This window comes from Rhamphochromis longiceps, linkage group LG15, assembly GCF_057381845.1.
Source record: "Rhamphochromis longiceps isolate RC_006_pf linkage group LG15, R_longiceps_female_GT1.1, whole genome shotgun sequence".
NCBI lineage: Eukaryota > Metazoa > Chordata > Actinopteri > Cichliformes > Cichlidae > Rhamphochromis > Rhamphochromis longiceps.
Genome location: NC_140571.1, coordinates 26,780,437 through 26,924,615, shown reverse-complemented (window position 1 = coordinate 26,924,615; position 144,179 = coordinate 26,780,437). Strand labels below are relative to the sequence as shown.

General features: G+C 42.0%; 5 protein-coding genes and 1 pseudogene across 9 annotated transcripts; 3 read left to right on the top strand and 3 right to left on the bottom strand.

The window, feature by feature from the left end:
* Nucleotides 1-22,618: 22,618 nt before the first annotated feature.
* On the top strand, nucleotides 22,619-27,949 carry LOC146652805 (histone H1-like; annotated as a pseudogene).
* Nucleotides 27,950-31,620: 3,671 nt separating this feature from the next.
* Nucleotides 31,621-44,222, top strand: txlnba (taxilin beta a). Of its 2 annotated transcripts, none has more exons than XM_085381846.1 (11): nucleotides 31,621-31,759; nucleotides 37,524-37,752; nucleotides 37,876-37,957; nucleotides 38,639-38,724; nucleotides 38,832-39,002; nucleotides 39,272-39,466; nucleotides 39,732-39,851; nucleotides 40,609-40,683; nucleotides 41,267-41,359; nucleotides 41,689-41,784; nucleotides 42,607-44,222. In XM_085381846.1, exons 2-11 carry the CDS (start codon nucleotides 37,540-37,542, stop codon nucleotides 43,858-43,860), a joined length of 2,385 nt encoding a protein of 794 aa, XP_085237972.1. In that variant the 5' UTR covers nucleotides 31,621-31,759; nucleotides 37,524-37,539; the 3' UTR covers nucleotides 43,861-44,222. The 2 variants fall into 2 exon arrangements, with proteins under 2 accessions (XP_085237972.1, XP_085237971.1); XM_085381845.1 differs by lacking the exon at nucleotides 40,609-40,683 and adding an exon at nucleotides 40,485-40,559.
* A 17,329-nt stretch (nucleotides 44,223-61,551) lies between these two features.
* Nucleotides 61,552-72,183, bottom strand: slc35d3 (solute carrier family 35 member D3). Its single transcript, XM_085382010.1, has 4 exons — nucleotides 71,663-72,183; nucleotides 68,731-68,941; nucleotides 64,603-64,760; nucleotides 61,552-64,522 (listed from the first exon to the last, which is right to left on the bottom strand). Exons 1-4 carry the CDS (start codon nucleotides 71,885-71,887, stop codon nucleotides 63,791-63,793), a joined length of 1,326 nt encoding a protein of 441 aa, XP_085238136.1. The 5' UTR covers nucleotides 71,888-72,183; the 3' UTR covers nucleotides 61,552-63,790.
* Nucleotides 72,184-75,792: 3,609 nt separating this feature from the next.
* Nucleotides 75,793-122,470, bottom strand: pex7 (peroxisomal biogenesis factor 7). Of its 4 annotated transcripts, none has more exons than XM_085382272.1 (11): nucleotides 122,413-122,470; nucleotides 121,672-121,805; nucleotides 121,284-121,341; nucleotides 120,566-120,716; nucleotides 120,421-120,498; nucleotides 120,236-120,344; nucleotides 107,781-107,887; nucleotides 107,429-107,542; nucleotides 104,116-104,171; nucleotides 90,242-90,341; nucleotides 75,793-77,145 (listed from the first exon to the last, which is right to left on the bottom strand). In XM_085382272.1, exons 2-11 carry the CDS (start codon nucleotides 121,784-121,786, stop codon nucleotides 77,062-77,064), a joined length of 972 nt encoding a protein of 323 aa, XP_085238398.1. In that variant the 5' UTR covers nucleotides 121,787-121,805; nucleotides 122,413-122,470; the 3' UTR covers nucleotides 75,793-77,061. The 4 variants fall into 4 exon arrangements, with proteins under 4 accessions (XP_085238398.1, XP_085238397.1, XP_085238396.1 ...); XM_085382271.1 differs by having other exon boundaries at nucleotides 122,268-122,461; XM_085382270.1 differs by lacking the exon at nucleotides 122,413-122,470 and adding an exon at nucleotides 121,986-122,219.
* A 777-nt stretch (nucleotides 122,471-123,247) lies between these two features.
* LOC146652801 (uncharacterized) lies at nucleotides 123,248-127,531 on the bottom strand. Its single transcript, XM_085382856.1, has 3 exons — nucleotides 127,271-127,531; nucleotides 125,714-125,989; nucleotides 123,248-125,556 (listed from the first exon to the last, which is right to left on the bottom strand). Exons 1-3 carry the CDS (start codon nucleotides 127,398-127,400, stop codon nucleotides 124,883-124,885), a joined length of 1,080 nt encoding a protein of 359 aa, XP_085238982.1. The 5' UTR covers nucleotides 127,401-127,531; the 3' UTR covers nucleotides 123,248-124,882.
* A 516-nt stretch (nucleotides 127,532-128,047) lies between these two features.
* LOC146652800 (NACHT, LRR and PYD domains-containing protein 1-like) lies at nucleotides 128,048-138,492 on the top strand. The gene is made up of 4 exons (XM_085382857.1): nucleotides 128,048-128,343; nucleotides 131,745-131,921; nucleotides 135,125-135,298; nucleotides 135,972-138,492. Exons 1-3 carry the CDS (start codon nucleotides 128,048-128,050, stop codon nucleotides 135,264-135,266), a joined length of 615 nt encoding a protein of 204 aa, XP_085238983.1. The 3' UTR covers nucleotides 135,267-135,298; nucleotides 135,972-138,492.
* Nucleotides 138,493-144,179: the final 5,687 nt, after the last annotated feature.

Below are 144,179 nucleotides of genomic sequence, written 5' to 3'. Positions count from 1 at the left end.
TCTCTTTATAATTACTTGGACTAGAGTTCAAACAGCAAATGTATGAGCATCTATGTTCTTTGAAGTTTACAATAACAAAGTGCATTTGGGGAGCTGATGTGGTTTTATGAAACATTATGTAATCATGTGCTGAGTGAAGATTTATCTAAGAACCAGATATGTGACAACACTAATGTAAATGTTATATTTTTAACTATTAATAGATCTCTCTGCACTGAATCATAGTTGTTATTCATCTCTGGCTCTCTTCCACAGTATGTCTTTATCCTGTTTTCCTTCTCTCACCCCAACCGGTCGCAGCAGATGGCCCCGCCCCTCCCTGAGCCTGGTTCTGGTGGAGGTTTCTTCCTGTTAAAAGGGAGTTTTTGCTTCCCACTGTCGCCAAGGTGCTTGCTCTTAAGGGGTCATATGATTGTTGGGTTTTTCTCTGTATGTATTATTGTAGTGTCTACCTTACAATATAAAGAGCCTTGAGCTGACTGATGTTGTGTTTGGCACTGTATAAATAAAACTGAATTGAACTAATACTGGGGAAAGGTAATGATTTAACAGATGCAAATAAAATCAGCCTACAAACAACCTCAGTGCTCATTTAAATCTTGCTAAATGGAAACTGACTTGGCTCCAAAAAGGAGACCTAAAATTCCAACACCACAATGGAAAAGTCAGAGTAAGCTCAATGCTTTCGGGGATTTGAACAGCTGGCTGTGAACTAGTTTCAGCTCCATCTCCTGTTTTCAATGGAAAAATAAATAAACTGTTATTTTGTCTCATAGGTTTATGAGACTCAGAAAGTCCATCCATTTAACCTTTTATTAAATATTGGCACAAAAACTGCTGTCAGCACCCTTGGTGCTGTGGGGGAGGGATGTTTTCAGCCATATGACTTCTCAAGGTTTATGCACTTGCTCTCTTGTCAGCCGTTTCCAAGTTCCAATTTAAATAGGCCTGCGTTTACCTCTCTCCATCTTTTATTCATGCAGCAGACCTTGAAGACATCCTGAACTGTGTCAGCTGGTCTGCTGCTATAACCTCAACTAGTTTACATGCAGCTATGAAGACTCAGACAGAAAACAAAAACTCTGAGAAGCGAGAGAGAGATTTTATGTAGTTAGAAAAAGAAAAGTTAAATAAGCAGGAAAGGTTGGCACAGTATTTTGACAGAAGCTCAAAACTTTCAAAGAAGACATGGACTCAGAATAGAATAGAATAGAATAGAATAGAATAGAATAGAATAGAATAGAAATATTCTTTATTGTCCCTCATTGGGAAAAGGTTGAAAAAAAAGCAAGAAATAAGTGACTGTACAGGGCAAATTTACAACATAAAAAAGTGCTGTACAGTTATTAAAAATAGCATACTCAGAGTCAAAGAAATGTGCAACTGAGTAGGTTTTTTTTTTTTTATTGTTTTAAAGTCTAAGAGCTGCTGGGAGGAAGGACATGCGATAACGCTCCTGTGTGCACTGTGGATGCAGCAGGTCATTAGGCCAGAAGCTGCTAACAGGCTCACCTGGTAAGTCCAGGAAGTCAAGACTGTGTCATGTGTTTGGAAAGATCCTCATTTCTTTTCAAGACCATGAGACAGAAGTGATGTGCCATAACTTTCACAGGCCAGAGTGAGAATGTTGTTAACAGGTGGAAATGAAACCAGCTCTGCTGTTGCTTTGAATTTGGGTTGGCTTTTCTTTTTTTTTTTTTGATGCAAACAAAACACTGGAGAGGACATATCCATGGATATTAAGAGAGCTCCTAACTTTGCCTAAAAATTTCTAACAAGGACTCCCAGCTTATAAATGATTTGGGAAATTAGATTGTGCTAAACTAGGAAAGGACTGAGTCTCATTTTGGGTGTTGTTATGACACGTTCTTTAAAAAAACATTTAAAAAATGTGTGACTGAAATGAGTAAATCAAAAATAGCAGTAATTTCCATTAAACTGAAATTTCCAGTGATGGACCTAATCATGGTATTTAGTCTCTATTAAGGCATGAGGATAATCAGTATGAGTACCATTTCATGTGATGAACATCTCTTAGTGAATCTGAATAATATTTAAATAAATAAAAAATAAAATAAACCAGATTGTTCAAACTCTAAAAATCATGTTTCTGATTGATTCTAGAAGCAACTCTGTTGTTTTGACATTTTTTTCCTCTCCTTGAACTCTTAAACATCTTTTATGGTCCTCTTTCATACTCCTGAAAGTTTTTCACCTTGGAAATGCCCCAGAACAGTTAAAATGCTCTATAATTAACTTTCATCATTACAAGAATTTATCTTGGAAATTCTTATAAAATGGCATAATTCTAAGTCCTTGTTAAAATATTCTCATCAGGATTAAATCTTTGTATAGGATGGGACTTTATACAGATCCATTATTTATTCAAATATTATCTGAAAAAAATAGGGGGGCAACATTCAAACTGTGAATATATTTCCCCATTTGGTGGAAAAGTGGTTGAGGGTTGTTCGGATAAACTCAAGCAGCACTACTCCTTGTCCTTTTAATCTTGTTTTTGTATTCCAACGGTAAATATTAAAATCAGATAATTAAAACTAGATTTGTCATACTTTTCATTCATTTTCACTCAAAATGGGATCAGTAATGTTGGCTCTTCCACATGGGTTCAGTCCCCCATCTCTTACAATATGACAGCTGGGAAAATATATCCATCCACAGGAAGGGTTCTTCCTGGACAGGCCACAGGGCTAAACGAGAGATAGCTATTCATTCACAGTCATATTCACACCTATTTAGAATTACCAATTAACCGAGCCCCACTAACCGAATGTCTTTGGACTTTGGGGGAAGCCGGAGTACCCAGAAAGAGCCCACACAGATACAGGGAGAACGTACAAACTCCCCACAGAAAGGCCCTGGCCAGGGGATGGATGTAAATTCAGGACCTTCTTGCTGTGAGGCAACAGTGTTAACCACCATGCTGCTCTATTAATGATGAATAACTGACATGAAATAGAAGAGCTGGGTGTAGGTGCATCATAAATCACATGCTCAGCCAAAATCTGATGTGGGCTGGCACTCAGATCAGCTCACTGGGACTGTTGGCAGAGCCTGACTTTGTGGCTTGTCCGAACTATTGCTATGCACAATTAATGACAGTATGAGTTTCATCACAGTGGTGCACATCAAGCAATGAGCATGTCTCTCTCCCTCTTTACATTTTGGGTATTTCATCATCCCATTACCACACAGTACCCTCCTCAGCCACATTTCTCCAGCCTCTAAGCTAATTGATGTGCTAAAAACTCAAATTCTCCGTTTTCATGCCATGTTTTTATATGTATATTATGTATATTTATATGTTTTAAATGCATGTCGCATTGTTGATCTTTGTAGAGAGGTCTTCTCCTACTTAAAGGGAGTCCAACCCAATCCTACACCCTTTCCCTTTTCCCGAGTCACCATCAACCAGCTGTTGCTGTTCTATCTTTCATTCATCCACCCCCCCCTAGCAAAGCTCCCACCATTTCTGGTTCGGCCTAAATCATCATCCGTCCAGATCACCGAAGAAAAGCATTTCGTCTGGAGTTTCAGTATTCTCCACTAATATGTAAGCCCTGGACTCTGACACCAAATAGAACAAAGCTGTTTGACTGATGGGAAAACTTTCATTTCAGATGGGACGTCACAATGAAGTTGGTGGCTGGAAGAAATGTGCCTTTGGGGCTGATGTTTGTCTGGATTACAAGACAGACCTGAATGATTGGATGTGATTGTGTTTAATTAAGAAGCTGTCCGCCTGTCGGTCTGGACACTTTTTTTGTTTTTGCCTAATCTAAAAGACTGTGCACAATGGAATTAACAGCAAGTGCTCGTACCTTTCTATAAACCTCCAATCTGTTGCAAAGGATGCAACACTGCGGTGTCTACTCACTGGTGGCCTTCTATACGCCTCAATTACCTGGTGAGTGTTTTCATCAGTGTGAGAGAATAGTGGACTCATCGATGCCTTCTTACAAACAACTAAATTAATCATTTTAAAAGAGCTAAAAAAACAACAACAACCCAAATAAACTTAATGCTGACTGGACATATTCGTTGAATGGCATCGGTACATTTAGGTGATACATTTTTATTAGCAGATATTTTTTTTACAATCAGCTATCAGAGCAAATTTGCCACACCTTGTTATGATAATACTCTTTTTACTACCCTGCAGTATTTGGAATGATGCTTGAAATCAGATTCTGATCAGTTAGTTCTGATTTATTTGTAGTTGCGCCGGCCTTTTAATAACTTGAAATCACTTGTATCTTGTACAATAGCTGTTTGCTTTTAGTTTAATCACCTTAGTTTTCTGCAAGACAACATAATGGCTCACATATCATCCATGCTTTACTCCTCGACTTAAGTAAAGAGCAATCTTTGTCTTTTTCAGTGTCAGAGTCTGTCAGTGAACAGTTTAGGCACAAGGCAATAAAACAAAGTGGTTTGTGTTTGTTTTTTGTTTTCTGTTAACAGTGCTTTCTGTGTTTGCTTCTCATATTCTTGGAATCTGGTTTAACCTTAAGAGAACTACATTTGTCTTTCTGTGTGGGGTTCACATGTTCTCCCACAGTTCAAAGACATAGAATAGAATAGAATAGAATAGAATAGAATAGAATAGAATAGAATAGAATTCAACTTTATTGTCATTGCACATGCACAGGTACAGGGCAACGAAATGCAGTTTGCATCCATCCAGAAGTGCTTTAGCCATGATATAGATATATTACAATATATATTAGCAATAATATAGCAATATATTAGCAATATATATTGCTATATTGTCCTCAGACACAGTGCGCACACTGTGTCTGAGGAGGATGTGCGGAAGTGCTTCAGGAAGGTGAACGCGCGCAAAGCTACTGGTCCGGACGGGATTCCCGGCCGCGTCCTCAAGTCATGCGCGGCTCAGCTGGCTGGAGTGTTCACGCACATCTTCAACCTTTCCCTCTCTCTGTCTGTAGTCCCAGCCTGCTTCAAAATGGCCACCATCGTCCCTGTACCCAAATCCTCCACCATCTCCTCATTGAACGACTGGCGACCTGTAGCCCTGACCCCCATCGTAAGCAAATGCTTCGAGAAGCTGGTCAGGGACTTCATCTGCTCTGCACTACCCGACTCACTGGACCCTCTACAGTTTGCATACCGCCACAACAGGTCCACTGATGATGCCATAGCCCTGACACTACACACTGCCCTGTCACACCTGGAGAAGAGAGACACGTATGTGAGAATGCTGTTTGTAGATTACAGCTCAGCATTCAATACCATCATTCCCTCGAAGCTGGACAGGAAACTGCAGGATCTAGGACTGAGCAGCTCCCTCTGCAGCTGGATCCTTAGCTTCCTGTCTGACAGACGCCAGGTGGTCAGACTGGGCAGCATCACCTCATCCCCCATCACACTGAACACTGGTGCTCCACAGGGGTGTGTACTGAGCCCTCTCCTGTACTCACTCTACACTTACGACTGCACGGCCACTAACAGCTCCAACATCATTGTGAAGTTTGCGGACGACACTACAGTGGTGGGTCTTATCACCAACGGTGATGAGACGGCTTACAGGGAGGAGGTCAGCGCCCTGACCCACTGGTGTCAAGACAACCATCTCACCCTCAACGTCGCAAAGACAAAGGAGTTGATAGTGGACTTCCGGAGGTGCAGAGAAGTACACACCCCCATCACCATCAACGGCGCTGCTGTGGAGAGAGTGAGCAGCTTCCGGTTCCTTGGAGTACATCTGGCTGAGGATCTTACGTGGTCAGTACACACAAACAAAACAGTGAAGAAGGCGCAGCAGCGCCTCTTCTTTCTCAGGAGACTGAAAAGATTCGGCATGAGCCCCCGCATCCTCAGGACCTTCTATCACTGTGCCATTGAGAGCATCCTCACTGGATGCATCACCACCTGGTATGGCAACAGCACCGCCTACAACCGCAAAGCTCTCCAGCGAGTAGTGCGGTGCTCTGAACAGATAATTGGAGGTGAGCTTCCCTCCCTCCAAGACATCTACAGGAAGCGCTGCCTGAGGAAAGCGGGGAGGATCATCAAGGACTCCAGTCACCCCAGCCATAAACTGTTCAGACTGCTTCCATCAGGAAGGAGGTTCTGCAGCATCCGGTCCCGTACCAGCAGACTGAGAGACAGCTTTTTCCATCAGGCCATCAGACTGCTGAACACGTCATAGACACCTCAGCTTCACTACTGGAACTTCAACATTATGCACTCCATACTGTATATAAATGCCACTTGTTTTGCACATATTCAACTCTGTATATTTTATATATTTTATTATTATTATTATTTTTTATTTTTTTTTTTTTACTATTTAGTTTGTAAAAATGTGTATACACACACACACACACACACACACACACACACACACACACACACACACACACACATTTGTACATATATTTATTAGTTTCAGGTTGGCCATTCTTGTATTTTGCTCGTTTGTGTTGTTGTGTTTGCACATCTCTGTTGCTTGTGGGGCTCGCACACAAGAATTTCACTCGCATGTGCTGTGCCAGTGTGCCTGCACATGTGATGTGACAATAAAAAGTGATTTGATTTGATTTGATATATTAGCAATACCATATATATATACATGGGGTTAGGTTAATTGGCAAATTCTAAATTAGCTGTTGGTGTGATTGTGATTGTGAATAGTTGCATCTCCGTGTTGGCCACTCTTTGTCCACCTGTCTTTTGTCATTGTCTTTGTTTAGCAGGTAAGCTGTTTAGTTGGCGTATCAAAATCGTCCTTCTTCATCATTCACAAATCTGTCAGGCTCCTCATTATCTTCTCCTGTTGCAAAAGCAAAACACAAGCTAATTTAGCGATCATAGCAACCTTTATGTGGATAATCAGTAAATGATTGAACTAAATCTATCCCAGTCAACAGGTAAGGTGTTAAGGTGAGAGCATGGACAAAGCACAGGTTGGTTTACTGCAGTTCACCAGCCACAGGCAGGAGCTGCTGTCAAGGGACAACAGCTCCTAATTTGTTTAACAGTTCAGCTTAGTGGAGAAAATAAAGTCATGCTGAAAGAGTCTAGAGAGAAGGCCTCTGAGGTGGGGAAGAAGAATGAGAAAATTAATTCCCTTCATGACATAACCAATGCCCCAGATCTACAATCTGAATTAAAGCTGTGAAGCAGGTGTTAAGAGGAAAATTAAAAGCCTCAGGTCCGCAAGGGAGCAGGGAAAAGAAGCACTTCACTTTCACTTTATCCCCCCATTCTGCTCTGCCTCTAATTAAGGCCATATTTTTGTCATACACCCCTTTCTGTTTAACTGACTGCATCATGTTTAAACTAGATAGCTCGATAGATGGACATGCACTGCGTGTGTCTAATGTTTTGCTCAGATCACATGGATGATCTAAATAGTGATAATATTCATACTGAAAGATTACTTTTTTTTCCTCACAGTTCTGGGCATAATTTGTAATGCGACAAATCCTTTCTTGGTTAGCTGGATTTTATGCTTTTCACAATTAAGAAAGTTGTTTCCCATCCGTTGTGAGAGGAGACGGGATACAAGACTTGCAAATAATCACAGTTTTTCAATCCAGACAAATTACCAACATAACAATCAATATGAGTCAGTCTTCACTGATGCCTTTGTAGTAGGATCTTTGCAGTAGTTGGCAACTCATTGTATTCTGCTTACATGTCTATAGCAAGGTTGCCAAGCACCTGTTGCTTTTCTTACACAATTGTGGAGTTGTTTCATCTTCAAATCTGAGATTGTGACTGGACTGGACTCTGAATGTGTGGCATCCATGTAAATTTTGTGTATGTATACAGCAATATATTTGCCATTTTTGTGGATTTTATCAGGTAATTAAACAGTTTACACATAAACTGCGGACTGATTGCTGTTTTGTTGCACTCTTTGTGCACCAAATTTGCTTTGAATGTGGCAGCTGACCTGGAGCACAGGGTTGCAGACACATGTCAGGATAATAAAATACAAATTTATAAAGCCAGAAGTGTTAATTACCTAATGTTTAAAAATGTTGAATTCTGTCTCCCAGTTTTGAGTTTACTGTTGCTGTTTTTCAGACAGCATGCACTTCTTTGAACACCAGTGTTTTCCATATTTCATAAAGTGCAAATCTGCAGTGGCAACACCAAAAATCTCATAGTGTAAACTGTAGCCACTTGACAAAAATACAAATTAATCTCTTATTCTTCTTTTTCCTCCATCTCAGCCTGTTCTAAGCATCCTCTTCTGTCACACTAACCCTGCTGTCCTGTAATTATTTTGATATTCTGGTTTTTCTCTTAAATTCAATTGAAAAAATGTGAAGCCTATGCTGAAACCTATTTAAAACATTAGAACATCAAACGATTATTGGAACATTCAAGACACCGAGACATAACATAAAAGGGAGAATAAACAAGGTGCGTGTTGCTCTTCTAATCCCAACTAGTGATCACAGCTGACTGTTTCTATTTTCTCTCATAGACCTGGATAAAGAATTAAGGCTGGAAAACAAACCTTTCAGCAAACACTGCTGCGTTCTTGGTTCTGTTGGCTGCAGTCTGTGAAAATCCTGGATTTAAATGTTGACTTTTTCCTTTGGCAAAGATGTTCAAATTTCGAGCCGAACATAAACCTGTGAGACGGGGAAATTTTTTCTTTGAAGATACAAACCAAAATGAGCATGTGAGTGCACTGTACTTGGCATTGAAGTGGATTCATTGGATGAATCAATCAATCTTTATTCTACACAACACAACAAATCACATAAAAACACATAAGATTGAGTTTGTGGTTGATTCTCTTTTTTTTAAACACGGACAACATGAAGACTAGGACACTCTGTTCTGGGGTCAGTGCTGACATCACAGCTTTATTCTAAATGATATTTTCAAAAGTCATTTCCAGAAGCACAAATAAATGAGCAGCGTTGGAAATAATCCATTACTGAAGTGAAGTCAGTAGAGTTATGAGGGAACATCCACAATGTTGCATTTCTTTGATTGCTTCTGCAAATGGCTCCTTAATCAAACCTCTGAATGGGTCAGTGGTATTACTGCTGATGAGATGGCTCTGCCTTGGCCTATTGAAGACTGTGTATGCCCTCAGACCCATCATTCAATTTTACCTTTGTTTTATTGCTCATCATTTCCCTCATGTCCTTCTTTTGGTTTCATTATTTCCTGTTCCTTTCCTACTCTCCCATTCCAGTTTTTCTCCTCGTTATTTCATGTGTTCTTCTGAGTCATATAACTTCCATTACATTTTTGTTTTACCTTCATTTAACTTGAGATTGAGAAACATTTCTGACTTTCAGTGATGTCAGTTTAAAATGGGTTTTAAACAAACTCACTTTATATAATGAAAGCCAATGAGTGCCTTTTGTTACTGCTTCCCAACCCCCTATTCTTTCATAGTTGCTTGAAGAAATAATCAGAGATTCATCAGGGACTGGTTGGCAATGTGTGTGGCTTCAAGATATGATTGACGTTACTTCATGATCACTTTAAATAGTGCGCACCATTATTGCCATATGTGCAGTTTGTCAAACCTTCCCTCCCTGTGGCAGACGGGGCTCTGTTATTTGCACTGTATGCAGGGCTTTAAAGATCAGTCTTCTGCCTGCAAGAGGAAACTCATTTAGATGAAAATCATTACTTTGTGTTTTCTTACACTGACATACAGAAAGAGGCCTTTGACCATTTTTTTTTAATATTACTATTTTGTGTTTTAGGTGAAGCTGTTATGGAGGGAGTTGTCAATTATAGTACTTTCTGCTGCACTTTTTTCTTTCTCTCACAGGAAAGATTTTCAAATAAGAGTTGACGGCACATATAGTCACAGGCTTATTGTCCAGGAGAGAGTACCTGTAGCCCATTTGTACATTTTGTGCTTCTTTTTCTCCCTTTCTTTCGCTTTTTTTTTCCATTTCCAGCCTGGCTCATTTAAAATAAAAGGTAGTGCATGTTGGCCTAAATCACAATTTTACATCACCAACTCTGCATTCTGAAGAATAAAACATACCCAGTCTGATCAAATGTAATGCCAAAAAGGTTTTCCACTACTACCATATTTTCCATCCAAGACTGTCAGCGGATGCAGATTTGTCAGATGTTGTACGTACCTCATTGTTAGGTACAACTTCTTTTATCTTTAGTGCCTTTACACACTGGCAGTATTTTACAGACTGACAAACTCTGAGGTATGATGTTGGAGAGGTTTAGTTGCTGGTTAGGTTTGGGCACAAAAAAGTAATGGTTAGGTTTTGGGAAAGATCAATGTTTGGCTTAAAATACACCACAACACTGACCAAGGATACTGAAAGAGTATGACATGGGTGGCTCCATCTCACCAATACCTTCCAAAGGACACCTTGCCAAAGACATGCCAGCAGGTTGAGAACAGGCATATCTGTAAGTGGCTGTGACGAAGCGAGAGAATTCAAGATCCTTGGATTAAGAACAGACTACAGTTAAAGGTGGAACCAACAGGAAGAAATAAGAGAGAAAAGTTATGTAGTTCAATCTCTGTATTTCTCAGATCCTGAGTTTTGGGAGCGGGTGTTAGGATGCCTGGGTCGTGGACCCAGGGTTTTAAATTTATTATACTATTTATCATTTCTAATCTTGGGTTTCTTTGTTAGAGTTCTCTTTTATGGTTTATGTCTCTGTGCATCCTTAGTTGCTATCCCCGTGTCGAGTCAGTATCTGTGTCTGTCCTGGTCCCACGTCTCTGTTCCCTCTGTTGCAGTGCCTGCGTGTGAGTCTGTGGCTGTATCCCAATTTAGGGTCTGCAGCCTCAACGATCCTCAAGGGCCGCGTACTCAAAGACCGCTAAGGCCGGAAGTGCGAGGCTTGTGAAATGGGACGGTCTAGCCTCCGTTGCGCTGCCCAGGTTGCCTAGCAACCATGATACTAACAGCTGGAAACGTTTCATACAGCTTTGTTTGACAGAAATGAAAGAGAAAATCTTTTGTTCACTTGTTTGTTTGTTTCTACATGAGCTTTGATCATTCTCTGTAAGATTAAGCTCAGCTATTGAACAGCGTATGTTTTAAAGTAAAGGCTTTAAAACCAAGTTAGTACAAACGTCACTAATGTCACATAACTTTGCCGACATGTGGCCAACAGTAATGTTTTAATGTTCTTCGTTATTAAACATTTGCACATAAATAAGTGACATAATATTCAGTACTTACTTAAAGTTTACTCTTCGGCCGCCCCTCATCCGCCGTTTTTTTTTCGGCAAAACTATCCACACCCACCGCCGCGCTATGCATTCTGGGATATGTTGGGCCACGAAGTCTACACTGCCACAGCATTAAAATTCAGGGAAATGAAGGACGCATTTCAGGGCCGAATTTCGAGCAGCCTTTGAATTGGGACAGCCTTCGGCGCACCGCCGTGACGTAATCGGCCTTGAAATGCGTACTTTAAGGCTGCAGACCCTGAATTGGGATACAGCCTGTGTCTTTAGTTCAGTCTGTGTTATGTTTCCTGTTTTATTTTGAAGGTCCATGTCTGATGTTTATGTATCTGGTTTCGCTTCCCCTTGTCTCGTTAGGCCTGATTTGCCCCAGCTGTGTTTCCCTCCTATTACCCATTCCCTGATTGCTCCCTCTGTGTATTTAAGCCCGGTGTTTCTCTGTGTTGTGATCTACTGTCTACTATGCTGTATGTTCTGCCTGTCAGCCCATTTGGCTGTGTAGGTTTCAGTTTAGTTTTTGTTTTACAATAAATCTATGTTTGAGTTTACCTTCCATCTCTGTGAGTCTGCACTTTGGGTCCTCCTTACCACCACTCCTGCCTGCACACAGCCCTCACCTGACAGCGGGGGGATTGTCTAGTGCCCAAGGATAACATGTGCTATAAGTAAGTTCTTCCGTGCATGTCTTTAATGCCAGAAAGAAGCATGGAGACGGGGCTCACGCTGGCTCAGACTCAGGCCTCTCTGCTGTGAGGTAATATAAAGTCATTTGGTAACAGTTGTCTTCCAAAGAATTTCAGAAGATCGGTTCATGAGTTCTGGATCTGAGAAGTCTAGGTGGCACCAAATGTCACATCTACACAACATTTGTGCTGACCAATCCAAGAAAACCATCAACATCAAGTCCCCATTGATAACGCTAGGCCAGAGGTGTCAAACTCAAGTCCTCGAGGGCCGGTGTCCTGAAACTTTTGCATGTCTCCCTTCTGCAACACACCTGAGAAATTAGCAGGTCATTAGCAAGACTCAACAGACTGCATACTGGGGTGGCAATTTAGCCATTTCATTCATGTTACAGCAGCAGGTGAGTGAATGAACATAGTGCAAGAAAATTAGTTTGAGAGTTTTCCAAACACTTACTCAAATAACTTTAAATAAAGTATGGTTAGGGGTTGCCACCTCAGCATGCAATATAAGGTGCAATGTGATCGGTGGTAGTGCACATTGAGTAAGAGGTAGGAATGTTGGTTGCTGTTATAATAAATACGGTTTTTAAATAGAGGTAGTTGTCACGCCATCGCTTTAGATGCTGATCCTCCTCTCTGCACGCTGAATCATTGTTGTACTCAATCAGTCCTATGATGGTGGTGTCATTTGCAATGGAGTAATTTAAGCGTTATGGCGAAATGTCATTGTGAATATATTGAAAGATGATAGATCCATAATGAAAAAGAAATGTAATCTTGTCACCTACTAAAAAAACGTTTATGGCTTAAATAAATGCAACAGAGGAGAATCTGAACTCTCGCCCCAACTGTTCGTATACAGACCATCTTTTGAGAAGCTGGTCTGTATTGATTCGTTCAAGTGGTTTCTAATTCACATCAGCTTGTTTGACCAGAATGTGTCATTCAGTCAGTGCCACCATGCAGCATGATTTACACCCAAAGTGTGATTAATAATGAGACTTTAGCTGGAAGATGAAGCAAGGCAATCAAACAGATAAAGAGATGCAAATTCTTTCCTGCCAGTACACCAAAGCATGTTAAGATTCCTCTGTGTGACAGAGAACTGAGCCTTGAGCGGCGGCAGTTGGAGCAAAACTGAGCTTTATTTTATGATTGAACTGCATCCTTGGACATTCTATCCGGTCTTTAAGTGATGATGTGATGAATCCTGCTTCCGGGCCCAAAGTAGTCTGCATTTAATAAGGCTGTTGTGTTTTTAACACGTTTTAGTGCTTTGTATCTTGTTCTATTTAATCTCAACAAGCCCCAAGAAACAGTCAGTGATCACTGTCGGCTTCTCTGTTTTTATTACCGCTAATCACTTTAAAGCTCAGTTTTTAAACCCTTACGATGTAACTATAGCCCAGCCCATGCAGCAGTATATTAATGGCTAACTGTGGAGGGATTATCTTGGTGGTTCTCCTGACTGGTCCCAGACATGGCTAATGACCGGATAACAGGCTTTTTAATGCCTGAAAGTAAAGAAAATGATGGTGTATTTAATGTACTCATGTAATGTATCAATTTGTTGTCTATTCTCTTCTGCTTATCCAATTTAGGGCCACAGTGGGTGAGGAAGCCAGAGTACCCATGCAAAAACAGGGAGAATATGCGATGGAGAAAGACCCCGGTCTCATGATGGAATTTAATTTTGGACCATCTTGCTGGGAGGCAGTAGCGGTTTTAGATACGGGCGGTTGCCCGGGCAGCATCGTGGTGGGGGGCGGCATCACGGGCATCGGCAAAAAAAAAAAAAGAATGCTCGTACTCATGCTGCCCCGACGTCAGCCAGCGCATTTTGGGAATGGCATAGGCACCAATCGGTTTTCTATCGCCCATTTCCTGGGAGTAAGGGCGCCATTCGTTTGTGAGATGCGCCTGCTGCTTGCGGCGCAGAGAGGAGAGGGCGGGGCGGCAGGGGATTCTCTGACCGGCTGGAGCAGCATCTAATAACCAACTCGCAAAATAAAACAAAATAAAAACAAACCAACAAACACGAAAACACCAGACATTATAATACAGACTTATAATTTGCACCGATGTTTTTTCGAAATTCTATACACGAAAAGTGAGCGCGAGAGCCCTCGGTGCGCCTGCTAAACTTTATTGTCATCTCCGCTACATACAGTACAGTATATAGAGAGACGAGACGACGAGGCTCCAGTTACAGGTAGGTGTGTGTGAGTGAGAGAGAGAGAGAGAGAGAAAAGAGTAAGAAAATAAATATACACTTTAGGACTAGGAATAAAGGGATCAATAACAATTTAAAATTTACAGTTTGATGATTTAAAGTCTCACACACAACCTGTTGAAAGGGGAGGGGGGGGGCGGCTGCTTCCAAATAGAGCACATTTCATTTATAATGTTGTAAATCCAAGCCCATTATGTATTCATGATATGAATCCTGGGTTGTGTGAAATCTCAGAAATAAACCCTAGACAAAGTGAATCTGTGAACCTAGGTGTGTTAGATCATGTTGTGGTGATCCTTGGGTTGAGGGATGGGTGTTCATACTGGAGTGCAAACTTAAAACCAATGGAAGATGGACAAGAAAAGTTCAAAGCCATCAGGTCCTCAGTTTAGAAAAGAAGAGGAGAAACAAGCAAAAGATACAGGTAAGCAGATGTGTCATTGGATAATGGCAGGTCATCCTGAAACAATCAGAATACTTTATTAATCCATAAGGAAATTATCTGCGTTACAGTTGCTCCAAGAAGAAATGGTAAAAATAGTAACAGTAACAGACTAAACTCCAAACAATGCATTATGTTACAGATTTGAATATTAATTAGTCATTGTTAATTTGTCCTGTTGTCATTGTTAATTTGTCCTGTTCTCATTGTATGATGAATTATGATGGCTGTTTGGTAGCTGTTTGCATACTATGCATACTCTCTCACTCTTCGTGTGTGTGTGTGCGCGCGCGCGCGCGCGCGCGCAACAGCTTTATGTTAATGTACAATCCTTAATATGTTTTGTCTGTGGAGGGGGGGGCAGAGGGAGTGTTCGCCCAGGGCGCCAAACAGGCTAGGACCGCCACTGCTGGGAGGCCACAGTGCTAACCACTACTCCACTCTGCTGTTTATCAGTTTGCCATTTTACTTTCCTAAAATCCACTTTTTTGATTTTCAGTTCTGTCTGTTTTCTGTGTCTGCGTCTTAATCATCTACAAGATGTCTGGTGGTATTTTACATTCTGCTTCACAGCATGTATTTAATAATCAAACAACCTCTGTTCTATGTGCAAACTGAGTCATTCACATTCCACACACAAACACATTTGTCAGAAGGTCAGTGGTTCGATCCCAGGCTGCCTACCTCTGTCTATCCATGATGTCATAGTGTCTGCTCATGAGTCTGTAAAGTTCAGTGTCTAGTCTGGATCTCTGTGTCTGTTGTGTGCTTCCTGTTTTACTTTGACAGTCTCTCGTCTGTGTGTGTTATGTTGTGTTTGCTCGTTTCCCTGTAGTATTATTATTAGTATCAGCTGTGTTCCCTGTGTTCTCTCGTTAGCCTTCTGTGTTTTTATGTCAGTCTCCCTTAGTTCCATGTCATTTTATCCCTCGTACTGTTCCGTTTGCCAACTTGTCTGTTAGTTTTTGCTTTCCCAGTTTAGCTAGTTTTCTGTTCTGTCTGCAAACCCGCAATAAAGCAGTGTGTTTTGAGTTCACTTTGCCTCCGTGAGTCCAGCTCTTGGGTCCACCATGTCCTGCCTGCCTTCACACAGCCATCACTGCACTTTTAAATTGTGTCTTAAAACCCATCTCTTTCCCTCTTTCTTTCTCCCCTTCTTTCCCCCAGTCAAGTCTGTCCCGTATTCAGTGAGTGAAAATAAAATAAACAATAAAAGGTGAATCAAATGGACCATTACGGCAAGGCTGGGATGGTCAATTTGGTAAAGTAAATCCGTTGGGCAACTTTCTTTGCCTTTAGACAACAATTCTGATGGCAAAAGAGCCAAACGGGACAGGCAAAAAGAAAAAAAAAGAAGAAAAAAAAACCCCCATCTATTCAGAATTGCAAACCCTTCATCATAATTCTAAGTTTCCAGGGTTGGCAGGATACTGAGCAATGTGATTCTGTGAAGTACTGAGCTAGTGAGGTGGTCACTTTGCTATTTCAAGTGTTATAGTATTTAAAATGTTATATAAAATGAATCTTTAAAAACCTGAATGTGAAAGTTTGCTCTGTTTGGTCTGTAGTATCTGAGGTTGGGTAACTAAATGGTGCCTTCAATTATAGATCCATTATTTGTTATTTTCTCACTTATTAAATCACTTACAATGAGACTCCAATGTGAGGATGTCTGTTAAATGAGAAAATGAAGGGAAAAAATGATGTAGACATTCAAATTAAGTGAAAAATGGAATTAAGTGAAACATTGATGGAGGAAAAACACGCAGTCGGTCAGGAGAGCTTTATTTTAGAGTGTCGGACATCCTTTAACTGCTGCTGAAGCATCATTTATTTATTTGGAAATAAAATCACAGAGGGTTCAGAGGGCCTTTTACTTTGAGACAAGATCAGAGCTAAAAGCCTGTCAGAGAGTCGCTGATGGGTTAATACCTGCATGCTCGGTGCCAGACATGGTTTACGCAGGAAATAAAACTCATTTTCTCTTCCAAGTAAAAATTGGGACCATTTCATGTCTTGGGTCTTCCTTTTTTGGAGAATCTCTCGCTGTAGTTCAGATGGGCTTTCTCCATCTGTGCACCTTGAAATAGGCCACAATTAGTAAAAACGTTGAATTCTGACAGCAAAAAGTAAAAATCAGACAATGCTTCAAAGGTTTATCAGTCAGCAGCCACTGTGTGCCCAAGAGATGGTCTGCAGTGATGCACTGTGTGGTGTAGAGAAACAAGAAACAGTTCAGTGCATTTAGGTATCAACTGTAATAAATTATTGATTTAAAAACAAAGGAAGGTTGTGGTCAAGGTGTTGGATACTGAAAGGACAGATTTAGCAGGGCAGCTTCAAAGAATGATTCAGGCCGCCTGACATATTTCTTATTAATGCATTTGTAGCCCTGCTGGTCAGCTGACCTTAAGGAGAAAACAGCGATAGTTGTGAAAATGGCTCGTACCTCTGTCTTATGTTAGTCTTTAGTAATAGAGACAAATTTAAGGGCAGCTGTGGCTCAGTATGATCCCAGTCTTATCTGGCCAAAGTGCCCCCAATACGGCTGTGTGTGTGTGTGTGTGTGTGTGTGTGTGTGTGTGTGTGTGTGTGTGTGTGTGTGTGTGTGTGTGTGTAAGGTAAATGGGGACAGTTACTCTCATCTTTTATGTCAGACACAATGAGTGCAGAAATGGATGTGTGACGATTAAAGAAAACCTCTCTTACCAGAATTTTCTAAGGACTTGTGAGTACTTTATGTCTTCGCAAGGAAAGCAGGTCCACACTGTACCCACAGAGGGCCATAATGTCCACGTGAAAACAGATTTATGTCCCCACAACATGTAATACAAACACACAAACGAACACACACACAGTGCTGTTTAATGGAGTTCCCTGAAGCAGCCTCGTGGCTCATTGCTGCCATCAGCTGGTCAACTACAGAATACTCACTTACTGTAATATATACTGTATATACTTACTAATATTTACTGTATATATTACTGTAATATTTACTTATATACAGTATATTTCTATATATCCTGTCATATTTTCGGCTTTGTGGCATTACTCGAAGCGTCTGTCTGTCACTTGTCTTCTGTATTTAAACTTCTTTTTCTAGTCTGGTAATTAGTTTCCTTTTTCTATTAAATAATGTTGTTATTGATTTCTCTTTGGTTGTAATTTATAGTTTTCCAACACCATAAGCCAAAAAAGGGAAAGATTTATGATTAATTACATAAAAATAAAAAAAATTACTTTGCATGTAAAGAAAACAAAATACTAAATTGAAAGATGTAAGCTTTAACTTACGTAATGTAAACTTAATCCAGTGTCATCCTCTTTATTATAAATCATCTTGTCTTTCATTAAAAATGACTTTTGTCATTGCTGGATCTAACAGAATTGGTCCTAGCACTGAACCCTGTGGAACTCCATAATTAACCTTAGTGTGTGACAAGGACTCTCCATTTACTTTAACAAATTGGAGTCTATAGATAGATATGATACAAACCACTGCAGCGCAGTACCTGTAATACCTACAGCATGCTCTAATCATTCTAATAGGATATTATGCTCGACAAGATTCAAGAGTTTTTTATTTGTCATATGTGTAGTCATTAAAGTGCAAGACATTATAGACAATAAACAATAAGTAAATTCAAATTAAAAATCTAAAAATGTACATTGTGTGAATGGAATGATAAAGGGCTTCGTGCCACATAGCACAGCAATGTATTGACAGAGCAATCCAAGAGACAAACAGAGTGACCAGAGTGACCACAGTAATATAAACAGTAGTGAAGCAGCATGATCAGTGTAGCAATGTGTGATGTAATAATAAATCAGATATGATATGAAATAAGACTGGGAAAGTTCTGGAATGTGAGAAGAACATGATATAAGGTCCTGTTTCAGTCACTTATGGTGATGCTCTGATTTAGGACTCGGACAGCATGAGGATTGAAGCTCCTCTTTAGTCTCTGTTTTTGACCTGCTAGTGTGGATGTCATGGTTTCCGTGCCTGCCCAGCCGGCCCCACAAGGCTACATGTGTTTGTATTCTCTCTCTCTCTTCTCTCTGCCTGGGCGGAGCTCACTGCGGGCTCCCGCCCTTGGCCCACACACCTGTACACGATTAGCTGTCATTACCTGTCCACTATTTGAGGTTGGGACACAGATCTTCTCATTAGTGGTCCTCTCAGCTTCCATGAATTTGTGCTTAAGTGTTTTGTGACTTGCGAGTAACTTCTTTTTTCCCTGTGTAATAGTTTTCCTCCCCGGACCTGTGACCTTCCTGCAGTGAGATCGTGTGTGAGTTTGGGCTTGAAGACGAGAGCGAGTGTGAGAGAGTTTCCCCTTGGACCTTTGGAGCCCTGGGCCCTGTTTCAGGAAGCCGGTTTAGTGGAAAAACTGAGTAAGTATACCCTGAGTTAACGAAAACTCTGGGTTTTCGGTTTCACAAAGCGAGTTCAGCTGAAGCCTGAGTGAGTCACTATGACGACACACGCCGTGAAGCTAACCTGCCCCCTAGCAGGTTTACTACAACTAACCCTGACTGTCTCCGCCCCTTTGTCGGAAACCTGACAGTAGGAAGTGTCAGACATGGCGTGCCCCTTCCTTGAAGAGCCAGTAGATCGTGAAGCCCAAATTCTCCGCAGAGCTCTCCGCCGGGAGAGAGTGATCAGAGCGCGTTTGGACATTTTATCATTTCCTGATGATTGTCTGTGCGAACGTTACCGTTTCTCAGCACAATCTATAATTTATTTGGATAACATCCTCAGGCCATATATTACGCATGTGACACATCGCGGACATGCTCTCAGTTCTGTACATATTATTTGTATTGCACTTCGGTTTTTTGCAAACGGGAGCTTTCTGTATAATATTGGTGAAGCTGAGCACGTTTCCAAGGCTACCGTCTGTCGGGCAGTCAGGAATGTTACAGTTGCACTGAAACGTCTCCTGCACTCGTCTGTGGTGTTCCCCGGTCATAGACCCACAAGATTCATCAAAGAGGGATGCCACAAAATTGCAGGTATCAGGATGACCAAAACTTAATTTATGATGTGGTGATACTTGAACTACTTAAATTTTACATTTATTTTCAGGGTTCCCAGGCGTGATTGGCTGTATAGATGGTACTCACATTCCAATCATTGCTCCTTCAGTAAATGAAGGAGACTATGTGAACAGGAAGTTGTTAGATTTGTATTGTTGATTGTCATTTATGCTTAGAAATATTTACTTATATATGCTTAGAGTTTTGTAATTAGTTGTAGATTGGTAGAGGTTTTGATCCTTGATAGTCTGCAAACTTTGTGTGTATTAGACAGCACTTTGGGAGCATGAGAGGTCATACCGTGTCTTATTGTTTTATGGTAGGATTAACGTAGCTACGTCTGTTCTAGTCTAAGTGCTCTTTGTTTAGATGAACTGCAGGACTTCCTCACCGTGTTATCTAGGATGAACCATCTAGGGTGAGGGGGAGGCTACCCTCTTCCTGACCAAGGATGTTTAACCCTTTGATCAGCAACACACACACACACACACACACACACACACACACAGGCAAGGTACTCTTTGTTTGTATGTAGACGTCGTATGTTAATGAACCTATGCATATTCATGTAACCTCAATAAAAGGGCAGTGTTACAGGAGGACGGACGAGACCAACTGGAGTCAAGCGGTTGTCCGGTTCTCTCCCGTGCACGAGTAACATGAAGAACTTTGCCTATTTGTGTCTTGCTTAGCAGTGTAATTATATTGTCTTAACGTTCCAGCGAATAGGTTTATGCTACAAACCTAACATTAATTGGTCCTTCGATGCCGGAGCCCTGGAATCGCATTCACCGAGGGGAGGAGAGGCACGCTGAAAGCCTGACGTCAGCCGGGAAGTTCCTGTGGATTCGCGGTCTGTCTTTTCTCCTCGATGAATGACGGTCGGCGGGATTCGGGCTGATATTACACTCTAAGCAACGCCAAGTAAGTTTAAAGAGGCCGACTCTATAACCGTGTCGTTGTGCAGTCTCCGCCACTGTGTGAGGCGTTGAGAAGAGGCCGACTCTATAACCGTGTCGTTGTGCAGTCTCCGCCACTGTGTGAGGCGTTGAGAAGAGGCCGACTCTATAACCGTGTCGTTGTGCAGTCTCCGCCACTGTGTGAGGCGTTGAGAAGTTCGCTACTTTGTGTAGCGATACCCGGGTTCCTTGCTACTTTGTGGAGCAAGAGGTTCCTCGCTACTTTGTGTGGCTAGAGGTGAGTTCTCCGCCGCTTTGTGGGGCGTTGAGAAGTTCCACGGGGTCCAGATTGTGCTGGACGATAGGCCTATTTTGTGTTGTTTTTGTCGTCGTCGTCGTCGTCGTCGTTGTTGTTGTTGTGTGAGTGTGTGCGGAGCAGAACATGTGGTCTGTGACACCGACTGTTGTTGTTATCATGGGTTTCTAAGCAACCAAGAGTGAGTCGGAGGGAGACAGACGTTTGTGCTGGACTTTGCTCCTGGCAGCACAAAGTATTTATGTAAAAAAGAGAGAGAGCGACGGCTCCACAGCTGCGCGGGTTCACGCGAGCGCGGTCACGCGGGTTTCACGCGGACCTGAGCCGTGCGGTTAATCGCAGGCTTAAAAATGGAAGAGATTAAAATGTTAGAAGTTTTCAGAAAACACACCAGCCTTGAAGAGCGTGTGGAGAAGGCCAGCCCACATCAGCAGCTATGCTCTGGTGGGTGGCTGTCCCCCCACCCCTTGCTGACACAAAACGTTAACTCTTCAGCCTGTGTGCCAGACCATAGACGTAATTGAGGTGGATAGTTGTTAAAAGTCATCTACATTACGCTTGTGATTGCTTAAATTCAGTACGATGACATGTGAGGTGAAGTGATATAGGTAAATATTTAAACTACTGAAGTGCATAGAGGCACTTGACCTGTGTGGAAGACTTTCGTCTTATTATGAGCCATTGTTGAGATATAGAGCACATCTGTGAAAACAACTAATATGCTCAACCCTGTATGAAACATCTAAAAGTACATGATGGAGAAGCTGAGTTGAATATGAAAGTGTAAGACTTTGCCGCTGTGGGCAGAGCAACTACTGTGTGATGTTGCGTTGCAGTTTTTTTTTTTTTTTTCTTCTGAGCTGATGAGCAGGCTACACATTATCAGATCGAGAGCTGTCTGAGAACTACTCTAAGAGAGGGAAACAGCGCTATGATAACTGTGATAACTGGAGTGTGCAACGTTTCCATGAGCAGTTTTCTTGCATCTTGACTTGTGTGTAGAGTGTTCATAACATCAGCATCATGTTTTTGATTATTTGTTTGTTGGGTTGAAAAATAGTTAAATAAACTGGTGATCATATTTACGGATCACCATGGCACATATCATCAGCCATGTGATTTATTTTTGCAGATGACAAAGTGAGTGTGAATGTGTCTGACATCACAGTGTTTTTGTGCACTGTGCAAGAGTAATTGCCTTTGATTGTGAGTGACAGCGGTGATTTTGCAGGTCACCAGCTATTGTAAATAAAAAAATAAAAAAAAAGAGTGAATAAGAGGGAGAATTTATATTGTAGAAAAAAATAATCATAGGAAAAAGGTTTTGTGTTGATCAACCAAAAAAAAAAAAAAAAAAAAAAAAAAAAACAACTATAATTTCATTTTCTGCTTTTAAGAAAGGACCGTTCACAAAAACACAGAGCGAGAGAGAGAGAGAGATATGTGTTGATTAAGCAGTGATGATAATAATGAAATGTCTTAGTTGTCACTTTCAGGTGAAAAGCAGACCTGAATCAATTTTCCACATGCAGCGGTCGGAAGAAAGTTATAGTTTAACATCATTGGAAACATGCAGGCCAAGTTTCTGGCTGACTTATTTACAGTGCCATGTGTTTCTCAACCTCACAAGCGAGCTCACTCCTCCCTGAAGATAAGGAATGCAGCTCCATGATAAAGAGACAGCAGCAAGTCCTGAGCACAAAAAGTCCCAGCAAAGCAGCAGCAATGTGGATAAACAGCAGCAGAAGAAAGCAAACCCATCTTCCTGTCTGATTGGATGACTTCCACGGAGGGGCGAGCAAGATGGCGGTGGCAGCATGTTGAAATGCTCAAAAAGGACTGAGTGACTCGGGCAAGCCACATGCAGCTAGCATGCTGGCTAGCGACATGAAAGAAATGGACCCTTCATGATGCGTTCAACGTGCCAGCGCTGTGGTGGGAAAGGCTCCATCATAAACACGCCCTGCGCCCTGCGCCGAGGTTCAGGCCAAGAAGAAGAAGACGATGACTTCCAAGCCCAAGAAGGTCAGCCTCAGCGTGGGCGAGCTGATTGTGAAAGCCGTGGCCGCTTCCAAGGAGCGCAACGGCCTGTCCGTGGCCGCCCTCAAGAAGGCTCTGGCTGCCGGAGGCTACGATGTGGACAAGAACAAGGCCCGTGTCAAGACCGCCATCAAGAGTCTGGTGGCGAAGGGCACTCTGGTGCAGACCAAGGGCACCGGGGCCTCCGGATCCTTCAAGATGAACAGGGTTACTGAGACCAAAGCTAAGACGCCCGCCGCGGCCAAAGCCAAGAAACCGGCAGCAGCTGCTGAGAAGTCGCCCAGGAAGGCAGCAGCAGCAGCACTTCAGCCACTAGCACGAAGTCAACCGCATCAGAGGACAATAGTGAGAGTGGCTGTGACTTCACTGTGCATGTGAAGAAAACGTTTGAGGAGAACTGAACAGTTGGAGTTTGACATTTGCCACCTGTGGAGTAAAATGGCAAGAAGAGACAGTGGGACACAGGACAAAGCTGAAGGAGAACTGCCGGCTGTTGGACTGTTGAAGTGGGAGAGGACAACAGAGTGAGAAGACTAGGTGAGAACACATAGGAATTATTTAATGTGGGAAATCAAAATTTGGGTTAGCAAACCTGGGGAAAAGAAAACTGACTGCTTAAGTTGGAAAATTGAGACGGAGTCTGAAACATTGCGAAAATAGAAACATATACAAAATCACACACACACAAGCAGAACATGCATTAACCCTACTAACAATTCCAAACACAAAATGACTCATGAAGACTCATAGCACATTAGTTAAGAAATGATTAAATAATAGCAGAGAAGTGTGTAGGAAAGGCAGCTTTAAGAACATGCTCTGCTGGAGATGCAGCTCCACAGACATGCATTAGACCTGCCTAATAACACAAACACATGTAATGAAAATTAGCTTGTTATCTTTCATCAGTGTTAAAATAGTGTCAATTTAGCAGACACTTGTTATCAAATGCTGAATTTATCCTAAAGAAAAAAAATTGACTCTCCAAGTTGCAGGACAACAATTTAACTTTTGTGAGAAAAAAGATCCTGGTTTGACCAACCAGTGATCAGACAATAAATTTAGTTGTTAAAATGGTAAATTGGGAGAAGCTTCCTGCTTGATTGAGGCAGCACATGTAATTTACTGTATGAGGGAAATTGTCTTTTGTGATACTATTTTGAACATGCTTTTCTGTCGTCCTGTCAACTTGGTGGGTTAATAGCTGATATGCAAATTAGTTGATTGGTTTTAGATTAATGAAAGGTGACTGAATTCTAGTATGAGTGAATGAGATGTGTTGGAGTTGTTGTGTGTTGAGTAGAGACTCTAAAACACTGAGTTTCCTGCTTTGATGTGCGAGTGAATCCTGTATTTAGATACACAACTCTGAATACGTCAGAACAGACTGTTTTGTGAAGTGCATGACAGCATGTCACATGTTTTATGATGAAGGGAAAAGGAAAATTGAATAGAATAGATCTGTGGCCTAAATGAGTGAAGAGCACAGACCTGGTAATTAAACTCATAGCTAATAAGACATTAGGATTATGTTGTGTGTTGTGCAGCTGATGGTTGATTTGGAGTGAATCTAGCTGATGATTTTTCTTTTGTTGTGAAGTTGAGCCTGCCGATTAGTATGATGGTATGATGAACCATGCTAATGGTATGATTTACCCTCCTGAGATGAGGAGCTTGTGTCATGACTTAACAAGGCCTTTTTATTTTGATACTTTCACAGTGCACTGAAAGTTTTGTTTGATAATCTCTGTTCTTTAAGCAGATCTGCACGTCGGGAATTAAAAGCGCTACACGTCGTCGAGAAAATTGTGCCAAGTGAGTTCTCCACATTTAAATGGACTCTGGAGAAAGCCACTTATTTGGGACAATTATTAAATGACAGTCCCAGTCCAAAAGGATTCAGCGATGTAATCCAAACTAAAGTTCTTCTTTTTCTTTTTGAAATGACGTCATTTTGCTGAGAGTGGAAACTAAATGCGACGATAGGTTCCACTATCAGCAAAGAAAGAAAGAATGAATGCATGAATGAGTGAGTGAAAGGAAAACAAACTGACTGACTGGTAAAAGCTGACAAAAGCTGACAAGACTTTACTGATGTAACACGACTGTGTGAAGTTGACCCCCGCCTGGCAGGGGTGCAGATGAGTCTGTGTGTGCTTCCCTTTACAGGAGCAGAAAGATGACAGCAACACTCGAGGTTGCGTGATGATTTAACATTTTAAATGCCATTTTCTGTGTCTGTGAATTTACTATGTGTGCGTCATTCACTAGCTTGTGTGCTCACAGAGATATCTGTGACAAAGTATGCATACGCCTGCGCAAGCGCTAACATTTGCATTTTCGTTTTTACAGCATTATGGTTCTTCATGTGTTTGATCATGTGATTTATAGGAATACTGGCTAATGTTTCTCTACTACGAGATTTCTGGGTTTATGTGTGAAGAAAACTGTAGTTACAGGCATATGTTGATGGAGAAATTAATATAGTTTGAGACATACTGTGATGAGACCAGTGTTACTGTTTCCACAGCGAGTGTTAACTTAATGGTGTTTTATGGCACCTCTAGAATCCGTTGACCTGTGTCTGACCTCCGTCTGACCACAGTCAATGTGTATTGCTAATGTTTGTTTCTTTGAGAATGCTGTGGTAGATTCAGCTGAAGCGGACAAGTGACATGGGTAAAACAAATAAGAAATTACGGTATTTATGGAATAGTTTATTATGGGCTCATTTGCTGGCCACTTTTGAACCCATAATAATAATATATGAGTGGAGTGACTTTGCTTAAGAGAAGTCACTGATTACATTAATGTTAACAGAGTACATGGGATAATCCATGTCTGAGGTGAATTAGGGTAATAGTTGTAGTTACTGATTTGAGAAAACCTGCACATGACACTTGTCTTGCTGATGTTGAATGCTTATTACTCTTATGATACAATTGTTTACAGGTATGAAGTTTGATTTCACTTCCAGATTTTGCTTTCCAGGCCGTGATGGTGTGTATGCAGGCTCCTGGGAGAGCCAGGTGTTAAGCAAACTTAATATGCAACACACGCTAACATCTTTTATTGCAGGGTTACGGAGCTACTCCAGAGGAGATGCCCTGATGTTGCCTGGGACATGATCTAGCTAATCTTTTTCTTTAAGACAGGGATCCAGGTTTGGTGAGTTGACGCATGGGAATGTCCATGCGTCAAGAGGTGGAGTGCAAGGATTAACATTAAACAATGTTTACTATTATTGTTGCAGTGATTTGTGTGATTAGCCGTTTTATTTACAAATATTAAACCTATGCAAGTGGTGCATCCATGTTCAGATGAGGCTTTGATGGCCTATAAGTGAAGTTCACTGAACTAAAGAATGTGGTTTGATGATTGTTGACATGCTCTCCAAATAGAAGTTTTTCTTCTTAGCAAGGAAATACAGGTGCAGCAGTAATCTCCTGAGAAATCTTCAGAGGCCCAGTGAGAAGCGTGAACCATTCCAGGCATAGCCGACAGCCAGGCAGTGGTTGAGGTCAAAGGTCAAGCTGGTTGGGGCCCATCATGAGATCAGACCTTGGAGCCACAGCAAGGACCATGAAACTGCCTGCAAAATAGAGGAGAGGGTCGTCCACAAGATGGGAGCTGAGGCCAGGAGAGAGGCTTCAGGAGGATCAGAGATCATCTTCAGCACAGCAGACATCACACAGAGAGCTGTGCTACTGAGCTTCCAGGAGATTTTAAATAAAATGAAAGATTCAATATTGACGCTGAGGAAGACAACTAAGGTGTACGACGTGCTCTGCCTTAAACCTGCAGCAGCGTTGGAACATGAAAACTCGTGGGATGAGGGGAGCGTGCCAAGCTCCATCGACAGCGCAGAAGGAGTTCGGGGATGACATCATGATTCTATGAAAGCACAGGAACCAGAAGCTATGGTGGTGATGACAGCAGTTTCCTATGAACATCACCTAATGCTGTGCCACTATACTGTGCATACGATGACACTCTGAAGGCTGCTGGGATCATAACAGCAGTAAGACAACTGAACCCTGCACCCTTTCCACAGAGGTGTTTCTCTGCAGAGCGTGGACAATTAAGGAGTCATAAATATCCCCCTCACAAGACGAAGGTCTGAAGTCAGGTGATGGGGGCTGGTAAGAGGCCATAAAACTAGAGTGCTGAGAGGTCTGCAGCTTGGAAATAGCTGAGACCCATGTTGACGAACAACAAAACCAACTGGTATGTTTGAATGTCTATTCTACATACATTTGGACTCTGGTCCTATGGACAGTGATGGAAACAACTGGAAGAGACATTCATGACGCCCTGCAGAGCTTAAACCACTCTGCAGAGAGACATGTGATGTGCACACCCGGAGGAAGCACCACCAAGCTGAGATGTTTTTGAAAATGTTACTTTTTTAGTTTCACTATTAAATTAACAATTTCTTTGGTTGCTCGTAAGATGTAGTTTGCCATGAGATGAGCTCAATGAATGGGGTAACTGCTAATACATTTATTAAACTGTGTACCTTTTCAGTAATTTAGGGTGATTTGACATATGCTGAGTATAAAAAGGTTTGCATTGAAACTGTCAGACATGAGGTATTCATACCTGGGAACTTTTTAAGCATAAAGGTCAAAAAGGGGGGAAATGTTAGATTTGTATTGTTGATTGTCATTTATGCTTAGAAATATTTACTTATATATGCTTAGAGTTTTGTAATTAGTTGTAGATTGGTAGAGGTTTTGATCCTTGATAGTCTGCAAACTTTGTGTGTATTAGACAGCACTTTGGGAGCATGAGAGGTCATACCGTGTCTTATTGTTTTATGGTAGGATTAACGTAGCTACGTCTGTTCTAGTCTAAGTGCTCTTTGTTTAGATGAACTGCAGGACTTCCTCACCGTGTTATCTAGGATGAACCATCTAGGGTGAGGGGGAGGCTACCCTCTTCCTGACCAAGGATGTTTAACCCTTTGATCAGCAACACACACACACACACACACACACACACACACACACACACACACACACACACACAGGCAAGGTACTCTTTGTTTGTATGTAGACGTCGTATGTTAATGAACCTATGCATATTCATGTAACCTCAATAAAAGGGCAGTGTTACAGGAGGACGGACGAGACCAACTGGAGTCAAGCGGTTGTCCGGTTCTCTCCCGTGCACGAGTAACATGAAGAACTTTGCCTATTTGTGTCTTGCTTAGCAGTGTAATTATATTGTCTTAACGTTCCAGCGAATAGGTTTATGCTACAAACCTAACAGAAGTCTTTCCACAGCATTAATGTACAGGTACATAGTTCCCTGTAGCATTTCAAACTAACAAATTATTTCATCATAGTAATGGATGCTAATTTGTGTTCTCTGCACTGTGAAGATCATATGTGATGCTGCCAACATTATCACAAATGTGGAAGCCAAGTGGCCAGGCTCTGTCCATGACTCACAAATATTCCGTGAATGTACACTGAGCACAAAATTTGGACATGGTGAGTTGAAAATACTTTAAAATATATAAAGACCAATTGCTTCAGGGACATTTGAACTGAAGTGTATCCTTCTGTCTTAGGAGAGTTCACTGGCTACTTGCTTGGTGATAGGGGGTATCCATGTTTACCCTATTTGCTTACCCCTTACTCTGACCCTGAACCGGGCCCACAGCAGCGATATAATCTGGCTAATTGCAGGACAAGAGCCAGAGTTGAAATGACTATCGGAATGCTTAAGGCCCGGTTCCAGTGCCTGCAAAGACTCGGGGTCACCCCAGAAAGGGCATGTGACATTATTGTGGCATGTGTGATTCTTCACAACATTGCCACAATTAGAGGAGAACACTGTCCTTCTGAACCAAACAGCAGTGATCCAAACCATGAACATCCTGACCCTCCTACGGACATACAAGATGGAAGAGCAGTCAGAGACACCATATGTCACAATCATTTCTTTTGACCCATCACCTCAACATGTTGAAAGAAGAATAAACAGATTTTTTGTTCAACTGGCTTTATTGGTCGCCTGTGTTTCCTGTACACAAAGTATTAAAAGATGTAAACCTCATAAAGTGTCTCTGTTGCTTCCTCCTCTGTAACAGCTGTCAATGTTTCTTCATTATTTTCCTGTAGTAAAGAAATAAACAACATTGCTGTTCTACCTTTCTGAAACCAAATATTCCGAGTTGGGCAGTTCGGGGCTTCCTGAAACAGGGCCCTGGGCCCTATTTCAGGAAGCCGGTTTAGAAAACTCAGAGTGAAAAATGATACGCAGGGTTGAGTAACCCCGAACTGTCCAACTCGGAATATTTGGTTTCAGAAAGGCTGATAACAATTAGTTCAGTCAACGCGGAGTTGCTTTAACCCCAAGTTAAGCGTGCGCACGAGGATACATAAAGCCCTGATTAGTGGAGCACAGATTAAGCGAGTCACCATGGAGACGGAGGGAAAGAAGGCGCGGTCAATGTATTTTACAGCGCTTGAGGCCAAAATTCTGATGGCAGCATATGCCGATAACATGCAAATTTTGCGGAAAAAAAATAACACAGCCTCAGCTGCAAAAGAAAGGGAGCATGCATGGCAAAACATAGCCGACAGAGTCAATGCGTGAGTGTTCATTTAAACATTGATCTAGGGATTTCCACCCATTTAACACATTATCTTATTATATTTCATTATATTTTATTTTATTTTTTATTTCATACATTTTATTTTGTGATGTGATGTGAGCGCAGGTGCAACCCAACAGGCCCCAAACGTTCCTGGCAGCAAGTAAAAATGAAATATAAAAATATAGTCCAAACAGGTAAGGTGTAATTGTATTATGAGCCATAGTGCTTGGTCTGTTTGTCCGATGTAAATCAATTGCAGTTAGAGGCTACATTAATTTCCCCTCTGTAAGCACTTATTGAAATTATCTGAGCACATTACAAGTACATATTTGCTTACTCTGTATGATCAAATGTGACCCGTTATAGCCACTAGAAAAAAAGCGGAGGCCCGAAAAACAGGTGGGGGTCCTCCACCACCACCACTCACAGAGCCTGGCCACTTGGCTTCCACATTTGTGATAATGTTGGCAGCATCACATATGATCTTCACAGTGCAGAGAACACAAATTAGCATCCATTACTAATAATGAACTAATTTGTTAGTTTGAAATGCTACAGGGAACTATGTACCTGTACATTAATGCTGTGGAAAGACTTCCTGTTCACATAGTCTCCTTCATTTACTGAAGGAGCAATGATTGGAATGTGAGTGCCATCTATACAGCCAATCATGCCTGGGAACCGTGAGAATAAATGTAAAATTTAAGTAGTAGTTCAAGTATCACCACATCATGAATTAAGTTTTGGTCATCCTGATACCTGCAATTTTGTGGCATCCCTCTTTGATAAATCTTGTGGGTCTATGACCGGGGAACACCACAGACGAGTGCAGGAGACGTTTCAGTGCAACTGTAACATTCCTGACTGCCCGACAGACGGTAGCCTTGGAAACGTGCTCAGCGTCACCAATATTATACAGAAAGCTCCCGTTTGCAAAAAACCGAAGTGCAATACAAATAATATGTACAGAACTGAGAGAATGTCCACGATGTGTCACATGAGCAATATTAGGCCTGAGGATGTTATTCAAATAAATTATAGATTGTGCTGAAAAACGGTAACGTTCACACAGGAAATCATCAGGAAATGATAAAATGTCCGAACGCGCTCTAATCACTCTCTCCCGGCGGAGAGCTCTGCAGAGAATTTGTGCTTCAACATCTACTGGCTCTTCAAGGAAGGAGCACGCCATGTCTGACACTTCCTACAGTCAGGTTTCTGACAAAGAGGCGGAGAAGGTCAGGGTTAGTTGAAGTAAACCTGCTAGGGGGCAGGTTAGCTTCACGGAGTGTGTCGTCATAGTAACTCACTCAGAATTAATCTAAACTCGCTTTGTGAAACCGAAAACCCAGAGTTTTCGTTAACCCAGGGTATACTTACTCAGTTTTTGCACTAAACCGGCTTCCTGAAACAGGGCCCTGGACTTGGACTGGTGTTGTAAATAAACTGTGTTTGGAGACGTCAACCTGCTCTGCACTTGAGTCCCTGCTATTAGTCGTGACAATGGAACCTTCTGCCTGACTGCAGAAGTTCAAACAGTATCGAACGCTGCACTGAGGTCTAGCAGGACAAACACAGAGATGAGTCCACTGTCAGAGGCCATAAGAAGATCATTTGTAACCTTCACTAAAGCTGTTTCTCTGCTGTGATGAGCTCTGAAACCTGACTGAAACTATTAGAATAAGATAATCTGTTAGGTGTTTGACAACTACTCTTTCAAGAAGTTTTGAGATTAAAGGAAGGTTGGAGATTAGAAACACCAAGACATACTCATTCATAGTCTCCAGTAGCAGTGTTTTGTGTGTGTGATTGTATTGAATTGTCTTCCGCTGTTGTAGTTGAAATGTCCTAAACACCACTTGTTACTGTGCTGATTGTGTTAAAGACTGTGAGTCTGAGTCTGATGATTCCTTTGACCCAACGTCATCATTACTGTTAGTTTCTTTTCTAATCCGTTTCAAATTCACTTCCGCTTTTTTTTTTAAACACATTTAGCCTAAAAACTTTTAAGACCCAGGTTTTTAGGTGACCTGTGAATATTGGTGATGAAGTTATTTCTAAAATCACAAAAGACTCTCGGGAACCCACCCACCCCCATCAGAATGTGTCCCCTTATCCACAGTCGCAGCACACTCTGGTGCAGTCACCGGCATGTCCCTGAGCTGATCCTCTCATGTTATTTTGGGGGTCAGCTGTCCCGTGAACAGGACCCTCCTCCTCCTCCCGTTCTTCTTCCGTCTGTTGCTGTCTCTTCTTCACCTCCTTCACTCTGCTGATCCTGGTAAGACTTTTTCATTCCTCCCTTCCTCAGAAATCTTACTTACTTGTGTTCACCGTTCTTACTGCTGCATTTGGGTACACTTCCACAAGTGGACTACTTTGTGGAACAAACTGGAAATGTATTTTTCCTCCTGTTTCAGGCATAAATGGGGCCTGATGGTCATTTTTAAAGATGAAAAAATTTTATTGCTGCTATGTTTTCATTTTAATAAATAACTTTAAAGTACAACATGGAAAAGACATGAAGAGCTTTGTAATGGCAGCCATGACACAATAAAGGGCTGTGTCACTGTCAGCGTGTCTATATTCAGCCCTTCAGCACTTTCATACACAGCATGACTGGAATGTAAAAAATACCTGCATTTGAAGAAAGCAGTGTCTTATTCTTTAAGGATCATTTTGATAATTCAGTACAGTGAAAAATGTGATATATGTGATAATTTTAAAGGTGCCTTGTGCCTCCTTTTACTTCAGTTTAGTTGGTGGACTGTTCACTTTGTCACATGTAAACAATTACTAATGTTTTGGCCTTGCTTGTGCTGTTTTTGGTTGTCTACATCTTTCTGCAGTTACCTGGTTTTTCCAAAGGTTTTCTGTTTGGCTGTTCTGGCTCATTCTGACAGTAATGTCTTTCTTTTAGTTTTGTAAATGGATCATTTTATTTTGGAGGCATAAAGTGAGGTCAGGTGTAGGATCATTTGTCCAAAACTAAGAATGTCCTTAAAAAACACAAACAAGAAACAAGCGTAACATTGGTATTTTAAGATTTAGCTGATAATCAAGAACAAAGAATGCAGTTATTCAAAGTCCAGATTATGTTCATGTGGTTTTTCCATCATCCAGCTTGAGCACAGTCATCAAGTAAAAACATTACCATGAGCAGTTTATTTAGTCGTGGTCAACAGTTTGTAATTCAGGGGGAGGGGCTGTGATTGGTTGTGTAATATAGAGGGGAGGAGCTTAGTGTATTTTTGCAGTGGGGCGGCAAAACAGTGGAAACATGAAGCAGACACACAAAACAAACAAACAAAAAAACAAGTTTATAATAATGTTTAGCCTTAAAATCTGTGACTGTATGCCTGGAACCATATTTGGATGCTCTCAGAATAGATGAGACTACAACAGCTGTAGCCTGCAGTGTGTGTGTGACTGTGTGTGTGGATGGGGGGGAGGGCAGAGTTGGCTATCTCACTGTGATGGCTAATTTTAACTTGACAGATATAATAACGGTGGCAGCCGTCATGTTGCAACAGAGCTATGTGGACACACACACAGAGGAAGAGGCGGTGAGCTCGATGACGCCTGATGGGAAAATAAAAGTAATGTTGGTCGCTGATTAAAGGTTCCTTCCCCTCACTATACATGGCAGTTTTATTAGTTTCAAAGACATCAACAAACCTACCGTGAAGTCACCGGTCAATTTATTGATTAGACAAACTGTAAATCTTTGCATTTTATAGATTCTGGGTTTTAATATGTTGGGTTTTTTCATGGAGCCATATTCATATTGTCAGTTTTTTTTTCCCAAATCATTTTCTGGACACATTTTAGAGATAAAAGTGAATGGATGATTTAAAATTAAAGAAATGTAATGAAACACAACACAACCTTATAACTTATAGACTCCTGGTTCTTGGTTCCAAGAAAGACTTTTGGAGTCTGAGCTTGTTTCCTTTAATAGATGTACTTTGTCTTTTGACTTGTACCCAAAACTGAAGCTTACCGGAGACCGGAGACAGTACAAGACATGGATGTATCTTCCTGGTCAGAAAAAAGAAGCCAGTGCAGATGTGCTTAAAGTGAGATTGGATATAGCTGTGGTTGCAAAAACACTTTCGGTCTACAGTAGACTGTTCAGAAAAGGCTTTTTGATTTGATCTCTGCAAACATTTTCCTCCTGAGTCTAGTATAAAGTAGTTGTGACGCTGCTGTGATCTGTCACAGCTATCAGTGAGCTAAATTTAAAGTGACAGCTGCCAGATACTTTACATTGGATTAGCATGTGCTAAACAATGGAAAGCATGTTTGCAGTTGGTGTGAGCTGTTTATGAGCTGTATAGTTGTTAAAGGTTTTCAGTAGATTTTTCAAACTCACTGTCCAAACTTAAACTTGTACATTTTTAAAGAATAGAACCACAGAGTAATCCTTCTGTTACACTTGAATCAGAACATACCTCCCAATTGCTAGAAACAATTGCTAGACCATCTGATTTTGTCATATAGTTCAATTAAATATTAAAGGGTACAGTGGGGCAAAAAAGTATTTAGTCAGCCACCGATTGTGCAAGTTCCCCCACCTAAAATGATGACAGAGGTCAGTAATTTGCACCAGAGGTTCACTTCAACTGTGAGAGACAGAATGTGAAAAAAAAAAATCCATGAATCCACATGGTAGGATTTGTAAAGAATTTATTCGTAAATCAGGGTGGAAAATAAGTATTTGGTCAATAACAAAAATACAACTCAATACTTTGTAACATAACCTTTGTTGGCAATAACAGAGGTCAAACGTTTACTATAGGTCTTTACCAGGTTTGCACACACAGTAGCTGGTATTTTGGCCCATTCCTCCATGCAGATCTTCTCGAGAGCAGTGATGTTTTGGGGCTGTCGCCGAGCAACACGGACTTTCAACTCCCGCCACAGATTTTCTATGGGGTTGAGGTCTGGAGACTGGCTAGGCCACTCCAGAACTTTCAAATGCTTCTTACGGAGCCACTCCTTTGTTGCCCGGGCGGTGTGTTTTGGATCATTGTCATGTTGGAAGACCCAGCCTCGTTTCATCTTCAAAGTTCTCACTGATGGAAGGAGGTTTTGGCTCAAAATCTCACGATACATGGCCCCATTCATTCTGTCCTTAACACGGATCAGTCGTCCTGTCCCCTTGGCAGAAAAACAGCCCCATAGCATGATGTTTCATCTGACCACATGACATTCTCCCAATCCTCTGCTGTATCATCCATGTGCTCTCTGGCAAACTTCAGACGGGCCTGGACATGCACTGGCTTCAGCAGCGGAACACGTCTGGCACTGCGGGATTTGATTCCCTGCCGTTGTAGTGTGTTACTGATGGTGACCTTTGTTACTTTGGTCCCAGCTCTCTGCAGGTCATTCACCAGGTCCCCCCGTGTGGTTCTGGGATCTTTGCTCACCGTTCTCATGATCATTTTGACCCCACGGGATGAGATCTTGCGTGGAGCCCCAGATCGAGGGAGATTATCAGTGGTCTTGTATGTCTTCCATTTTCTGATGATTGCTCCCACAGTTGATTTTTTCACACCAAGCTGCTTGCCTATTGTAGATTCACTCTTCCCAGTCTGGTGCAGGTCTACAATACTTTTCCTGGTGTCCTTCGAAAGCTCTTTGGTCTTGGCCATGGCAGAGTTTGGAGTCTGACTGTTTGAGGCTGTGGACAGGTGTCTTTGATGAGTTCAAACAGGTGCCATTCATACAGGTAACGAGTGGGGGACAGAAAAGCTTCTTACAGAGGACGTTACAGGTCTGTGAGAGCCAGAGATTTTCCTTGTTTGAGGTGACCAAATACTTATTTTCCACCCTAATTTACGAATAAATTCTTTACACTATTTACACAATTCTTGGACACTAATTCCCCCACCTCTCCCCCCTCCATAGAGCCATCACCACCTTCAAACTGTTCACCTACAACACCCCCCTCCTCACCCCACACAAAAGAGGATTTCACACCACCTCCTCCCACCACAACTCTTCATATTCATGAAGCAGATGTGAGGAAGCAGTTTAAGAACCTGAATGCTCGGAAAGCTCCCGGCCCAGACGGTGTGTCTCCTGCCACCCTCAGACACTGTGCAAACGAGCTAGCCCCAGTGTTTTCTGGCATTTTCAACTCCTCACTGCAGGCATGTCATGTGCCTGCCTGCTTCAAGTCCTCCACCATAATCCCTGTCCCCAAGAAACCTAGGATCACTGGACTAAATGACTACAGACCCGTGGCTCTGACATCTGTGGTCATGAAGTCTTTTGAGCGCCTAGTTCTCTCCCATCTCAAGACCCTCACGGCCCCCCTCCTGGACCCCCTGCAGTTTGCATATAGAGCCAACAGGTCTGTAGACGACGCCATCAACATGGCCCTACACTTCATCCTGCAGCATCTGGACTCCCCAGGAACCTACGCCAGGATCCTGTTTGTGGACTTCAGCTCTGCCTTCAACACCATCCTTCCAGACCATCTCCGAGGCAAGCTTTCCCAGATGAATGTGCCTGATCCCATCTGCCGGTGGATCACTGACTTCCTGACGGACAGGAAGCAGCATGTGAGGCTGGGAAAGAATGTCTCGGACTCCCGGACCATCAGCACCGGCTCCCCTCAGGGCTGTGTTCTTTCTCCTCTGCTCTTCTCCCTGTACACCAACTGCTGCACCTCCTCCCACCAGTCTGTCAAGCTAATCAAGTTTGCAGATGACACCACCGTTATTGGGCTCATCTCTGACGGGGATGAGTCTGCCTACAGGAGGGAGGTTGAACGTCTGGTGTCCTGGTGCAGCCACAACAACCTGGTGCTGAATGCCCAGAAGACAGTGGAGATTACTGTGGACTTCAGGAAGCACACAGCCCCACTCCCCCCCATCATCCTGACCGACACCCCCATCACCTCTGTGGACTCATTCCGCTTCCTGGGTACCACCATCACCCAGGACCTGAAGTGGGAGCCCACCATCACCTCCGTCATCAAGAAGGCCCAGCAGAGGATGTACTTCCTGAGGCAGCTGAAGAAATTCAACCTGCCAACACGGACGATGATGCAGTTCTACACTGCAATCATCGAGTCCATCCTCACCTCCTCCATCACCGTGTGGTACGCTGGAGCCACTATCAGGGACAAACAGAGACTGCAGCGTGTTGTGCGCTCTGCTGAGAAGGTGATTGGCTGCAGACTCCCATCTCTGCAGGACCTGTACACCTCCAGGACATTGCGGCGTGCAGCTCGGATCTCAGCTGACCCTTCTCACCCTGGACACAGTCTGTTTGACCTGCTCCCCTCAGGCAGGAGGCTCCGGTCCATTCGCACCAGAACCTCTCGCCATAAGAACAGTTTCTTCCCCTCTGCTGTTGGACACATGAACAATAACCATATGACTGTTCCCACCACTAACACATGACCCTACGCTGTGTCACTGCATCATTCCATGTTTGGCACTGATCACCACCTGCACTCATGTATATATCTTTCTACGTAGCACTCTTAATTCTTATTCTCATGTATATATCTCATGTATAGCTCATGCACATATCTTTCTACGTAGCACTTTTAATTCTTATCCCTACTTTTATTTTTTCATGTCTATTTAAGTGCTATTTATGACACTATTTAAGTGCTATTTATGACACTATGTTTGCACTGAAGCACCGCAGCAATTTCCTAATGTTGTAAACCTGCTCAACATTTGGCAATAAACCGGTTTCTGATTCTGATTCTGATTCTACAAATCCTACCATGTGAATTCATGGATTTTTTTTTCACATTCTGTCTCTCACAGTTGAAGTGTACCTCTGGTGCAAATTACTGACCTCTGTCATCATTTTAGGTGGGGGAACTTGCACAATCGGTGGCTGACTAAATACTTTTTTGCCCCACTGTATATGAATAGAGTGAAATCAAAGTTTTTTTACATGCTGCAGTTTGAATGAGTGACGTCCAACAGTTAAGTTTTACTTCGTCTTGTTAGGTTCTCTGTAAATCTCTGTATCTGCCTGCTGTAAAAAAATAAAAAATCCATGTGCATTAGTTCCAGAAAACTGACAATGGAGACGTCGGTGGAAGCAGCTGAGGTGTTGGTGCCTCCCACATCTGTCAAGGCATCTTCACTGGAGCCTGAGAGCAGTGAGGGCGAGACGGCAGGTGTGGCTTGCTCCGCCTCCTCTCCTGACAATCCGGACTCTGTGGAGCAGTTCAGTCGACGGCTGGATGACATCATTCACATGTATAGCTCCGCAGCCGGCGTCCTCGACAAACAGGTTTTAAAAGTTAACAACACCTGCTCCTTGATGTCTGGCTGCTGGTGATGTGTGCCGAACAAATGTAAAAAACTAAACTAAACAAAAACAAAAAAGCAATGTTTTATACTGTTTTGGATGTAGAGTGGGGTGGAGGCAGAGGTGGAAAAGGTGAAGGAGGAGGCAAAAGATGACATCACAAGCACCATGGACACAGATGACACAGGTGAGGCAGCCAGAGAGCAGGATGGTTTTATTCCTTTACCCAGTTCCCAATAAATACTGCAACCATCCAACCATCAGTCAACCCCACAAAAACCCAAATGAATCTGAAATGTATCTGCATGTGGACTTTAGTAAAGTAAAGTTTTAATGCTGAAGTTTTGTTTCTGATTCAACAAATTTTTGGTGCTTTTGAGCTGATCGCGCTGACAGGTGTCAGATAGTCTTATTAGCCCCAAAATAGAAACAATTTTTAACCAATGCACCTTAAAAGAACTGAACTCTAAAATGAAACTTATGTTGTCTATTGTTGCAATATTATCCTGCTCATACTGAGGATGAACTGCATTTACTTATTTATTATTTACTCTAGTAGCTCTTAGCCTAGTTTATATGCAAGTTACTTGAGCTTTTATCTTCTTTTTTATCTTGCACTTTTAATACTTCTTTTTTTATTTAGCTTATAGCGCCTTTGATGTGAGCAGCAACAACTTTTCTTTAGAAAAATAAAATTTAAAAAGCCAGAAACATGAGAGGGTGAACCATCTCATTATTAATACAAAGTATAATTAATAAAAACAACCAAAGCGAAATTGTTTTTGTCATAGCAAATGAAAGCTTAAATAATGAATACTATATCCTGTGTGTATTATCAAAATGCTAGAAACTGTATCTCTCTCTGCAGAGGCCTCTCTCATCATGCAGGCCCTGAACGAACTCTCTTCTCCAGAGGAGAAACTGGAAGCTCTGGTCAGGAAGTATGCTGAACTGGTAAGGAAGCAGCTGAAGTTTTTAGTGTTGCTTGCTGGAAGTATTTATACTGTTTCTGGCACTGGGTCTTTAAAATTCATAGCAAGTACCTCTCCTTGTGTTCGCAGGCGGCCTTGCGGCGCTGCGATGTGCAGAGGTTGAGTGCTCTGCAGCAGAAGTTGTCCGTCGTGCTGGAGGAGCGGCAGCAGCTGCAGGCCGAGTATCGCAGCAGCATCGCAGCTCGCAGCAAACTGGAGAGTCTGTGCAGAGAGCAGCAGTCATTCTACAATGTTCTGAGGGTGTGGAGGATGTTTGCATTTACTTTGGCACAGCAGGAGAAGCTATTGAGACATAATTTTTAATCCACTTTCACGATAAGCACAAACCGTATAAAAACACAATTTAAACATCTCAGTGTTTTGTAGTTAGTTAGATGGTGGTTATTATCTGGAAGAACTGATTCACTTGTACAGGAAGAAGGAAAGTTGAAGCCTGACAGAACTCTGTTTCTTTCACCTTCCTCTTCTTCCATTCACTTCTCCCCGACTGCCACCGCTACCTCCTCCAGGAGGAGACTCTGCAGCGCTGCAAGGAGGACGAGGAGAAGAGAACAGAGATCACCACCCACTTCCAGAGCATGCTGGGTGAGATCCAGAGCCAGATTGAGCTGCACAGCGCACGAAATGAGAAGCTGTGCGGTGAAAATGTCAATCTGACCGACAAGTTGGAGAACCTCATGACCCAGTGTGAACGGAGGGAGGAGGTGAGAGGTCACAGGTCAACATTACACATTAAAATGTATTTTCAGATATCTTTGAATAAAAAACAAAACTTTAGAGTTACTTCAGATGAGTTTTTTCTTTTTGATTCATTGGTAAATTGATCCATTGATCCACCCATCCATTCTCTTTAGCTTATCCAATTGAGGGTCGCAGGGGGGCTGGAGCCTTTACCCAGCTTTCATAGGATGAAATGCTTGAGAAAATGATATGAAGGTAAATTCTTTCCTGTTCTCCTCCGTCCTGCAGAGTTTGGAGAAGATCAACAAGCATCGTGACCTGCAGCAGAAACTGATTGAAGCCAAACTGCAGCAGGCCAACGCTCTGCTGACCGAAGCTGAGGAGAAACACAAAAGAGAGAAGGAATACGTGAGTGTGCCATTGCTTCCATTGTAACCAGTGAAGAAATAAAGGATACGCCTTTGTCCCAGCATTCTGAGAATTCACCCAGAGCTCTCCAGATATCACTTATGTCAGTTTATCTACATGTAAACAAACTTTGGCATGTCAATTCTAAAAGGTCATATCAATGAATATCATTAATGGTATTATATGTCTGTTTTTAAAATTCCATTTAAACATATTTAATGTGACTTCGGCACAGCAGTCTTATTGCAACATATTCTCATCTCCGTGTGTCAGCTGCTCCAGTTTGGTCAGATGTTTCCTTTTACATAAGCGATGCACTGACACTGGCAAAATTATCCACCAAGACTTTAATGATCTCATTTTTCTCAAGGTTCTGGGAAAACTGGTGATTTGAAATAAATGTTTTTTTGGGGTTTTTTTTTACCAGTAACCCTACAAGCTGGAAAGTAATGAGTTGGGTGTCACAGACCCATCTCACTAATGCAATAACCACGACACTTTGTGCATAAAGGCTTTGACGGTCAGGGGATGAGAACGGGCTGCTTGCTGTTAGCTTGATAATCAAGATGAATTTTCTCTAAATCTGTTTTGAAGGCCATGCAGATTAACTGTATACTGTCTCTGTCACCTTAGTTGCTTAGGGAGGCTATTGACAAAACAAAGAAATGCTTCGCTATGAAGGAGCAGGAGCTGGCCATGAAGAAGAAGGTAAAGAAACGTCTTTAACGTCTGGCTCTGTCTGTTCTCTTCTAACCAGTTACTGGTTCAGGCTGCTGAATGGAAACTGCAGGCTCAGACACTCAGAGAGCAGGGGACTGTCATGCAGGCGCAGGTGAATATTCACTGACTGAGGCTGAGTCAGGCAGATTACTGCAGGTGTCACACAAGACCACAATGAGCTGAATGCACTTATTTTGTGCATGACGGCTTAAAACGTCTCCACACTGTGAGGAATAATATCAAAAAGCTCCTGTTCTCTTTATTAATTATATAAAACAAAAATAATTATTGAATAAGCTATCTGGAAAAGCTGAATTTATTAAAATGCATTTGAAAAAAAAAAACACTTTTACAGAGAAATGCATATATGTAAGTCTCATTAACATCTTTCCGTCTAGTGCAAATATACTTAGAGTATACTTTGAATACTGCATCTTACTTGAATGTGGAGATTTAGTCTGGGCCTCAAAAATCAATACATAGGAAAAAATGACTGCAGTTAAGTTTAATTTGTTCTAAATTTGTCTAACCAAGATCTGTTTGAGGTTTTTTTGGAGGTTTTCTTGCAGGAGCAGTGAATAAAGCTTGATTTTAGTTTGTCGTCATATTATTTGAATAGAAATTATGAGGGATCTGCTAATATAAACGTATCTGTCCTATGACTCTGACTTATCAGCCTTCTCCTCTAACCACAGCTGACCCTGTATGGTGAGAAGTTTGATGAGTTCCAGGCAACTCTGGCCAAAAGCAATGAAATCTACGTCCGCTTCAAAAAGGAGATGGAAAATGTGAGTTTTGACCTGTGTGTGTGTGTGTGTGTGTGTGTGTGTGTGTGTGTGTGTGTGTGTGTGTGTGTGTGTGTGTGTGTGTGTGTGTGTGTGTGTGTGTAGGGTAAATGGGGACAGTTACTCTCATCTTTTATGTCGGACACAATAAGTGCAGAAATTAATTTGTGACGATTAAAGAAAACCCCTCTTACCAGAATTTTTGCGTGTGTGTGAGATGTAAATGGATGGTTGTTGCTCTAGCACGTTTTCTTGACTTTGGATGGATCTGACACAAGTCTGATTCGTAGATTTTATTTTATTTCGTGGTTGTTGTTGTTTTGTTTTTTTAGATGTCAGACAAGATGAAGAAAGTGGAGAAAGAGTCCAATCTGTGGAAGACGAGGTTTGAGAACTGCAACAAGGCTTTGACTGATATGATTGAAGAGGTAAATGTTTACGATGCACTACCTGGAGAATTTAATCACAATTGGAGAGAGACACCTACAGGCCTTGGTTAATCCTTTTTGAATCCATGTGGTGCCAGTGCCTTATCGATAAAAACACGATTGTTCAAATTTGTACAAATTTTTTGGCCCCAGCACAGGACCGAATAATTGCTGGATTCATGTATAGTATTTCCTTAGATTCCGTTGCTCTTTTTTTTACACAGTGGCCAATGAGTAGACACTCCTCCAATTTATTAGCTAATTCCTAAGCTGTCAGATTTAGTGCCACAGTAGAGGTGCCTGCAAATCCATGAATTAAATTCCATTTTATTTATACAGCATCAAATCACAACAACAGTCGCCTCAAGATGCTTTATATTTTAAGGTAGACCCTACAATAATGCATACAGAGGAAAACCCTGAATCTGGTTAGATACCACATTTCTAAGATTTTCAGGGCAGAGTACAATGACCTCAATTTTATCTGAATTTAGAAGCAGAAAGTTGGAGATCATGAAATAATCCCATCTATAAATGTAAATATTTAGAGAAGTGTTTTCATGGGTCCAACATATTAGCTGATAAAAAAAGATAGATACAATCAAACTGACTGATCCAACACACAAGCTAATCCATTTTCCAATTGGTCCTGGTACAAATGGGGTCTTGGGCCATGTTGCACCAGTGACCTAATTTAGATGATGACAGCAAAGCATCACCAAACCAAAGATCCTTAGCGATTCATAAATACCCTACTCAAACAGCATCGTCTTTTTATGGTGTCATCTTGTCTAATTTTCTTCATCCCTTCTTGTTCTTCAGAGAACAGAGAAAGGTAGAGAGTACGATCTGTTCGTCCTGAAGATTCAGAAGCTGGAGAAGCTTTGTCGTGCCCTCCAGGATGAAAGGAAAGTGCTCTATGACAAAATCAAGGATGTTCGCTACTCTAATGCCAACCTTCAAACAAAGGTCTTTGGCATCTCCAACCTCAATAACAAGCCTGAGGGTGCTGACGAATCTGCCCTACTGACCCCTGATGAGATGCAGGAAATCGAGGAGGAGGACCCGGTTCTGACAGAGGGCATGTCCCGCCTGAAGGAGGAGCAGACCAAGCTGCAAGAGTTTGCTGCCTCCCTGTTGACGACAACTGTTGACACTGAGGAAGAGGAAAATAATGAGTTAGACCTTGAAGAAGATCTAGTTTCATCTGCATTTTTCCATTTCAAAGCAAAACCTCAAGTCAAAGAGGGTCTGGATTCAGTCCCTGGGCAGGTGGAAGATGTAAAGTCAAAAGCATCAGATTCAGAGCTGCCACAGCCAGTGAAGGTGGAGGAGGTTCTAGATCAGGTTGTGCCTGCTGCAGAAGCCACAACCACTCAGAAGACAACTTTAGAAACAGCATTAGATCCAAATACAGAGGCGATAAAGGTTCAGACACAAGTTGAGGCTGAAGAGGCGCACCAAGCGGAGCCAGACGCAGAGATCCAGCATACAGTCGCACCTGTTCCAAAACCAGAACCAGAACGAGCCAAAGCTGAAATAGGAATGGAGGCAATGAAGGCTGAGGTCCTGGAGGAGACCGGTGAGATTACACCAGGGGCACCAGTGAAAGATGAGAAAGACCAGCAGCAGTCCATTGAAGCTACATCAGCATCAGACCCTGAGAAAGCCAAGTTTGATCCAGAAACAGATGCAATAAAGGCTGAGATCCAGGAGGAGTCCAGTGAGGGCAAACTACAAGTGGCTCCGCAAAATGATAAGGATCAGCAACAGCCATCTGAGTCTCTACTAACACTAGAGACTGAGAAAACTAGGGCCTCTCCAGCAATGGATGCAGAAGAAATGAAGGCCGAGCTCAAGGAGGAGATCAGTGAGGTCAAGCCAATGGTGCTTCTACAAGACGAGAAGGATCAGCAGCAGATAGCCGAACACGTTCAGGCACCAGAAGCAGTCTTAAAACCCTCAGAGTCAGCCTCATCTTCTGTGAACACTAAATCAGCTCCATCCTCTGACGCAGACCCCAAGAAGCAGGTCCTGAAGAAAAAGAAGAAGAAAAGTAGCAAGAATGCCAGCTAAAGTTACAGTGTGTAGGTGTGTGTGTGCTGTTATTTGGTGTTAATATGAACTTTTGCAATTAATTCATTTAAATGGTAGTATCAGCTAAAGTGTTCTCTTCACTGTTATTCAGTCTCACCAAACATCAACAAATGTATTTTACAGTTTGTTAGAATGAAGATTTAATTAGGCCTGACATGTTGACCCATGGGTCTTCATGAGTGGAATATTTTCTGGTAACTAACTGCAATGAAAAGCTAAAAGTGCCTTATGTAAGGCAAGGAAAGTATAGCCGCTGGCTGGAGGACAGTAAAGAGTATTTCTCTCCTAAACAAACAGTACTGTGTGCTAAAATGACTCGAATAATAAAAATGATAATCTGACATTTCTCTGGTCTCATTTACTTTCATTTACTTATGAAAGTCTTTATCCTTTTAAAGCTTCAATATCAGCTGCCATATCTTGTTCTATAGCCACATCTTATGGGTCTGTAAATCTATGGTACATGTGAGAAGGCATTTTGTCCATTATTTGGCCACTGCATTGTTAGTATTTAAATTTCCATCTAGGAGAATTGCCTTTTTCTTTTCTTTTTTTTCTTTTCTGCTTCAAACTGAGTATTTTTTCTTCATTTTTCTTAAAATATACACCTTTGTTTGTTGAGATTTATGGGTGGTGGAGGGTCATAAGTGGATTTGAACTCAAATAAAGGGCACGTTTCGTCTCATTGACAATGATCCCCACAGGGTATGTCAATAGACTGGGGCAGGAGGCATCGACTTTATAACCAAAAACCAAGTTATTGCAGAAGTTGTTGCAGAATTATACCTTCTAACGTTTGCTTTACAAAAAAAACTGGAGCTTTTCCCAAATCTCACCAAAGAGCATCTGGAAATGAACATAAAATAAAAACCTGAATAATAACGTCAAAAATTAAGGGACCCCAGTGTGATGCAGAATCCATCTTATGGGTGAAAACCCCTAATCCTGGTCAGGTGCACACTAAAAAATTACACTACATAGGTACCACTGTGTGATGATGTGATATTAAGAGGTCCTTACAAAGCATGACTGCCTTGTAAGGACTGTTTGAAGTGCTGTTTGAAACGGGAAACAAACTGCTCACTACTGTGTCAAAGTGTGGTTTGTTTGGACCCAGCCATCCACCCTGAACATCCACCCTGCAGTGACACTGTCTCCGCAACTGTTGCTGATTAAAATAATGCTCGAAGTAATAAAGTATTTATACAAAGAGCCCCATGAGGTTTGTTTTTAAATAAAACACACACACATGCTCCAAATATGGGCCTTTATTTTAAAAAACACAGCAACAAAAATGCAATTTTGAGAGAAATGTGTCCACTTGTGCAGCTGGAAAAGCATAGTTCAGGCTAAAACACCAGACTTAACCATAAAATCAGCCTTTATGTCCTCATTTTAGCAGGTACAGCTTCCTGCACTGAGAAACATTCAGTAATACACTTCTGCAGTTGCAGTGCTTCAAAAATATTCAGATATGAAGGGTTATACGTCTTAATATAATCAGAATGCAGTTCAGAGTTACAGCCAGTAGATGGAGACAGAGGTCTTCAAATTCTTAATTCAAGAAAAGAATATTGAAAAAAGAAAATCAGTACTACAGGTGATGTTTTTACTTTACTTAGTGTAACTGTGTGATTATGTAACTATGAATACATTTAAATTAGTCCAGTTATTCGATATTTACTTGAGGGTCCAAATACATTTCTACAGATATTTATTAAGAGACATTTCCTGCAGATATATGTCCTTTTCTCTACAAAACGAGTTAGATTCTGTGCTGTGGGCTGAACAATCATTATTTATCCTTCTGAGCATGAGTTCAATAATAGGTGGTTCAAATGTTCATGCAAAGCTTTTGACTTGATCTAAAGTGACTTCAATCAAATTTGATAATGGAGTAACTAAAATGCTTTAAACATAAATGCATGCAGGGTCGTGTCTCTAATGAAATACATCAGAGACCACAGAAACCTCATGACGTGGAAGTTGGCTTACAAGATAAGAGGGAGAGATTCCTACCTCTAAGACTCACTTCATTGCCATATTTTGTGCATGAAAAGAATTATTGATAATTAAAAAGCAAAAACACTAGAGAACAAAGGGTTTTATAAAATTAATTTAAGAGCTTAAAAGGAGGGCAGATAAGGGAGAGAGGGATTTGATTCTTGCCAGAAGTGAAGTGTTTTTGAAGATTTTCGACCTTGTGGCAGAAGATAAGAGCTGGATTAAGGAGTATGCGCATCTGTGCGAAAGACATTCTCATCATTACGTTAGCGGTTAGCTAAGTAATAATCATGTCCTTGAATATAGTTCATCACAGTGGGCGTTACCCAATCGCTGGGAAGGGGGCCTTCAGAGTCTCTGTCTATTTAAATTATTATATAATTAACTTATTTCCATATTTGATGAGGTTCTCCCTGCTTTAACACTCTTTGAGGTTTGGTTTTTAAATAGATACAAGCTCTCAAAACTATTGAATCATTCTCAGCTTTCATTAGGACTCCTTTTGCGCTCCATGTCTTTAAGCTCATTTCTTATAAAAAACCGAGCCCACGGGCTCTCCGTATCCCCCAGCACCATTTAATTGAATACTGCAGACAACAATCATGTTTTTCATGCCTGGATGTTACAAACTGATTATTTTATTGGAGCTGAAAGAATTTGAACCATTTTGACATTTAAGTTTTTGTTTGCCTGCAAATTTTATTAAATATTTTGTCTTTGAATATCTTGTTAATTACTTTGCTCCCAGTAACAGCGTTCAACATGAATCATATAGGAAGGTACCTTGCTGCTAAAGAATGCTGCTGAATATCCTGTTCCACATGAAACCGTCCACAGAAAAAGGTTAGACCCATAAAGACTTTCTTCCTTTCGCTCTCTGTGGGATTTATCCTTTCTGTGCAGAATGCTACGTGCCAGCGAGCATCCAGAATGGGTGCTTTCACTTGTCATTCCTCAGTCCCACCTATCTGCTGCCTGATTGGATCAGTGTCCCGCTCCCTGCTCCAGCTTCATCATCTCACCTGCTTAACAAAGAAGAAGCTAGACTGTTAGAGAGGCTGGATGGGGTTACCTGTCCTTTGTTTGTCTGCAGTGATCATTAATTTAAATGCATATTGTGGTATTGACAGTGCACACAAACAGAGACCACTGAGTTGTACCTTTGTATTTGTACTGAAAGGCTTCCTGTAGCTGTGAAGAGCCTCTCTGTACTTGAAGACTGAAGACTCTTTTTGGAGAGATTCAGGGTTAAGGGTCCTAAGTGTTTGTAGGATGTCTTTGGTGACATTGTGAGTGTGACTTAGGTTGTGTGTGTGTGTGTGTGTGTGTGTGTGTGTGTGTGTGTGTGTGTGTGTGTGTGTGTGTGTGTGTGTGTGTGTGTGTGTGTGTGTATTTTAATCGAGCCAACAGGAAGTTGCAAATAATAGCTGTCACGTTAGACAGATATTGATATAAAAACAGATTCTGCAAATTATAGAAGTGTTTCATGTTCCCATTTTCTAGAACTGAGAGTCAGACAGAGCTTTGGATATTATTATCAGCCTTAACCTTTAAATTTGATTTACAATCTAGTTAAAATCTTGACATTCCCAGAAAGAAAAGATTCAGACGAGTTGACTTTTGTCATCCTGATGCTGTTTTCCTGTAACTTGATTTCAAGTATTCCAGTACATATATACTGCCTTAATGTGATCGTTGAGGTAAACTAAAGGTCAGTTTCTGCAGCACTTAGACCTCCATTTCATATGAAGAGGGAGTATTTGGATGCTTGGATAGGATTTAAGCTTCGAATTGTGACCATGCTCAATGAGAAACTGCAGGTGGAAAAGTGAAGCAGCACACACTCGTGCCTATCTGCAGGAAACATGCAGGATGGGGGTTTCTCTGTGTGGCTAATCAAACTGAGCTGCTTTTTCAGAGTGATGAGCCTGAAACACATGGATGTGTGAAATTACACTGACAGGCAGAAAGAGAACAAGGAGACATTAATGTTTTACCTGCTGACCTCCTTTTAATCCCCATGAATGAAAGCCTTCCTGACTCCTGCTGCCGGGAGCCTTCATTAATAAATCATCCCATAAAGTTGGGACCCAACACAAGTGTGTAACATTAACCTCCACTCATCTGGAGTCTGTCCAGCAGGTGTTGAACCTGCTGCTGGGATCAACCCTCGTTCATATTACATACATTTGAGTAACAGTGAGGTCCAGCACTGAGCCAGCTGACTCCCGAGGTGCTGGATGGACAGCAGTTTCTTCCACACAAAAGGAAATCCACCTTTTCCTTGATGGCCCTGGATTTGTTAACTGAGTCACTGCCATGCTTAAACAGGAAGGGGCCTTCCCCTGAGTGCTGAAATAAAGATGTAAGCACACTATTGTCTGGCACATCCGTCAAAATGATTAAGGGGTGCAAGCTCCAATTTGGACCCCATTGGTAAAGTGGCACCATTAAGTCTGCATAATCAGCTTTTATCAGTGGTGGTGAAGTGGGCTTAGCAACAACAACTTCTGTTTATACACAAAGCTTTTATGGAACTTAACAAACTTCTTTAGAAAAATATTTTTAAGCATGGGAAACACTTTGGCACTTGATTGGCTGAGATGAAGAGAAGGGAGTCCTCATCACTGAAGCCTGAAACACACTAATGTTGGTTATTACTAAATCTGCTGTCACTGTCTCATGAAACAGAATAAATCTGACTGTATCAATAATGTGTTGCTTTTTGCTCTGCCTTTTAATTCTTTGATTTAGTCTCCTGAAGTTTTTGACTTGTTTTCAGGTTTTATAAATGTATTTCCTCAGTAGCACCAAAATACATTACAGGAGCTCTGGGAATCTCCTCCGGGTTGGAGGTCAGTGGAAATATTTAATGCACCGGGATAAGAGCATTTTGGAAAGACTGACTGTAAATGGACTTTAACTGTAAGTTTGACAGACAACCAAAATTAATTCTACAAACGACCAAGGTTCATATGCGTTTTGTGCAGATTTAAATACTAAATTCAGCATTTTATGTAAAAAATAGACAGTACCCAATTTTTCAAACACATAATTTTCCAATAAATGCAATTGGACATTTAGTTACTACTAAAAGGTTTATATCATTTTAGGGTTGAAAATGATCTTGGTCTTAAAGCCTAAACAGATATTTCATCAGCACAGATTGTCCTTTGAGTTATTCCTTGTAATTTCACTCAATTAAAAGAAAAATTACGAAAAATATGATCTTTTAAAAAGTTGTGATTGGATCAGCTGCTCCTTTGCCAAATCTCCTGAAGGCACAGACATGCAGGCGGCAACAGTGGCAACATTTGACCATAAATCAGCTGATCAGCAGGAGAGCAACGTTAAAAAAATATCTTGCTTTTTATCTCACAAAGTTCAGCTTTTTTTTTTCCAGCATGGGAAACAAGTAGATAGTGATTTATTGATAAGAACACAGATGAGTATTTTGCTGTAGGACTGAGGTTGTGTCAGCAGTTTGGCTTCAGAAGCTTTGGAAACAAATCCCAGTCGTGTTATTCCATGAATTTGTCGTTTGTCAAAGAGCATTTACTGACCCTTTATATTTTTATTGGAAAACCTTAGGTACGATATCATCAAAGAGAACTTTATTTTAAATAATTATGACTATAGAACAACATTTTACTGAATAAGCATTGTTTACAGTGTTTCAACACGTTGGTATAAGAGTTATTTAACAGTTTTAAGTAAATCTATCTTTTGGAAGACCTGCTGGATTTGTCATACATGACATGTACACAAACATTAGACATATTTGATAATTATTTTATCTTTTAGTTTATTAGTAATGATTAATGGTTTGTTTTCTGAAGTGAATATGTAGTAATGATAGTAATTTATTATTATTAAATTATTTATTGTTATTAATGTAGTAATTTATTAGTAAATCATTCCGTATTTAAAAAAGTGTTTCAACAAAAAATTACGCCTGTTAATCATATTTTGTAGTTATACAAATGGCATTCAATTGGCTCTTTGTTCTGTAAAATGTAGTGCTGCACATGTCTGCCAAAATCAGCCTTGCTGACCGCCATTGGCATTTTAAGATGACATTTGTGAACAGTTATCTTAATGTTTATCTAGTGTCACGTTAATCTAAAGGTTAACAATCTGATGAAGAGATGATAAAAATCTAAAGAGTTCAAACTCTTCTTCGAGTATAAAAGTCTGATAGTGGTGTCAGCCCAGACTTTCAGTTAGTAAAATAGGTGTGCAAATAAACAACTTGTTTAAGCTCCAAACTCTGAACCATCATTTTGATAAGAAAGCAGTAACTCCTCCATTGTTTGTCCTTCCATCGTGTCCTCTTTTTTTTTTTAATCTAAGGAGAGCTCGTGAACTATATTCCAGCAGTGAACCACAAGCCTGTGCGTGACTCTCAGTCTGCGATCTTTCTTCAGAGCTCACAGTGTAACCATAGCTGAGACTCGAGGGGATCAGTTTCTCTATCTGACTGCTCCCTTTGTTTGTTCATGTCCTTGTGTCGTCTGATGGAACCCCAGGCCAGTAAAAAACCCTTTAAAGAAGTCAAATTCTGTCCAAATATCCTCCAAACTTCAGGCAGATTTTTTTTGTTACTTTAAATCCTAAATTAATCTGTTTCATCTGTTGGGGATTTACATCAATCTTTGTTACAGTAAAGCACCTCCATCTACAGATGATGGTATAACTGCTTTTGAAGCGTGCTTCAGAGCGGAAGATTAGTTCGAGCTAACGTGTCTGTTCGCCTCTGTCAGACTCATGCTTCTGTGTGACAGCTCCCGCTCTCAGAGGAAATCCTCACCACAGCAGGTGAGCTACAGATCTTTCTAAAAAACTGGATTGCACTTTAATCTCTGCTTTTCCAAACAGCTGTTTGATGGTTAAGACTTGGTATTGGGGATCAAGTCTCTATTTAAAGTTGGTAGAGGTTATTGAGCCTATAACCAAAGTAAAATCTGTAATTGAATACACAGAGTCTTTAAAAGAAAGACAAGATTTCTGATCCTGGACGATTTCTTGTGTTTATAGTGTGAGTAGGACTGCAGGTCCTCCTTCATGACCTGTACTTCCTGGAGTACAGGTCATGAGTTTTTCCTTCCCACTGTCGCCAAAGTACTTGCTCATAGGGGGTCATATGATTGTTGGGTTTTTCTCTCTATGTATTATTGTAGGGCCTTCCTTACAATATAAAGCATCTTGAGGCAACTGTTGTTGTGTTTGGCACTGTATAAATAAAATTGAATTGAATACATTAATTTACTTTATCAGTACTTGGAATTTCCATTAAACAAATTCCTCCAAAAACCATCAAAGAATATAAATAAGGTTGACAGCAGGTAGTTTACTATGAGTCAAACATTAGCTAACCAGATTTGCAGTCAACCAACCACGTAAAGAAAGCAGAGCGCATCATCTATCAGTAGAAGTTGGCAGAAGCTAACAAGTTACCAAAGAAGCTAAAATGGCACCATTTTTAGTGAATTAGAGCTCCATTAAAACTGGAGACTCAAATAACTGGACTAAATGAAAAAAATGAGAACACAAAAAACAAAGAGAGAAACTCATCTTAAAAAAAAGACTGTTAAGAAAAACAAAGACACAAAACAATACAAATAAAAATGGTAACAACTAAAAGATGCAAAAAAAAAAGGCAAAACCAAGATCAAAAGAAACACATTGATTCAAGGTAAATGCTAAATGAGTACAGATGGATGTAACCAATTAATATGAGCGCCTGTAACGAAGTCACTAAATGACCACCCAAAGCTTCGACACTTCTTTCTTTGTTGTAATGTTTTCTGGTCCAGGTCGGTTGTCTCGTTTCTCTGAAGGCCGTGTGGGGGTGGGGTTCATATCTTTGTGTTCCTCCTGTGGATGTGTGTCTCTGTATTGCGGTGTCCTGTCATTATTGATGCAGTGTGTAATGGTGTTGGCTGTACTGAGCTCTGTACAGTTCAGCGCGCTGCTGATGATGTGTGCCTGGACTGATGGAGACATTATCTGCTGGATGCTACTGCTGCCTGTGATGAACACACAATACAGCTAAGCTTTACACACAGGGCTGTGCAGCACACTGTGGCCATTGTTTAGGGGTTTTTTTCTTATAATGTAAGATTTTATTTTAAAGTGGTCGTGACCGGATCAAGCTGCTCACTGTGCCTGTAATTCTGCCTTTCAGACCTTCAGCTCAGAGCAGTCTGACATGCTGCTCAGTCGTGAGTTTTTCCACGCTGCTATCAGACCCTTCAGCTGTGTCTCCGTCCTTTTAGTCTACAGACTGTTTCATGTGTGGACACGTGTACACCCATGCACAGACGGCCACAGGAGAAGATCCACCCAAACTTTCTTAAATAAAATACTTGCATACGTGGAGCATGCCCACTGTCTCGAGCTGCAGCAGGACACCAGTTTGCTCTGTGTGGCCTGCTCCAGCATTACTATCCTGATTAATTTAGTTGAAGCATAAAAAGAAAAAAAGGGAGAATCGGATTATAATTCCACTAACTGACTCGTCAGGATAATCCCTCGAATAGGGACAAACTCACTAACAGCAACTTTCTTGAAGCTCCACTTAATTGATTCTCTATATGGCAAACATGCGAAAGGGAATGTTGCATATTTATCCTCCAGAGGTTAAATACCTGAGACTTCCACAGCTTCTAGAAACAAAGAAGCCTTTTGGATGAGAGCTGGAACATCATCATAAATTTTAAAAAAAGAAGAAGAAGAAGAAGAAGAAGAAGAAGAAGTCCTCTAAATCGAGCACTGAGGAGTCCTGTTAACCCTCCTGCCATCCTTTAAAAAACTCACACCCATCACCCTAGGGACCATTCTCAGCCACGCCATAAAAAGACCATATATCCATATTTTATTCCACTTTAAATTAGCCAACCTTGTAAAACTACTCCTCCCTGAAATATTCATGTAAAGTTTTAATTATATTTTCGTTGTTTTAACCCTTCAAATCCCAGTGTTATTACATGAGCGCCCTGTGTTATAAGCCCCAAAAACCAAAAAACGAAACTAAATATTTCCACAAAAAACCAGTTGAAGTAATATGTGATTGTCATTATAAGTAGGCCTTTAGATGGACCAAAGATTGGCACCAACATACATTTTGACCTGCCATTATTTTTTTTGCATTTTTTTTGCAATTTAAAAATTAAAACTTCAAGGCCCTGAGTCTTCATTGACATCCAAGAAAAGAAGAAAAAATAAAATCATATGATGATAATTTGGGGTTGAAAAATAGCATTTATAATGGAAGTCAATGGGCAGAAAATGGTCCCCAGGGTGATGGGTGTGGGGATTTCTGCTGCTCAGCCATTTTAGGCTGATTTAAGGAATTCACACTGGAATATTAACATTGACAGGTAAAAACTATCCTGTGGCAAGTTTGGTTATATTCCACTGAACACAGTGGAAATGGCAGCCATTTAACACATAGCAGTGGCACAAAAAGGTCCCAAGAAGGCAGGAAGGTTAATATTGCTCGGTGTTTGGTGCAGATCCCTTTGAAGTGTCTCCCTGAATGTTAAACTTGTGCAGTGTGAAGCTTTTTCTTTGGGCTTCAGTCTCTGGAACAAACTGCGACTCGGAGTCGAGTCAGCTAAATGACGATGTCTTCGTGTTGGAGCTGCTAACTGTGTGAAATCATTCAGCGTGTATAGTGCTGCTGCAGCTCGCCAGCTGCAAAACATTACTGCTGATGTTGATCGCTCTCCACTTAATCAATACTTTACCTCAGTTCACCTGCAGGCTGCTGGAGAGGAGATGCTCACAGTTACCTGCCACTGATCTTGGTTTTCACGCCAGAACCTTTACTTGAAAATTCTTCCTTGTTTTTATTTTATTATTTATTCCGGCATAAATGTTATCGCTCAGATGCCATTCTTTTTGGACAGGCATTCATCGTTCCCAGAGGATAAGGAGGGTGAGGGTCCGCAGTTGAATTTAATGTCTCGTGAAGTATTGGATGGATTGGCTTCATTTCTGGCAGGCATTCAGAATATGCTGTCATCTTCAGATTAAACCTGAAATTTTCAAATTACATTTGTTTAAGACCAAATAACAGCTCAGGTGGATTTGGTTTGGTTAGGGTACCTGCACACTGTAAGAGTCCATCAGTACCGTGCAATAATGTTTAATCATGGTCGCAGAATCTCTACAAGGTTTACCGTTGTTGAAGTCATGATGTCTTGTTTTGATATTTTTTTTAACAACCTAGTGTCCAGTGGCCATGATCAAAGCAATCACAAGCAGGTTTTTAGTGCAGCACTGTGTACTACTTTGAAATCAGTGTCATTAAAATACTGCCACCAACCCCTCACCAGTCAGGAAATACACATTTTTCCTTAGATACCAATGGTCACCTACCATCCTCTAGGCCTGCGTAACCGGGTCCTAAACTACATTCTCAAAAATGTGTTGAAGGAAACAAATTTTTTAACAACAACTCTTGTTTTTGACTTCCTGAAAAAGTTTATATATATAAATTAGACAAATTCTTTATAAATTTGTGCATTTCTAATCTTTAAAACACATTTAAGAAAATTTTGGTTTGTTTTTATGAGAATATATATTTAAGGGTCATTGGATACAAAGATCATTGTAAAATGCAGAAGCCTTTTAAGTTCGTGAAGTCAAGTATTTGAATAAACATCACTTATGTAACAAACTTTTACTCATTTTGTCACCCAGTCCAGTCGAGGTGGTGTGTGTGTGTGTGTGTGTGTGTGTGTGTGTGTGTGTGTGTGTGTGTGTGTGTGTGTGTGTGTGTGTGTGTGTGTGTGTGTGTGTGTGTGTGTGTGTTGCTCTTTATTCCGTCATTACATATTTTAGTATTTTTTTCCGCAAACACATGGATTTGAGCAGGAAAGCTTAAAAGCCATGTTACATCAATTTCCTCATTATTCTTCATGTATAAACAACAAACAGTGCTGAAGGTCCTCGTCCCGCTGCGGTGTGACGACTAAACTTATGTTTAAACTGGGACATTTGGCTGCTTTGTTTTGAAAGATTTTTAGTTTCCAGCATTTTATTTTCGAAATAAGTCACATTAAAAACTCTCAGCTTCCAGATTTGACGGTTTTCTTTGAACATTACATCCAAAAAGGCTTGTATCCTGACTCTTCTGCTATGTAATGCAGTATTATGCTTGAGCTATTTCTGCTTATTATGAATAACCTTTCAAGAAGAGTACTTAAAAAAAAAAACGGTTCACAGGGCAATGATCACAGAGCCAAGAAACTAATCCCAAAATAGGTCTGGAAGCCACTGCACAAGTAAAATCACTGCCTGTTGGTTTCTGCCTGAATGTGAGCCAGATTTAGTTCAGTTTTACCGAAAAGATAAAAACAAGCTGTCAAAAACATCCTCCTCCTCCTCAGTGATATAGCCTTCACACCTGGTTTCATACTCTCATTCAAAGTCTTCCTCCTCTTCAAACAAAGATGTTCAGTCACTGCAAATCTCCCATTATCAAAAGACAACCTGCAAATTATACAGTTACATGCATGTGTGTGTGTGTTCCTGTCTATCTATCTTTGTGAGGACCGAAATCTGCATTCTACTATACTTGTGAGAACCGACAGTCACTTGTAAAGACACACACACCGGTCCTCACAAATTTGAAGGCATTTTTGAGGCTCAAAATGTGGTTTTAGTGTCAGGGTTACAATTAGGTTATGGTTAAGTTTAGGGTAAGGGTTAGGCATTCATTTTTAATGATTAGGGTTAGGGGCTAGGGAAACCATTATGTGAATAAAGGTCCTCACTAAGATAGCTGAACGGGCGTGTGTGTGTGTGCATGTGTGTGTGTCCTACTTAAGTGTTTGAAGGACAGTTTTCAGATGGATTTTTCAGCAGTAAAGTGCTGAGTGGAGCTCTTAGCCAACTGTCTCCTTATTCTTCACTTGTCTTCCATCCCTTCATCCCTCCTCCTCTTCCTCCTGCGTTAGCAGCAGCAGCACTAACTCACATTACATTTTGGTTGTATTTTTTTGGACTGCTGTGCCATCTAATTTAGCTCACTTAATATTTTTTTACCCTCACTTCCAACTTTAAGAACACTTTCTGATTTGTAGGCCTTTGCAAAGCTGAAGCCTTTCCTTCATTTATTTGATGCTGAGGAGGTGATCCATGCATTCATTTCATCTCAGCTTGACGACGGCAGCAGCATTTATTCATGTGGAAGTCGGTGTTTAGTTTCACGTATGCAGCTGGTCCAGCTGCCCAGCACATTTTTTTTTGGCCCCAGTCAGGGTTTTTTAGTCACTGCATACACTGCGCTGATCAAGCCGTTCAACATCAGCGTCAGACCAGTACAGTAGCCGCTACTTATTACATTATTTTTTGTGTTACTGAATAATATGGTCTGTATAATTTTTAGCTAACAATGTAACACTAAATCAAATGTAGTATTTCTTTGTGTTGGATGTCTAAGCGTTAGCATAAAGATGACAGCACAGTGACTCAGGCTCAGTTATCTCTGCTTTTGTTGAACTTTGGTCAACTGGTTGGGGTCAACTGTCACACTACTGACGTAGATAATGGGTTGCTCCCAGGTAGGTGGAGGTCGCGTTTTCAGTGACAGATCATTGGTTCTGGACAGGACAGTTTGATCTTTTCTGCCATGTTCTTGTACCGACATTCAATAGATTACAATTATTTCGACAAACTTGGAGTTCGGTCTGCCATTTCTATTCTGTCTTCCTCGTGAAATAAGATCAAGTGATTTTTGCCCATAAAAAAGGAATGCTGGGTCATTTTTATGTAGGGCAAGTAACAGGAAAACAGTTTGACACCCAGCACTGTTCACCTGCACAAACCCTGTGAGAAAAGGTGGGAAGGCGGAGCACACAGGTGAAGGATAAGTCATCACAACCCAGGGATGGCTTTACCTCATTCATCCCTTCAATAGTCAGGTGAGGTTGGAGAACTGGAAGTTAAATGAGGAGTTCGGGGAAAGGATCAGTCAACAGATAACGAGTCACAAGATTCCAGCAAAGATCCCTGAAAGTTTTGTTTTCATAACATGATTCAAACATCGTGCTTTGACCACTGATAGCACATACAAAACATACAGCAGCTCAAGCTACATAATGGTTCACACCAAATAATAAAACCATATGAGCCTGTCCCTGAGCTTCCATGTGAATCTGTGCATCAGTTTCCTGCGTGGTGGTCCTCGTTCCTCGCTAAGGTCTCCTAATGAAAACACTGCTGTGTACATGCCTCTGTGAACAGGGTTTCATCCCACTGGGGAGATTTGTTGGTGTAGAAAAAAGATTTTCAGTTTTCTTTGGAGTGAGCGTTGAAATTGAAACGTTGATGGTTCTTTCACCTCATCGCACACAAAAATGAAAATCGTGTTCAAATAAAGAAGGAAACATGAACACGATATAAATAAAAGCTGTGCCTCTGCATGTGTTACTATCTGACCATGGCTGAAATATAATTTTCAAACCAGCATGCATTGCCTCCGTGTTTGTGTACTCTTGGACTATATTTACGAGGACCATTTAAGGAACTCTTCCAGGTTAAACTTGGTTTGACGTGATTTGGACGTTTTACTTCTGAATGGATTATTTCAGCTGAATCTGCCAGCTTGTAGGAGACATTAATATACTCCCAACTCCATCCTATGTGTGTGCTGCTTATGTTTTCACCTTTACGCTCTGTTTAAATTAAAAACCAGAGTGTCAGCCTAAGCAGCAAACTCCAATAACTCAAATTAATTAAACAAGGGATTTGTAAGTAAATTAATCATGGAGTCTCTCCAAGAGTGGAAGGAAATTAATACAACAGACAAACATGTTCCCAGTTTCGCACTAATGTCAAATAAGTTACCTAAAGCCTGCAAGGACTTAATTTTAGGTTTTTAATTGAATATTTGTTTAGAACTGGGAACTTTTATCTCTATTTTCACTAGCAGGAACCACATCCTTGGTAACGATGAGAGATGAGGGATGAGGAAGTGTGAATAGTGCTGTGGTTTGGGGAAGGCCTTGAAGGGGACTGGCGACGGCTCTCGGTCCAGGCAGATTCCCATGTACTAACGAGAAATAAATGGAGGAAAGGAAGAGAGGAGAGGAGAAGAGAGGAAAGAAAAGGGGGGGCAGGGTGGGGCATAAAAATGAGAACTGCAGGTATTGGAGAAGGGGGGTTTTATAGCCTGAGGCCAGAGGGGGCGTGAAGGAGGAGTGGTCCCGCTCCTGAAATTCAGATGATATCTCCACTACAATTACACATATTAGTGCATCTCAAAAGATTCAACATAATAAGGAAGTTTGTTTCTCCTACACTTTAGTAAATTCTGTATTTGTAACATTTTATTTAATACAGTATCTCCCAAAAAAGAATATTTGGGTCTAGTTTGGTGTACGTAACCAGAATCATTGGCGATGATCATCGACGCTCCTCAACAAAGGTATCTTAAAGCTTGTTATAGGAAAGTTGAGTGGGAGGGAAACATGTGAGAGGAGTTTCTAGAAAACTGGAGGTTCACAAGGAGTGGACAAAGGCCTGTGTAGGTGCACTAAGAGCCACACCACATCTGCAGGGAAAGAGTTGTAGCTGCCCCTGATGCCAAGCCCCTCCTGAACCAGAGACAATCTTTTGAAATATCAGACTGGCTTTATTTCAGAAAAACATGACAGCTCTTTTATAGAAAGACAGAAAATATTTCTCACTTTTCATGCACAACACACATCACATCTCTTTTTTTAAAGACATCAGCTCTTTTCACAATATTCATGACACCGGGCTGTTTGTCACAACTCCAACATGCTGCTGTGTCCCACTTCACACCTGATGGTTTGTTTTTGATACACACTGTGGTTTAAAACTAAAAGATGTGACATGATCTTGGATGGATTATGAAGAAACGGGCTCTTCAGGAAAGGAAACTCCCACAAACCTCCAGAAACCAGACACAGATGGTATTATGAGGCGTTTCAGTGTTGGGAGAGTCAGACTGGAACATTGTGCCTTAAGGCATTAAGGCAACAACCGATTGGTTTTAGGTCAGACTTTTCGTTCAAAATATTGTAACTCTTTTTGCATTGGAATTATTTCAGTTGAGCGAAAGGTTCAGGACAGATGTTAAAAAAACATTGCAAAACACATATCTGATGCCAGAGACAGGTTAGGGATCTGTCACTACAGACTTCTCATGTGCCTGCAATGCCTTAAACCTACTCAGGAAGTGAAAGCATTAGTAGAAAGATACTGTAAATAAGTCAGAAAATACTGAATAAAGTGCAAAGACTCAGAACTACAGTCTTAATGTCTCCATCACTGCTCAGACGTCCTGGTTTTTTTGACTTGTGTCTTTATGGTTCTGTTGTTTACTTTTTTTATAAATGCTCTTACCCGGGATAGACAAGAGACCTACTCAGTATTCCATCCACCTGTGATGGTGATGGTGAGGGGTTGCACACAGTACTTTCACAGACAACAATACAAGACTAACAGTGACAAAAAGCCACCCATACAGATGTTTCAGCTGTTCTGGATTTTACTGCATCCGTTCAGATTCACTAAAAATCTTTCAGTGATCCAGCTCTAGTTAAAGGAAACATAAGAGACTTTTAATGACTGTAAGATTTACTTTTTCCACATATTAAATTAAACTCGGCCAGAATTTAGGATTTCCCATGTTCGGCTGACCTGCTCTGTCCTGATTTACATGCTGAGACAGAAATCAGTGGGAAGCAAACAAACTCTGTTTCACCTTTCATAGGTAACAATTTACATACTATAGTACAACCAACTAACCTGCTAAGACCAATAATAAGCCTATTGTGCTAATTTGGCCTCAGGTTGTTTTTCAGATTTTATTTTCAAATGTAAGAACTGTAAAACTCTACATAGCAAACACGTTCATGCACTTTGTGGCTTCTAATTGTTCATGCTTTCGAGTCATTATCACCCCTAGACACCTTTAAACCAACAAATAATCCACATGTCCTGCTTTTTCAACCATATTTATCTTTTCTGAAGTATTAAATCTCGACAAGGCACCTCAGCGAGGCTCCTTCAGAGAGCCCACACCCAGCTCTCTGCAGCTCCGGGGGACATCACATCTCATGTAGCATTAAATGAAGTTTGCAGAGTGTGAGGAAGAAATCAATATCGATCTATACCAGAGGTTGACAGCTTCTTCTCTTCACACAATTCACCCTGCCTGAAGCTCCTCCTTTGTGAAGGAGCCTAAGATTGGACAAGAGCAGATAAATGCTCCCCGTTTGTGTTAATAGTCTTTGTGTCTCTGTTGTAGCTCAGCTTTGATTGCAGGGACGCCGTTAAAGCTAACCTTTGCAGCTTTTCAGCTCTAGAGGTGTCACAGAGACATTTTCTATAAGTCCTTTCCTGCCTCTGTTGGGAAACAACAGAGGCAGGAAAAGATCCAGGCTAGGAAAGCTCAAAAGAGAAGATAAGGAGAAACACAAAACTTTCAACCAGAAGTATCAGGTTAGTGTTTAATGCAGCTGAATTTACCAAAGGATTGTGAAGCTTTCACAACAGTAAACATGTTGTGATACCACAGACGTGCTGATGTTAGTGCCTTTCTAAAGACGTCAGTAGTTTTAAGAGGTCACCTCCAGGTGCCGAGCTAAATGTTGTTAGTAGATTTATAAGATTCTTCCAGCCTTTGAACCAAGTGGTTTAAAAACATTAGGATTAATCAGTCAACTTGTGGAAGAATAATCAAAAAGTGTTGAAAAAGTTTACTGTATCATAAACCTTTTACACAAAGATTCAGATTTTCTCTTCCTTTAGTGTCTCGTTGTTTAAAGATTTGCCTCTTTTATCTTCAACACAACAAGACGTCAGCAGAAGTTATGATTTTGGATTTCTATTAATAATAATATTAGTTACAGCCTACAACCATCTTATCTTTTATATTACTACACAAGCATAAACAAATAAAACAGAAGCTATATTTTTTACAGGGAATTAAATTGCTTTGGCAAAGTTTCTTCACGTTCATGTTAAAATGTTGAGCACAGTCACTCTCAAACGACATGTCAGTGAGCTGTGCTTTAGCAGATGCTAGCTGTTTCCATCTGCTTGCAATATTAATAATAAGCTATGCTGAGCACCTCGTGACAGAGACTGATACTGGACTAGATCCACAGAGCTTCCAAAACTATTTCTTTAAGTTCTTGTTAATATTTCTACATGTTTTCATAAAATAGTAAATGTAAAAAAAAGATTATGTAAGGTTATTTAACTAAACTTTGGTATCTGCTGTTATATTTAGTGGAACAGATGTGATCATTAGCATCAAGCCCTACTTTAAAATGTCTGCCCACAACGGCTCAGCCCACATGTGGAGGATGCTTGAATAATTCCTTGAGACGTGTGGTCGGCTCAGTGGCACACACATCTCCCTCGGAGGGGCTGATTTTCACCGATTTCATTAGAAACTGTCGGCGAATCGCCTGGAGGAGAGCAGCAAGCCTCTCCAGTTTTCTGGTGCACCAAGGCCAGATAGTTTTGCTTCCTTAGTTTCTTTTCTGAACCTTTGAGCAGTGGAAGGTTGGGCTTGTTGTTCTACTCTGCAAAGCCACACAAACTGTTCCTCTGAGGCTGTCAGAGGAACAGTTTGTGTTTTTAAAGCAGATTATATTAAATTCTTTGTAACCAGTATTCTCTTCAAATCCAATCACGCCAATCTGGCGAACAACAGTTAATCATGAAGCCACGTTTTCTTACACCTCCTACAAATCTTTTCCCGAGCCATTTGTAATCCCGTCCCAAAATAACATATTAGGAAGGCTTGAAGAATGAAATAATCTCCAGCAAGGTGTGCGTTAAGGGATTCATATGCATATCACAAAAGCCACTGGAGGCTTCTTTGTGCCAGATGCCTCTGCACAGACCTCCCCGTGGGCACGAATTTCTACTGGAGGTAGAAATAATAAAAAAGTATTCACAGTGCGATCTGTGGAGCCAAGACGCTTTTCAGGGGAAGCGCCGCAGTAAAACTAAGTGCTGTCATCAAATTACAGGTGTTCTGTCAAGATGATCAATCTCAGATTGTTAGGTGTACTGAACTGCTCATTTTCATTCTACTCTGCTGGTAAATAAACTTCCTTATGGATGAAGAAGAGACATCAATATTAAAGCCACCCGACCCTGCACCCAGTCATAGTCAAATGGCACAAAAAGCCTCATAAATAAGTCTTAGATAGTCTTAGATACATCTCTGGGAAAAAGCCTTCTTAAGCTAGCCTGAAGAACATCCTTGCTCGGTCCAGTCATTGTAATAACACTGGTGTGATGACAAGTGAAGAAAAGGTACTTTCACTTAAGCACGTTATGCTGTGTGGTGCGTGCTACCTGAATCACAGTCCATAATTACATCAAGCCTCGACATGAACTGAAATCAACATTAAAATTATTTTAATTATTTCTCCAGCGGACTTTGAAACGTCAAATAAAAATTCTGGAAACAATGAGAACTTCACAAAGCTTGTTTAGTGCAACCAGAACTTAAAATCATTGTGTCACTGAAGAAGGACTCAAAAGTGAAATAAGTGGAAATCAGAACTATAAGGCTTCAAATTATAATGTCTCATTTTTTGCAGCTGTATTTAATTGTATTCATACTGTGTAAACTTGTAATTACTTGTATTTGAAAACATCTTGTTTTATAATATATAAAGCAAAAAGAAACCTTTTTTAATGTACCTAGCTGACAAAAAAAAGCATAAAATGAAAAATAAATACAAGTGTTTAAAACGGCCATTATGCTCTTGTGTTTCCTTTTGGGCCATGGTGCAGTTTTTCAGTTGATCCTGTTTAAAGAAGCTATTGGAGTGTTTTTAGTTCTCTCTCTCTGTCCCTGTCGTTAAATGCATAAGCATAGCTAGTTGGGCTTCTGTGCTCAACGCCTGAACTGAAAGGCTGAGATGACCATACAAGGAATATCTGCGCTCACTGACATCATAAAGATCCAAGGATAGAAAAAAAAGTTCTGAAGTCTGAGCTCTCCTCTCACAGAGATCACCTTTACATACACCAACATTAGTTCTGAAACTTTGGCCGTTTTCTGTGAACATCCACCAGTAGAAGAACAACGCATATATAAAATTAAGGAAAAGACACAGAAAAGAAAATGAGACAGAAGCGGAGCGTGAAATGACAGGATTATTATTTCACTTAATGTTGCTAAAGTAAACACAGAAACAGGAAACCAGCAGTAAAATGTGACCGTAGACCTGCAGAGTTTGAGCTGGACGAACTCAAAGAAACCCGGAGTGATTACAGCCATAGAGTCGCTCGCATGCCCACAGCCAATCAGAAACAAGATCAAAGCACAAAACAGAAACCTTTAGTTGTGTTCAGCTCCTCCCTGATGGGTGTGATTTTCAAGTTTGCACAAGATGCACTCTTTTTCTACAAGGCTTGCTCTTGTTCTGCAAGCTGGAGACGCAATCCACATCACGCTGCCTAGCCCCAACCACCCCACCGCTGAGCCGAGGGACACGAGAGGCAGGATTTATCACTGACGGGCAGCTCTGCCCAAAGCTCTTCATCCACTTTTCTCCACCACTCATAAACAACAAAGAAATAAAGCACTCAGACTTCTGTGTGATGAAACAGAGTTTTTGGCACAAAAGATCTCGTCGAGGTAATTGAAGCAACAGCAGTGAACACGACCAACGAGCATTCAGTAAGCACTAAGAGGTTCCTGGCGTACATACAGTAGAGAATCAGAATCAGATTCAGAATCAGAATCAGAATGGGTTTATTGCCAGATGTTGAGGTTTACAACATTAGGAACATTAGGAACATTAGGTTCAGTCATTTTCTTCTTCTCTGGTTTCCTTGACGTTTTATTAATTTCCTTTTTTTTTTTTTAGTTCGGCTCTTAGTCCCACCCTCACGGACTTTGCTGCTCCATGTTTTCGATCAAGGGGTCTTTCTTTAGGAACTGCAGATGTCTGATGGACCTCCACACTCCGACATAGCTATCACTGAGTGACGTGGCAGCAGTGGTGTTCTCTTTGTGGAGGTGCTCCCTCTGCATCTCCAGTGCCTCTTTTTCTGTCATGACATGAGAATTGACACCTTTCTCACCTTCTCCCGTCCACAACTGTCCGTTAGCCAAATGGGCCGTGGCTGCTGCCTCCTCCTTGTCGTCACTGCTCGGCACTCCTTCTGTCTCTGGCTGCTCTGGATCAGATCCTGTAGTGGGACCGCTCCCGTCCAGCGGAGGTTTCTCTCTGTAAGGCTTGCCCGGCAGCCCGTTGTCCTTTCCCGCCACCTCCAGGTCCTCGTACGAGCTCTTCTTCTTTGTCTCGTAGTATTTAACCACACAGTAGGTGATGGAGCCGATGGTGTTCACCACCACACCGCCAATGAAAAGACTGGTGGGTGCAACGTCACTGAAGGCCAACATACCGACGGTGATGGTGGCGATGCTCTTGACCACACCAACGAAGCTGGTGGTGACAGCCGAGTTGATGTAGGTGCAGTGCAGCGTGGTGAAGTTCATGGCACAGCCAATGAAGATGCAGAAGATGAAGATGACCGTGATGTGAGGGTCCGTCCAGCCCTTGTATGACCAAATGTTGATGGCATCCATAGAAATGAAGGAGCACACCAGCAGCACCTGAGAGAAGCCGATAAAAATACAAAATGAGAAGCGAGAATAACGATGGCAGTAAAGTTTGAAAATACACCACTCCATACCGGTGAGGCCATGATGGCGATGGCGTACTGTGCGGTAAGCGGTCCATACTCGCTGTCCAGACTGGTTTTCTGGATCAGAACCAAGTAGGAGGCATGGATGATGACGGCTAAAACACCGGTGACGTAACCAAAGGGATCACCTGTGAGATCACCGGCACCTGCGGAGAAAGAATTTAAATCAAGTTTTTACATTTTTTTATTTCAACATCTGTAAAGTTTCTCTCGATTTTATTTACATGATATTTTTCTGAACTTTAAGTTCAGTATAACTGGGATATGGTATGTTTTATCCACAGCCTACATCAATATTAATACAACTTTTTGTAACAGGGCAACAAACAATAGCACCCTGTCGAGTGCCAACTGCACCTTACTTCAGATGCCCGCTAAGTCTACGTCCCAACATTGAAGGGCGGGGCTTGTTGGATCAGTTTAGGAAGTCAAAACAACTTCCGGTCAGGAAGAGATGGTAGACTGGGTCCAGTCCCTTCACAACAGCAATTCCCAGCAGCTTTGTGCTTTGTTAAATGGATGATTTTTTTTTTTTTTTTATTCATCAAGACGTCTGTTTATTTGATGGGTAATTTGCTATAGTAACCTGAAACCACACACTGTCCGGGGAAAGCTTAAGTACACCCTGTAATTAAATTGCTTATAAAAAGAACTTCGGGCACAAATACTCGAAGAATTCATTATTTTCTCATGTGGTTGTGAAGGAATTTTGCAGGCATTCATTCATTCCACAGCATTTCGATCGTGTTGGGATCTGGACGTTGTCTGTGTCATTGCAGCATTGGGTTCTAGAGCTTTAACGTTACTGTGAAATGTTGAGCAGCATTTCTCAGACAGCTTCTCCTTCTGTGTCTGAGAGGTTTCCTTGTGTTTTAGCATATCTGTGATATCAAAAGATGGGAGATTGTGGGAGTTTGTAGGTGGGAAAGCTGAGGAATGAGGACAGATGATAAAGAAGGAAAGATGGAATTAATCCTGTGCTGAGCCTGTATGCTGGAAGCTTGACAAGGAAGCTTCTCATACTGAAAACAAACTACACTAACTGAAGCCTCGTCTGCCAGCGTGATGTCAGTGCTCGTGTTGTCAGTGAAAACCAACCAATACACTTGGTCAACCTGCCCATCAGATTTGGCAAACACACAGCAGTCACTTCCATTTTTTTACATATTCCATCTTTGGATTCATCCACTGCTGCTGACTGTCCCTTACAAATGCACAAGTTCCTCGTGTTTGAGAAAGTGGTGCTCATTGCTGTTAGAAAACTGCTGCATTTTTAAAGCACACAATAATACATGTGACTGTGGATATTTTTAATGTAATTGGCGTTGGGCTGGCAAGTCAGAAGTTGTTACTTAGAAACGCTTCTTGTTGGTAGAAATCAGGAAAAGACTAAAAACTACAATGAAACTCATTAGGAACTTGAGAAAGATGGTATTAAAATTATTTTTAAAAACCACAAACTTTAGTGAATCAGGTTCTGACTCATAACGACTTCCACTGTTGCAGTCGCATGCTTCTGTTGGCCCATCATCATCATCTGCAGCGATACAATGTTGCTCTTCTTCCACACGGCCCCTTTTCTATGTGAGCCTTTTAGAAATTCTTCAGTACTGGTGATGGTGCAGAATGCGCTCTGATCAGCAGCAGTGAACACCAACCATTTGTAGCATTTGCACCTTTAAAGCTCCATAGATGCACGATTTATTCCTGCAGGTAGGCGGAAGGATTTTTATACTACCTCCTCACCTCAGTGATGTTAATCCAGGATAGAGTGAATGTGACCAATTTTCCAATTCATTTAAATTCAATTCAGTTTTATTTAAACAGGACCAAATCACAACAAGAGTTGCTTTGTGGCATTTTATATTGTTATATTATAGCAGCTGTAAAAACCAGCTGTTTTAATAAAATCCGTTTTTTTATTAAAATGTTTAGCTGTTCCTTAAATTGATGTCACTAAAAGCACATAAAACAACCATTAGAAGCTACTTTATATGTTCATGGATGTGCAAACATTGCTCAGTGGGTTATCATAAAAACACCTTTAAACTCAGAGAGAATATATAATTTGCATTTTCTATTATTTTAAATCAAATTTAGAGATGACTATCCACTTCTAAAATAATTCACCACGTATAAGGCGCCACAGTTGGTCTATTATCTTTCAACTCAATGTAATTGGTGTAGCTGTTCCCCTAGGTGTTACAATCGAGTGTAGCATCCCTGATAAAGGATGAGAGGGGGGCTGGTAAAGTTGGATGGGGATCCTGTTCCATCTCAGGCAGCCATCAAAGCCGTTCGTGCCCACTAAGCACTTACAAATCCACAAAATTCTCACCAGCACTTTTCTGAGTTCATATGATTCAAAATGGGGTCAGGTATAATTTTCACAGAAGCTCAGCAGAGAGAATTGAGTGGATTTTCAAAATAAAAGCCCCATGCAAACTAAACACAGGTGTGCTCCTGGTGTGATCATCTGCCCCTTGTTAAGCATGTGTGATGTTTTTTACAACTTTTAGAATAAAGTTTAAAATCTGAATAAAGGCTCTGAGGTACAGTATGTGCCAACATACAACAGGAAGTAGACCCTGAAAAACATTCGGCTCAAAAGACTCGCTGCACAACAACATCAACCATCACAAAGGCTTATTAAACTTGGGGTGGGGGAAGGGGTCATAAGCTATCTCCCCCATAATATTAATCATGGCTGAAAGATGTGCCTCATACGCAAACTGTTGACGTGACAAACAATCCAAATGTTGCAGAGATTTGGCTAATCCACAAGGGACGCATGGAAGATGCACATCTTACATTTTTTTGCGAGAAGCGGTAATTATCATGAAGATTAAAACCCAGGATGATGAATCTGTCCATTAGATTCATATTCTGCAGAGTTCACAGTCCATGTTCCAGCAACCCCCCATCCAGCAGACTGGATTAATCCAGGAAATGAATTGTGCGTGGAGGTTTTTGTTTATGACTTCAGGATCGTTATCGCTAATGGAAGGGCAACATTTACTGCTGAGAATGATGATTAAAAGATCTGTATAAGACAGATAACTTAATGTTTAAACAGCTTTAACTGTTGTTGTTTTTAAGGATCAGCTTCAATATTTTCTTCTCCTTTATGAAAAAAACAAATACATTAAAAGAAGATGGAAAGGCAGAGTAAACAAGTTAACAGAGGGATGAATGAACAGCAAGAGAAGGCTCTTTAAAGAGTACACGCTACACCTTTGACATTTGACCATGGACAGATGGAGTTGACCTGAAACACTTGTGCTTTAGGAATAAGAGAGTGAGGGATTGTTTCCCACAAACACAACACAAGTTAAAAGCTGTTTGAGAATCTGTTTACGGCACATCGCTTTGGCTATGTGGGTGTTACAAGCCAACCAGCCAACAGCTTATAGGACTGTGGGAGCTGCTCAAAAATAGAAGAAAACAGGTTCCTGGCACAACTTCACCAACTTCCAAGGTGCATAAAGAAAAGCCAAAAATGTTAAAACTCTGACAAGCACTGATATAGAAGCATTCAAAATGTTTTTGCAACTATCCTAACACCTCTGTTCTTTAAGAAGGTGTTTAAAGTAATCAGACGGAGGCTATGTGGACCAGTCTGCCAATAATAGACATGACTGGAGTCTCCTCCACTCTTTAATTTTTTTAATTTTGCAAATCAACATCTGTTTCAAGGCACTTTATATTGCAAAGTAAAGACCTTAAAATGTTAACTCCCCAAAATTGAGACAATCCACTACAAATAGCACTCTGACAGTGGAAATGCAGAAATGCCTTTTACAAGGAAGAGATCTCTGGCAGAACCAGACTTGAATAAGGGCAGCTGTCCAAGGCAACCAGGTAAGGGTGTAAGGGGGAGAAAGAAGGAAAGCATTTTGATGCAAAGATAGACAATGGGACAAGCAGCTCTGGTGGGGTAGTGTGTGTCAGCACGTTAATGGGATGTGGAATATTCTTGGACTTGGGCTAAAACCTGTTAGCACGTTAGTAACAAAGACATAAACAGGACTATGGGCAGTACAGAACCCTGAGCACCTTAAACTGCCTCAGTGCACTAGTTTGTCACTAAGTGTGTGAGTGTTTGTTTGTGCTCACCAGCTAGCGCAGCTCCCCCGGTGGTGATGAGCACAGCGGTCACCACCCCGACAGACGGCACGCCGTTCCTGAGCACGCACACGCCAATGCTGAGCGTGAAGAGTGGCAGGCAGCGCTTGAACACGACGTACATGGGCAGGCTGAGGCCGCGCAGAGACCACAGCGTGAGCGTGGACTGCAGCGTGGAGAGGATACACACTGAGGCAAACTCCTGCACAGACAGGAAGAGACAAGCATCCATGGTGACACATTAACACACATTCACTTCACTGAGGACCTGACCACTTTACTCGAGTATCTTGAATGTGCTGGAGCAATAACAGAAATCTCCTTCCTGCTCAAGCTGATGCAAACACACATTCTCAGGCCTGAAACAGACTTGAAGTGTTTCCATGTTTCTGCGACTAAAATGAAACTTGTTTGCATCTACATAGCGCTGCCACAAACGATTATTTTGATAGTCGACTAGTCACCGATTATTTTTGCGATTAGTCGACTAATCAGATCATCCATTGGAGGTAAAACGTACAGCTTATTGCACCAGCAGCATCTGCTCTTATATAACTATCATTAGCTTACAGCTTTAAGTGTTTAAGGTGTGTGCTAACTAAAAATAAAGACAAGATGATAGTTTATTAAATGTTAATGACATTTGCAGATTGTTTCGGTGAAGTTTAATAAACTCAGCCGTCTGCTCCTTGCTCTCTAAAATATAACAAGACACTGGAGTATATTCTCCAGCATCTCACACTTCTGATAATCAGCTGTCTGCTTGACGTTTATTCAGCTGTGTAAAAACTATAACTTTAATCTCAGCCAAACAGATTTACTCAGGAACAAATGAAAACCAAAAAAAAGCCAAACGATAACATTTTTAAGTTATCTAAGTGACTTATATATCATGTTTAACCTGAGTAGCGAAAGACGGCGGTGGGTTTGAAAACGATTTGCCGGGAGTCCGGTGTTCTCACCGGCTCTAGTGAGCCTTGCCCCCGGCTAGCTATCGAGCTAGTGGGTAACGGACGTCTCTGAAAACGTCGGAGCGCTTTTGAAAATATGCGGTGTCTTGATAAACTGAGCAGATATTTGAGGTTTACACAGCTACATTCTCGCTTGAAAATATGTTAAACGTTTATTTTGTGACCCAGAAAGAATAATAAGAGTAATATTAAAACTAACTAGCTGCCGCCATTGTTGGAAACTGAGCAGGGCCGTGCTATGAATTCTGGGATATGTTGGGCCACGAAGTATACACCCAACCCATCCTTCAAATCTGGGGAAATGAAGGGCGCATTTGTCGGAGTCTTCGAATTTGAGCAGTCTTCGTCGTGTCGCTGTAATGTAATTGGCCTACAAATGCGGGCACAGGAGGATGTGGTTCCTGAATTTGGACACAGCTACGATACCGGACACTGCTTCTGCAGTGTGGTCAGTATTCAGATACCTGGATAATATTCGAGCGGCACAGTATTTACCACTCCAAAACACTGAGGGCACTGCACTAAAGAACTCCACTTTTATGGTAGTAGTGTCAGTAAATCGCTACACTTCAGAACTCCACTTTAAGTACAGCATTTCCCCTGAAATGTAGCAAAACAGAAATGCCTCAGATTTACACTGAAGTCCAAAAATCTCAGCTAAATCTGCCTCCTAAAGCAGCAGTGAGTGCAGCTGGAGTTAATGTGCTGTGCCTGAACGTGTAGTATTTGTACTTTCATCCAGAAACACTCGTTGTGTTCGACGGATCAGGCCTTGGGTCTCAGTGGACTCTAACCCACAGCCTCTGTTTAATGTACATCGACTGTCATCATTTTTCACTGTCGAGGAGGCGAATCGTACAAATGCAAGCAGAGGTGGAATGACCGCAGTCGTGTCTCTGTGTTGTTCTGATGCCTCGTTTATACCCTGTTTCACTGAGTGAGATATGGGAGGCCTGTTCTATGTAAAAACTCACATTAATTATGAATGATGAGGATGGCAGCTCCAATACAGTGTTTAAACTCAAAGATACAGCTGAAGTGAAGAAGAACATTAATAATAAAATAAAGATAAATAGACTATAAGCATCCAGTATGATGAGTTCAGTTCTCAGATCTGGACGTTTTTAATGAATAAAAAGAATCTTGTGAACAAAAAAGTCGTTGATTTCTGAAAAGCTCCTATTCCTAAAAGCTTTGGCAAACACAAGCTTTGAGCAGGTGTCATTTATTTATTCTAATTACATTGTTTTTAATGATGAAGTAGTAAAAACTGAGCCCGTCCCCAGAGACTGCTGAATTAAACCTTACAGGGTTTAAAGGAAAACCATCTTTGTTATACAGTGTGTGTGTGTGTGTGTGTGTGTGTGTGTGTGTGTGTGTGTGTGTGTGTGTGTGTGTGTGTGTGTGTGTGTGTGTGTGTGTGTGTGTGTGTAACAGCTCAATGAGTCCATGCAGAATATACAGTCTGTTATTACAGTTATTGTAGTGGGGACATGAATGAAAAAGTACCATATTCAGGTTTACGCTCTTCCTCCAGATTATGATTCCGTTCCATCACTGCAGTCTCTTTAATGTATCTTGTCAATCAGCCAGTAATTAAAGAAAAATGTTCCACTCTAAAACAAATTTCATTCAGTCATTAGTTTTATTGAGGCAGGTCTGAGCCGATGATTAAGCAGTTTCCTCTATTTCAAACCGTAACTTTCACAAACTGCAGTTTAAATGAGTGACCGTGGATTTAGAGAAAAATCCGTTAAAATGCGTTAAAAAAGTAGTGAAACTGATTTCACTACTTCACTAAGTATAAATACTTGAATCTGTGTATTTATAATGAATACATTTTGAATAGTGAAGTTTTGATCTAAATAACAGAAATATTACATTTTTGCGAGCCTCTAAATGAATAAAGTGAATAAAGACACTTTGTGGAGACTTCCTGTCACACTGGTTACCTTGGCGAGCTGCAGGCTGAACGGGGGGATCTCGACCTTCCCCAGCCGCCTGAGGGTCTCCAGGGTGAGCATTGCGGTGCTGCTGGTCAGAAACTGTATAAGCGTGAGGAAGCCGAAGTGATAATTACTGATGAGGAACTTCAGCAGGATGTTCAGGGAGCCCGAGAACACGCCGTGCGCCACGGCCACGGAAATTCCCAAAAGTCGGCTCTTGAACACATCCATGACGGGGGCCAGAGAGGAGTCGGTGTCGGGGAGCCCTGTGGACAGGTTGGGTGCTGCCAGGCGCGGAAGAGGAAGGACTTGAGGCTGCACAAAGCCCGCTGTCCGCGTTCAGGAGCGTTCAGACGGAGAAACGTAGCAGGAGCTCGCGCTCGGAGTCGGTGCTGCACGTGACACAAACTTTAGTTTCCACTGAATCATCATCACCCGTGGACATTCTCCTCTGCTTCTTTCTCGGAAAATAAAATCAGACGAAAAAGTCCTGCAGAAGTGGGAGAGCGGCGCAAACAGCGCAGCAGCCTATCGGAGCGCGCACTCTGTAATGACATTTTGCCGCAGAGCCTCTTGGCTCAGAACCGTGGGGGGTGGGGGGGCAGGGGGCGGTGTTTACCCGCTCCATCAATGAAGTCACGGAGGATACATGACCGCGAGTGTCTGCGTGGAAATGTCTTTATCTTTGTTTTGAGAGGCAGTTTAAATATTCATGACTTTGATTCGGCACCTCCTCCTCTTCATCAGAGAGAATAACCCTCACGAGCCAAAACCAAAAGATGAAGATATTAAATACTCTGTAATATTAATTCCAGCTATGATAAACATTTCTGTGTGCAGGGATCGGACCAGTGAGAGCGCATTCATCGGATTTTTGAGTCAACAACAATTTACTAGATTATTTATCCATGCTTTGGTGCGTTCTGTAGTTTGTTTCTTTGTGGGGGGGCTTCGTGGCTTCTGATTATTTCCCGTTTTTCCCAGAGTTAGTACTTGACCCCATACATACATGTCTCTGTGTCTTTGGTAACACTTTATAATTTGGCTTGAGACTAAGGGCTTTATTTCTGAGTAATTAACCAGGATTTATTTGACATGATAATGTAGCCTAATTATGTTTATGTACAATTACTTAAAAGTTATACTGTAAGTAAATTTGAAGTAAAGTATAAGTTAAAAAAGGACAGTTAAATAATAGAAAAATAGATAGATATTTCCTTGTTTTCTATACAAATCTAACTTGTTACCTCCTTATTCAAGACTGTTCAGTTTTATTTATACAGTGCCAAATCACACCAATCGTTGCCTCAAAGTACTTTATATTTTAAGTTAAAGACCTAAATAATACACAGAAAAAAGTGAAAAGCCCGACAATTATGAGCAAGCGCTTTGGTGTCCTTTTAAGAGGACGAAACCTCCAGCAGAACCAGGCTCTGGGAGGGGTAGCCATCTGCCGTCACTGTTACTCTAGTGTAGCTACCTAATTGTACATAAGTATAATTACATTGTAATTTCAAAATATAATAATAGAAATTAATTAAATTACAGAGGAATTACGATTTTAGTGACGGCCAATTACTATAATTTGATGGGAAAGGTGGAAAAAGACCTTATTATTGAGCTACAGATTCCAGATAAACTCTACAGTTGTAGAGCTAAAGCTTACATGAGCATCCATCCACTTTGTTCCTTTGCTCAGAGTCATGACGGGGCCACAACCTGTCTCAGGTGTGGGATTCAGCGTGGGTCTCCAGTCTGAAGCAGGGAGCCTTTACATACATGCAGGAAACAACGAAACATTACCAGGTAGATTGATAAAGACTAGACCTGTACACTCTGTATCTGGCATATCTGAGCAGTCATTTCTTCCACCTTAAAACCTGAACTGTTCTGATTCAGAGAGCAAAATGTTTATTTGGAGGTGTAATAATCTCCTAAACTCCGTCTGCTGCGGATCACAGCCGCCAGTGCCGACGAGTACGACTGTAAAGACTCAGCAGGAGTACAGATGACTGTAGCCGTGTTTACCTCTTCTGCAGTTCAGTCTTAATCAGATTTATTGCCGTGACAGATCATAGATTTATACGCTGCTGAAGCTGAAAACCGCACAGCGTGGATATAGGATGAAATAATCAACAGATTTTACAGATATTAACAGGAAGCAGCTCAGCATGTTCAGTGCAGGGCCTCGGAGTCTGAGTGTGGGCTGGAAGTAGGCCTATTATCTTTTGAAATATATTAATTAATCTGTAAAATATGAGAAATAAAAAAACAAAGATGCTAGAAAAATCTGAAAGTGCAGCTGAAAACCCCCCCAGAGAAAATCCTCACACTAAAGACGCTGAAATCAGAGGTTTACTCGATTAAAGACCTCGTGGATGAGCTGCTCATTTATTTGCACTAAACGAGTTTTATTAACTCCGTGTTTCATGGAATCGGCCCGGATCTGTGGAGCAGGTTTCAGGTTCTCTGTTCTCCAGGTGTGTAGAGAAATGAAATGACACATTCTTGGTTCACCTCAGCAGACTGGGCACCTGATCAATCGTGGGACAACGACAAGCCAGAATGTGAAGATACACCTGCATTTATACTCGTGTAACGCATCTTCAGCCCTTCTTTGGAGAAAAGCACCCCTGACCTCACATCTGTGGCATCTGCAGGAAGCTGAATGAGTGGAGGATTTTGGAGGGTACGTCACCTGAATAAATGCAGTGGCTGTTGGAAGCGCGTGCCCGATGTTTGCAGGTGTGCGACCTACTGTAAAATATTCCATCTACATAACTGATATCAGCATTAAACTGGTGGATAATTTCTCACTCACAGAGCATTAATAACCCTTGTGTGTGTCCTCTTGCATTTGAGCCCTTCATGAATGGATGTGAGTGTGAGAGGATTCAGATCATCAAATTTAACCCTTGCCCAGCATGCACAGACGATGAAACCTGGATATCGCCGCACGTGTAACAGTATAAAACAGGGCGGGGACTCTGTGACGTCCCCGCTTCCAGCCTTGAACTGAGAAAGTGATGCTGCTGCGGGGATTTCCATCCCTGTGTTCTGGCCACCAGCTCATCCCGAAGATCCTGGATGAGGCTGAACTCGTGTTGTTCCGCATCAGACACAGAAAATCATTTCTTAATGGAACAATTTATCTACTGCAGTAGCCTATTAAGATTTCCCTTCGATAGAGCTAAAAACAAACAACAACAAAAACCCTCTATGTATATTTTGACGTCTGCCATGATCCTGGAGAAACAGACATCTCTATTTTTCATTCCTTTAAGCCTCCTCCACCTCCTTATCGAAAAACAGAGACTCCACCATCAGTCGTAACAGGCGTGGAAATGACTTGGACAATATTTTAATTGAAATATTTCATCAGAAAATCAGTTTGCAGGCCACAGGGAAGGGAAATCCGCCCTTATCGAGCTCAGACCATTAGCTTCAATTAACACGCGGAGAAAGGAGAAGACGGAGGCGCTTTCAAACGTTGGGAAAACGGGCCGAGGATTTAGACCGGAACTCGCTGAGAGAGGGAGGAGGGGAAACTGCAAATACATGCATGCATTGTTCTAGAAACTATAGGTAATATAGATTAGGCCGAGTAATTTAACTTCAAACACAGAACTTAACAGGCGTGAATCCATTTTTAATATGGATTTCCAAATGAATGTGTAGCACACAATCACGGCGAAGGAATGAGAAACCACGTCGCCTGAAGCCAGCGACAGTTTCACCCGTCTGTGGGCTCGTACACAATGTCTCATTTCATTTTGAACTTAAACTGAACAGTTTTTTTTTCAACACTGGCGGAAAAATATCAATATTAAAAATATTACAATTTATATATATAATCAACATTTTATGTCAGTGAAACCTGCAAAAATTGAAAGGACTCAAAGGTTATTTGAGATTTATCTAGAAGACACTGAAGAGTCTCACAGCATGTAAAATGATGATGTGAAATAATTCATCTTCCTGGACATGAATTCGTCTTCATGTAAACAAACATCAGTGTCAGTGTGATCATCCCCATTTTCTTCCAAAGTGAGGGACAGACTTTAACTTTTCATTTTCCCCGTATGAAAATGTTCCAGTGATACAGATGTGCGTGTTTCACAAAAAATGATCCACACTATTAAAATTAGCTTTATTCAAGGCACATCGCCAAACACTGAAGCCGTCTCAACTGACTGTGAAATAAACTCACCGTAAACTTTTCAGTGACGTGTGAAACATGAAGGACATTTGCAGTTTTAAACTCAAACTGATTAGAGAGTACAAAGGTTAAAGTTCAACTCAGACACAAAAATATCCCTGATTGAGAAACAAATGATAAATTAACTTGCAGCAATTAATATTAAAAAATAAAAACACTAAACACACGGATGATGGGGAGACCTGTTTCAGTCCAGTGTGAGGTGTTAGCTTCACTCCTAAACTCCGGAGTTTTTCCAAAGTTCCCAGGTCTGAGAGCAAACAGTATAGCTGTGTGTTTGTGTGTACGGGTTCTTGCTATCTTGGTGGGGACCAAAATCTGAAATTTACTATACTGGTGTGGACCAAAATCCAGGTCCTCATCAGGTTGAAGGCATTTTTCACACTCAAAATGTGGTTTTAGTGTCAAGGTTACAAATGGGTTATGACTAGGCTAGGTTTAGGGTTAGGGTAAGCGGCTAGGGAAAGCATTATGTCAATGGGATGTCCCCATGAGGAATGCAAACCAGACGTGTGTGTGTGTTTGCGTGTGTGTGCATGTATCTACCACACTTCCATGGTCAGTTAGAATAACTCAACATGCCTGTCTCTGGACAGTGGGAGGAAGCCAGAGTACACACACAAAAATGTTTGAACTAGAAACCTTCCCACTGTGAGGCAACAAACCCAACCCCTGCACCACTATGCCACTGTAGTAGGCAGCATTGAATACGGGGGTGCCACTGTTTGATAATGTGAAATGCCCAGAATAACAAAACCAAGAACAAAAGTTATCACAGTAAAATATCTGCTTTTCAAACACATGCCAACACATGCTTTATTCTGACAGAGTTGATCACAGTCGTGGGACCGAGTAATGTCCAGCTCATCTGCCCAAACATGATGGCTGGTGTTTTCCAGTTCCTATGGAAACAAGGGTCCAGTAGCCACCTGTGAAACTTATGTTTTCAGAATTTTGGCTCCGATTTGGTACCAAAGTGTCAGAGCAATGACGTCTCAGTGGCGTGTGTCTTAACCATTCACAGTTTGAGGCTCGGATTTTGAACAACGTTGTGGAAGAAGTGAAGAGTCGGGTGTGCGTCGGCGAAGCAGTCGTTATGGTTCAGGACGAGGCACTGGCTTCATCGGGGAGAAGTGCTCGAATACCAGCGCCGAGGTGAAATCGTCCTCAGAGGTCTGTGGGCATTTTAAGGGGCTGCACTGTGCGCTCCCACCGACAGGCACGCAGGTGTGTACACCTTCACCGTCTCGTCCCAGGAACAGTCCACCACCTGCATACACACAACCACACACATGCTGTTCAAGAGCACCTCACACTCACATCGGGATTTGAACCTGCAGCATCAAATGAACCGAATCATCCATCCATCCATTCACTTCCGTTTATCCTTTTCAGGGTCGCGGGGGGCGCTGGAGCCTATCCCAGCTGTCATAGGGCGAGAGGCGGGGTACACCCTGGACAGGTCGCCAGTCTGTCGCAAGGCTAACACACAGGGACAAACAACCATTCGCACTCACCGAGTGAGTGAATCAATAGAACAAAAAACATCCTGCAGTATGCAGACGTATTAAACATGTCAGGCTGACGATTTACAGAATACGGTGCAAGAAACATCTGGAATACTTCTATTTAATGACACTCATAAAAAAACAAAAAAAACAATAAACACTAAACACAAAGCCACATATTCTGTTTCCAGCTTCTAATGGATTTAGGATTTACTGCTTAAAATCACAGTAAAATCATGTTTTTTGGTGCTTGAACAAACAAGATGATTCCTGAGGCTCTGCAAGTCTGAGTCGGCATTTACTGACAATCCTCGATGGTTCAAGTAAGGAATGACTGACAGTGAGAGAAGAATCTAATGCTTTCACTCCGTAATGATGGGAAAACCCCATTATATAGAAATTTCTGGATTTTTATATTCATATTAATGAAAACTGAAGTCCCTGAAAGATGGAAAAATGAGGCTCATTTCCACCACACGAGGTTAAACACAGATTTAATCCAGGACTATAAAGCAAGCATCGACATCACTGACAGAAACATGTCTGAACCAAAACTCTCACAATTTATATACTTTTAGAAATCAGAAGATAGAGCTTGTGAAGATTGATGTAAAGTGAAGCACGTATCCAGAGAAAATCTGGAATAAACTGAATGTTCTTTTCTGCAGCAAAAAAAAAGAAGATGTGACTGGGCAGGTAACAGCTGGTTCTCTGTGGTAAAGTTAAATCACGCTCAAGCTTCCAGCTGAAATTACCTGCAGCTCTGAGACAACAGAGGAGTTCGGGTTAAGTGTGGTCTCTGTCTCCTCTCACAAACACATCAAAGTGTTCCACCTGAATTAGCTTCCATTATCAGGTCGGGCACAAAGGAGTTTAGAGAGCGTGCAGACTCCAGGTCTGCACAACAAACTCTCTTTTCTTTCCTGTGTTTTGCCTCCAAAGAACATCCTCTCAGGTTTGTGAAGGCTAGTTTAAGAGCTGTCCATCGACATAAATCCATTTATTGCACTTCATCCTCTTGCTTTCATCAGTCTCCACTGATTCACCAGCAGGTTGAGCAGGACTGAGAGTGTATTAATAAAAACATGCTTTTATATTTGCAGTATTTTCTCTTCGTCATCCAGGTTTCATCTCAGCTGCGGTGGTTTTACATCAAACCACAGATACTGAGTGTTTCCCAAAAGCTCGTCAGTATGAATGAAGAGGAAAGAGTGTCTGTTAAGAAATAACATTTGATTTGGGTTTACTTTCACAGCACAAACACATAAAGCAGTCACGACATCAGCTGAGAGCTAAATCATAAAAATAAAAAAGTCATATTTTTGTGTTTTAGAGTTTTCTGGGACTGTCAGCTTATTCATTCATTGGGTTAAAAGTGACCACAGCGCTTTAAGAAGGTGGAGCCGGCCGGCTCAGATGAGTCGAGGTAGTTCTTAGTTCAACCATCCAGATACCAGAATATTTACTCAGACTGACTCGAATCAGAACAGGACAGTTTGTCAGTGTCAGTCATGTTAAACTCTTCATACCCAAATGTTTCCTGTACTTTCATGTAACTTTTTCTTTTTCTCGTCTTTCAGACAGCGTCATCAACGAGACATCTAAGTCTTAAAGAACAACCACCATCTACAAGAGTCCTGATCTTAGCATCGCAGACTATGAGGTCTTGTTCGTATGTACATGGGTATCGATAACTTTGTTTCAGCCTTTAGCCCACTTCTTATTCTCAGTGATGGAACCACATTCAAGAAGAAAGATATAGGAACTCTGACATCAGAGACCAAAAACTCACACTTCATTCATCTAAGTGCCAACACTGCAGACGACCGAGCCATCATCCCCTCCCCCATTCCTCCTGGATGATTTTAAACGACCTGCCTGCTGAAGACTTTGAAAAAAACGGTATCTGTATCCGATTTCTTTCTTACTGCAGTTTGTATGAAGCTAACTAATAAAACATTTTGTAATTTTAAAGCCTTCACATTTAAATTTCGGAGCCTAAATTTCATTTTATACTTTTTGGTTGTTTAGCTGGTGCATTTTTACAAAATCAGATAGTGTTTGTAAGTCACACAATACAGCAATTCGAGGACAACTGATACGTCAAGAGTAGAAGGAAAAACAGTTACCCCCAATAAGGCAGGAATACTGTTTACCCTAATCTCTGCCATTTCCATCATGTTTCCCCTTCACCACAGTGCCACTGTATACAGAAACCGTAAATTCATCTTTTTGAACATTAGATTTATATTTATTTAGCACTCTTTTAGCACTCTTTGACACTCTTTGGTAAGTCCACATGTCAGGGGTCAGGCTTTTTCATTTGGAGCATTTGCACTAGGGATGGGTACCGGTTCTGACATAAACTGTAGTAACCAGACCGAAAAGCAGCGCACATTTCGGTGCTTTTTTTTTTTCCTGAGATGTCACACACTTTGGATTCCAGCCAATCATTTTACCTTTGCGAGTGTAGCAGGCGGGCCCAGGTACGTACGTTCTTTTAGAGCAGAGCTACAGATTAAAAATGCCCAAAGCGAAGCGGTCAAAGTCTGGCTGCACTTCACAGCAAAAGATGCAAACTCAGCAGCCTGCAACAAGTGCTTTAAGGTGATACTGTGCAAAGGAGGTAACACCTCGAATCTGGTGAAACACCTGGCGACATATAGCATTTTGTTAAAAGCCGAGAAATGCGCCGTATTTGATAGCTTGCTGCGAGACCTCACACCGAGCACATTTACTGCGCGTGGGTTGCCTGTTATCTGACCCGGAGCAACATTTCCCAAGAACCCGAAGAATAGAGTCCTGGCCCGTAGCCCTGCCAGTGTAGCAGAAATGATGAGGATGATGATGGCAGCAGCAGCCGTTCTTCTCTGCGTGAGTAGCTTCATGTTGTTCGTGTGTAATTTACGTTGAGTAGGCTAACCACGTTATTAAATTAATGCATGTAAGGTGAACTAGCAAACACCGTCGTAGTTACGTGGCTGTCTTCTTGTTTGATGGCAGATACTCCCTTCACCCTGGCCAAAAAGGCTAAAATGACCAAAGAAAAAGTGGAAAACAGTTAAACATGAGAGGATTAGGACAAAGTTTGTGTTTTTTCCATTGTTTAAGCACTGCTTCCAGCCAAGAGTGATGCCATATATGCCCCATAGCTACAGAAAAGGCTAACATTGTTATCTTTTTACAAAAAAAACCAGCTGAACATGAGAGGTTTTTGGACCAATTTTGTGTTCTCCATTCTTTAAGCACCGGTTCGAGCACCGTTTAAGCACCGGCACCGTTTCAAAAGTACCGGTTTGGCACCGGTATCGGATAAAACCTAAACGATACCCATCCCTAATTTGCACGATGTCATACAAATATTCAGTGTAAGTTAATCAATAAGAAATAAAATTCAACATTTTGTTTGAAACAAACTCAAGAGGTAAAAAATCCTGACTGAAAATATTCGGCTGAAGTCTTTTTCCACAGACAGAGCTTTCAGACGATCCAGTGAAGGAGAAAATACAGCTGCAGCTCCACCTCCCTCTCTTTACTCTATAATCAGCCGGGACATGGCTATCATCTGAATGACATGCCTCAGCATGGACGAGGCTATCAGCTGAATGACACACTGCCTCACTGTCATCTGTCCCAGCTGCAGAGTGGCTCATGATTTCAGCTTTCAAAGTACAACCCTGGTTCTGCTTCACTTTCGTGAATCTTAAAGATTTGTGCTGTTGCAGGTGTTAGAAGCAGCTTTGCGTTGGATTGAACAGTGAAGAAGACGCGGGATGAAGTCTGCTGGGTGCTGTTGAGGTTGTAAAAACAGAACTGATTGAAGAAATCCTGCTCTGTAAATGTGCTGCAGGTTTAACTTGCATATCCTTTGATTTGTTATAATCCATCACAGAGATGGAGGGCGAATTAAACACCCTAACTGGTTATTTTTACCTGCCGTGTTTGCTTCCTAAAGTTATAAAAATCCATACACACCATTAGCCATGAGCTGGGTATGGTCAAAAGAAATGTTAACACATGTTCAGATTATATTATTGTTTAACTTGATCAATTTAGCGTGTTTCAGCTACTGCTGATTTTTACACTCACCTGCCATCTCTGACTCATCTGACAACCCAACGCCAATAACACTAAGCTGAGGTTTTTACCTGATTGGTTAAAAAGTGGCTTGAAGAGGTGTTCAGCATTTGGATTTAAGAGGTCAGGTTTAAAAACAAAACATAGATGCACTCTTGAACTTGAATACCTGCAAATTGCTTTTGTGAAACAGTTTCATAGCAGCAAAAGTCTGAAATGCTTTTCAGGGAATTTTTAGAAGTAATAAATGCATGAACTAGTTTCTCAGCATCACTTTGAGACAGGATATTTCTAATTTTAGAGATATTGTACAAATGGAAGAACGCAGTCCTACATATTTGTTTAATATGTGCATTGAAGGACATATCCTGGTCAAAAATGACTCCAAGATTCCTCACAGTGTTACTGGAGGCCAAGGTAATGGCATCCATCCATTCATCCAGATTTCTAGAGCCGAGTACAATAAGGTCAAATTTATCTGAATTTGGAAGCGGAAAATTAGAGGTCATCCAGGTCTTTATGTCTTTAAGACATTCCTGTATTTTAACTAATTGGTTTGTGTTATCTGGCTTCATGTATAGATAAAGTTGGGTGTCATGTATGCTATGCCTTCTGATGATACTGCCTAAGGGAAGCATGTATAATGTAAACAGAATTGGTCCTAGCACTGAACCCTGTGGAACTCTCCATTTACATGTACAAATTGGGGTCTATTAGATAGATATGATACAAACTACTGCAGCGCAGTACCTGTAATACCTACAACATGTTCTAGTCCACTGTCAGAGGCTGTAAGAAGATCATTTGTAACCTTCACTAAAGCTGTTTTTTCTGTACTGCAATGAGCTCTGAAACCTGACTGAGACTCTGTTTTTGTGTTCGACTGTGATCGCAGTAACCACACTATCAGCATCCTTTTGTCCATCGGGCTTTCCTCCTGCTCCATCGAATATCTGAATCAGACTTAACAAGCTTGGATGGCCTTTCAGGGAATGAGTAAGCAAAGTGGCCGTGCAGTGACTCAGCCACTGAGATGAGGAATGCCCTTCTTTAATCAACTTTAACAGCCAGTCGTAAGGCAAAGAAGGCAAAGGCTGCCAAGACTGCAGCAAAGCACAAAGAGGGAAAAATGTACAAAGAAAGCAAGAATAATAAAAGATGTGTGATGAGGAGAGGTAAGAGAAGAAAAAGGCCACAGGAAGAAATAGTTTAAAGTCTGAAGAACGTTTCATGTCTCCTCAAATATTTTTTATTTAACATAAGAAAAACATGAATGAAATGAGTAATTAAAAGACTAATAAGCTGGTGGCAAAATGGCACTCTCAGGCAAAAGTCATGCATTTATGTAGCAGAATATACACATTTAATCGTTGAATAGCACTGCTTCAAGGTACTTACTCTTTATGAATGTACAAAGAGTTGTTCAGTAAATCCATTCACTGTTTTGTCTGTGACATATCAAAGCAGCAAAGTCCTCAAATGTCCACCCCACCAAAGACATCCCCTTTATGATGACAAAGAGTAAATACAGCGAGAACCACAGAAATGTGTCCATTTCTGATCTGAGGGGTAAAAATAACGCTAACAGACTTTTTACTTTCAACTTTGGTAACTAAGAAACTTAAAAAAAACACAACCTTAACCTCATTTGTCTTGTTATCCAACTCGAAATAAAAAAAAAATTCTTGCTTTTTAATGTTTTTATGCTAATATATTTAACATTTCCTTATTTAAGTATATGGATCTGGGATTTTGGTTTCGATGACTTTGAACTGCAATTCTCTGAAAGATTTGGACAAGATTGTGTTTTCCTATAATCTATAAAGCAAATGCATAATGGAGGAGTTGAACGGTTTGCTACTGAGCTACCTTTTCTTTTTTCCTTTGGACAAGTAAGCCCAGACCTGAGCCACAAGCATGGTGAATATATCCAACATCTAGATCAGGGGTGGGGAGCTCCAGGCCTTAAGGGTCGGTGTCCTGCAGGTTTTAGATCTCACCCTGGGTCAACACACCGGAATCAAATGATCAGTTCATTACCAGGCCTCTGGAGAACTTCGAGACATGTTGAGGTCATTTAGCCATTTAATGAACTGTGTTGGATGAAGGACGCATCTAAAACCTGCAGGACACCGGCCCTTGAGGCCTGGAGCTCCCCAACTCCTGATCTAGATCCTCAGTATAAAGCATGATCCCGAGTTAGAAATAACCCCACAGTTAGTTTCAGTCTGTATTACACCACAAAAGGACAGCATATCATTAAGATAAGATAAGATAAGATAAGATAGAACTTTATTAATCCCTCGGGTGGGTTCCTCTGGGAAATTCGATTTCCAAAAAAGCACAGCACCGACAGAAGTTACAGAGTTATACACACACACATATATATAAATACAGAGACAATATAAATAAAATATACGAAGGGGATAAATAGAATAAATAGGAATAAAAATAAAAATACAAGTGAATTGCACATTTCAAGTATTGAGTCTAAAAGTATTGAGTCATTAAGACAAACATACACTAAGACCAAAACTTATTTACTGATATATTAAATACTGATGAGGCAAAACATTATGACCAGCTGGTCCATCATGTGCATATACTGTTTGCATGTGTGGGAGATTTAATTTCACTCGGTTTACTGCAAATTTTCTTTGTTTGATCAAACCTAACTACGCGTTAGCAGTCTGTGCTTCTTTATTGGACTGTGTGCTTTAACGGTGCACATAACAGACATAATATAACAACATATACAATAAAATAATAATTCTTCCAATGAAACAAAAATAACAGTGGTCAGTTGTACAAGCTTTGAGCTGTTATTAGAAGGAGTTTTAATTAAAAAAAAAACAACAATCCACAGACCAGTGAACAGATGTCATCCTGCAGTCCTGTGTGATCTATCGCCTTACTCTGTCTCTAACACACACACGATAACCACTTAAACAGTGCACAGTGTGTGTCCCTGTGTGTGTGCGCGGTAAAGGCGGGTGATCCATCAGACACACATGGCTATGCCAGAATAAAACCACACCAGTGAGGGAGGTAAGGCAGTGTGATGGACGGAGAAAGCAAAGCAAAAGAGAAAGTGATTTAGACAAAAGTGATGAGCATGAGTTAGCACATTTATCAGAGGAAGAAATTAAAACACAAGAGCTGAAATATATTAAACATGAACAGACCAGAAAAATATGGAAGCTGTGGTGAAGAGCAGACTTCAGGATGATGAATGGCGTTGGACAGTAGGACAGATAGTGTAGCCTTATCGGGTTTCCGGTAGATTAGCCCGTGCGAGGATTAACGGAGTGGGCAGCTTGTTTATGGAAATGATGTGCGAGTTCAGTTTGAGTGCTTACAACTAAAATCGAACGCAGCACAACATTTCCCTCAAATCTCCGTCTGCATGTTCGCTCAGTGGAACACGACTCGGCATGTGTGCTCCACTTCACACAACAAGCACCTGTACTTCAGAATACTGTGTTTCCTGACTTTATGTTAGATTGTTTCAACAGATTCCCCATCGAACACAACCTGCTGTGGCGTTCATACTCACATGAAACATATTCAGGATTTCGTTTTATCTTCAGATTTTCTAGAAGCACAAGTAATTCACTTCAATTCAGTTTTAGTTATAGATATTGATAATTGTAATAAAGATCCTAACAATCACACAATCCCCTATTAGCAAGCACTTGGTGACAGTGGGAAGGAAAAACTCCCTTTTAAAAGGAAGAAACCTCCAGCAGGAAAGGGTAGCTAACACAGAGAAAGCCAAAGTCCCGGTAGACCACAAGCTCGGCCTTCAGACTGCTCTGAACATCCAGTTTATGACAGTTTGTTTCTACTCGTGTCTTCATGTTTGGTCACAGAGAGCAGATATTAGTATAGAAGACACAGAAACCTGGGAAAGCAAGGAGAAATCTAACAGCACAAACATTTCCTACCTGGATTAGAGATCCTTTGTACATGTTTTGTATGCGCACACATTCTGAGGACAGTTGAATCCCATTTCATGCTAATGCTTAGCCATACTGTATACTGCAGAAGCTGCAGTATGATCGAAAGAAAATACTTTAAGGATGGAGCCAGACACACTTTCTGCCTCTGGAAAAAACAAAACTGTGCTTTTGCCAGTTATGAGGCAGGTTTATAAAATGTCCATGCCACAGATAATCAGAGGAATCTGCAGCTTTGATAAAAACCCTGAAGATGATGGTTCACCTCCCAGAGACGAGCTGGAACAAAAAGCCAAGACCAGCCACACCGAACACTCGACTGTCCACACTTAATCAGTAAAAAAAAAACAAAAAAAACAACCACATAAACTATCCACAGCCTCACACGTGGAGACAAACCAGCCTGCGTGTCAGTGATTGGGTCAGTCAGTCCCTGCTTCTCTAAGATGGTCGAGGAGACTTTGAAGACATTTATTAGCTGTTTCATTAAAAGCTCTGGAGTCTCTCAGATAAACAGAGTGTATCAGTCCTGTGACGCAGCACATTTCAGCAGCAGACGGATGGATTTCTAACCCAAACCATCATCATTTTCTCAACCTAACCAAGCAGATTGTAGTGCCTAAACACAACCGTGCCCTCGGTGGGAGTCAAACTAATCAGCAAGTGAAAACAGACCAAAACACTGTTCTGTCGTATTTACCCCACTGCCATACCTCCAAACTCTCAAAAGGTGGACATTATTGCTCAACACCAGCGAGACTGACCACTGACGTAAATATTTGGTCAATTTGTTCATCTCGAACAACAGAACAGAAAATAAGTTCTGCACACACACTATTTTTTTAAATCCTGAACACCAAAGAGCTGGTTTTTAATCACGTTTGAGTAACGGGCAGTTTTCCTCTGGAGAATTCCCCTTTTGACCCCGTCAATAGGTCTTCTATAGCTTTTACATTCAACTTGTGTCTTATTGAGAATGAAAGGCACGTGTTCAACGGCCACCCACAGAGATGCAGAGAACAAAAATCTGAATGAGCCAATCACGTGATGTGGAGGAAGCAGCAGGTCACAACTGTCAGTGTCTCGCACGAGCTGCAGACAAACTTCACCTGAAATATTAGCCGGTTATATTAATTATTCATGTTTTATCAATTTGCAGCAGCTGCTGGGTCAAACATGGGGGCGGTGAATTTTATGACTGTTTAGTTTATGAGTCATAAAGTCCAACATGCCCAAGGCCTGTTGGAGCCACCATAATGGTATGACCACTTCCGAACTATCTGAAAACTATTTTCCTGGTGCAGAGAACAGCAGTTCATAAAATATGCCAGACTGGACCCTTTGGTGCAAACCATTTGTTTGACACTGTGGTCTAAGACTTTACGTCAAAGGGGAAGGTGCAAAAAGAGAACCGCAGCTGCAGTAGTACATATGAAACTGGCAAATAACAGGTTTGGAAATCAACTGGAGGACAGAGCTGTATCATGAGTACAACAACAAGGCAAGCCAGGCGAACGTTAGCCTCGAACATGATGTTAGTACGTAAACAGAAGCTACTTTAACGAAGCTCAGCTCTTTGTAAAATATTACAGAAGACTGTTTGAGGTAGAAAGAACAAAGGCGACAAAGGAGGGGATGCTAGCAGCTGGTGAGAATCACTGGAGCGCTCAGTCTGTATGACCGGAAGAGCTAAAGGTGGTTGTTTTTCTGTGTGACGGTGTTGTGCAGCTCTTGCAGACTTACAAGGTGAAGCTGTTATTGTATTCTTTTACCTCCATTTAAGTTACTCAGCATCATTACTATTGCTCTATAATTCTGCTGATGTCAGCACTTTATTTGAATACTTTCACACTTTAAAATACAAAGTGAATAAAAGAATTCGTATTCTTCTTCTGTCTTATTTTCTAATGCTAGCTAGCTCTGCTAAAATTAGCCACAGTAAACAAGCTAATGTTTCACTGGCAGGTAAAATATGACTTTATTACTGACTAGTGATTTCAAATGTCCTTTAAATGCATGTGCAATATCTGTCTCAGCAGTGTTTAACCTCGTCTATTAGACGATTTTCTGACTTTTTAGAGTCTAATCTTTCTACTTAATCGATTATTTGCCAGAAACATCCTCTGAAAGCAGGACAGATGAATGTCGATTCTTGTTCCTCATTCAAATTATTTAGAAATGCTTCTAAATTATCCCTGAAAAGAGTTTTTGTTTTTTTCCCCTGAGTATCTGATGTGATTCGAGCAGAGAGACGTCCCAAGGAGAGAAACTCGACCCCAGAGGAAGACGGAAAATAAGAGCGGCGATCTGATCCATGACGTCAGTGCAAGTGTCCTCCACACTGTCACTGAGTGTGGCTCGCATTTTCACAGCCTGCTTCTCCACAATGACACGACTGATAACAGCGCGGCTAACAATACAACTCATTACTGTTGGTGCTTCCACCCACACACACACACACTCTGCAGCTCATTACTGCACCTCTCTCTCACACACACATACACACAGCTCGCTGACTGTCACAGTGAACTCTGGCGTTCGGGACAGCCTGCCCTCTGTGATTGGTTGCTGTGGGTAACTGACTGTTTACCATCACGTTGTGGGGTTACGCCGTGGATCGTGAGGCCGTTATCACGTACGCACTTCCACCTCGTCACCGTTTGTATCCTGCTCAATCTGATTTTCCACTTGAGCTATTTCTGGCTTCAAGTGAAAACTCTGACGATGGTGCACGCCGACAAAATGAATTTGTATGCTCTCAAGGCGGAGAGGTGAATTATTTCCATCCTTCACAAACCTCCACAAAACAAACAACCAAAAAAAAAATGTGGGTCTGTTTCTGAGTTTCGTACTTTCTTGTAGTGTAGTGGTTATAACACATCTGCCTCTGGGCTCACAAGCCAGTCTGCTCCTGTCCTGGAAAAATCGGTGCTAAATCAAACACGTGGATCCATTTGCTGTGGTAACCCTGGGGGAAATAGGTAAGAGTGCGACAGAAATCCCTTCTCCGCTCACTTTTACAGATATGTACATATGATGGAGAATCAGAAGGGATCCGATTTTTGGAGCTGAAATTTTTCAGGTTTTTGTTGGTAGTCTTCTCGATTGGTCATGGTTGTGCAGGCAAAGAATAAAATCCAATCAAATCGGCTAAAACTATTTAACTTTTTATCTTCCTTGTTAAAAACAGTGGCTAAACAAGGATTTTTGACCTAAAGTTATCAGGCTAGTTTTCAACTGCTTCTTCTCTGCTTCAGTCTGCAGCAGCTGATCCAAGTCGTGACTTGAAGTTAAGTCAATCTAGAGTCAAAATAGCTCCATGAAAAATTGTGTTTTATTAAAAAACTCAAAGACAAATGCTGCATTTCCATGAAATATCCACCATAAGACACAGGAAGGAACCAACAGCTGCCTAAATGAAGTGAATCCGATGGCCACCCGAAGAGTAAGGAATCAATCTCAGGACTTCTGGTGCGGTTCGTTAAAAGCTCAGCTGGGATTTCTGCATCACTTAAAGTTAACGGGCTGAATCCTGTAAAGCAGAGCTTGCTTGGTTAAGGTGCATCGCTGCATCAAATAGTAGACGGGAAACTGGCTGAAGGTGTTTTTAAGGGTTATGGTGAACTTTGGCTAACTAAGCTAAACCTTTTTCTTTTTTTAAGAACACTTTCAACATGGCGCAGTGATGTAGGAGTGATAACCTCAGCTCACGCTTTCCTAAAGCAGCTGCAGCTGATTTCATCACTAATTTCCCAGCTGATGAGAATCCCAATATAGCTTTAGTCAGGATACCCCACACACTCATCCGGCAGCATTATGCTGGAGTCTGCTGGATGTCACATGTTTCCTTCAGTTTGAGAGCCACGCGGTGCAGCTCCTGTCAAAATTAGTCCAAAAACAGGACTGGACACCGGTGGCCTTTTCAATTCACTGCTTTCTTACCCTGACACATCAGAGCACCCCACACGGTGACGGGCGACTGGGGCTGAGCGTTTCGGTGTGTGGGTAAAACTTAGCCTTGTGCGGACATATTGATTTATGGCCCCAATTCAAAACTACTAGAAACACGGAGTGGGCACAATGAGGCGAGAACAGAAGAAGGAATATGCCTGAATATGGAAGTCAGCAGGAATACCTGAAGAAGGAATGATCCAGATTTTTTAAATGGTACATTTCCGTCTATTAAAAATACCAAATTCATAGAATAATGGAAATCAAAAACTTGATTAATAAAATGTTAGTAAATTTCACTCTTTGCCGTTTTAATCAAGTTAAATCCAGTGAATTCATTTTTCACAGTTTCATGGCAGAAGTCTAAAGGCCAACCTGACTCGGTTTTACGCTCTTGTGCATCTAATTACTCTCAGCAAGCATCGCTGGTAATGTTTAAACCTGAGTGAGTGTCACAATGTTAAACTAAGTTCTGGGGACACAGATCGTCCCCAGAACCTCTGCTAAAAGACATTTTGGAGTACTGTTATGTTTATATGGTGGTGAGAAGGCTGACGTACACTCAGGAAGGTTATATTACTCATTTGGTTTGTCTTTAGCTGGATTACTCAACGTTTGGGAAATTTGCATGAAAACTTCTAAAATGGAGACCTTTAAAAAACCAGCTGAGTGTACACATGTATTTATGAATGTGGATAAATATGAGTCTGGGAGCGTGTTTTGGTCTGAGAACTAAAACCTGTTCAGCAGATGCTAACACAGGAACACCCACATACACCCATACACACAAAACATTGGTTCTTTCATCCTTTGAGTGTTACCTCAGTAAGTCAGCTGGCTCATTACAAACAGCACAGGTGGGTGATGTTACCTGGTTGGGGATGTGCAGGTTGAAGTCTAATCCACAGACAAACTCTGAATGATGCTCTACAGTATCCAGGAGAGGCTGTTGTCGGCTATAATCCCAAAACCTACAAACACACACACACAAATATTTGATCATTTTCAAGCTGCAGCATGTCAAAGACAAACGAAGAGCTCAGTGTTTTTCCATTCAATGCAATGACAAACTGCTGAGGAGGAGGAGGAGGAGAGGGACGAAGAGAAAAAGATGTTAGAAGTTTAGGTAACAGAGTGGGACCAAAGCGACGACCCCAAGTGTTCTCTGTGCTGTTTATAGCTAAAGATATGGTGCATCATTATTTCATCACCATTCATTCATTCATTCATTCATGTTTCTGCCATAGACTACACACCTATACTTATTATTCAGGTGCGACTAGAGAGACTTTGCATGATTCACAGTTCAAAATAATTCTTATTTATGAGGCCACCCTCCCTTCCATAACATCCATAACAAAACAAAACGGTAAGATGCATATTGCATAAAAAAGGTGCTTAATGACCACAGAGGATCCTTCAAGCTTTTTTTGCAATGCCAGGTCTCAGATCAAGAAGCATCCCGACAGCATGCGCTGTGGAGACAGAATGCCAGAAACCAACTCAAAGTTCACTTCATCATTATTGTGCACCGATTCTAAAATCCTATTATACTACGAGCAAAAGAAAAGGAAGAACCAGAGTCGATGCTTTAAAGGCTTAAAGAGGAGGAGATGTGAGTGAGAGAGCAATCTCCAAAATGAGGTTATGAAAAATAAAGACGTGACAGAGCGAGCGAGGTAAGTGCAAATAAAACACAGTATCCAGACCCCGGCACGGCGGCCAATCACTCTAATTGAAAGACTACTTCTCTTTCTGGTTGTAAGTGTGTGTGTGTGTGTTTAAGCCCTGACGCAGCAAACACTCCCTCCAGACTCATCCACTTTGCAAATGTAATTAAATCATTTTCAGAGGGAACACTGCAGCTCTCACTGGGCTCCATTAGGCCCATATTAATACTGAGGCCCCACCCACCCACACACACACACACATGCACACACACAGAGTGATAGGTATCTGGGGACAGTCGAGCATTTAGTGATATTATGTGCTGAGTGTGTTGGTGTAAATCACTGTTCATGCTCAATTTCTTGCACTTGTACATGTTTCTGTGTGTGTGTGTTTGCTCTTATACACACTAATTTACTTAACGAGCTTAACAAGAGTTTTTTTTCATAATTCACACTCATGAAGATAAAAATTCTGAGGACCTGAAATAAACAACACAACAGCACTTTCAAAACAAGCTTTTAAATTTACAACACTTGTGATGAGTCAAGAGATTTTGAGATTTTATTTTATTGGCCTTTTTCAGCTTTATTAGACAGATCAGTGAAGAAACGACAGAAAAGCAGGGGCAGAGAGAGAAGGGGGAAGACATGCGGCAAAGGGCCGCAGGTCGTACTTGAACCTGGGCTGGCCGTTCTGCCATATGGCATGCGGGCGCCCGCTCAACACGCTGAGCTAAACCGGCACCCGAGATTTTGAGATCTTGATTATTTCGTACAGAAAGTAAAAACAATTTCTACAAATATATCAGTGAACCGGGCCCAGTGCCTTTATATTTCAAATAAAGGATCCACGATCTCTTCCAGAGACTCCTGCATGAAGCAGAGGAGGACTGCTGCTGCTTCAACCTATTAACCCTGTTTCCAAAGAAAAACCAACATCCCAACATTCATCCATCATCAGGACCCTGAAAACAGAAACATCTGGACACTGGTGCTGAGCCAGTTGTCTTTTAAAAACATTGTGTGACCTCTTGGAAAATTGAGACTTTCTGAAATAAAGTCTCAGTTTAATGAGATTTTTCTTATTATCATCGAATGATTTAATGCTCAAATATTGGGATAAAAACAAAATCAGCTCGATTTCTACATTTTCCACAGTATCGATATCTAAAAGCATGAGCCACTGCAGTCAGCTCATAGCTGCTAGATAATTATTCTGCCTCTTAATGCACTGAATGGGACCTCTGTGACAGAACTGTCCTGTGAAGCACTGTGGGGGAATAAATCTGTTTGAGCACAGAAAGCTCAAGCTTCACTGCGGTTATGAAAAATGAATGAAAACATACAGATATTAGTTAACTGATGTTTCATTCACTTTATCACGAACTATTAATATAACTGTTTATCCTTCATTTTTGAATGGTAAACAGCATGAAAACACAATGTTGCATGAATGAACATCAGAGACAACTTTGCTCTTCTCTGTCTTGGGGAAGTTGAACACTGCCCAGAGTTACCTCTGTCAGGGAGGAGTCACACATTTGTGTTGCTTTGATGCCAGATGTTTGGGGTTTGTGTTTACAAGAACCACAACCAATCCGATCTTTAAGTCTTACGTCATTAGTCGTGCCTGGGCCTAAACTCCGCTGCAGGTCCCTAAGTCACACAATCACTGCGGCGTCACTGAGAGTTAAAACTGTCCAACTCCTTTCATCTGTAATAAAATGATCAGCGTTGTTGCTCTACCAGGTGTAAAAATTAAGTTTAACATCCAGGAATCCATGAAAACCAAATTTATGAAATGTAACGGAGTTAGAAGTTAGCAGGGAGTTAGCTCGCTAGTTTCCATCTAAATATAAAATATACCATGTTGTGGCTGAGAGATTTACAAAACAAATTAAAACGTACAGCTCTGCTATCACTTCCAACATAAATAAAGACAGAAAACAAAATAGCAGTGACGTTTGTAGGGTTACTGAAATTGGGTTAGCTGGTATATAATGATGTGCTACTTGATCGCTAGCGACACAGCTATGTTAGCATAATATAAACAGTGAAGCTAGACGATGAACGCTAACTTTTTTCCACTCAAAGTTAACGCGGGTGTTCCCGAAGGTTCAGGACAAACGCAATCGCATGGAAGGATGCGGTAAACGGACCGAACTTCAGTCGGGAGAACAGGTGAGATAATCCAACCACAATACGAGGTTAGTTATTAATATACTGCTGCATGGGCTGGGCTGCAGTTACATCATAAGGTTTTGAAAACTGAGCTTTAAAATGATTAGTGGTAATAAAACCCGAGAGAGGCCGACAGTGATCACTGACTGTTTTTAGGGCTTGTTGAGATTAAATAGAACAAGACACAAAGCATTAAAACATGTAAAAAACACAAAAGCCTTATTAAACACAGAGTACTTTGGGCCCGGAAGCAGGATTCATTACGTCATCACCCAAAGACCGGATTCCTTCCATTAGCAGTTAGTACGAGCCAAGATAGCTTTTATCATATTGGACTAGAGCAGGGGTGGGGAGCTCCAGTCTCAAGGCCCCGTCTCCTGCAGGTTTTAGATCTCACCCTGGGTCAACACACCGGAATCAAATGATCAGGTCATTACCAGGCCTCTGGAGAACTTCAAGACATTGAGGACGCAATTTAGAGTGCCCCCCCCCCGGACTAGAGTAAAAATAGGATGACAAACTCCTTGTGACGAGGGAAAGATTAATCTGTGGTTGTCCCGTGATTACACTGAATTTTCTTCTTTGTTTGATGACGAACTGCAAGTAATTCCAGCAACCAACTAAAGGCCCAGATGTTGATCGTGTAACACCCTCAGCGTCTTTTGACTGCAGAGTAACTGCACAGATTGTCTGGTGGGAGGCAACCCGTCTCCAAACAGTTGCAGCCCAATTTGGACTGACTGCAGTCTCTCAGACAGATTGCTCTGTCATGGTCTCAGCTGCAGGTCAGTCTGTGATGTTGGAGATCTTTGATAAACAGATGAATTATGAGGGAAGAAAAATACAGTCAGTTTGATCCACCATCTGGAACGCATCTGCTAATAATTAAATCATACCTGGATAGAAGAACATATAGGGGAACACTATCAGTCATGGATGGGCCTCCCCAGAGCCAGATCTCTGTGAGATCATCCTGACAGAGAACAGAACAAAAGGCAGAAACATCCAAAGAAGAGCTTTGAACATCCTTCATGAACCCTGGAGAACTGATCCTGAAGATCCTCACAGAGCTGACATAGAGCTGAAGAATAAAGGCACTCATACTTAATATTCACTCTGAAGCTCGTTAGAATAGTACAAGCTCTGTTTTTACTGTATATGCTGTATATGTATATCCATGTATGTTTCAATAAATCATCCACCTGCCAAAACATAAAGAATAATGGGTGGCTCAAGACTTTTACACAGTACTGTAAGTGATGACTAGTTTTTTGGGATCCAATCATAAAGTTGCACATTCTTACTAATCAATCGATCATCACTGCAACAAAAACGAGACACCGGCAGTCATCAGGTTAAATGTGAGGAAGAGGAAGTGGGATCTTCAGATTATGTTATAGATGACAGCAGGTCATGCGTTTGTGTGTTTGTGTGAACATACGTGACACCCAGTGACTGTCTCACTTAGACAAACACAACATGTTATTTGGAGAAATGAAGCTTGGCCGTCTTTTGTCTGCATTTTCCATGGTAGGTGATTATTTAGCCGCTTTTGTGTTTTATTCTATAGAACTATCCATTCACCTGCCAGCTTTGTGCATTACTATAAAACTCATTAACTCACAGCATGGGGGGAGGGGGGTCACGAGGGCGAAAATAAAGGGCAAAGGCTGTAAAAATAACAGAACGTGTACACAACAACATTAAAGATAAGATGACAACGAGACAGAAATGTAAAGAGAACGTGCCCATTAAGCTCATGGCTCTGATCAGTTTAATTTAAACAGGAAATTAATGTTAAGGGTCTCACACACACACACAAATACACGCACGCGGCAGATTGTGTTATCTAAAGCAAACACGAGACGTTATAAAAGGAAAACATGATCTCAGAGTCTCCGTTTCAAACTAAACACCAACTCTGTGTGTTTCAAAAGAGCCCGCAGAGAAGAAAGGCTTAATTAAAAGTCATATATTTTGGATTGTGGTGCTGAAGTCAATCTTTAATATGAAGTATAATATATAAAGCAAGCCTAAAAAAAGAAAGGAAAAGACGATTAATTACATGTATTAAATGTACCGCGATTGTTCTCTGACAGGATTGAAATGCAGAGCTGCATTATAGATCTTTTATAGCCTTAATTTTGCTAAGCTTGCAAATCTTAATCTAATTTATTTGACATTAATGTGTAGGGCGATATGAATGTAGCACAGCATTTACTCTCAGCTTACCTGCCCCTGAATCTTTAAAATACAACTGAAGAACCAAAGAAGAGAAGAAAAAAAAAAACACGAAAACACAAAAAACACATACTGGAACACTTGTTTTCTGGCTGGCATCACTTTACTGTGGCCTAAAAGAGTCTAAAAGTGTTTGTGCAGAGCATTTTAAACTACATTAATACATTCATGATGAGAAAAATCCCTGAAATCTACGCCGTAACATTCCACGTGACCTGATGTGCACCTCCCATGAAATGTAATTACACTTGAATGGCGTGGAAGGTTGGAGCATAGGGTTAAAAGGATTTTCTGGTGACATCGTAGTTAGGACGTAGATTTCCCGCAGAAGCCTAAATCAAACTTCAAGCACAGCAGGACAGAAAGTGATTAAAACAACTATGTGTGTGTGTGTGTGTGTGTGTGTGTGTGTGTGTGTGTGTGTGTGTTGGTATATTTGCATGTATATCCGTGAGTGTACAGGTGGATTAGGCGAGTGTTTGCTTCCACACGTGTCTCAACACAAAGGGAAGCCCACAGAAGCAGGGATGTTTACTGAGTCAGAGTTCAAACCTAACGTAGCACCTTTTTTAGTACTGACCACTGAAACTGCCTAAAGTTCACTTTAGCTGCAGCAGTGGTGGTGGTGTGTTTAGGATAATATTCACAAGCATTTAAACGCTTTCAGTTATTCACCTGATTAACTTTAGGAAAACAAAATGGTTTTGGTTCAAATCAGTGAATATTTTGTGTATGATGGCTCGCTCAGGACAGGACGGCAACCGCCCCATGACTAGAAAAAAACGATTACAAGTAGCTGCGGTAACGAACTGAGTTTGAACATGCCTCACCTTTAATCTCTCTTTGCGCAGACCGTTCTCATTCCCAACGCGTAACATACCGACGATTTGTCATGTCTCGAGGCATCCCATAGGAACGCGAAAGGTGACCTTCCGCGTCCCTATGATACGCGCCGGATTGTGGATGGCATACAATGGAACGACACTCCTGGCGGTAACACGCATTCCAGCCGTGTCCAACTCTAACCTTTATCCTAACCTTAACCACAATCTTAATCGTATTAGATAGTGTTTTCCAAAGCGATTAATGATTGGGAAATCATTAATCGCTGAGAACGTGTTGCTCTGCGCCCACTGTCAACCACAGGTCGCCTGGCGGGAGGCTATCTGTCTCCCAACAATCCCGGTCTGACTCGGAGTGACTGCAGTCCGACTCAGACAGTTCGGTGACTTTTCGAATTTCTCTTTCAGATCTGTGAGGTTCTCTCTGGACTCTGAATGAAAGGCATTAACATGAATATCTGTGCATGAAGATTTACGATTTTCACCAGTTTATCACCACAAACAGACTGCATGTAATAACCAGTTCACCCACTCAGTTGACCCCATTCAGTCACAAACTGAGAAACTGAATCCATCTTATTGGCATTTTATTGCCTTGACAAATTTGCTTTGCAGACAGCAGCAGACCTGCTCCCCGTCTACAAAGCAACTGCTTCAGACAATGACTTTGACCATGCTGCGGTCTCAAACCATTGTTTCCCCCCCGTGACTACGACATTAATGAAACATGTTAATAATTAAAATTTCACAATGAGTGCCCAAAACATAAATAATGTATACATCCATAATCCATCCTTAACTGCTTATTTGATCTAAGTTTGCAGGGCTTGCCCAGAGACAGAGGGCCAGCAGAAAGACAGACAATAACTCATGCTCAGATTCACACCTGCACAGAATTCAGAATGTTTGGACATGGAGGCAGTCGGAGCATTAGCAACAATGCTAACAGATGTTCTAGTGTGACCCCAAATACCAACAAGTGAGGAAAATCACTCACTGCTGTGTGTGTGAGAGCTTGTGGACCTGAATGTGAAGAGGGGCGTTTCCTCCTTTTGGGGTTATTAGAGCCCACAACTGTCACACCTGAGGGATGCTTACACACACACACACACACACACACACACACACACACACACACACACACACACACACACACACACACACACACACACACACACACACACACCTGACAATGGGTGATAATTGTCTTCATATCCTGTGTTTGGAGTATTCAACACAAAACAAACATGCATCACGTTGCTATTGAAGAAGCACACACACACACACACACACACACACACACACACACATCGGGTATTCATATCTTGTGGGGACATCTAATTAACATAATGTTTTCCCGAGCCCCTTCTCCTAACCCTAACCATGAAACATGAATGCCTAACCCTCAGCCTAAACCTAACCATAGCCCAAATGTAACTCTGTCAATAAAACCACATTTTGAGTCTCAAAGTTGTCTTCAAACTTGTGGGGACCAGGATTTTGCATAGTAAACTTCCAATTTTTGGTCCCCACAAAGATGTGAATGCATGCTCACACACATACACAGACACACACACCTGTTTGGTCAATCAATCACCTCTAGGATGATATCAATCAGTTACTTCCTGCTGCTGTTACAAAAACGACTTGATACCAAAACTAGGAGCAACATAGAGCTTTTAAGCTCTATGTTGCTGAGCCGTTCATCACTCTTTGTGGGTTTATGATTACAAACAGCTGCTTTCCTATTACATGCAGGTATTAAGACAGTTTCAAAGTGGACCCGCTCTGCTGGTTTTGCCGTGTTTTCATCTTAAGCTCTGCGTGATTTGGTGAATTACGTTTCTCTGCATGACTCAATTGCTCCTGCAGCTGACAAGACACCAAACAAAGGATGAAAGGAAAGATTGGTGGCGAGCTGAAAGAGGGAGCCCGCGGAAATAAACGGCAGACATTTAAGATGCCAAACATAACTGAGGGAAAAACAGCTAAAACGCCAAAGGGAAGACGGACAGCTCAAAGCGGGACGTGCCGTTAGCTGGGTCTGTGTCAGACCCCGTGTTTTATTGATCCGAGCTTTAATTGGCTCAGATACTCTATGTAGACTGCTGGGCTGCCCTGACACACACACACACACACACACACACACACACACACACACACACACACACACACACACACACACACACACACACCTGCCAGATTCCAGCAGATTTTTGCTTGCGGCTGTGAGCTCGTCAGCATCTGCAGTAATAATCCACAGAAACACTAAGAAAGCACCAAACAAAGGTTTTTACTGTTGCCGTCCTTTACAATGAAGCCCCGAGGCTGCAGAGAAAGATTTCTGGCATAAAAGTGACGATTACAAATGATTTAGGACAGGGGTGGCCAACCAGTCAGAGACCAAGAGCCACTTTTTTTTTACTGTGTTACCGCAAAGAGCCACATCCTACACATGGGCACACATGAACATCACCCATCCTTTCCTCCCTCTCTCTCTCTCACACACACACACACACACACACACACACACACACACACACACACACACACACTAATATGATAATGACTCCTACAGTACTAAAACCACAGGCCAGTCATTTTCAACAATTGTGTGCACTGTCTCACACACACAAACTCTCAGTTCAACCAAGTCCACAAACAAAAATATAATAATCTACAATAGCATTTACTTTTACAATGCATGTTGTTTAATGGGACTTCTGGCATTCCTTGCCTTGTATGTTGACCCAAACATTGACAGTATCTTAAGCGCAGCCCGTTTGACATTGGGGTATTTTTCCATTGGCATACTTTTCCAGAACTCAATGGTCCCTTCCCTTAAAGCAGGTTTCAATTGGTCCTCCTCACAAAGATCGATCATCTCCAACTCAGCCGCAACTTTATCTGTGACTAGCGAGACTTTCAAACAGCCGGTCTCTGCATTCAATGGGTCGACGAGGAACGTAATCTGTGGCCTTTTCAATTGTAGATCATGGAACCCGGTCACAAAGCTTTCGTGCAAGTTTTCAATCAGCGTTGCATATCTGGCTCTTTGCTTACTCAGGGCAGCGCTGGGGACTTGCCCGCTTGGCTTTTAGCAGAGTGGGAAAATGCGTTAAATCTCCCTTTTGAATATGTGTCTTGAACAGCTTCAGTTTGTTGACAAACGCAAACACACTTTGCACCAGGTCAGGCAGCATTTTTAACTTACCCTGCAGGGTCAGGTTATGTCTGTCCAAGTGACACAGCATGTCGACCAAAAAGGCCAGATCCATAATCCACTTGAGGTCCGAGAGCACGGGATAGTCCTTGTCCTTCTCTTCCATAAACAGTTTCATGGCATCCAAAAGCTCAAAGAAGTGAGAGAGTACCTGGCCTTTTGACAGCCACCTCACAGTGCAGCGGCAGGTCACCTGGAAGCCCTTGGTCCAGCTCAGCAATGAGATTCTTGAATTGACTGTGGTTAAGCACATGTGTGCGGATATAGTTGACGATTTCCATCACAGGCTTCATGACGTTATCTAAATTCAATGATTTAGACACGAGTTGCTCCATGTGGATGATGCAGTGGAAATTCCAAAAGTCAGGAATAGTTCGGTCAGCTTTGCACAGCCCCACAAGCCCGTTCACAGATCCCATCATGGCTGGTGCTCCATCCGTGGCTATTGCAGTTCATTTCGTTATGGGCAGATTTGCTTTTTCTAATGCAGCCATCATGGTTTCTTTCACATCTGTGCCACGGGTTCTGTCTTTTAATGGCACAATATCCAGGAGTTCTTCTTTGATCACACAATCGTTTGAAACAGACCGTGCAAATATTGCCCACTGAGGCTTGTCTTGTATATCACAACTCTCATCCAATGCGACACTAAAATACTCACATGCTTGAAGGTCAGAGTGCAACTGTGTTTCAATAGCCGTGTTAATGTCCGATATTCTGTGTTCAACAGTGTGGCGGGACAGTTGGACGTCTGATACCATGCGTTTTAATTTGTCGTTTTCAGGAGACAAGATTTCAACAACGTCACTGAGGCATTTTTTAACGAACTCCCCTTCATTGTATGGCTTTTTAGCCCGTGCAATGTTCCAAGCCAGCTGATAGGATGCGAGTGTTAAGGTCTCTGACCGCTTCGTAAATTTTTGGAAAAACTGTATGTGCTGACTTTTCAAAGTGGCCAACTCGTGCTTGCGAAGTTCAGTCCCTTTTGGGTCGATGGTTCTGGTCGATGTTAGCATGGAGTGAGCTGAAGTGGCGCTGAAGATTTGAAGCTTTGAAATGCGCTAATGACGTCTGACATATAAGGCAGAATGGCTTGCCATTGCGTTCAACAAAAAAATATAAACTCTCCCACTCTGTTAAAAACGTCCTGTGTTAATCTTCATATTTTCTTTTTGCTGTGTATTTTTTCCTTGCCATTTTAAGGGCAAACTTGCTCCTACTGGGAAACTTTGCGGTATTTTCATCTCACACACATGGCCATTTAATGAAAATACCGTATTGAACTCAAGCGAAGCGAACGTGCACATTTTAAAACAACAACACAAAAAAACCCCAAAACACAAACTTTGATATGAACGTAAGAGCCGCATGAAACCAGGCAAAGAGCCGCATGCGGCTCGAGAGCCGCGGGTTGGCCACCCCTGATTTAGGACAATAAATTCTGAAAAACACTTTGTATATGCAAGGAAGGTTTGCTGAATACAAACAGGCAGCAGCACTTCAACACTCAAATTATACCGTGCAATACAAGCACTTTAAATACTTTCATGTTTTATCTATTACGCAGACACTCAGACTCAAAATCAGACAGAGACGTAAAGAAATTCTCGAGAACAACGATCTGACCCAAACAGAGCCCTGATCGCGGCGACGCGAAGCACAAGAAGAACAAAGTCAATCTAAAACAAGACCAAGAGCACAAAACCAATTCCACAACTGGATAATCATAATGGACTCGGGCTGGGATCACACGAAGAAACAGAAGAAACCAAAATAATGTGTTTACAAGTTTTATTTATATACCACCGAATCACAACTACTGTTGCCTCCGTTGTTTCTCCATCAGTACTTTATATTGTAAAGATGATAATGCAGAGAAAGAGTGGGAAGGAAAAACTCCCTTGGTCGCGTATCCATCATTTATTTATTCTGGTCAAAGCTGATTCTGACTAGAAAAAAATGAAAAGAACGGAAGAGGCAGAGGAACCAGAGAGAGACTACATGAAGGAAAAGTTTGTGCCAAGGACAAAATTAAGCGCCAAACCAGACTGAAAGCGATCTAAACTTGGTCCGAACGGATTCTGGTATTTATTTTTCATATGAAAATGCTGTAGGTACAGATAGTGGTTTCTTAGTTACCTCCAGCTGCTTATTACCACATAATGGACCTTGTTACAGATGTGTTATCTGAAACATCGTTTAGACTTTTAAAGGCGGATGTCATTATGTCCAAGTTTTATTTATAACTTGAGACTTCACTCATCATGATAATTGTAATCAAGGACACTTCATATCAACCAAAACTGATCTTCTGTATAATAAAGAATAAATTTAATGAACAAAGCATTAAAATTAGTTCCCATTTCAACTTTTAATACTTGTAATCATTCAACTGTCTTCATATCATGTTAGCATGAGAGTCTTTCCCATCTGTGCCTCTCAACATCATCATTGTATTTATTATAATCGTATCTGAGGTTGTCCGCAAACTACAGAGGGAAGAGAAAATAAGTGGAGGCCACACAGCAGCATCGCTTCTGCAGGGACGGTTGGAGATACCGGATCTCACGTCAGCACCTTCTCCACTGGCTGTCATTATGTAATGCTAACACTGTTAGCAAAGCATCTGAAAGAAGCTTGCGTCTCTTAAAAAAAATCAATTATTTTAGATCATCTTCCATCCGGCAGCTCTGCATAATTAGCATACAAGCTTCACATCCTGTCTTTATTAAAGATAAACTTAGAGTTTGAATGCTTTTTGTTCGTTTCTTAAGCGTGTGCAGCACAGAGATGCATCGAGCAACATGAGCAGAGACCCGCTGTCACTCATTTTCCATCGTACATCCACTGTTACAACGTTGGATCTTCTTAAAACATCATCCCTGCAAACTAAACACTCCCTCAGCTTTCCGGTTGCTCCAAACACTCAAGTCAACCAGTTGTTTCTGTCCCGTTAAGCTGCATGATGTCACAGAGAGGGCGTAACCCTAAAGTGGTCATCTCGGGGCAGAGTGATCCGCCTGGTTCGAAAGACATTGCGGCCAGCTCTGGGAACCCCTCTGAGAATTTCTCAGAACTTGAAGCAACATCTTCAAATGAGTTATTTTGTCAGAGCAACAGTCCCCAAAACAAACACATTCCTCACATTAGAGAAGAAAAAACTACTGAGTGGTTTAAATGACTCATCGACTGCCAGACTGCTTCCTCATTCGTTTTCCTTTCACTGATTAATCACTGTTAAACAACGTCTTGCTCCAGGCCGGACAACAGGGCAACCTCACCTTTCATCCATCTTACTGCATCTGTTTATCCATCATCTGCCCGCACAGCCTGACAGACGCACAGAACAACATCGATTCCTCTGTGGTTTTAAAGAGCCGAGCGGACAGAGAGGACGGATCAGATATATTCTCATGAGAAGCACAGAGGCAGTCTCCCTTGAAATTACACATTTTATTAACTCATCCTCTGTGGCCCAATAAAGGAGCAGCTCATCCTTCCTCTGTGTCCGTCCCTCCATCTCACACACTGGTTAACTTTACCGCAAATTCTCCCTCAGTGTCCTGACTCGTTGCTTCTGCCATGATGACACCATCCATTCCCTTTGGCAGTAACTGAAAGGAAAGGAGCAGAAATACTGTGCAGGCCACATCACATCGCCGCTCCTTTAACCTCGAAAGAAAGTTCCTTTCAAAGAATCAAATTTGCATGACAAAAACTTTACAGGTTATCTTAAAGACCCAGAGAGGAGACTCATTTCTGCAGAAATGTTAACATTACTCTGCAGGTGTAGGTCATCCACACCGTGCACATGCTGCACGCCCCAGCCCTGAAATAACCGCTGGCACCTGGATTCCTCTTTGTAACTTAAAGCCGACCTCGGAGTTTATTTGTCCAGAGTAGATGCTCGTTCTTCCACATGATGTACTGGCTCACTGGGAATTTGGACTTTTTCACACTCATTCTTTGGTACCCAGGGCTTTCAGCTGGGGGGTAAAAATGAGCGGAAACCACAAGGAGCTGTGAAGATGGTTGGAGTTTGCTCGTGTTTTTGTCCATTTTGTCTCAAGTGAAGTCGAAGCTTCAGGAAACGTCGAACTCAGGTGATCTCTTCATTTATTTAAGTCTGATTTATTTGAGATGTTTCAAATTTCAGATTAAACTTTTGATTTCTGGCATCCACTGCAGCTCACAACGTCAATCATTTCTAAATACGCCTGTTGTGAATAATGTTCTGCATTAACCTCCGGAGCTGAATAACTAAAGAGCAAAGCGACGTCAGGCCCATCATTTTTAAACATCTTGAACTATTTGTTCGCATCTTTATTTTCTTTGTTTAATGTGTAAATGAGCTCAGTGGGGTTTATGCTTTGCTTTGCTCTCTAATGTTTTCTCTCCATTTCTCTGTGCAAACACATTAAACTTGTAGAGCAGCTTTCACAAAATGATGTGGAACAAAATGAGTTCCACATGCTTGCTCGCCTGTTAGCGCTCCTAACGTTCTACCAGCACTGAGCTGCAGAGAACCTTGTTTAAAGGTCCTTAAATAAACAGGTCGAACAGAGAGAAACGCCACAGGTGATCTTACCTGACAGTGAAGTCATACGAGCAGGACGCCAGCACAGTCTTATCAAAGGGAGAAAACTGCAGGAAAAGGAACAAAATGGAAAACGGTTTATTGAGATCATGTTTCCAAAGGAAGAAAGGAAGAATAGCAAGTTATCAGCTTTAATCTCCATCACGAACACCCGCTGCTTTCCTCAAATATTCATAATCTGATTACAAAGAAACAATAATATGTAATAATGTGAAGGGGAGTCAAAAACCCTCCAGAGGGACATGCTGCAGACCTTTTAACCTTAAATCAGCATGGAGGTGAAGGAGGTAGGGCATGTTTGACAGTTTGAAGGTTTAAATGAAAAAAATGACACATTTTACAATGTGTCGTTGGAACTTCGAGCTCCGCTGTGCACACACAAGATAATAACCACAACGTGAAAAAGTGCTGAAATGTTTTAGACTTTTAAAGTAAAAATTACTGTGTGTGTTTTACAAAAACGCCAGTAATAACTGCAGTTTTCCTTTCACAATATGCAGAACAACAGAAGACGCTGCTCAGTTTGTGCTTCATGCACATGCCACTGTTTCTGATGCTGAGCTCCAGTTTGTCCCCATCATCCAAAAAAACAAACAAAAAAAAACTACATTTTCGTCTCCATCATGAAAGAAAAACAGCTTCCGGCAGGCTGAGCAGAGTTTGCAGCATTTCTCTGCTCAGCAGTTTGTGCAGAGACACGGAGAGCCTGCGAGGAGTCCATAGAGAGCGATTTCACCGACGACGCACTCCCAAATTAATTTATTCGCTCATTTGTTCCCCTCTCTGCATCTGACAGTTTCACCTTTCATATCGAGTCCTGGCCTCGTTTAACATCCTTCTCTTTACTGCACTTCACGTTCATTTAACGCTGCTTTACTTGCAAACACATTTATTACCAAAGTAAAACCCAGGCAGCTGTGACGATGCAGCAGAAATGTTTGGTTTGCAGGTAAGCTGCTCAGAAACTGCTAACCAAGCAGCAGCTGGCAGGGCTGGAAAGTAAAGGCATCACAGAAGCACCAAAAACCGCACTTCCTATGACGTCCACTTAAGGCTGCCGGCAGCAGTGAGTCGGTCCTCATAGTATAGCTTAAAGATCGAGGCGGGGCCGCTTTACCTGACAGGTAGAAGTCGACACAGGTGGGTGTAGCTTACAGACTGTCCACAAGTCTGGTGACATTCTACCATCTGATCTGTTATTTAGCAGCAGTTAGCAGATGTGTGTGTCTGTGGGGTTTATATTCCCTCATTATCTCATTCAGACTACACTTTATGTGCCCAACCGGGACAATGTAGTGAAAAACGATTTAAAAAAAAAAAATCAAGGCTTTGAATGAGGACTCAACAAACCAGTGAGTGAGGTCACAGTGAAATATCCATTGATAGTTTACCCCAGGTTTGGTTTGGCTGGAGTTTGAGTGAGGAGCCTTCCACCTGTAAAGCCAGAGCAGTACGCAAAACGGACTGAGCACGCTCTGACTTGTTTACTTCGAGACAGGGATTCCTCTTTTGTCAGAGGTTCATTACGTGCTGATCACTCGTCTGTAAGAAACTCGCTCGCTCACCGTGAATTTTTGATGTGACAGCCGAACAGAAGCGCCGCGGTCCGCCTCTGTTCATTGCTTTATTTTTATCTCGTTACGCTCCTGCTGCCGATCACCTTGTTTGTGCTCCCTGCAGAGAATCGATACAAGCTGACAGATTTGCAAATGGTGACAAGCAGTTTCAGAGCAAGTCTCCTCGATCGATGGGGTACAGCTGTGCTGAAAAAGCCCACAGCAGCAGCTCGATGGGCTGAACCTTTAAAATAACAGCCTGGCTGATCTGAACAGGTCATTGAGTTTTTTTTCTTGACTCTTGAACATTTAAATGTCAGTGAATCTGCCAAGAGTCAACAGGAATGATATCAGCCGATATCCATGTTTGGCCAATATATTAGTTTATCCCTAATGAGGATCACAGTTACTGGGAATGAATGAGTCTAAGCAGACTCTGCGTTATTGAATGCAGAATGTTTATGGTTATTATGCTGTGAACATGCTAACCTGTAACCTGGAGCGCTTCTGTGTGCTTCGTTAGATATGAAATTCTCAGACTTTATCTCAGCATGTTCCTTTTTACCCCGTTCTGGTGACCCAGTGTGTGTTATGAATGCTTTATTATGGAGAATGGCTCTCCATATGTCCGTCTAGTTTTTCCACTTCTTCGTACATTCCCTCATGCCCATTCCACCCAATCTGATGACATCGGTCAGTCCTCATTTTGATGCTATAATTATTTTTCCTGTTGTTCTCTCACTGATAAATGTAAAAACCACAGAGAAAAGGTGGCAGAATCGACAGTAGTGAAGAGGCACGACATGTGGTTATGTTTCAGGGAAGTGCACGTCGGGGTACAGTGCAGTGTTTTAGAGAGGTCTGTGGTTACGACGTAGCGACGATGCCACAATAAGTCTGCACGAAATCTGCATCAGTGTAATGTCCTCCAAGAGAGTGCGTGCGTGCGCGTGTGTGTGTGTGTGTGTGTGTGTGTGAGAACAGCACATACATCACTGCACACACACACACACACACACACACAGTGTAGCACGAGAGTGAGGTCTTATTACCACCATTTGGTTGGGTGTTTTGACGCTGTCAGACTTCACACTACATCTCGACCAGCGCGCGCACACACACACACACACACACACACACACACATTACACTGATGCAGATTACAGTGAATATGCTTCAGCGGCACACACTTAGGCTACGTCTACACTAATCCGGATAAATTTGAAAACGGTGTTTTCATCTAAAAATGCTCCGCGTCCACACTATCATTTTCAGTCGTTTCAGAACATTTGTTCATCCACACTGAAACGGCTGAAACGCTTACGTTCCTGCATTGCGCATTCATGAAACTAAAGACGATTCAACCTCTGTTATTTGAGAATTAAAGAATTTAAAGAAAAGCTATCAGTACAAACTGATATTAATCTTTAATAGGGTCGTCAAAATTGACAGCAAACAAAACATCTGCCCTATAATGCCCTCTGCTATCTTAGTTTCATTGGTCACATGACTGCATCATATGACTAAAATGTGTCATTGTTTCCGAAAGTCTCCGTTTATGCAGTCTGTGTGTGACGCGAAAACATTTTTCATGGTTAGGGTTGGGGGTAAGGGGCTAGGGAAAGCTTTATGTCAATTAGATGTCCCCACAAGATATAAAAACCCAACACGTGTCTGTGTGTGTGTGTGTGTGTGTGTGTGTGTGTGTGTGTGTGTGTGTGTGTGTGTGTGTGTGTGTGTGTGTGTACCTTGAGTCTGCGGATGGCGTACGTGTGTCCCAGCAGTTGATTGACAGGCTGCCGGATGTTCCTCAGGTCCCACACACACACAGTACAATCCACTGAACCTGTGGCCACAACATTCTGCAGACAGACACCAGCTAATCTTTACAAAGCTAACCGGGTTAAAGGTCACAAAATCAGATGTAATTTTAGTGTTTGATGCAGATAGTAAAATGCATTTAAACAAACACACTTCTCTGTATAAATGAAGGCTGGCATAGAGGTTTTTAAATGTATTGTTTGTTTGTTTTTAAGTATCTTTTAAACCAAATATGCCATTTAATATATGGAACCTTTTAACCAACTGGAGGGCCTGTACCTGGTCATATTTGCACCAATCACAGCTGAGGATCTCTGCCTTGTGCGCTGGGATGGCCAATCTGCACGCCGCACCCTTCACATCCCAAATTCTGAGCGTCCCGTCACCTGAGAGTACAAATAGAAAGAGAAGAGTATTCGAGTTTATATAATATATCCAGGTGTTTTTGTGTAAATATGCCTTGTTTTTCTGTTTCCCCTCAGTTTTATCGCCTTACCTCGCTCAGTATTTGTTCTATTTTATTTCACACACAGTCAATCCAATATATCTTTATTTGTTTGAGAGTCAGCAATAAAAGTGTTTGGTTAGAGCTGCTCAACCTGCAGGAGTTTCTGAGAGCTTCTCTTATCATATCTGCTGACATGGGGGGAAAAAAATCAATTCAGGACGCCTGAAAATGACTGAAAACACATTTCCTGCAGAAAAAGAAAGAAAAGGCGTCCAGACAGCTGAGATTTGGGCAGAAACTTCACATACCACTGAAAAACGCTCAATGATGAAGACAAACTATGGAAATGGAGGGCTTATAATATGACCTTCTACTGGATTTACATTTGTCCCATTATCAATGTGCTGATCCCAACTCACTCGCCATCAGCCATGAAGTGAAATAAACTTCTGAGGTGAAGAATTTAAGAGAAGGATGTGAAGAGAAATCTAAAAGAAGTGAGGTGGAGACTGAAAGTAAAAGGAGGTTAATTGAGGGGAACACTGCTGCCAGTGTTTCGAGTTCCTGCTGACGTCAGCTTTTATTTTAGCGCATGAGCTCCTTCATTTCATCGTCTCTCATGAGTTATGGGACTCATTTCAGGGACCACTCATTATGGCATCCACACAGATCTGTGTACTCATTTTGTCACCCAGTCCAGTCGAGGTGGTGTGTGTGTGTGTGTGTGTGTGTGTGTGTGTGTGTGTGTGTGTTAGTCTGACAAAATTCCACGAAATGCGAATTCCAAATTAAAAGCTGATTTTAAATCTGAACCTCTTTCCCAACGTGATAAACTCAGACTGACCAGAATGTTCCTACTGGTCAACACACACACACAGAAAAGTGTGTGTAAGTGAGTTTCTGGGCAGAGGTTGAGGGTTTGCCAACACACTGCGACAATCATCAAGCAGAACTTTTACACCCCTCCTCCTCCTATTCTTCCTCCTCCTCTTCATTCAGAGGTTTATTCAAACTGCAGTGAAGACCTCGGTGTTCTTCACGTCGACCTGGCAGCAGTTTTTTTTACTTCCGTCTTAAAAAAACTTGACTGTCACAGACTAAGGCTGAAGCCACAGCAGAAAAACCTCCAAATAAAACTGACGGAGTTAAAACCTCCAACCGACTCCCATTCAGAAAGCTTCACCCTTGAAATACCAGTTTTACTTCTATGACTACATCCTGGTTCCCTGTGCTGACGGTCCGTGAGTCAAGTCCCAAAGCTTGTGTCCTTATTTCTGTCATGCACAGTACATCTGTTTCAGTCAGTTTGCACACCGTGTGTTCCACTGTTCCCATATGGAAAAGAAATCTTCTAAAAGACTTGCATCATATAGTGAATCATATAAGGCTTATATGATTTACTCATGAAAGTGGCCACTTTCTCATTACTTTCATGTATTGTTTTAAGAAGTATCCAAAACATGCAAGTTTCATTTATATAATTTTTCAAGGGATCTTATATCTGTTTTCACACTTGTATGCTTTTCATACAAGTTTCACACAAGACAGATACAAACTTTACAAGATTTATATATCTTTTCAATATGGGTTGGCTCTGAGTGATGTCAAGGAGGGTGGGCGTCCTTAACCTGGTCATGATGGCTATCCACCCGTTTGTGAGGAGCGTCCAAACAGAAGAACGCTGCATCCTAACGCTTGTTTCAGACAGAGGATGAACTGAGAGGTGCAACCAGACCAGCATGACATGAAGGACTGCAGCTTTATCAGACAGCACAAGTGATGAAGTCAAACGTGTTGTCTGCATGTTCCTGAGTCACTGTAATGATGGAAGGACTGAGGCGTGAAGTCAGAGTTGGGTTAGGGTTTGGCTCTCAGCTGTGATGGTTTCAAGCTTTAGAAGCTTGGGAATAAACCCAGTGTTGACATTTATTCTGGCAGAGCTTTATTTAAATTTGTAATAATGTCAAAGAGCCAAAGAACAAGGATAGGGGATAAAAGTTGGGGCCACGTATCTGGGAACAGAATAAATGTGGCTAATGGGATTGTGTGAGCGGCTCTCCTGAAACAACGCCACCTGAAGCCCGTTGGAGGCCAACAGGTTGAATAATCAGCTCCAGGACTGATTAAAGAGCAGGCCGAGGGGAGTCGCTTCTCCCAGGCTTCACCTCCTGTTTGCTGACCAGCACATTAATCTCCTTCTCTACTTCACTCCTTGCACCTCCTCTTTAATCCCAGCAATGGCTCTGCACCCTCCCCCAGCATCCCTCCACACGGCTCTTCATCGATTCTTTGAGTAACATTTTAACCCTTATCCTCCTCTTCCTCTCTGGTTCTTTTTCTCATTCACACTCTGAGGGGTGTGTGTGTGTGTGTGTGTGTGTGTGTGTGTGTGTGTGTGTGTGTGTGTGTGTGTGTGTGTGTGTTCTGCAGTGCTGACTTCTGTGAAAGGGTCACGGTTTATTACACCTATAATCGCTGCTGTATCAGCAGGTTCAGCTAATACACACAGACACACCTGCAGCCACGTTTTAGCGTCTAACACTTTTTTTTTTTTTTGAGTCAACTGTCCAATTACGCTTGCTCTTTGTAAAGAGGGGGACATGTATAATTATATAAGAGTCACAAATCCAAACCCTTCCTCCAGTTTGGAGACGAATGCAGAGAGTCTGCGCTTTAAGCTCGTATTATGTAACAAAAGTGATCGTAGCACACAAATAAACAAGGACACTAGCTGTAAGCACAGCCACAGAGGATCATTTACACAAATAAATAAATGAGAAACAGATTTCTGTGTTTGATTCCAACCACAGCAAACCTTCACTTAAGGATGATGAAATTCAAGCTCTTCAACTGTGTGAGTGAGTGAGTGAGTGTGAGAGAGAGAGAGAGAGAGAGAGAGAGAGCGCGAGCAAGCAAGAGAGAGCTGCTGTGGCTGCAGATCAGAAACGAGGAGTCAAGACGCCCAACAGCTGATAAAAGCTTGAAGAGTTTGGTCCATCTACACTCAGCAAAGCGGGGGTGATTTCCTCTACTCATCTCACTTAAAGACTTTACAGTTCATCAGGAAAGTCTTTGTTTCAACACCAGAGTTTCTTTTTGTGTGTGTTGAACTGTGTGTGTAGAACGTCTGTGTGGACCACAGTGTGGGTACATCATTCTGGTCCACACACACAAAGTCATCATGTACTGTTTTCTGAATACACCCCTGTCAACACTAATATAAGCATTATTATACACATAATGTATGTAGGTGGTTAAAATGCTTAAACAAAAACCTCACATCTAAACCTCGCTTAAAAAAGGTCTCTGGAGAACTTGGTGGTCAAAAAGAGCCGTCTGATTCCAAACTGGTTCCAGCTGCTGATGGCATCTCTGCTGGCTCCAAACCTCCTCTGGACGGGGGAGCACTGCTCTCTCTTCACGCCTTACTATTTGCATTTTAAAACCTTTTTTCTCGTTTCACTTGAATTTCCAGAGTCCAGGCTTAATGTGATCACAGCGAGTGTGTGGGAGACTGTAGCAAAGAGGGTGCAAATAAGAAGCTGCAGGAGGAGCTGCAAACACAAAGATTTACATGATTGTTTTCAGTAGCAGACGGAGATCAGCCACCTCCAGAGCTTATCTGAAGCACCACGACCACTGGTTCAAACGAGCACGTGTGCAGTTTCATCGCATCTTTGATCAGAGCGAGCTGGCACAGCAGCAATCAAGCAGAGGAATTACACGCAGACGAACAGCTTCTTTATATTCTGAGATTACTTTCCGTCACAGCTGTGCTCGTGTGCAGGAGACAACAAAGAGAGGTGGCTGGTAGATGAATGTAAAGCCTTCAACATACACAAATAAATGTGGGCTTCGCTGACTCAAAAATCCAAGCATCTCAGCAGCTTTGTCTCCAGTAAAAACCACGAAATGCAATCAGCTCATTAAAATGAAGGATGCTGCACAGAGTTCAACAAGTTTGTGGAATGAGTCCATAAAATCTACCATACCTGCTTTTAATTTGGCCCATTACTCATCCATTTTGGGATTTCAGCACAGACTTCACACTTGCAGAGATCAAACATCCAGCCAGCTGCCTGAAGGTGAGGAACACTCGCAGGGTTGTGCACCATGACTTCCTTCCCCGGGTCAGACTGTTAGCACAGAGTCTGCTTCAACATCCTGAAGCATCTGAAGGACATGACCCAGAGCGTGCACTGAAAACAGGATTTTCTCTCCTTTCTGGTAACGATGGGTCCATGTAGCTGCTCCCTGGATGCACATCCAGTTTAAAAGTGGCAGAGATGTGAGCATGAGCACTCAGTGCTGAGATGAACCTTTAAAACTTTAATGCAATGACCAGGAAATAAACTGAAGGAAGAATTGCCTTGATTGGTAAGTTGTTATCAACCATTGGTTACTTTGTCTCTGAGATAATTATCCATTTGCACACTGATTTGCAATTTCATTCATTTAAAAAAAAAAAAAACCAAAAAAAAAAAAACAACCTTTATTGTTCATATTCTAGGATCATTGTTTCGATACACTGGAGTAGATCCAGCGTGCACCAGCAGGAGCGATCAGACAAAGTTTAAATCCAGTTTATATTTTCATGGGCTGAACTTTTTGATCGCACCTGTAATTTTACAGGCTTTCTGTCAATATGATGGACAGAACGTGAGTGACCATCGTTTATTTAACCTCAGTCGTTCTGGGCCTTTTTTTAAATACAGGACACAGGAATGACACGTGTAGGTGGAGTCTGAGTTAAACACAGTTCATTGAAAGGTCAGAGTTTAACTGATGATTACTGAAGCTTTGATTCACTGAGAGCTCAGAGCGACTAACCAGCACTGCAGACTCCAGAGGAGACCTGGAGGGCAGATCGAAGCCTAACAAACAGACACAGACCCTCATCTGATTCTCAGGCTGGAGGTGGGGATCTTTGTCTGCCACTGAATCGAGCTAAGCGGAAAGAGAAATGAGAGGACTGAGGAGGAGGCAAGGAACAAAAGAGGAGGCAAGGGAGAGAAGCAGTGAGGAGCATGGAAACCCAGATAAGCTTATCGGAATGAGACGCCATCTGCACCACGCCTTCACCGTATCTCTGCTTCTCCCGGTTTGTCACTTCCTTTCTCTTCAAAGTCATGAGTGGCTGTAGCCTCTCAAGCTAACACTAAGTGCCACCAGAGGGGAAGCCGTAAGATAGAGATAAGGTGGCAAAGCTCCACCATACACTAATCATAGGTAGCTGTGCTTGAAAACTCATCCATCCAGCCATCCCTCTCAGTTATTATCCGACTCATAAGTTATAACAGAAAATACAAAAATATGAATTTTGATTTAAACCCCTAATAACAAGTAATAATAATAATAATAATAATAATAATAATAATGCACAGAGAGCATGATCCAAGGCGACCTGTTGTAGGGTAGCTTTGCATGATTCACAGGTCAAAATAATCCATATGGATCTCATATTGCCTTTCCTCAGTTCATCCTCTGTCTCAAATAAGTGATATTAGCTCCTCCCCCCTTTAAGGCAGCCGTCTTCTGATCAGTTATCCCTGCAAACAGCAGGTTTGATTGTCTCAATGCTGAGTTTAAAGTCATTTAAAAAAAAAAAAAAAAAAAAAACAGAGCTTCTGACTGACAGGTCACTGATCTATGAGCATCCAGCGCTCCACCAGTGATTCACCATGAAGGCACGGTGCTTACATCCACCAGTCTGTTTAAACACTCTGGAGTACGAGCAGAGTCTTCTCTGGCTTCAACATGAGCACCATTAAAATATTTCGCCAACACCGATCTTCAACACTGTAAAGTCTCAAATAATGATAAAAACTCCAGTATTTTTTTGACTTCAGCAAAAAACAAAAAACTCCAAACTGCCGCTCAGCCTCTGTGTGTGTACAGGCCAGCTCCACTGAGACAGCTGACATCACAGGAACACAGGTACACTAGTAAAAGGTCAGATCACCCACTGAGAAACACCACTGGGACCCACTTCAGCCGTTCTCCACCAGCCTGACAATTACACCATCACACACAGTCATTAAATTGTGTTGAGCTCCAAAATCCAGAGTGGCATCACATTTTTCAAAATGATTCAAACCTTTTCTCTTCAGATGTTTCTGAGATGCCTGAAACTCTCAGACAAACATTGTTCAGTTACAAACATGAAAAAATGAATAATCTGTCCTCTGCTCTCATCATAAATATGACCGTGAGCAGACCTCTGGGTTTCCAACCTCGGTAACGCCTCGTCTCTTTTCTCACCTGAGTAAACCCAAATAGAGAGAGGACACACTGAGCATGTGCGAAAGGAACTCTTCACAGCTTACTGACTCAGAAAAAAAAAAACGATGCTGTTATCACAACAAGCGCTCCTCTCTCACCATTGATCGCTGCCATCGTCTCATTACAGCTGTGACCAGGCCTGCAGCAGCGCTCTCTGAAGCAAGACGCGGCGCCTCCATCGACACCAGCCGGTGTGTGTGTGTGTCTCTCTGTCTGTGTGTGTGTCTGTTATCACAGCTCATGACCTAATGTAGGTTTGCAGATACAGAGAACGAGTGTGGCCAAAGTTTCCCTGAGGCCAGGACCTACCAAACACCGCTCAGCGCGCACGTACGTGTGTGTGTGTGTGTGTGTGTGTGTGTGTGTGTGTGTGTGTGTGTGTGTGTGTGTGTGTAGCAGAGACAGAGAGCCTGCTGTATCTGGTGGACACCTGCTATCACTTATTTAAACAGACACTACCTGCTCACAAAGTCCAACACACACATACACTGAGCGGTATGAAACCGTGTGTGTGTGTGTGTGTTTCAGTGTCCTGCAGCAAATATCATTTGGCTGGAGAACAAAACACGAGAGCACGGCGGTGAGGCTGTGAGGAGCGATGGAGAACACCGAGGCTCAGCAGCACATCAGTGATTACAAATGAATCTCACTGAAATTGACCATAAACTCTCATAAATCTGTTATTGTGAGGCAGAAATGAAAAGTGGGTAAAAATAATGTGTGTCAAGATTTATTTGAAGCAGAAGCAGAAGCAGCTTTAACGCTTTAAAGCGGGGGTGGGGAACTCCAGGCCTCAAGGACCAGTGTCCTGCAGGTTTTCAATCTCACCCTGGGTCAAAACACATGAATCAAATGATCAGTTCATTACCAGGCCTCTGGAGAACTTCAAGATATGTTGAGGAGGTGATTTATAATAAAACCTACAGGACACCGGCCCTTGACGGCCTGGAGTTTAAACACCTTCACCTCTCACCGGCCGCTTTGAATAACCTTTATTCCAACATTGAAGGCGTGTGACAGAACTCAAAATGCGATGTCAGATTTGATATTTGATTCCTAAACTGCGGTGAGCTTGCAGGTTTTATTAGAGCTTCCATTCTGACTCCAACCTCTGCTAAGAGTGTGCTGAGAGTACAGGCATGATCAGAACCTTCTGAGAAGACGTCCCCAAAAAATAAATGATGATTTACACTTCACGATCATCTTTTCGGGCACCTCTGGACAGCTTTTAGCTCGGCTGTTTTACGTGTGCCTCTACAAAGGATACTGGATCTCCTCCAGTGTGTAAACACGATGATCCCTCAGCTGGACTTTAATTTTTAGGAAGTGGGCAACATGGATGCATGACGAAAACTCCCCTCTGAGGGTTCACATCATACACAGTCTTACCTTTAAGGAGTCACACTGTTCAGGTAACATGCTGCCATGGCCCAGGAGGGCCCATGAGTCTTAACAGCCTTGCCTTGTTTTTGGTCTTTGATGCCTGTGCATGTCAGATGTCTCAAGAGCCCCCACAGGGACCCGCCAGGCTCACGGTGATGCCAACACTATTTGGGGGAAATAAAGGTTGTATAGACCGCACCCATCCAGCATCAATCATCGCCCGTCTCCTGTGGACCACCATCCTCCAGAAGCCCTTGACAGCAACCTAAACTTTGACATTTCTAATTTAAATGAATATTCAGAATGTCGGCTCATCACTCAAATTTTACATAACTACATAACCAAGCTTATAACTGCAGCAAAGCTCTGCTCATTATTTCCTCATTAAACCCACAACTGACCGCCCACCTCACATCCTGATCGCAGAAGCAAGCTGTGACCAAGTCTATAAGTTAAAGAAAAGAAAAAAGGACGAGCAGAACGCCGAGAAACCTGGATCGAGCGTGAGTGCGCCTGCTGGAAGCAGGAGCACACAGAGATAAACGCAGAGGCTAATTTGATGCCAAGTTTTATCACTCCTGCTGCAGGTCAGAAAGCGGTGCACAGCAGAGCTTCGCCTCCGGCTGCTGCCGTAAACAAACTGGCAACTGGATGCATTAAATAAAGCTTTAACACAAGCTACTCTCCTCTCGCTTTCAGACCACTTTTAGGTTAGGCTTCACTCTTCTCTGCCAGTTTTTGTGCCTGCGTGCAACACATCCAACACAATTAGCTTTAAAAAGCTTAAAAAAGCAATAAAGTTCAACATGTTTCATTAAAATACTTGCTTCAGTTCTGGGAGGCAGAGCTGCACACAAAAGTACAGACAAGGTGTTTAGCATTTAGAGCTTCATGAGACCCTGAGGCCAAAATAAATACTGCACTGGCTCCTTTACTGTAGCCTGCTGTGTGCTGATAGCACAGCTCAGTAATGCTGCAGATTTTCAGCGTGGGTTTCACAGGCAAGTCTCAATGCAAATGGAGTCCATGCACCTTGCTCAGAGTCCTGACATCAGCAGGTGACCTCCGGCTCAAAGGTAAAGACAAAAGGCATCGCCCACCAAGGAAGCACAGTGGCGCCTTCACAGCTGTTTCTACCATAGGGGGTACAGCTGCACGTGAACGAGTCTCCTCAGGTTCGGCTCTGTGGTTGAGCCGGTATCGTCGGCTTTGTCTTTTTAGCGGCAGACGCGCGGCTGAGAGGTCCTGGCGCCGATGTGCTCGGATCAAGACACATTTTCAAAGAGCCTGAGCGTCCTCATTCAAATCTCTGAGCTTAACTCTTGGTGAGAGGACACCACTCAGCACCGCAGAGGAGGACCGATAAGACAAGTGCTTTACATCCTCATCCCTGTGCCGTAGAAAGTGTTTCCTCTTCCAGCTCCAGCAGCTTGAATCCACAGTGCTGCTGCAGGGATTACAAACTGTTTCCTAAAGCAGGAGCTGGAACGTTTTAGGGAGCTATGTTATGACCCCCTGTAGGAGTCAGTGATGGCTGGTTCTTTGCTGTTTTTGAATAACTGTTTGTATCTATAAGGATTCAAACGGTTCTTTAAAGATTAGTTTTTGGCTGTGAGAGTCAGCTAAACATGCTTCAGAAACCAGAAGAGTTACTCCAAAAGTCAAAGACGTATAAAGAGAATGTTCGGAAAAACCACAGCCAAGTGTTTGGACTACGGAAAAATCCTGAAAAATGGAAACCCTCCAACTTCATGGCATCACTCCTTAAAGAGTTACTTAAGGATAAAAATCTACCAAAACTGTGAGGGAACTTTTGAGGAATCAGACGATATAAAAGAAAACTGTGAGGAGGAGATCATCCTGACAAGGGGCATCATTAGTGTTTTGTTTGCTGTCATGTTACAGCTCTGTGTGTTGGTCTTTATAGAGCAGAGCTGCTGCACTGCTGAACCTCACGGAGATCTTAATAACAGGAACCTATTAGAAGTGAGAGCAGAATAAAGCTACTCTCTCACATATCGACACCAATAACGGAAAATCTGTCACACATGCAAACCATCTGTTGTCTAATGGACGTCTTGTAGGTAAAAGCCGAGGCTTTTATGTGTTTTAGGACCACATTAAGAGAAACACTGTGCGTTTTTACTAATTGTGAGCATGCGGCAAGTTGACTGGCAGAATATCAAATGCAGTGCGTTCGGTTGAGCTGATGTACGAGACCAACATGGAGTTGAACCGCTGTAAGCGGCGGACACGGACACTCTGAAGGTCTCATTATGGAGACGTGCTCTCAGTAAAGCATTTAGCTGCAGAGCTGTTATTAAAGCCGGTTAGTGTAAGTCAGGACTGCGAGACACTGTGCTGGGCAGTTTGAAGCCGTAACCTGATATTTTACAGACCAGAAAATATTATGAGTTCCCAGAGTTGAGAATAAGTCAATAAAAAAAAAAAAGCGGAGAGATCAAAAATCAAATCAAATGAAAACAAATATGAAGCATCAACCACAACAACAAACCCCAGAATTACAGCCTCCAAGTTCATCTGTGGCACCGGTCATCATATGCTGCCAACAACAAGGAGCCATTAATCACACATCTGTCACAGGGATCACTGACACATACTCAGAACTCAGATCTGAACACAAACACCATATTTTACTTGTTTTAATTCAGCACAGCCATCATGAAAAATAAATTCTCAGAAATTTGTTCAAAAATCAAATGAAAAACATCCAGAACTTCCTTAAAAATCACATCTGAGGACTGCTGGTGCATGCATGAGTCCACTGCAGCACACTTCTAATAACTGAACCCAACCTGAACAGACCTTTTATAGCACACAAACACAGGATTCAACAGTTAGGACCCTCACGGATTGTCCCAGCTGTGTGTTCTATATACACTCAATCAAAAATAAAGACTCATTTAAGGTCAAATGGTTGGACCTGGACTACCCCGTGAGCAGCGGGGGGTTAACATCTTCCTGCTTTGAGAATCTCATCAGAGACCTCCGCTCGCTCACAAACCAATTAACCCAAACTCATTGGCCGAGTCACGTGACAGACAGCACCTCCCAAACCGAGCTCGAGCTGAAGGCGGCTGCTGCAGATTGGATGATGAATTGCTGCCCCTGTATGAAGTTTAAACACACTCCCAGGAGATCATCCAAATGCTCCCTCTGGCTACAAACTCACTCACATCACTGTGTGGATGAAAACTTTCTCGACAGACACACAAGAAAGCGACTTCTCAGACTTTTACATGCTTCTCTGGTCTTACTGACCACTCTTTATCCAGACTTGAGGCCAGTTAACCTAAAGTGCACATCTGCTGGAGGACACATGAAAGCTCCACACAGTCTCCACCCAACCAGGAACTAACTCTTTAAGCCCTGCACCGCAGCACCTTCGACTTATCCTTCAAAGATGATGCCTTTGATTTATGCTCGTGTGGGACAAGTTTTATAGACTTCAGGCTACTGTCTACTGTCGCTGACCCCAAACATCTGTAGGTCTGAGAGCAGGAAGTTAAGTTTCAAGCTGTTGCAGAGTCTCTGAGAATCTGTCAAGTCCTGCTCTGACAGCGGATGGCGATGTCTCCAGCATGACCCAATGAGACATGCAGCAGTCTGACGTCACTGTGGAGCGCACTGCTACAGCAGAAGCAGCAAACAGAGCCAGGAGGACTGCTTTAAAGATCCCACCACTCAACAATCAAGCACAACGACAGAGAAAAATCACTGTGACAGAGGTTTGGAGGAGATCCCCAAAGCAGTCAACCTATTACCACAGTCTCCTTCATAATGGGAGAAAACCCCTAAAATGCTTCACTGCTTGATTAGCCACAGAAGTGCCACAGGAAACAGGAAGTGCATCATGCAGAAAATCTAAAAACACATGCAACCTCAATCTTGGACGGCAGACTCGTGCACCCAGCGATGACATCACAGTGACAGAGACACGCCTCCTGCTACAAACTACACCCCTGTGTCTGCATCAGCACCAAAGCAGGTTTAAATCAGAATCAGAACTAACTCTAAGGAAATTATGTGGGTTACAGTTGCTCCAAGGCAGCAACAATAACAGACTAAACTAATTAACTAATACAATATGTTACAGAATTTGCAAATTTAAGAAATAGCACTAATATGCAAATCACTCAGTTATAAATATCAAGAATATTGAATATACTGTGCTTTAAGAATTACATTATTAAAGCACAGTTCTTTCCACGTCGTGTTTAAATTACAGATTTACGTTCGTAACTATGAATTCCTACTAAGACTAAAACCTTCAGTAGTATACTTACTAGCATCATGCAGACTCACCTCACTTCCTACACTGCACACGATGAGGAAAACCTCCAACAAACAACACGAGTGAATACCACGAAAACCTCCAGAGCTCAGGTGCACTCGTGCTCGCAGACAGACACCGAGAAAAAGCTTCATGACATCAAACATTTCCTCCTTTGTAGCTTTAAATCCAAAGTGAAGCTGAATCTGAGCGGTCTGAAGCAAAGTTCAAAAAACGTTCAGGCCTGCTTCCAAAAACCATCACAACAACGCCATCTAATGGTGAAAGCAGCCACTTTAAACCCCTCTGACAGGCCAGCCGACTCACCTGAGGCAGATGCAAAGCAACCTGGGATGTGAGGCGACCAAATGGTGCTGTAGATGACCCCTTCATGACCTCTGAGGGTGGTCAGCGATGGACTGAGAGCAGGGTCCCACTGACAGAGATAAAACTAACATGAAGAAGACAGAACGCAGACGGAGAGGGGAAGAAAGGAGAAACTTTCATCTTACCACTTTCACCGTTTGATCCCACGATCCAGAAACTATCAGGCTTTCTCCTCGAGTCTGACTCCAGTCCACAGTGTACACCTGCACACACGTCACAGTCAGAACACCTGTGTGTGTGTCTGTGTGTGTGTAAGCATGTGTGCGTTACCTCCTGTGTGTGTTCTTTGGCCACCCTCAGTGGAGCACTGTGATTGGCTGTATCCCACAGCTGGAGGCTGCCATCGCCGCCGCCTGCCACCAAAATGTGCTCATTAGCTTCACTCCATGCCACGTCGAACAGGCCGTCACTCCACTCCCAGCTGAGACACACACACACGAGGATGACATAAAAACTTAATCTTTGACCTTTGACTGAATTCTTGTTTCCTTTATTCGACTTTAAAGGATTATTTCTGGGGGGGGGTTTAATGGTGTTGTGAAGCAGTCGCCTCCAGCACGGAGCTATGCAGCTTCCGACAAGTCTCTGTGTTTCAGTCTTCCCCAGATGTGGAGTCAACAACCTCAGAAATGGCACACTTCACACAAAGATTTCATATCTACTGAATAATCACACATGCGTCATCATTCAGAATGCAGATGAGGAGGAATGTGACTCCTACTGATTTGTATATATCATCTGCATTTTTATTATTTTCTGAGTTTTTAGACCATGTCACTCTCTCAGTGGAAGTCCTGGAAGTCAGTGGCAGTCACATAAAACCAGGGGTTTCTATCTGGTTTCCTCGCAGTCTGATAATAATCTGATCTGTGCTGAAATTAGATGAAACCGAGCCCTAAACCTCCTGCAACTTCTTATAATCATCATCTGTAAGCATAAAGGACAAAAACAGATGTTAGAGAGAGAGAGATGAGGAAACAGATGTTACCTTCTCACTAAGGTGAGCCCGGTCTCGGTCTGATCCAGGACCAGCAGTGTGCCGCAGCCTGTACACACACAGACAGAGTGGATAGGAATGAGAAAGCTGACTGTTTAAAAACAGCTGAAACGCACAGATCTGTGTTTCGGTGTGAAAACCGCGTGATCATCGTCGTCATCGGGGTCTGTTCAGCTCGCTGAGGTCGACGTTCAGAAACAAACAGCACGTCTTATTTTATTTCAGAATATTTATACGGATCAAAAGTCAGGAAACAGAAGTGATGAAGAGCCACAAACTGGAGTTCCTCTAACGTCCGCACGAGGCTCCAGCAGTGAGCATTCATTCTTTATCACATCCAGGTGTGTTCTCCAAACTGTGACCACTGAACTCTACTGACCTGCTATCCCGTAGTACTGTGAGGCAGCACAGGCCACTCTGCTGGGGATATACGGAGACACTTCCACTGCGTAACCGTGACGGGCCGGACTGCGAAACACCTTCACCGTCATCATCGTCACATACAAAGAAACCCTGATGGACAGAAAGGTTTAAAAAGTCTGCAAAGACGACATCGACTATTTACTACAGCATGTACTGTTACTTTGAAGCTTTTTTATGACCCTCAGGCGAAATATTTTAGAAAACATGACAATTAATGTGCACAAAACTTGTAAGACGCCAAATTAACTAACAAACATTCAGTGCATTTACATTCACAGTGGGGCGGTTTTCTAACCACGTTTTTCACACACGTATTAATCTTTCTCTCGTTCGTCCTCCAGCAGGTGCGATAGGGTCTTAATTAAAACTTAATACTCGGGGATTCCGGTTAACGCGGTCCACGTTTGCGCTCTGAACCCGCCCTGTTGTGTTTTATCAAATAATCCGTGGGGTTCAGAGATGTGAAGCTCTGAGTCTGTTAATCTGTTCACACGTAAGAAGTACGCGGGACTAAAGTAACGTTTTATGACTCAGACCGTGTCTGATCAGCACCTGCTCTCGTGTGGTCTGCAGGTGACAGAGTGACTTCACGGACCCTGATCACATTTAAATTGAAAATGGCTGTCACGTGACTCATAGAAACCAGGTCGTCTCGTGGGATCGAGAGAAAAAAAGCTTCAAAACTTCAGAGACCCACAGAAGTTCCCGCTGCTCCTGCTGCTCTTCTCACTCCACTCACTGCTTCTCCACTTCCGTGTTTTGATCAGCTGACTCCGGATTGAACGTGCTTATACTTGTAGTTGTACAGTTTGCCGCCAGGTGGAGACATTTCTTTACCTTAAAACCAACAAGTGCGCTTATTAGAAATTATAATTCTTTAAAAACACGACATTCAGGTAAATGAAGCTAGACAGGTAATGTTACTTACATTTGTAAAAATTTATTTTCATTTTTAAATTTAAGAAAAGCTTTAAATAACTGGAAAACTTCATATTTTATTAATTATAATTTTCTATTAAATGACATCTTTTCTTAAGAGATGGAGCATCTGCACGTTCACGGAAGGAGAAATGGTCACTGCTTTTGTGCTTCGTGCAGTTAAAATATTAGTTTTCATTTCCTCAGAAATGACCAAAGATTAGTTTTATTTTTAAAACAGCAATTTCCTGGAAACTGACTTCAAACTGTGTTCAGAGTCTGTGCGCGTTCAGTAATCCACATGTTATTCCAGAGAACAGAAAATGATAGTTTGTATATGTAAGAAAACATCCTTGCAGCGGCAGTTTCCTGCTGAATCGGTGTTACAGCACAAGGATGAAAACTTCAAATTAAGGTGAAATATTCACAGCAGCACACTAAGAGCACTTTTCAGTCAGTAATCAGGTTTTAATCGGCTCCTCCTGAAGCTCACTTTATGAGTGGTGCAATAATATTTGCAGCAGTCTGCTCAGATGTTTGCATATGAAGTTCACTCTAAGCATGACTCAGCTGTGAGCATTCACTTTAAAATAAAAACACAAATGACTGCAAGAAGAGTTTGTTTGTTTTTTAAACAAAAAACAAAAACAGGACAAACAAAGAAAATAAAATCAGCTGCAGGACTCTGAAACATAAAAAATGTTCCAACTCAGGACTGAATAACATGGGAGAGTAGCGAACACAAACCAGAGTGAAAGGAATCCTTTGCTGAAGCGTTCAATGCTATCTGGGAAAAATCACGCTCTTATGATTGTTTAGAAATACAGACAGAAACTTTTCTGTAATACAAAATGTGCTTTTCTGCATCACACATGGAGCATTGCACTCAGAACACATAACCAAAGACGCTGTGGCCTCACACTCTCACAGCCAGGAGGAAACCGTGATTGCAACCACAGCTCCATAAATACTGCGTCGCCATGGAAACCAGGAGAAAGCTGCAACTGGTTACCGGTAACAGGTACAAATATTATTTACAATTTCATTGATCATCACTGAATTCCTGATTCAGAGGAGAAAGCAAAGATCACACTTTGGTCTCAGTGTGACCGGCCTTTCAAAATAAAAGTACATAAAATACATTGAGTGGTGTTAACAGTCTGAGATGATCTCAGAGGAACACGAACCAACACGTCTCTGTTTGAGCTTCGCATCATTCAAAAGTCATAAAAGATCCTTGTTCACGTCAGATAAAGAAGTATTTTGGTCGGGGACAGAGAAGAGGAGGAAAAGTGTGTCTGCAGTGCTGGAGTGCACCACCTGCCCTGACGTAGCGTGTGACACTTTTGGACCACAAACTTAACAACAGTAATTAATTTGCTACAAAGATCTTAACAGCAGATCTTTATCACTTTACCTGCTTGCATCAGGATTCAGGCTACATGGACACATGAAGGAGGCGGAGCCTGCAGCTTATTAAACACATGATACAAGCTGCACCCGTTCATGTCTGTCTGTGTGTGTGTGTGTACAGCACGTACAGTAGTGAAGTATTAAAGTGTGTGCTCTGAATGCTTTAGTGAGTATGAACGCTGACGGTGCTCGATCACAGACTCATCTTAGCTCTGTGATCAACTGACGGCTGGACAAACGCAGACAGTCAGAGAACAGGCGTCTGCTTACTGTCCTCGGCTGCGCTGTTTGACCGTCTGAGTAAGACGACAGAATAAATACTCTGTATTCAGATGTAGGCTTCATCTACAAAGGTTCAAATTTTAGACACTTTAGTATCAAATCACCACTTTGACAGTTACAAGCCGATGAAGCGGTTTTACATCTGCAGACGGCCTTCTTGCAGGAATAAAGTCGGTCGTGGAAAAACTGTTTCTGGACAGATTCTTGTAAGAAATCTAAACTTTAGAAAGTCTCCTGCTGCTGAACACGGATGTGCACGTGCACAGAGTCCTCTGTGCAGAAGTTTAAGTTCCCATTAAGTAATCAGACATCAACACTGAAGCGTGGTGCTAACCCTGCAGTGACCCCGATGTGCCCGAAGTCCTGCTTTGTGCAGACATCCGTTTAGTCATCGATGAAAACAGAAACCCAGTATCTGGAGTCATCGGTCAGGGACAGACCATCAAATCTGGAGCTACCTGAATCACCTGTAAGAAGAGTCGGCACGTGTGGAGTCTACAGGGAGGATTCAGTCCTTCCCCTTTGAATGAGCTTCCATCAAAACGTTCGTGGGCTCACTGGAACTTTGTGGCGCCAAACTCGGCCTCGTGCAGAAACTGCTGCATCTTGGTTCGGACCCATGACTGTTTCTCTGCTGTCAGTCTCCTCATAGCCGGAGCCAGGCTCAGCAGGAACAGCGTCACGTCGTCCCTCTGCTCCATGTCACGCTCCCTCTGCGCATCCCTGGCTTCTGTCTTCGTCAGGAATTCCTCCAGCAGGCCGTCGACGCTCTTCCTCTTTGGCCGGAGCGGCCTGGGAGAAGCGGGGCGGCGCTCTTCCTCCACCTCCTCCTCATCGTCCGTTTGGACGAGCAGCTCGTCCACGTCGCCTTCCGGCTCCTCTGTCTTCAGCTGGTTCAGCCGCGCCACGGTCCAGGACAGCGGCGGGCTGCGATGATGACTCTGCGGATCCTGCTGCAGAAGAGGGGTCTGCGAGGAAGAGCGTGACGAAGCTAAGGTCGTAGCAAGAGATGTCACCGAGTGCATCATCATCTCAAACAGCTCCTTCATGTTGGCGTGCTGCTGCGTCTGCAGGCCGTCGTCAGTGTCTGTGGCGCCTGAGTTCACCTCAACCTTTGCTTCTTTGGGCCTGGACGGGTCCAAGCCGACGGAGGGTAGCCGCTTCCTCTGCGGGAACTCTGAGGATGAGGACGAGGATGTCGTCGTGGTCGCGTCAGCTACGGCGAACCCTGAAAACAGACAAAACAATCAGAACTAAATCGATGTCGAATCACGAGAAAATATTAATCAAAAGCCATCAGAGACCCGGGTGCTCGGACTGCACATGGAAAAGCTGATGAGGAAGTACTGCAGGCTGGCCAATCAGAAGGAAGTGTCAGTACGAACCGTAGCTCTCGTCGTCGTCGCTCCGCGTCTCCGTGGTCGTGCTGCAGCCGACCATTTCGGCCACCTGGACCTGAGAGGGCTGTGGGTCCAGGGCCCAGCCGTTGGTACCGGCTGCCCGGGCATCGATGAACGGATTAAGGAACGACAGGATGGACGAGTATCTCCATGGCCGGTAGTTAAAGAGCCCGATGCCGCTCTCGCGCCGCTCCTTCTCACGCTGCCTCTCCCTCCTGTGCTGGTCTCTCAGTGTCTTCCACTTCCTTCTGCACTCCGACTCTAATGTGGAAAACCACAAGTTTGCTTTAATTAAACCATAAAACCATCAAATCCAACAGTTAAACCATCCTGCTGTGTCCACAACCAGAGACACACACACAGAGTCACATTAAACGCTTTATTTTCACCTGCATACAAAAACTAAAACTAATCTTTGCTCTAATTTAGTTTATTCTGCAAAAACTAAAACAAACTCCCAAACAACCGAACTATTTTTGTTTGCTTGGTCATATTTCACAGCAAACTTGTGTTTGGACAATATTCAACATTTGAAGCAATTTGACTGAAAATAACAAACAGTACTACTCACATGTGAAAATACTCACGGCTCCAAACTCCTGTGTGACTTTTAGCCAAATATGAATTTCAATCATAATTTTTGCTTCCAATGGTTATTTAAAAAAATGATTAAAAATAATACAAACAATTAACTAAATAGTATTAATTAAAAGGACCAAAAAAAGGCAATAATAAAATAACAACCAATTTTTAAAAAAACAAAAACAAATGCAGAATCCAGATAAATTTTAAACATTCAAACTATTTTTTGGGATATTTTTTACAATTTACATTATGTTTCCTTCCATACATTTATGATTAAACATATTAGGCTGTTTGTTTAAAAAAAAATCCAAGTAATAAAATTTCTGTTGAATTTTATTTTAAAGGCTTTTAAATATAATTTAAAACGTCAGTAATTTCTATCATGTTATTATTAATTTTTAATGTTAAAACATATAAACCCATAAATAACGAAAGCGTATTAACAGCTCCTTTATTCTGTATTTTATTTTATTTTCCTTTCTTTTCTTCAGCGAACCATAATTTACTGTATTTGAAAATTTTTAAGTTCAGTTAACAAAGACTGTCTACATGAGTAAAACCTTAAATACTTGTGTTACAAACACACATACATATTTGGTCGTCATCACCTTTTTCCCCCAGTTCTGATTACTAGAAAAATCCACTACGACCAGTTATTTCCCAGTAATTACAATATATGAGTAAAAGCTGCTGATTAAAGTTGTCGTAGATTTTCTTACAGTGTTTCTTTCATAAATCTGTGCTGATAATTCTGAAGAGGAACCATTGTGCTGGAGCCGAGAGGCGACGAGCGTAGGAACATAATAAGGGTCGGACCGTATTTGTTTTGAACTTTTCTCTGATGAAAATCTGAATGTTTGACATGTTTTGAAAGTTTTCCCTCTCGCCCACATCGAAAGTGCTCCCGTGTGAGAGCTGAAGTTCGCGCCGGGATCTCGGCGCTGTTCTGAAACTCACCGGGGACTCCGACGATCTCCGCCACCTGCCGCCACGCGTCGCTCCGCATGTTCAGGTCCCGATAGGTCGGGGAGTTCATGTCGTAGAGACTCGGGAAGCCAGAGACCGCCATGATCAGCTTGTATTCCATTCTCCTGTATTTAAAACTCTGGCAGAGCGGAGCCGGACTGGAAAGAAAATAAAAGAACGAATGGGGGGAAACACTACTTCCGTTTCCGGTGCGTCACAGCTCATTTGTATAAAAAGTGACCAGATTTCAGTCCTTCGTTCGCTAGTGGTGTGCGATACTGCATATTTTGGTATCGATCCGATACCAAGTAAATGCGGGCCAGTATCGCCGATATCAATACCAATACTTTTCAATAAATAAGGTGGATACATCATTGAATTCCTAAATCTCAATTAATTTTTATAACCTTAAGTGTTTTTTGTGATGTTTCCTTTTTTATTATTAAATAGTTAAAACCCAGGACATAATTAGGATAAAGTTTATAATTAAATAGAAAATGCTTGCTTATTGTGGCTGCTCTGCGATGCCACTGCAGGTGAGATGGACTCACCTGCACCGCGTCTACAATCACGCCTGGCTGGCTTAAAACCTGTGCTCTGCTTGTGTTGTTGTTAGTGATGTGTACAGCTGGCGAGCTGCAGCGGTTGTACTAATGTACTGTTAGAGAAATCGTGTGATTATTGTAACGGTGGACAGCGCACGGCAAGGACCGGTTCGGGGTGAGCCGGAGGCTGGCGCGTCAGCGGGACCTGCCAAGCTGGAGACAGATGTGCACAGGGGTCCTGCCACACCCGAGGGCAGCGTGCTGTCCGGTCCAGCCTCTCTTCCAACAGAGGCAGCACGCTGCGCAGTACTGCGCGCCGACCGCCTGCTCAGCTGCCTGTGAGCCCCGGCTCACTTCCATGCCTGCTGCCCCGCCGCTGTTTGCCACATGGAAGGCTACCTGGGGCGACGATGATCCGGGCCGATTCCCTTGCCTGCTCGCGGAGGGGGCGAGTAGGTTAGATTCGGCCTCAGGGGCGAAGGGGGTATGTGGCGGAGTACGTTCTGCGATGCGCTGCAGGTGAGATGGACTTACCTGCGCGGCATCTACAATCATGCCTCGCCGGCGTAAAACCTGTGCTGTGTTCTGTGTTGTTGTTGATTGTGATGTGTACAGCTGGCAGCAGGAAAGCTGCAGCAGAATGTACTGTTACAGCAGCCATGTGATTATTGTAAGAATAAATCATGCTGTGAAGCATGAAAATGCCATCAGGTCTGCCGTGGCAGTTTACTTTTTTTTTTTTTTTTTTTTTTTTTAATAAAAATTTTTCAATAAATTGCGCAAACCAGTAAACAAATCAAAACAAGTACTGTTGAGAAACTATAATACAAAATTTACAATTAAAATTCTCAATAACAATAACTGGTAAAAATATAAATAATATGTAAACAACAGGCACGTGCAGAGGGGGGGCTAGAGGGGCTTTTTTTTTTTTTTTTTTAAATTCTTTTTTTTTTTTTTTTAATGTGTGTGCGTGCGGAGTCCTGTCTGTGCCCCTCAACAATAATATTTAACTATTAATCACAGTTTTGCTAAATAAAAGGATCTGGCTTGCATCAGTCACATGATCACATTTAACCAATGATCGCCCTTGACGGCAGAACGCGCTGGTTACGAGCCGGGAACGAGCTCGGGAACGAGCTCACAAAGAGCACGCGCATTTTTTCCGGTCCGGAGCTGTAGGAGAAACACAAGTTAACTCAGAGACACAGACTGATGCGACAAAACCAGTAAGTAGGTGTACAGCGTACACTGTAGTGTATACCACCTAGGAGTATGGGCTTACAAGTAGTGCTGTCATATCTGCTGGCTACCTGGCTGTCATGGGTCTGCAGCTCTGTCCACCGTTTTAGGAAGCATATTTAGTTTTAAAGTATTTAGAACATATTTAGTTTTAAAGTAAGTTACAGGGCTTTTCCTGCCTTTCTGGAGGGATTATATTTCACTAAAAAACGATCTAATATGCATGTCCACATAATTATGCATTATTATAATTATAATATATTAAAAAACACACGCTGTATTTTAAAGAACATACATTAAGAAGCAGATTATATTAGATTTATATTTTAAATAAGACAAAATTTGGATTTTACAGCAGTAAAATTATTGTATCGCTACAGTTTAAAAATGTAATAAGCTTTGCCCCTGCACAGAGTGGATAGTGAAACAAATGGAATCATCATAATGACATTATTTCATATTTATTACTTCCCCCTCCTCATTGCTTTATTATTGTAGCTCTAGTAATAAAATTAAAAAAAAGATTCTGGATCAGCACCATGATGCCCAAAGTATATACAGTATTCTGAAGAAGGTCTAAAATATCACTGTGTGTGCATGTGTGTGTTTTATGAAATGGATTTTTAAAAAAAATATTACTCATGATATAACATTGTCCAGACATGCCTGGTAAGGACATGAGGAGGAAACCGCAGGAGCTGTGTGAGGCTACTAAATGCAGTGCTATAACATTTTTCTGTCATCATTTTATTAAAGATTAAGTGCAAGAGTTGTTAGGTGTGGATAATTAGATTATAGTTTATTGCAATAGCAAGTTGTGCCTTGTTCTCAAGTGGAGAGGGATATATGAAATGATGGAAGGAAGAAGAGAAGCAAAGAGTGATTCACAGGCAGAGCCTGAATTATTTCTCACAGTTTTTTGTTGCCTTATGGTTCCAAGCGCTGTCACCAATCTTTGCATTTTGTTATTATCTCATGACACTTGTTTAATCAGCTACCATCTCTCCTATGGACTTTTTAATGTTTACAGTCTCAGATCAACACAGCCCTGCCCTCCAGCACTATCCACAGCAACCCCTCAACAGCAACATTGTACCCATCAGGTAAAGCATCGGCTACATTTGCTTTGCCTTGTTGCCCATATTAGATTCTTGATGAATGTGTGTTGTTGTTATTCAGCCTGGTTCAATGTGCCCCTTTTTAACTTTGAGCACCTGCCCCTCTAAACCTCTCTGCACGGCCCTGGTAAACAACTTAACAACCCCCAACGCGTCTAAGTCAAGTCACGTGACAGCGCAACATGTAAACACAGGAGGGGGAAGAGGGAGCAAAGTGCCTCTGCTCTGCGCTGACACAGGAGCAGCGAGTCCAGCGACCTGGCTGTTTCATGCCATGCCATCAATGTGGATTGTCCAGACTGAGAGACCTCTTCTGAAGCAAACCATGAATCAACATGTGAACATGACCTGATGCTGCTGAAGTGAAGCAAAGTTACAGAGGTTTGATTACAGACACAGCTGAGAGTTTGTAATCTGTCATCATTTTAAAAGGTTTAAATTTCTTCAGTATTGAACAGCAGAAATGAGGCTTTGTTTTCGGAGGCCGACAGCAGTGAACACAACAGCAGACTGGTGCGTAATAAGCAGTGAATAATGCAAAAAAAAAAGTTTTGAAGGTAAACTGTTCTTGAAGTACACTGAGAGAGAGAGAGCTGTGCAGGAAGTAAACGTCAAAGTCAGAGAGAATTCATGATGATGTTCATCAAACGTAAAGCGTAGTTTGCATCTTCTTTTGCTGCTGGTTGGGTCAGTTTTGGTTGGAGACAGATGAAACCTGCAGCTTCAGGATCTGTGAGCTGTCCACTTTCAGCTCCGACGGCGTGTCCGTGTACATGCTGTCGAGTGAACGATCCACGCTCTGTGTTTCCATCTTTGTGTGTTTAGCTGCTCTCATTTACTGTTTTATCTGTTTGGTTGTTGTTGAAATACTTTTGGGAGCATTAACCTGAGATCCTGGCAAAATACATTAATATTAAAAATCGATTCAGGATTGAATGAATCAACATCGCTTTATTCAAATTAAAAAGATTTAAATAGGAGAATCCATTTTTTTACACCCGCCTCTAATGCTGGGTAATGTCAGCTGGTCCATGGGTAGCTGGCTGTGAGGCTCAGGGAGCGTCTACAAAGTGCAACACTGAAAAAACGTCATCCATAAATATTGAGTAATAACTGGACTCTCATACAGCGGGACTCAAATGCCTTTAAACATCAGCTTATCCTGCTGATCCAAGTCCAACACTGAGTTTGCAAAAACATGTTTGTCAATCATTTTGTTTGGTTTCTGAGGAAAATGATTTAATAACTTGCTGCTAATACACAACATTTCATCATATTTCCTCATAACCCTCTTTTGTCTGACCATTTGAATCCCATTTGAATTTGCAATAAAGGATCCACAGAGTTTGGTGACAATAATTACAGTAGATGCTTGTGTGAAAGTGAGTTTTTTCTCTTGTTGTGTATGTTTGAATCTCCTTCCTGTTGGCTTCAGCTGTTTGGAGTTTCCATTTTCTAAACTTCTACATTCTGAACCTCCTTCAGCTCTGAACAGATGATGAAACACTGAATGAGCTCACACTTTGTCTAATAAACTTACATCTTTCATTCTTTATACAGATTGATGGACTGTAGTTTGTCAGAGATCAGCTGTGATTATCTGGCAGCAGCACTGAAGTCCAACCCCTCCCATCTGAGACAGCTGGACCTGAGTGACAACAACAACCTGCAAGATCCAGGAGTGAAGCATCTGTGTGGCTTTCTGGAGAGTCCAGGATGTGGACTTGAAACTCTGGGGTCAGTCAGCATGTTTTAGTTGTGCTGAGATGAATATGATGTGAAAGTTGTGCTGACACTAAACTGCAGACATCAGGCTGATATTATACTGATCCACACTGAGGATCTTCATGGTAAAGTCTGTTTTCTTCTTCTCTGGTTTAGTCCATTGACTGTAGCAGAACAATGTTCACATTTCAAACCTTCAAAGAAGAAGAAAAATCCTCCACTGGATAATTCACTGTTAAACTCTCAAACTCTTCATTCCACCTTAAAGTCTGTCTGACACTGAAATCCAAAGCAAAATGTCTGTTTGCTTTACAGACAGCAGTCCAACACAAACATACACACATCATCCAAAACGTTTCATGAAGCAGACTGTGAAGATCAAAGCTGCATTAGAAAGCTCACATGAATGAATGAGTGGACAGAAGTGGACAGAGATCATCTGATGCACTTCAAAGGCTTTAAATCAGCACATTTCTCATTATTCTTTATCAACTCTGTTAGGTTTCTATTGGGTCTGTGTTTCCACAAGCCCCGCTAATTCTAGAGACTTATTCATCATGAAGAAAACAAGACAGTCGATCGATCGATTATTTGCGCAAGGGAGGCCTCGTCTGTGTCCACCACGAAAATGACCCCCAGATCTGACCTCCTCCTGCTACCTTTTATTGAGAGACGGTTCACACAAAACACGTCAGAACAAAGCCACGCCCCCTTGGTTCTAAGACAAAGCATTGTGTGTGTGTGTGTGTGTGTGTGTGTGTGTGTGTGTGTGTGTGTGTGTGTGTGTGTGTGTGTGTGTGTGTGTGTGTGTGTGTGTGTGTGTGTCAGACCTGCTGACCAAAGGGTTGTAAACGCAGGAAGCTTACATCAAAAGCACAAGGTTGTGTCTGTGATAAAAGACTACAGCCCCCCACCTAGAACCTCGAGAATCTGGGGGGAAGGACAGTGGAATTTCTTTCATCATAGTTAAAACAATGTACAAATTGTAAACATAAAAATGATAAACATTTAACAATTCACTCTAACAGTTTCTATTAAAGGTTGTAATTTGTATATGAAAAAGTGCTTTGGCTCAGCAGGGATCAGCTTACAGGTAGAATACAGCTGCTGGATGGGATTAGCATGTCATAGCTATCTACCAAAATGCTAACCATCTATGGATCATTTTTGCTAACTGTTTATTCAGCTTAGGCTCACAGGGCTGGAGCCTGTGCCCTAGCTGTCATAGGGCAAGAGGCGTGGTCCACGTGCACAGGTGAGCAGTCCATCACAGGGCCAACAGAGAGAGATAGAGAAGCACTCTCTCACATCCACACCTACAGCCAATTTAGAAGCACCAATGAACCTAAGCAGCATTTCATTGGACTGTGGGAGAACATCCAACCTCCACAGAAAGGCCAACAAGCTTCAACCTACAACCTTCTTGCTTTAAGGCACTAGTGCTAACCACTTTTCCCCATTTCAGCCCAAGTCCTGCATCTTCCTGTTTCTGACTCCAGGCCAGCTCCACTAACACTTTCTCATTAGACACTGCCACCTAGTGGAGGAAGTCTTAGTTCCATTTGAAGCTTCAGATTACAGTTAGTTCCTTTAAAAAGAGGTGGAGGTGGTGGGGCCACAGCACCATCATCACTGAGTGCCATAGGACACTTAACCTTTGTTTCCATATGCTGGGAACTTCCTGTTGTTCCAAGGAGGACTGGAAAATGTGTGAAAATCTCCCAGTCAGTTCCTCACAGCACACTTCAATCATTTCCCTCCCACAGCATCAGGACCAGGGCTTTTTCTCTCTTTGGTCCCACTAAGAGATTTCCACACAAACGCCTCATCAGTGGGGCTCTCAGAGCTACCAGCCCTTTGCTACAATCACGAAGCTCTTCATTGAAATCAATGATATCAAAGCTGGAATCAAATGAGTCCAAGTCTTCTGCTGATTCAGCATCACATTCATCTTTGGTCCTTGTTCTGCATCCCCACCATGGACTTCATTCCTTTCCAAGCCAGCCTTGAGTGTCCTTTATTCAGCTCATCCTCTGCTTTACTTTTACACCTGATTTTAGCTGCTTTATCTCTCTTTGAACACGTTTCTGTGTGAATAAGATAAAGGTCTAATCATCTCTTAGTTTACTCAGATTGGACAGAGTGTATATTTGTTAATAATTTGAATAATTTTGGATAAGGATAAGTGTAAGATAATGGGGAATTTCAGTCTTTACTTTATAATTTGTTTAGCGTAAGATTTACAGTTAAATTGTATTTTCTTGCCTTATTTAATTTTTACGTACTGTTCCTTTATTACACGGTAACTGTGCACAGGGGAAGCGTTCGCGACTGGCAGTGTGGAGTAACGGGGCTTTAACTAGCTGTGGAGTAAAACAGTTTTCTTACCGTGTTTGCAGTGTACAGGAACATTCAAATGGATCACTGTATTTCAAAACTGTGGAAATAAATGTTTGCCTGTTTGTTTTTCAACTACAAGCGGACTTTGTGGATTATGTTCAACTGCACTAAGACACGCGTACGGCCCGACTACCAGCTAGTGCTTCTGCGATATTACTGTGCCTCAATCTTTTTCTTCTCTCCCTCATAACAAGACAGCTCCTTCTGCCTGAGAACATGTTGGAGTGATTTACTAATCCAGGGCTGCTTATTGGGGAAAATACTTCCTGTTTTCAAAGTAATCCCCATTTTTCCCAGAAAGAAATGTAAGTAGAAATCGATGATCTAAGTGAGAACATGAGCCTTTAAAAAGTCCCAGTAGGTGCAGTCAAAGCAGTCCCTCAGTTCCAGTATAGAGTCTTTGGTCCAGACTGGAACAACTGTGTGCCTGGTTTGAGCTCTCTTCAGTCCTGTGACCTGACAGACCCAGAGGGGCGATCACATCACATTTAGAAGCTCCCCTAATGGAGCCACAACACATGTCCAATACTTAGTCTGTCTTGTTGGACCAACTGGAAGAAATGATTCAAGGACTTAGTCACAGAACAGAGATTCAAATCTCCTAAATCCAACTGGCTGCATCGGGGCATATAGTCTGAAACTCTGCACAGTTTCCTGTTTGAAGCTGCTTCCTGTTGGCTTCAGCTGTTTGGAGTTTCCATTTTCTAAACTTCTACATTCTGAACCTTCTTCAGCTCTGAACAGATGATGAAACACTGAATGATTTCAAGCTCACACTTTGTCTAATAAACTTACATCTTTCATTCTTTATACAGATTGATGGACTGTAGTTTGTCAGAGATCAGCTGTGATTGTCTGGCAGCAGCGCTGAAGTCCAACCCCTCCCATCTGAGACAGCTGGACCTGTGGGGAAACAACCTGAAGGATCCAGATGTGAAGCAGCTGTGGGATCTTTAGCAGAGTCCAGACTACAGACTGGAGACTCTGAGGTCAGTAGAGTGATGGAGTGAGTGGGTGGTGCTGTCAGCAGTATTGTACTAAACACAGTCAGTATGAAACAAAGATCCAGTGTTTACTGTAAAGCTGCAGCTTCTCAGTGAAGCTGTGAGAGGAGAATGGTGACAGGCTTCAGGATTGGACACAAAAACTTCCTGTTTCTGAAGTTTATGGTCACCATAGTAACGGCTAACACGCTCTGATCAAACACTGTCAACAGCCAATCAGCTCTCTGAACAAAGCAGCACGCAGACCAATGACTGCATTCATTTCCAAGTTTAAAGCAGTGAAGAACACAGTCTATAGGTGAGGAAGAATTTAGTGAGAGCAGATGTTTGGATGGAATTCCTCCAGTTAACAGCTGGAACCGTCCATCTGGATTGTTGGGCTTGTTGTTGGGGTTCCTACAGAGCTCAGTGGACACACCAAGGTTCTTCTAATGAATGAAAGTCCAAACTCAAACTAGGAGGGAAAAACATTTTCATCAACTTCAATAAAAATCCAAAGATTAGAAAAAGTGAAGCAACAATGAGTCCTAGTACAGTCCCAGCACTGAAGTCCCTGCTGCTCTTTATACTGGATGTGCTGCATCACTGACTGACTGCTGATGAAGATTATCTGGAAACACTTGTTTATCTCCTCTGCTCTTCCTTCTTCTCTCTGCAGGTGGAGGTGATGATGGTAAACAGGACGGTGTGTGTGCTGAGGGAGGAGGAGCTGTGTCCTGATGATCCAGAGAGGTTGAAGCAGCAGCAGCTTGTGTGTAGAGATGCTCTGACTGGGCCATGTTACTGGGAGGTGGAGAGGAGAGCTTCATCCAGCAGTGACTGACAGAGGAATAAGCAGAAGTGCAGATGACTGTCAGTGCTGCAGAGTGAACTGCTCTGAGAACAGCTCCACTATCAGACACAATGTAGAGTCCAGCATCATCCCTGTGTGTCCCTCTGGATCTGACAGAGGATCATCAGTGTATCTGGACTGCTCTGCTGCTGCTCTGTCCTTCTACAGTCTCTGCACAGTCTCTGTCTGACTCTGGCTTCAGATCCTCCTGGATCAAACTCACCTGGAAAGACTTTCAAACATCACTCAATAGATTTGAATACAGAATATATTTGATATATACTGTAGATGTACTGTAGAGTTGCAGTTTGTCACTTGTAAATACAGTCTGTGAGCAACTATGAGCTGAAAGATCTTTCTAGAAATACGAAATGTTTTCGCTCTTCTGTTGCTTTTTCATATATTTCCACAACATTAATATTGATCTCACCTGTTTCATGCTTTTATACATAAAACCGGACTCGTGTGATTTGAGGCTGCTGTGGTTGCTGTGCTGCACGTCTTCATTTAGATAATAGAGTTATCTAGTGGTTCAGAGGGAGAACTGCAGGAGGTGGAGCTGTGTTTTAGCATGGAAAACTTTTTATCTTTTAGGCGCAGATACAAATATGACAAGTATCAGTGTAAGATACAAAAGGTCAAATCAGTTAGCAGAGGGAACAGTGATCACACAGAAATGTAAGAATAGAAACATAACAGTGAATCTGGACATGTATACAGATGGAAGCAAACAAACAGGATGTAACACTACATTAAAGCCACAAATGGGAAGAAAACAACCCCAAAGGAAAATATATTTGATCTCAGGAATCCAAATCAGATGCTTTAGAGCAGGGATCGACAAGCCTGGGCATGCGTGTCACAGCTGGCACGTGAAGGGTTAACTGATGGCACGATCATAGCTGCACTGGCCATCGGGCATACCGATGGTGATTTTTGTTTTTATGGGGGGGAAATGATGGTTTTTTTTGGTTTTTTTGTAACGGTATAAACGATGAAAGGTGGTGGATTGGCCACACTGTAAGAGATATACATAAAAATTACAGTTAATAACTGTAAAATGGCAACAGTAAAAACAGTAAACATTGAATCTAAAAGAGTAATTGATTGTAATATGGACATTACATTTCTGTAAATTGAAAAACAGTGATTTGCTTTGGTGCCGCTTCTTAATGACTGTATCTTAGCTAACAACCCCAACTACCAGATTCAACTTGTAATTGGCTAAAAATAACTTAGCCTACCGGTGAGAGGGACGTTGCTAGCTGGCAGTTTTTACAAGCAATGTTGAACGTTCCATATTCAGACACTTCAAAAGCTTCAGGAGCATCAGTACCACGTAAATACACGGATACATCCGGATACTCGAGTCAGAATTCACAATGGGTTTTTGGGACTTTCTTGTGTATGGACCAATGTTTTCTTTTCTGAGCAAACCAGAAAGCTTTAATGAGCAGCTGGATTTGTGTCGCATTAACTGGCTGGACACAGAGGACATCGAAATGCAGCTGATTGAACTGAAAAGCTCGACTCTGTGGGGGTCAAAGTTTGCAGAACTATGAACGCTGGAATCCACAGCTGTGCGTGTTCATGGAGCTGCATTTTCACCTGCTGGACATCACTACCTGACAAGTTTAACTGTCTTCAGAACATTGCAGAGGCCTTATTGACAGTATTTGGCTCTACATATCTGTGTGAGCAGATTTTCTCTCGGAGACCTGTGTCTCTGAGTGGGAGACCAGAGATCACATTAACATGTGTGTCTCTGTATTAACAAACATGCCATATTGGCCCAGTTTACTTTTCTTATCAATGTTGTGAGGAGGCCATAAATAGCATTTGTATTTTCTGTTGTACAGTTCATTTGCTGTTATGGATAAAAAGTCTTTTTTTTGTTTCAAAATAGTTGATAACTATTCGCTGATAGCTGCCAACATCTGCGCACAAATATAATTCTATAAAGTGGTTCTATATAGTGTGTAACTGTTAATATAGAGCGTTATTAAATTTATTGCTAATGCAATCATATGGCACACTGACCTCTGAGGAAATTTTAGATGGCACTCGTCACCAGAAAGGTTGCCGACCTAAACCAGGGGGTTTAGAGTATCATAGAGTTTTTGTGGTTTGTTTTCTTTAAGTCATTTCACAGATTTTCTCTATAATTTTAATTCCTTGAATAAAACAACAAACTTAGGGGATGATTTTGTAATCCAACTTTATGTGTGAAAGATTTGACTAAACATAAAACAATCTTCCAACTAAGTCGTCATTCTTATCTTCTGAAATCAAACCAAATGTTCTGTTGTTTCTAAATCAGGGATTGATGAAATCTTTGGTTTCATCCATTTATGAACATGTTCTCATTCATATTAAATCGTAGTCTAAGTCAATCTTTAGAGGGATAAATGTCATTCATTATCTTCAAATGTGTTTCTGTTGTTTTGGGGGGAAGTTTGAAGTCCATTGTTCAAAGTCTGTTAATGAAACTGTATGAAGTTTATGTAGGATGTTTTTTCTATTTTGTATTTGTTTGAATTATTATGTGTTTTTAACTCTTTCTGCCATGATGTCAGGTCTCTCTTGAAAACAACATTTTTTAATCTCAATTAAATTTGCACCTGGAGAAATAAAGGATGATAATAATAATTTTGTCTTCAGGGAATCATTTCTCTGTAAAACAGCTTCTTCTGAAACTCTTGTTACATTTCTTGTTTATTGTTTGCTGGTTTTAGAAAAATGTCATCGTCTCTGTGTGAACTTAAACTCTACATGTGGTGTCAGCTATAATACGAGCTCTAGAGTCTAATAACGATGCTTTTATTATTGTCTGGTATCCAACCTAACCCTGGGCCTCTGGCTGAATGTGAAACACCAGCAGATGTTAAAAACTGTCTGGGTTACACATGCATCACGTCGTGTGCTTCCTAATGTAGCAGGTTGAAAAAAGCTACATGTTTATTTTTGTAAGAAAACCAATTACCCCCTTATTTTTTGTTTATTATTGTGACTTATTTTGACATTGTTATGTGTTGTTATATTGGTTATATTTCATTATGCCAGTAGATGGTGCTCTTGCACTGCTGTGGAACTACCAGAGAGACTCTAGCTATAGGCTCTGCGCATGCGCAGCTCAGAAATAAATGAGCTCCGGCCTGAGCAAGACGCTAACTTCGGTGTCCTCTCTATTAATCCACAGGTACTGACAAACAAACTTTTATGTTACCGAACTGGTTCTAAATGTCATGTAAGTTGAGTAACAACTGTTCGGCTATATTTTGAGATGAGAGTGATGATGTTGTTTTGTGGTATTTTGTTGTAATGAGTATTAGTGTATCATCGGCATAATGCTATAATGCTACGTAGCACTATAAGTATATGCTATGACAGTGGCAACCTGCGACTTCCGAAAATGTGTTGTAGTGTTTGTTTTAGTGTTAGCCAAGCAGTACTGAGTACATGTATTAAGAGGAAAGCTTTTTGTTGGTGAAACAACGTTGCAGTCGTCTGCCGCCATGTTGTGTTGCGTTCAAGGGACGCCATGTTCAAAAGTAATAGCGTATATGGCGCGAATGTGGGGAAAGGTTGTGTGAATGTGAGATGGGTTATTTTGGTATGTTGTTATGCTTTAACTGTGAGTGTTTTGTTTAAGTTGTGAGTATGTAAAGTCATTTTGAATTAGTTTGTATTTATTTTGCTTTTGAGAGAATGCTTTTTGTAACTTTATTTTTGTTTATGAACTCTGTTATTTTATGGGAAGAATGCATGGTCTAGTGTGATTTGTATTGTGTATATGTGCAGAAATAAATGAGCTCCGGCCTGAGCAAGACGCTAACTTCGGTGTCCTCTCTATTAATCCACAGTTTGCTCATATTTGGCTACGCAGTGCTCTCTAGCCTGTGTGCCGCTTGCTGCCGGTCCAGATTCCCCTAGGTCTGGTGCCGGTAGCAACTGGGGGCTCGTCCGGGATCGTCTAGTGGTGACGTGTGTGCCAAACGACCAGAACTGGTGTCCAAAGTCTCAGGGAAGGCTGCATTGAGTGCGTCATCCAGGGAGCCCAGGTCACAGTCAAAACGTCAAGATGGCCACTGTTACCCCACGGCGGTTGTTGATAGTAAAGATCCAGAAAAGACTTTGTGATTTGAGTGTGAGCCAGCTGCGCACTGTTGTTTCTTCAGTGGAGGATGGCAGTATGACTCGCAATCTTGATGGCTTAAGTGAACCAGAACTGTATGACCTGATCGTTGAATACATCAGAGGTGAAAAGTTGAGAGCGTTGGAGGATGAAGGTATGGCCCAGCTCTTGCTCCTCGACGACATCGTGAGTGACCTGCTGTCAACGGACGTCAGAGGGGCTGGAGGTCATCTGGCCGTGCCGCTTGAGATGGAAGACATTCCTAACCAGCAGCAGGATTGCCCTACTTCACCCCACACTGACCCCACACATCCTGACAGACACCTGGCTATGTCAGCTGACCACATCCCCACTCTACCATCACACCCTAACAAAGACTCTCACACACAGCCCATTCTACCGCAGGACAGAGACATCTCCACCTTTCCCTCATCCATGCTAAGAGACACTGATACGCCCACCAAGAACTTCAACATCCCAGCTTCAGTGTCACCAGCGCCTAGTGTCGCTGGGGTTTCCCCTGGCAGGGTGAGTCGTCCGTCCAGAGGATATGACCAAGTTTTGAGTCTAAGTGATGTGGCAGCTTTGTTTCCACGCAGAGAATTCAAGTTGCATGGTGGACAAATTTCAGATCTTGGCTCGGATATGTCCTACAGTAGTCTGTGCAAACAAATTGATGAGGGGTTACAAGAAGGGTTTACTGAGTGTGAAATAATCAGAACCGTGCTAAAGATAATGAAGCCTGGTACTCTCAAGGAAATGTTAACCAACAAAGATGATTTGACAGTTGATGGTTTGAAGAAACTTCTCCGCTCTCATATTCGAGACAAGAATAGCGCTGAACTCTTTCAAGAGCTAAGTAATGCTAAGCAGCAAGACAAAGAGAGTGCACAGCAGTTTTTGTACAGGATTGTAGGGTTAAAACAGCGTGTACTATTTGAGTCACGACAGCCTGGTGCAGACTTTAGCTATGACAAAAAGCTTGTGCAGGGCACATTTCTTCACACATTTTATCTAGGGTTCAATGAAAAAAACAACTATGTCAGACAAGACCTCAAACCTTTTCTTAATGACTTGCAGGTTAGTGATGACTTTTTGCTTGAACAGATTACAAAGTCCACCAGTGAGGAAGCTGAGAGACTGAGGCGACTGGGTACAGCATCTAAAATCAGACCTGTGACTGTAAGTGCCGCTCAGCTTGCTAACACGGACTTGACTGAGCAAGCGAAGGTTAACACTGAGCTACAGGCTAACCGTGCAGCTATTAGAGAACTGACTGCCCAAGTGTCTTCATTGACCAGACAGCTAACTAAAGTGGTGAGCCAGACTGATAGTGTGGCATCTGGAGACTCCTGCTCGCCCCTGAACCACCCTCCAACACCTCCAGCTGAGAACCGGGGCAGATGTGGTGATTGTGTACAGCAAGGCAAAGTGAGCTGCCCCCACTGCTTTGCGTGTGGCCAGCCAGGACACCGGGCTATTGGCTGCCTGCGGCGTAAGGTGTCGGGAAACGGGGTGAGGTCACTGGAGAGGGGCTGCCAGTGACCGAACAAGCCGAGGAGTCCCAAGCACACACCAGTTTTGCTAAGACTTCAAGTGTGGTGAGATCAAATGTACCCAGTCCTGCACCACCAGCGAAACCCACTGCACAGCTTATTGGGAACAGATGTATGGTCTCATGTGCCATCAATGGAGTACCACTTAAGATGCTGCTTGATTCAGGGGCCCAAGTGACCATGGTGTCAAGAGCATGGATAGAGAAAAACATCCCCCACATTAAGATCAAGCCACTTGAGTCCCTCCTTTCAGACCAGCCTCTGGAAATAGCGGCAGCTAATGGTACAGACGTTCCATTTGATGGTTGGGCAGACACGGAACTTCAAATTCAGAGTGTGAACTATGGGCATGTCGCCATACAAGTGCCAGTGCTTATCAGTCAGCACAACCTTAACTGTCCTATTTTGGGCAGCAACGTAATAGCTGAAATCCTAAAAACCAATAAAGAACAGAGAGGTGGGGCTGACCTGTCTGCGCTCCTCAAAGAAGCTTTAAGTGTCAGCAGCAGTGCAGTAGATGCTCTAGTTTCAGCACTTCAGATGCCCACCCCTGATGAAATAGATCCTGAGTGTAGTGTGAGAACAGGAAAAAAAGGTGTAATGATTCCTGCAGGACAGATTTGTGAAGTAAAGTGTAGAGTCAGAGAATGGCCAAGAGGTGGCCCACGACTCTTCCAACCAAATCTAGAGAACAGCTGCCCCGAGGGTTTGGAGTTGTTCCCAGCTTTGGTAGATGTCCCCAGTGGGTTGACAAAAATTGTTAAGATTCCCATTCAGAATCCTACCAAACATGACATTTTTCTCTCCAAAAGAACAGTCTTAGGTACATTGGAAGAGGTGACTGAAGTAAAACCTGTCAAGTATCTCTCCGCTGACGCAGGGTCATCAGCCCATACAAATGTAAAAGTGTGTTCAGTTCAGCTAGGTAACGAAAAGCACCAGACAGAAGTCAATGAAGGTCAGAGATGGCATCCACCTGTTGATTTGTCCTACCTGACAGAGGATGAACAAAAGGTAGTTAGAGATATGTTGTATGAACAGTCAGATGTTTTTGCCCAAAGTGACTCTGACATTGGTTGCATCCCAAGCTTGCAGTTGAAAATTAATCTGAAAGACGATACGCCTGTCCAGACATCCTACAATTCGGTCCCCAAACCTTTGTATAAAGAGGTAAAAGAATATGTTCAGAATTTGCTGGACAACGGCTGGATCAGAAAGTCCACATCACCCTACTCATCTCCGGTGGTGTGTGTCCGAAAGAAAGACAAAAGCTTACGCTTGTGTATTGACTTTCGGGGCCTTAACCGTAAAACCATTGCTGACCGCCACCCACTACCACGCATCCAAGACCTGCTGGATAATTTGGGGGGCTATTCATGGTTTTCAATACTCGACCAGGGTAGTGCGTACCACCAGGGCTTTGTTGATGAAAGCTCAAGACACCTGACAGCATTCAGCACGCCGTGGGGGTTGTACGAGTGGATCCGCCTCCCATTTGGCCTTACCAACGCCCCAGCAGCATTTCAGAGATGCATGGAGGGGGTCCTTGATGGTCTGAGGGATGAGTGCTGCTCACCATATTTAGATGATGTGCTTTGCTTTTCCAAGACTTTTCATGACCATGTTGATGATCTGAGGCATGTGCTTTGCCGCCTGCGAGAGCATGGTGTGAAGCTACGTCCCAAAAAATGTGAACTGTTTAAGCGTCAGGTCAGGTATGTTGGGCGCTTGGTGACCAGTGAAGGTGTCCAGATAGACCCAAAAGATCTCGAAGCAGTGGAACATTTGAGAGACCGAGAGCCAAAGAACGTGGGAGAGGTCAGAGCACTCCTAGGGTTTCTAGGTTATTACAGGACATTCATTCAGGACTTTTCTAGAATAGCGAGACCACTGTTTAAGCTTATTGAGAGTCCCAGTGATCCTAGCCTGCAATGTAGCTCAACTAGAGCCAAAATCAAGTTAAAGCGCACAAATGGTGGTCAGCTTCCTTCCAAAACACCAGTGCAATGGACAGCAGAACATCGTACTGTGGTGTCACGTCTGGTGGATATGTTAACCAGTCCACCTGTCCTGGCTTACCCAGATTTCAGTTTGCCCTTTGTGCTACACACAGATGCATCAAATGAAGGCCTGGGGGCTGTGCTTTATCAGCAACAGGGGGAAAAGCTCTGTGTCATTGCTTATGGTTCCAGGACACTCAAGCCTGCTGAGAAAAATTACCATCTCCATTCTGGCAAGCTTGAATTCCTTGCCCTGAAGTGGGCAATTTGTGATAAAGTTAGGGATTACCTCTACTATGCACCCACTTTCACAGTGTACACAGATAATAATCCCCTCACATAC

Coding starts and splice junctions, on each gene's coding strand:
- txlnba (XM_085381846.1), top strand. CDS start 37,540: ATGGAGACGTCGGTGGAAGCAGCTGAGGTGTTGGTGCCTCCCACATCT. Junction 37,958..38,638: donor CATGGACACAGATGACACAG/GTGAGGCAGCCA, acceptor CTCTCTCTGCAG/AGGCCTCTCTCATCATGCAG. Junction 41,785..42,606: donor TGACTGATATGATTGAAGAG/GTAAATGTTTAC, acceptor CTTGTTCTTCAG/AGAACAGAGAAAGGTAGAGA.
- slc35d3 (XM_085382010.1), bottom strand. CDS start 71,887: ATGGATGTGTTCAAGAGCCGACTTTTGGGAATTTCCGTGGCCGTGGCG. Junction 64,761..68,730: donor CGGGGGAGCTGCGCTAGCTG/GTGAGCACAAAC, acceptor CTTTCTCCGCAG/GTGCCGGTGATCTCACAGGT. Junction 64,523..64,602: donor TCGCCATCATGGCCTCACCG/GTATGGAGTGGT, acceptor GGCTTCTCTCAG/GTGCTGCTGGTGTGCTCCTT.
- pex7 (XM_085382270.1), bottom strand. Junction 120,717..121,283: donor GGGCTCACCTTAGTGAGAAG/GTAACATCTGTT, acceptor TGTGTGTCTCAG/CTGGGAGTGGAGTGACGGCC. Junction 120,499..120,565: donor CCAAAGAACACACACAGGAG/GTAACGCACACA, acceptor ACGTGTGTGCAG/GTGTACACTGTGGACTGGAG.
- LOC146652801 (XM_085382856.1), bottom strand. CDS start 127,400: ATGGAATACAAGCTGATCATGGCGGTCTCTGGCTTCCCGAGTCTCTAC. Junction 125,990..127,270: donor GGAGATCGTCGGAGTCCCCG/GTGAGTTTCAGA, acceptor TTTCCACATTAG/AGTCGGAGTGCAGAAGGAAG. Junction 125,557..125,713: donor CGACGACGACGAGAGCTACG/GTTCGTACTGAC, acceptor GTCTGTTTTCAG/GGTTCGCCGTAGCTGACGCG.
- LOC146652800 (XM_085382857.1), top strand. CDS start 128,048: ATGTGCACAGGGGTCCTGCCACACCCGAGGGCAGCGTGCTGTCCGGTC. Junction 128,344..131,744: donor CGTTCTGCGATGCGCTGCAG/GTGAGATGGACT, acceptor TTCTTTATACAG/ATTGATGGACTGTAGTTTGT. Junction 131,922..135,124: donor TGTGGACTTGAAACTCTGGG/GTCAGTCAGCAT, acceptor TTCTTTATACAG/ATTGATGGACTGTAGTTTGT.